Here is a 144,179-nt window from a genome sequence, read left to right as displayed (position 1 = left end):
ACTTCTTCAAAGTCCATGAGACCTTTGGTAAAAGCTGTTCTCCAATCGGAGCACTCGCAGGCCAGTGATTCCCAGTTGTCGGTGTTGATACTACAGTTTTGAATATATGCCTTGAGAGTGTCTTTAAACCTCTTTTGTTGTCCACTGGCATTACGTTTTCCATTCTTAAGTTGGGAATAGAGTAGTTGCTTTGGAAGATGATAATCAGGCATCTGAATGACATGACCAGTCCAATGAAGTTGATGTTGAGAAATCATTGCTTTGACACTGGTGATCTTTGTTTCTTCCAGTACACTGACATTAGTTCACCTGTCTTTCCAAGTCATATGTATTTTTTTCCGGAGACACTGTTGATGGACTCTTTCAAGGAGCTGGAGATGGCATTTATAAGTGGTCCATGTTTCACAAGCGTACAGTAAAGTTGGTAGTACAATAGCTTTGTAAACAAGCATTTTTGTTTCCCTTGAGGTCCTCAAACACTCTGCGTTGAAATGGGGAGAAAGCTGCGCTTGCAGAGCTCAGGTGATGCTGGATTTCAGCATCAGTGTTATAGAGCTTCAAGCATGTAGCAGAGAAGCACTAGATGTTCCTACCAGACATGCTATATAATGGGAGAAAGTCCTGGGTGGAGAGAAGCTGCTACATCTGCACCATCTTCCCACCACCTTAGGAGGAAAGATTGTGTGAATCATACAGCGGTGGAAATGTGGGGCTTGGTAGAAATATGCAGCTCTATGGCCACTGAGTGTTCAGTCACTAGAGGTGAATATGTAAGGAAGTGCCTGGCCATTTGCCTAACAGAACACCTAAGCCAAGCTATAGAAAGGTGCTGTATATGGAGCAACTTCACTGGTCCAGGTAGCTCAGGACTGTCTTCCTCTGGCCTGGCTGATAGCAGCTCAACAAGGTTTCGGGGGGAAAGTTTTCCCAGGCTTCACCTGGATATGCTGAGGACTGAACCAGTGGCCTCCTGCATGCATTGAGCGATGGGCCTTCTCATTCAGTAATTGTTGCACATGCACGGCGTGCAAAAGGCCCCTGGTGGGTCAATCCTTGATAAGGCTGCGAACAACTCCTACCTTCAACCCCTTGAGCCACTGCCAGACAGTTTAGAGCTGGGATGAGGAACCCAAGGCCCACAACCTAATTCTATTCCAGAGATGGCACACGCACACGCACACACACACACAGAGAGAGAGAGAGAGAGAGAGAGAGAGAGAGAGAGAGAGAGAGAGAGAGAGAGACTGACTGTCTATTGTGGTGGGGAGGGGATTCTGCAGTCTTGCAGTGCAGCATAACACTGCCCACTTTGGCTTGACCAGCTATCAGTTGCAGCTCCAAATCAACTTTTCCAATGGTAGGAAAAAGGTTTCCCACCCCTATTTTAGACAACATTAAGCTAGGCGAACAATTGCCGGACTCAGGAGGAGTCAGCTTCCTATGCTTTGCTTTTGAATATTTCTTCACATAAAAGAAGCAAACATAGTGGGAGAAAAGGTTGTATTCTAGTTCTTTGTCAACTTTACTATCTGCAATGTGTTTTTAATGTGGAGCAGCATTCAGAACTGTGTTCCCCCTACTCATAGACTGTTATACTGCCCATTTTACCACCTCAGCACCTCATTTGGTTACATTGGAAGACCCAGGGCTGCCTGTCATTTATATTGGATGTCAACTGCAATCCTAAATACACTCACCGGGGTGTAGAAACCCTATAGAACACAGTGAGACATATGTGGATAGAGTTTTGTCCTTTACCTTCACAGCAAATCTATAAGGCAGACCATGATTTTTTCCATTGTACAAATGGGGAATTAGAAATGGGAGAGAAAAAAGGACTTGCTTGTGCTCACACCAATGCATCCATGGTTGAGGATGGCACTAGATTCTCATTTTCTAGAAGACCATGGTTAAAATTTTGATCAACTGAAGCATGCCTTTTTTTAATTAAAAAGAAAAACATATTTAGGGTGTGTGTGTGAGAGAGAGTGAGTGAGAGAGAGAGAGAGAAAGAGAGAGAGAATATTAACCACGTTTAATTCTTACACATTTATTATTTTTATTTATAATTTCATACAATCAGTAAACATTTGTTCAACACATCACTTGCATCTCCAAGAAAGATGGAAAACATTCATGTAGACAGACTTAAACATACAGCATAATAGACCCCCCCCTTTAAAAAAACAACGCTACATTTATTACATTGCAAATAGGATTAAAATATTTATTAGTCTGCTAAAAGAAACCAAGCAGCCAGTTCATTCATTCATTCATTCATTCACTGAACGGGAACATACCTTGGTAGGAATTCTCTGGTTAGTCCACCCAAGATTTGTATAAGTCATAAGGTAACTAGTGGGATAGACTTGGAGGTTACAGACAAATGTGTATCACAGAGCCCAAGGCTTCTCCTCCCCCTTAAAATAAAAAGCTGCTTTGAGAGGAGTTGATGAAAAATGTAGAAACAATGCTGGGGGAAGGTGCTTTAGCCTCTTTCAAACTCATTTTTTTCTGCTCCAAATCACTCCCATAAGATTCCTATCAGATGCTTTGAAGGCAAGCAGGAAAGTGGAACTACGGTGGGGACAGCTTGTGAGAATGCAATTCCGAGCTGAAAAGTTGCAGGTGGACATGGGGTTAAGCACCCACACTGAGTCTCCACTCCAGAGTTGCCTCTCCTGAAGCAACATTGATGCACAATGTGCTTCAGTGGTCATCCTTTATTCATTAGGATGGAGAGTGACAGTAGTTTCTGAAGTAGTTGAGGCCTTTGTTTCCGATGCACCTCTCTTTTCTCTCACTGATGATTCTGGTCAAACATGTTTTGCAGGTTTGTGGAACCATCTAAAAACATGTTTCATCAGGTGGACATGGGATGAGCATATGCACCATCAGCAGCGATCCCTCTTTCATGGGTGTAGCCAAGGGAGGGCAGGGGGGCAGCTGCCCTCCCCTAGATCAAGTAAAACAATAAAAGTCACTTCAGTCCCCCCCCCCCAGATCCTGGCTATGTCCATGCCCTCTTTCAGACCATCTTCAACTCCAAAAAACAGACGACTGCCTTTCTCTAGCTTTCGTTTGATGATATTCCCAGGGCTCCATTGCTTTTTTTTGTAGTTGCATTTAATTTAAAGTGATATAAAGTCTTAAGATGAAGCCTGCCAAACTCTAATCCATGGAATAGAGCAACGGGGCTGGCTGCCCAAGCCAGGCCTCATGCGCATTGCAGATGCACTCATTTCACAGGGCACACGTTATGGGACAATCTAAGTTGGTTAGTGGTTGTAGACGTAGCTGTTCTATAACACTTGCACAGGGTAACCTGATTGAATTAGGCAAGGAAAGGTTGTGAGATCTGTGCTGAGCTCTATCCACTGATTTGTTAGATGAGCCTGGGCAAGATGGCTTGTTTTTTAATGTTGGGAGCGAATCTTAACGGCACAGAGACTTAAACCAGAATCCTACAACATGATGACGTGAAATGTGTGCACCCGGAAGCATTAAAGCATTTTTAAGCCCGTCTGTATCTCTGTACTGTGACTGTGCCGTTTGCCCCAAGGCAGTTTATTTTGCAGGCCTATCTTTAAGCACAGGGCAAAAGGGGAAGTCTTAAAAGTTCAGTGTGCAGCTAAAGTCTAGGGCACTGCAGGACTGGGGACAGCTCACTCAGGGCAGCAAAACTTCCTTTCCATGGAGACAGGGCAGAGTGTGGTACTGGCATGCAGAAACCACTAGCATGGCTTTGTAGCTCCTAAGCCTGTGCTTTAAAGTTCAGCATGTTAGGCTGTGTTTTTGCAAGTTTGGCACCTTTTGCTTTCAGCATATTAAATGTAAGTGTCATGAAATGAGGGGGAATTACACCATTTGATCTATTGCTTTTTCCTGTATTAATGTTGCCACTGCTGGCTGACTGCCAGCTGGTTCATCTGTTGCTGTAGAGTAGTGGCTTGTGAACTAAGAAACCCTGGCTACAAATCCCACCTTCTCTTGGATAAGTCACCAATGCTCAGACCCTACTGATCTTATGTTGTATAGGCATAATGACACAGAGCTATCTTAAGCTTGAAAAACCCCAACATAGGAACATCGGAAGCTTCCTTATTCTGCGCCAGTCCAGTGGTCCCATCTAGCTTAGTACTGTCTACACACACTGGCAGGCTTTCCAGAATTTCAGGAAGGAGTCTCTCCAGTCCCATGAAGAGATGTTGGGGATTGATCCTGGAAACTTCTGCATACAAAGGAGACGCTCTGCTGCTTGGCGATGGTCCTTCCATGGGATCAGTGATGAGGCTAAAGGGGTTGATACGTACTGACCTGTACGTACTATTTTTGTTAGACATTTCCAGCCATCTCAGACAGCACATCTAAAATCAGCGCCACCCGTGAAAAACGAATGCTATATGAAACAGAAATATTCAGGGGAAATGTTTTCTCTTGTACGGAAGAAAATTCTCCCACTGAGCATGTTAATCCCACTGAAAAGCAATAGCAGAAACTTCCAAGCAAATCTGTGTGGAACTGGGGTGCAGTTCTTACAAAAAAGAATTGTCCTTGAAAGCAACTGATGCAAATAAAAGTGCCACATCACAATCTAACATTTTAAAAACTGCATTGCACCCGGAGTCTTATTAAAATACTTCCAAGTTGCTGTGTCACCCATTTGGTGGACTATCCTATATGTTCTTTTTAAAAAAAATATATATGCAAGAACCTTTATTTGCTTAGAGGCTTGCCAGTAAAAAGGCCTCAAGTCTTAATCCGCTTTCTGCTACACACCAATGAAACTTAGGAAGCTCTTTGACTATTGACTTTTTCACGTGGAAACCGATCTGCTGAGACTGGAAGTGAAAAGAGGCTGTTCCTTGGAAGAAGAAGAAGAAGGGGGGGGAACCCCTCTGAAACTTTGAAGAAGTCGTCATCCTTGGCCTGTGTTATAGCAGCAGCAGCAAAAGCTTTCTGATCCTCAGATTTGTAAACTTGTAGACATAATAATGCCGTTTCTCTAGTGTTAGCAGGTGTCCTGTCTGGAAGTTGCTGCCTCAGTCTCCAGCAGTGCTGGGAATTAGAAAATTGTCTGTCTTTCCTGAACCGTGAAGTGCTTCTCTTAAATAAAGGCCAGGTCAGATGTTAAAGGGACATTCTTGTCTTCTGAAGCCGAAATAATCTACAGTCACGTAGAGAAATGAAGGCACCCTTCTCCTGAAATGGTCAATCTCTTGATCGGCCCATTATATTCTGAAGACTGAGATAATGGGTGAGCAAATAAATAAATACACATTCCTCTGCTTTCTTGACATTTCACAGTATTCCCCTTTCAATTGCTAGTGCATGCTCCATATCAGTGTAACCTATCATCATTTTCCTGTTGAGCCTCGACTTTATACACAATATATAATTTCAATGAAAATTATTTCAAGGCTTCTTTTCCCCCAGCCACCCTCAGCCCACTTCCCCTTAATTCATTTTCATTTTTTATTTTTTTGCTGGCATAGTGTTGTATTGCTTTTACTGAGTTTAACAGTCATGTATCTGTGGGCATCTAAAAATAAAATAATAATCTGATATTATTTCTGTTTTGTTTCCAACTCCCATCCTAATTATTTTGGATATAAAACAATTAAGACAGAAATCCTAACACATTTACTTGGAAATAAGTTCTACTGAAATCAGAATTACTTTACAAATAATTAATAAACCAAGTTAAGTGCGGGGCCATAAGCAGAGGCACAGATGCGCCAATCTACGTGCGCTCTACGTGGGGCTACCTTTGAAGGTGACTTGGAAACTACAACTAATCCAGAATGTGGCAGCTAGACTGGTGACTGGGAGCGGCCGCCGAGACCACATAACGCCGGTCTTGAAAGACCTACATTGGCTGCCAGTACATTTCCGAGCACAATTCAAAGTGTTGGTACTGACCTTTACAGCCCTAAACGGCCTTGGCCCAGTATACCTGAAGGACTGTTTCCACCCCCATCATTCAGCCTGGACACTGAGGTCCAGTGCCGAGGGCCTTCTGGCGGTTCCCTCCCTGCAAGAAGTGAGGTTACAGGGAACCAGGCAGAGGGCCTGCTCGGTAGTCGCGCCCGCCCTGTGGAACACTCTCCCATCAGATGTCAAGGAAATAAGTAACTATCTGACTTTTAGATGACATCCGAAGGCAGCCCTGTTAGGAAAGTTTTTAATGACTGATGTTTTAATGTATTTTTTATCTTTTGTTGGAAGCCGCCCAGAGAAGCTGGGGAAACCCAGCCAGATGGGCGGGGTATAAAGAATAAAATATTATTATTATCTTAACTGGTCGGCAGGGTTCACAAGGGAACACATGACACACACATAGAGAGAGCTGCTTAGGACTTCAAATATTAAGACCAGCACTTTAAGCTGAACTTGGAAACAAATGAGTAGCCAGTGTAAATGATGGAAGCCAAAAGTAGTGTGCTCCAGCCTCCAAATTCCAGATAGCTTCCACATTCTTAACCTTTGGAATCTTTTGAATTGTCCTTCAACACAACCACAGAGAGTTTTGCAGTGCTTGAAACTGGGCCTTGGAAAATGAGGGTTGCAAGGAAGGAGGTCCCTCAGACCAGCAGGGTTCAGGGCCACAGATTCTACATCGCTTCAGCAATAATAGAACTCTGTCCTGTGCCAGTGCCTGGCTGCAGTTTTAACAAGCTGTGGGTCAGAGTCCTACTGATTATATCCAGAACCATATTTACCTGGCAGAAGCAAACCTGCCTCAGGGTATATTCATTCACCCACTATTAGAGGAGCAGGGAAGACCAAATACATTGTCCTGTTGAATATTTTTTTTATTTAAATTCTGAAGATGGAAGGCAGGCAGGGTTTTTATGGAATGGCTTTGGGGGATCAAGACTTCAGGGGAGACAGCTGTAGAGTGAATTCTGCATTGTGTTGTCAGGCTGAATCAAAATGGGGTTTATTTTATTATGAGCTGGCCACCCAGCTGCAGTAACCTGATTAGTTCCGTATATATTGGCAGAAGTGTCCCACCATATCTATTTTCCTCCCCATAATCAATTCAGTTTCCAAAGAGGCTCCAGATGGGCTCTTTGCGAGGCTTTTGATTAAGTAGCATAACATATACAGCAGTCTGTCCTCCCGCCACCCAAAAATACAACACACTTGCTATGAACTCACTCCCTTAACAACAATTGAGGAAGGTATATTTAGGAAACGGGAGAAGGAATGAGGGGTGATGAATATGCACGATTGTTATTATTTACCCTGAATACATTGCGACAAAAGATGGACGAATTTTAAAAAGAAAACGAAGATATTCCCAACATTTACCCCTTGTCTCATTCAAAATTATTTCTCTGCTAAATAACAAATGCTGGCGTGAAGAAAGAGACGTATAAGAAATTAAGGCAAGTGGCTGAAAACAAGGTTTGCATAAAAGAACTAATATTATTAACCTCTCTCTTCTTGCTGCACAAATTAAAAAGAGGAATTTTTAGCAGGACTTTAGTAGGAGCTGTGCTCTGTAAGGTGGGGAACAATGTTTTAAAAAAAAACCATCTGTGTACATCTCTTAATTAACTGATATCAATGAAATAATAACAATCTTTGTACAATTGCTTATTTTTAAAATATACCCAAGGAGAGATGACAATAACGTGAGTCTGTTCACAAGCCATCCCTCAACTATTACCTATAAATGGATAGATACAGTAATGGTTTCTTTCAGTGACAGAAGCATTAATTCAAGGAAGGACACAGGGAAATGATTTTTAAAATGGCAATTTAGTCAAGTTGATATTGTTTAATTTATACAGTGCACAGGAGTTGCAGTCACCAATAAATGTTCTCTAGCTGGGTCTGAGGAGGCAAAGAGCGGTTTCCATCTGAGCATTTGTCGAGGGAACAGTCTGACAGCCACATCAATAGAAAAATGAATGAAGATTTTCCCCACTACACAGCTTTCCCTTAATTTCCCTGCAGTGTGCCTAACCCTTTGGGAAAGTGCTGTAGGATTATCGCTTAAGGACACTCCTTCCATTCCAAGGAAGGAGGATTTCAACATGCTAAATTCACTTTCCGGCTGCTGGACAGGAGGAAAATGTTTCAAAAGGAACATTGTAACCTCTGTTCTTGGAAGAATGACCAAAGACAAAGAGAATTTCTAGTTCTCATTAACTCCAGAGGTTAATATTATTCTAATTGGTCCCGTTCTTCTATTGTCACATGAATCCTATATAGAAAATGCTTGATGCTGTGATATTCCTTGTAAACTAAAACTCTGCCATCCCCAAAATGCAAAGCTTCTAAATCTAATCAGTGTGTAATGCACACATCCACATCCTTGTGACAAATGGCACTTTAAAGTCCCCTGACAGATGAAGAAGCCTCAGTTAAATATTTCAAGATCTCCGCTACACAAGTTTCCTCTAATGCATGCACTTTTGGGGGACATCTGTCTTCGGCACCTAATAAAGTGGTCTAGGTATAAAATGAACTTCATAGGATTGCTTTGACACTAAAGGCACATATGGCTCATAATTAGCTGGATATCTCTTATAGTTAAATGATTCCTCCCTCTCTCTCTCTCTCTTGCCCGTTCGCATCAATAATAGAAGCAAACAAAGTTCCAATTGTTCCCTGTTGCGGGACATTATGTGCCTGAATAAATGGATGTTGGCTGTGTCTACATGGATTTGCCATATGGCTACAAAGGCCAGAAGAATAGGGGCAGTGTGCTTTGTGCTGGGAATAAGAAGGAGGCAGTGCTATGCAGGGTGTAGCCAGTCGAAGCCGAGAAGGAAAACAGAACAGCACACCTTCCAAAGATAGAAAATGAAAAATCATACTCCCTTGTCCTCTCCTAGGACAAAGCGACTTGGAAAACTATTTCTATTGTTTCCAAGTGGATATTCACATATTTGGTACCTGAAAGGTGGGCATTTGTTAACCGAGTCTACAAGGGATGCCAACTGAGATTGCAAGAACTGAGACTGCAGAAGCGGAGTAGAATTGGGCTCAAATTCAGTGGCCGAGTAAAATTGGGCTCTCTGAGTGTTCCTGAATCATCTCCAGGGAATTTTTTAAAAATCCAATGGTTTTCCATATCTTGTAGAACCCAAACTTGTGTTACTTTGTAGCAGGAAAAATGTTATAGTGTTTTAGAGACTGGGGGGGGGTCTTTCCTCAAGGATAATTTTGAGTGCAATAAATTCACGGCCCTTATTTGTTGTGGCCAAAGCAAACCTCCTCTTTTAGTAGCAGGGAAATAATGCTCATCTAGCACTCAAACCACAACATTTCAGCCATGGAAAAATGCACTGCGCTCTCCAGCTGGCAGTTCAGTTGAGATAATTTTGTGTGGATTGTGCCATAGTGCACCTATTAGATAATTCATCCACATGCTTGTGACTAAACTTTGCAGCCCCAGGATGAGAGGACAGGTCCTCTTACAGATTAAAGGTAAAGGTAAAGGGACCCCTGACCATTAGGTCCAGTCGCGAACGACTCTGGGGTTGCGGCGCTCATCTCACGTTACTGGCCGAGGGAGCCGGCATACAGCTTCCGGGTCATGTGGCCAGCATGACTAAGCCACTTCTGGCGAACCAGAGCAGCGCACGGAAACGCCGTTTATCTTCCCGCCCGAGTGGTACCTATTTATCTGTTTGCACTTTGATGTGCTTTCAAACTGCTAGGATGGCAGGAGCAGGAACCGAAACTGGTTAAACAAGAAGATGTAGACAGTGGGAATCAATGGACAGCTCACAATAGAGAAAGGTGGCATACAGAAATGGGTTCTCTGTACTGGAACCAGTGTTGTTTAACTTTCTCATAAATGAACAGGAGTTAGGAGTGAGCCAGTGAAAGGCCCAAGTTTTAGGGTAACACCAAATTATTCAGAGTAGTGAAAATCCAGGTGGACAGTGAAGTCTTTCATAAGGAAGAACTGAGAGAACGGGCCACAAAATAGCCAAGGAGCTTCAGCCTAAAGTGATGCACACTACAGCAGAAAATATTCACACCAGATAAGAGATTGTGGGGCCATGGTAGATAGCTCATAGAAAATTTCCTCTCAGTATGAAGGAGCTGTGAAAAAAGCAAATTCCATGCTAGGAAAAAGGAGTTCCCTGAGGATCAATATTGGGACCTGTGAGCAGTTTGCTGATGATCCCAAATTGTTCAGGAGGATCAAAACAAAAAGTGATTGTAAGGAGCTCCAAAAGGTTCTCTCCAAACTGGGTGAATGGGCAGTAGAAAGGCAAAGCAATATAAGCATCATATTGAGGCATTAAAAAAACCTAAGCCATTACACCCTAATTTCACATATAAGTTAACAAGGTCTGAAATCACCAGGAATGAGACCTTTGGGCCATAATGGATAGCTAATGAAGGTGTCGACCCAGTGTGCGGCAACTGTGAAAAAGGTGAATTCCATGCTAGGGATCATTAGGAAAGGGATTGATAATAAAAATGCCAGTATCATAATGACATTTAAACAAATATACACAAATACCAGGGATACTTGAAATACTGTGTTCAGTTCTGGTTGCCTCACCTCAAAAAGGTCATTGTAGAGCTGAACACAGTTCAGAAAGGGCAACCTCAATGATCAAGGTGTTGGCTCGAGTCCCGTATGAGGAAAGGTCACAATATTGGGGACATTTTAGTTCAGAAGGAAGTGCACAGAGAGACATGGTAGAGGTATATAGAATTGTGTATTGAGAAAGTTGACATCCAATGAGCCAATTATCTTTCATAATGCATCAAGTGAAGCTGAATCTTGGAAGATTCAGCGGGCAGAAGAATAGTACTTCTTCACACAGTACACAGGCAAACTATGGAACCCACTGCCACAAGATGTAGTGATGATCACCAACTTGGGTAGCTTTAAAAGAGATTTACACAAACCCATGGAGGAGAGGGCTGTCAGTGGCTGTGTTCTGCCTCCGCTGTTAGAGACAGTGAATACCAGTTGCTGAGAATCACAAGTGAGGAGAGGACTGTCTGCAGGATTCCCATGAGCATCTAGTTGGCCATTGTGAGAACAGGATACGAGCCTAAATGGGTCTTTGGTCTGATCCAGCAGGGCTCTTCTTATGTTGGACTCCAGCTCCCATTAGCCCCAGCTTTGTTGTTGTTTGGTCGTTTAGTCGTGAGTGGCAAAAGTTGAGTGGCAAAATGTAATCCACAACAGCTCCTGTGCATGTCATTTGGCAGCCACACAACCACAACTAAAAATCAGCTGTTTTAAGGAAAAACACTTTACGAGGCTTGTTGTTGTTGTTATTGTTGTTCAGTCGTTCAGTCGTGTCCGACTCTTCGTGACCCCATGGACCAGAGCACGCCAGGCATGCCTATCCTTCACTGCCTCCCGCAGTTTGGCCAAACTCATGTTAGTAGCTTCGAGAACACTGTCCAACCATCTCATCCTCTGTCGTCCCCTTCTCCTTGTGCCCTCCATCTTTCCCAACATAAGGGTCTTTTCCAGGGAGTCTTCTCTTCTCATGAGGTGGCCAAAGTAATGGAGCCTCAACTTCAGGATCTGTCCTTCTAGTGAGCACTCAGGGTCGATTTCCTTGAGAATGGATAGGTTTGATCTTCTTGCAGTCCATGGGACTCTCAAGAGTCTCCTCCAGCACCATAATTCAAAAGGATCAATTTTTCGGCGATCAGCCTTCTTTATGGTCCAGCTCTCACTTCCGTACATTACTACTGGGAAAACCATAGCTTTAACTATACGGACCTTTGTCGGCAAGGTGATGTCTTTGCTTTTTAAGATGCTGTCTAGGTTTGTCATTGCTTTTCTCCCAAGAAGCAGGCGTCTTCTAATTTCGTGACTGCTGTCACCATCTGCAGTGATCATGGAACCCAAGAAAGTGAAATCTCTCACTGCCTCCATTTCTTCCCCTTCTATTTGACAGGAGGTGATGGGACCAGTGGCCATGATCTTAGTTTTTTTGATGCTGAGCTTCAGACCATATTTTGCGCTCCCCTTTCACCCTCATTAAAAGGTTCTTTAATTCCTCCTCACTTTCTGCCATCAAGGTTGTGTCATCAGCATATCTGAGGGAGACAATATACAGCCTTGTCGTACTCCTTTTCCAATTTTGAACCAATCAGTTATTCCATATCCAGTTCTAAATGTAGCTTCTTGTCCCACATAGAGATTTCTCAGGAGACGGATGAGGTGATCAGGCACTCCCGTTTCTTTAAGAACATGCTATAGTTTGCTGTGGTCGACAGTCAAATGCTGTTGCGTAGTCAATGAAGCAGAAGTAAATGTTTTTCTGGAACTCTCTAGCTTTCTCCATAATCCAGCGCATGTCTGCAATTTGGTCTCTGGTTCTCTGCCCCTTTAAAATCTAGCTTGCACTTCTGGGAGTTCTCGGTCCACATATTGCTTAAGACTGCCTTGTAGCCCCAGCTAGCATAGCCAATAGTCAGGGATGAGAGTCACCAATCCCCCATTCTTGCTGTTACATAGGCTTCTGCCTTATAAAAACAATTCAAATTGTAATATGTATGACTGACAAGCATACTAATACATTGTCAACTTGTAACTTTTTTCTAAGAGATAAACCAAATGAACAAATTTCTAAATTATTTATTTATCAGCCTGTGATAATTTTCAGTAGACATTTGTACACCACTCCAGCTTTTGCCCTCTCTTCTAATTCTGTCAATTCACCTAGCTATCATTATAACAAACTGAGCAACACAATCCCCTGTTTCCATGACATTTTGGAAACTCAAATCAGTATTATTTTTCCCCTTCTTTTAACATTTTGGTGCTTCCAGGCTGTCACTATTTTCGGGTGGGATTCAGCCACACCCTGGCAAATTCAGAATGCAGAATCATAACTTGATTGGAAGGTCACCAGCTTCCCAAAAAGAACAGACTTTTCTGATAAGGAAAGTGACTGCGAAATGTGCTGGATAGCGTGCGTAAACACTTGCTTTGATCTAACTCCCTACAAACCATTCAAGATGAATACTGAATAAATGGTGTCCTGTCTACAATTTTCCTGGTTTCTAACTTCTACAAAGGCTTCTCCACTCGCGATGGAGCATACATTTCTATAAAGCAGCAGCAGCTGCAAAAACCAATTTGGGAATGTCCTGCAGTATCCTAGCCCAGATTGGAACACCCACTAGTCTAATGCTAAACATAACGTCCACCTCTCAGCATCCCAAGATTTCAGCCACTGGCTTGCTGCGGCTTGGAGCTTTCATAGGTATCAAATGGAAGTGGACTGAGGGTGCTTCCAGACTGGGCCTTTATACTGCAAGCAAGTCATTGAGATAGGTGCTGTTGTTGCATACACGGATGAGGTGTTCTTATCCCACAATAAGCTCCCATCTGGAAGCATCCTGAGAGGGTGGCAGAAATTCATACTGGTGTACATGGATGATAAACTAAGGGCAGACCACTGCCCCCAAGGGTCAGGTGTGCTTAAGCTTACTAATTTCCCTGAGCTCTGGACTGTGGCCTATTTTGACAAGAGTGTAACAACAAAGATACAGTAGGCCTCCTGGAAAAGCCAAAATAAAAAGCAAAACAGGCAAACAAACACCCCCACTCCCCCAAGATAGCTGAAGTGCTGCTCTTCCATGAGAGCTAATCTCTTGATCTTAAAACCCTTGCAGGAGCATCCAAAATTCAAGGTTAACTGCTGTGCCGCTCACCAAGCTCTTTGTGTACAGATAAAATAGGATGCTTTGAAAAGCAGCTAAACTCCTAAATCAGTTTAATAACTGCCTGAGGGTGGCTTCTTGCACCTTAGCGGAGGGCTGCAGCAGCCGAGGCCGGGCCATTTGAAGGCTGAGGCCTGCGGATCTTTCATTTCAGAAGCTCCTATTCTTAGCCATGGGGGTGGGGTGGGCTGAGACAATGGCAGCCCCAGAGACACCTGCTTGCATGAAAGCAAGAGAAAAGCCCATAAATCCTGGAGGATCCAGCTGCCTCCCTCCATGTATTGTTGGCGTTTAATAAGGAGGGGGGAGAGGCTACTTCCCCCCCCCCCAACTTTCACCTTTCAAAAGGGACAATCGCCTCCAACCAGCGCCATAGGCAGAGAGGCCTATGAAAAACATTCAGTTCTCTTGATTAAGTGATCATACAGTTTGGACGTAAATCAAGGTTACTTTTATGCTGAGGGGGCGGTTCCTGAGCTTAATCCCAGGGAAGAACTTCGAGGGAGAGACGATTTTGTTTTAAATCAGTACAACCGGCTGGATTCTTTAAAAGCTTCCCTGGCTTAGAATATGTGCTGTGGTATCGGACTTCTCTTACTCTTTTTTTTTTTTAAAGTATTTTTTTATTAAAGGTTTTCTTGATTTACAAAGGTAGTGCAATGTCTCTCTCGTATTAATATAAAAAGAAAGGAGCGGGTGGAGGGGAGAGAAGATATCCAGAAACCAGAGGCCGTTTGATTCATGCAGGAGTCGAAAGGCTTCTCACAATACTAATACTGTACTGTTGCTAAGAGGAACCTTCTCTAAGGAGCTGATACTCAAACAACCCCACAGACCGATCCCGTCGGTCGGAAGAAAATACCGTCGGCGGTCGCTTTGTAGCTGGAGAAGGGGGGCGGGGGGGGAGGAGGAGAACCCGAGAGGAACAAGTTCTCTCTCTCTCTCTCTCTCTCTCTCACACACACACACCCACCCACCCAAGGCAGGGCTTTTTCCATCAGCTGGGTCCGACCAAGCCCAAGCGGGGCAAGATCAAAGCCAGGATCCCACAAGCGGGAGTCTCACTCCTTTCTGCAGACTGCAGGGAAACCGAGCCTGGCTCCTGAACTGCACACGGAATCTCCTCGACACTGTGCCCGTCCCCCCACCGTTTCATTTCCCGCTACACTCCGGTCCTAGCAAGCATTCATTGAAAGGAAGCGAGTGGTCCCTGGAAGGACCGCTTCTTCCACGTTGTGTGTGCAAAGGATCCGGAATGGCGGCTCCCAGAGTTTCAACACACACGCTCCGACAGCGCATTTCCAGCCTTTGGTCCCCTGGAGCCCTTGCAGCCGCCTAATATAAGGCCGCTTTGCGACGACTATTTTCACGCGACTCCACAAGTTAAAAGTAACTTGGCGGGGGGGGGGAGGCAGGAGCAGGTCCCGCTCCGAATAGCCCCTTTCTCTGAGCGACCTTTTACTGGCAAGGAGGTTCCCTGCATTTGGGTGCCACTGACTTGCAAGGAAGCGCCCTCTTTGAGCGGGAAGCGAGATCAAAGAAACTCCGCCGAGCTCGGAGCTGCGGAGCGGGAGGAAGGGCGGGGAGAAGGCGGCCGAGAGAGCGCCGGGCTCCGAAGGGGAGGAGTAACCAGGGTCACTCCTGTGCCACTTATGAATATTAGAGCGCTGCGTAACCGGGGGGGGGGGGGTGTAAACGAGACGCAGAAGTTACCGTAAAGCCCAGAAGATATTCGTCCACACACACACACAAAAGACTCCAGATCAGTTTCACTTTACTGCTCCTAATTACCTATTGTTCGACGGGTAACTTGGGGAGACGGGTTAACAGCCTTCCCTTAGAATTGCAAAATCAATCTCCTTTGCTCAAGCTACTAGAATCTTCCCGTTTACGGCGCGATCCTAAATTCTAGACCTGTTTACTCGGCAGCCCCACGAATTGGGGTTGGATCGACGGTGCCGTCAGGCCAGGAATTTGGCTCAGAAGTGTAGTAGGGCTGGGCGGGAAATTAGTAGGGCTGGCTGCTTACCACATTTTGAAGCAAGTGAAATAATACACGTGGCCATCTAAGGAGGGAGGAGCCGCCGCCGCAGGATTCTTTTTAATGGATTAACGTCCTGAGTAAGTAAAATTGCACTCCTACAACCCAATACTAGGCATATTTACCATAGCCGTCAACTTTTCCCTTTTCTTGCGAGGAATCCTATTCAGAATAAGGGAAAAGTTGACAGCTATGATTCACTCACACTTACTCTGTGATAACCGTGCACACGGTTTGCAAGCCTCTGCACACTCCGCAGTGTTTTCACCGCCTGTGAAATCACTATTTAGGGACAGACACTACTGCTGACAGGGGCTTAGGTAAAGGTAAAGGGACCCCTGACCATTAGGTCCAGTCGTATCTGACTCTGGGGTTGTGGCGCTCATCTCGCTTTATTGGCCGAGGGAGCCGCCGTACAGCTTCCGGGTCATGTGGCCAGCAGGACTAAGCCATTTCTGGTGAACCAGAGCAGAGCACGGAAATGCTGTTTACTTCCCGCCGGAGTTGTACCTATTTATCTACTTGTACTTTGACGTGCTTTCAAACTACTAGGTTGGCAAGAGCTGGGAGCGAACAACGGGAGCTTCACCCCGTTGCAGGGGTTCAAACCGCCAACCTTCTGATCGACAAGCCCTAGGCTCTGTGCTTTAATCTACAGCGCCACCCGCGTCCCGAGAGGGGCTTAGAATAATAGAATCATAGAGTTCGAAGGGAACCTGAGGGTCATCTAGTCCAGCTCGCTGCTACTACAACCTGCACCATTGAACAGTGATCAGTATTAACAGGTTGATATAATCTGGGTACTGAACATGTCATCATGATTTTGTTTTGTATGGAAAATTGTCTTTCCAATCCCCCCATCAGAAGTGAACTCTAGTTCACCAAAGCTTAAGGAATCTGTTCATCTTTAAAGTACCGGCTTTGTTTTGCTGCTGCAGGCTAGCATGGTGGCTTATTTTGAAGCTTCCAAACATGGACCTATACTTGAGCAAATCTCACTGGTTTCATCCTATTCTCTTTACGAGTAACTGAATTTAGGGACCATCTACTGCTTATAAAAGGCTCATTCCCAAGTAAGCTTGCTGATCCTAAACACTATGAAAAGTAAATTAAAGTGCTGTTTTTGACCTATAAAGCCTTAAATGGGTCAGGATCACAATACTGTACCTCAAGGAATGCCTCTCTCCAAATGAACCGACCCAGACCCTGCGATCACTATCTGAGATCCACTGAGATCCAGCGCAGAGGGCCTTCTGTCGGTTCCCTCACTGCGAGAAGCAAAACTACAGGGAACCAGGCAGAGGGCCTTCTCGGTAGTGGCGCCCGCCCTGTGGAACGCCCTCCCATCACAGGTCAGGGAAATAAACAACTACCTGACATTCAGAAAAAAACCTGAAGGCAGCCCTTTTTAGGGAAGTTTTTAATGTTTGATATTTTTGTATTTGATTTCTGTTGGAAGCCGCCCAGAGTGGCTGGGGAAATCCAGCCAGATGGGCGGGGTACAAATAATAAATATTATTATTATTATATTATTATTATTATCTGAGGCCCCCTTCATGAGAGGTCTGGAGGGTGGCAACACAAGAATGGGCTTTTCCTTTGCTGGCTCCCCATTTGTTGAATGTTCTAAGGAAGCTTGCCTGGCCTCCAGGTGACACTGATCTTTAAGTAACTATGGCCTTTTAGAACTGCATGGGATGTTTTTAATGTATTTTACCTCTTGGTTTTAATATATCTATGTGGGTCCCCCCCCCTTATTTGTCCATCTGTTTGGTTGTAAGTTGCTTTGGGTTCCAAGATACAATGTCTAACAAATTCAATAAATAATAATAGTATCTGTTTACTTCTGAGTTTGGGTTGCAATTGGACTTCAGTAAGTTTTGGGGAAAGCTTTTGATTGCAGTTTTATGTAAAGTTCCATTGAAATCAATGGTTCATGTAAATAAGAATACTATAAATTTTTACTTATATGTGTTACCTGAAAATAAGTCCCATCGATTTACTTGGAACTTACTTTGAAGTCCCTTAGGCTCACAGCCTTAATCTTTCTGGCTATATTGTATGTGTGAGTGAGTGAGTGAGAGATAAGGCACATTTAATTAAAGGCCAAGATTTTGACATTCCGGAAAATTTATGGCTGTGCTGGGAAGGCCTTTGGAAGCATGCACAACAGATGCAATATTTTTGTAAAGATATATGCTATTGTGGACAAGACCAGAATGGCTCTCAGCTATTGAATTAAGGATTAAGGGCTCCCTGAGTGCATTGACATGGCAGAAGAGCCACTGTGGTTTATCGTGCCAATGATCCATAAATAACGGGTCACTAGGAGATTTAATCGGCCAGTTCAAATCTTTGCAGTACTGTATGAGGGGTGTGCCAAGGCATGGCACACATCAGGGGAACTGGAGGCTGCAGAGAAAGAGACTGAAACAGGGTACTGGTTGTTGAGGTCCTTCCATTACCGTACATCTTTTTATGTCTTATTGATAGTGGCCAGATCACAATATGTGGAGTACCTCTCTGTAATGCAACCCGCATTTTGTTGTGATCATTGGCAAAATATTTACTGAGTTCATTGAATCGAAACACTTCTCTTAACAATGGAGTCCTAAACTTGGAATGACATCATACAGAGTGATACTTTTTGTAGCATACTGACGGATGCCCGTTTGCCATTTTAAGCTCAAGAGAGGAGATGGAGCCAATCACATCTCACAGGCTCATGGACCTCTTACAACGCACATTGCTGAAAGCAGGTGTTTGTTACATCAACACAATTGCTTCTAGGCTACTGGGCACTGTGTTTTATGGGTACATCTTAACAATGTGGTGCACAATCGCTGGACATGAGTTGGAGTACAGAATTATGGCAGAAGGTCCCATTGAGCCATACTTAAAACATTTTTTCCATATGGGCTACAATCAGAACCACATTTGCTTCCATAGAAATGAATGGGGCTTCTTTTGAAGTAAATACATTCGAAAGATGCATGTCAGATCTTATGCAACACTAACACTGATTTCTCAACTCCCACCTAGAAACAAATGTTATTGTTATTAAATTTCTATACTACCCATCATTTGAAGATCACAGGGCAGTTTACAGTGAGAGAGTACACATACTTTTAAAAGACATTAGCCAGTGATATTTTCAGAAGGCAATACAAAATTCCTTCATCATGGCTTTTCTGTTGACAAAAACAGTGTGCCTCCAACACACACACACAACCCCTAGAGTGCACCTTTACAAGCATATAAAGTAAGAGCCAACAGGCTTTCAACCCACCACCATGCATTTCACAGTGTATTCTAACTTGCTGCTCCTTTTCCCACTGTTCCTCAGGAGGCATCTATGGAATAAATTAATTGCAGTCATCCTGTGCCTTTGCAGCTGAGCAGTTTAGCTTCATGAAGCTTTGCACCTCCCGTCTTAAATATTATAAGGTATAAGCCAGTGCTACTGAAATAAAATTATCCTTCCTTTCAAAGCATGGCTAGGCAAACGATGGCCCTCTAGATGCTGCTTCAATCCCCAGCTCACAGCCATCATTGCCAATAATCAGGGATGTCATCTAGGGAGGCATGGCACATCTATGTTCCAAGATGCAAGTAGGACTAAAGTTAATAACCACTCTACATGCATAACTAGTGTTGGGGTACTGTTTAGCGTTTTTGTTGTTGGGGGGGGGGTTGTTGCCGTTATTGAGAATTACTTTTTTGTATTTTTATTTTAGATATTTTTAAAAAAAATATTTTTGCATTTTTCAAAATTTATTATATAGATCTTAACAGTTCTTTTTCTCTTAACTCAAGATCTTATCATATACAGTATGGGGAAATTGTTCAGTTTGGTTGTGTACTTTGAGGTTTTATTGTTCGAGACTTTTGTTATATTTGTAATTCTGTAATTTTTTCATGTTATAAGCTGCCCCAATATTTGTTTTAACTATGGATAGGCAGCATACAAGTACAATTATCTATGTCTGTACCTTGAAAAATATCACTTGCCAGTTTTATGCAAATCACAATTAGAAAGGCACAGCTAGCAGTTCACATTCAGTGCCGGACTACTTTTTTTTGGTAGTCCACGTGATACCAGCAAATTTTTGTTTTGCATGAACAGGTGAGTAGATTTGTCTCTCCAGTTTGAACCATACCAGACTGGTGGTACTGGGACATTCACGGCAGAGAATCTGAATGTGACTTTTATTTGAATGTGACTTAAGGATGCTTGTGTTTTATGGCTTATGTTTTCCTTGCACTAGTTAATAAGGCTAATAATGGTACCTTCTGATTTTAGGTGGTGGTGGTGCAAAAAAACAACAACACAAAAAACCATGTGAGTAGGCTCCCTGCTTCAAATCTCCCATCCCAAGGTGTAGACAGGTAGTGGGCCTGAAACATGGGGATGAGACAGTATGGTAGGGCCTTTTCCCTTTAATGCAAGTATCCACTGGGTGTGGGAGAGACACAATAGAATAGGGCTCAGATTGCCTTGAGTGTGATTTTTGGGTAGTATTTCTGCAACCAAACTTTCTTATGCAAGTGTTTAATCCATTGTGAGGTGAACATAACTTTAATGTCAGTCTACCCACCAGGTTTGCTCTCAAAGTACACAGAGGCTGACAGTCCTGCTCTTACATAAGGAACCAATGGCCGTTATTGCATAATATTAACAGTGATGTTACACTGAATTTTAAGAAGCCATAGAAAATAAAATTGTGTGCACTGGGGTGGGGTTCCAATCACAGAGTGATAAGAATAAAAGCTATAAACACCACCAAGGCGGCTTATCGACATTTGATTCCTTTTTATTTTAACATTGTGGCATAAATTTGCAGTGGCAGTGGTACAGACCGGCTCAGGAACCATTGTATCAGATTTATTTTCAAGTAATAACTAAAGTAATTTTGATTCATAGCTACATTTTGTGAATGCAAAAAAAAAACCCACTATAAAAATAAATTTACATTTTTGTAAATAACAAAAAAAGCAAATATATAGTGCCCTTTGGCTTAACCAAGTAAGAAAAACAAAAACCAAACTCACAAAACAGACTACTGGGTGTCAACCAAAGTTATCCGCTTTTTTTTTTCTTGACATAAATAGAAAATATAAGTTAGTATAACTCTTAAGTTGTTTTTTTTGTTTTTTGTTTTTTACAAATATACATTTTTTTGTTTGTTTTGCACTGAGAGATCAGCAGAGATTAAACATTTATATAAATGACTTTAAAGCTTTTACACTTCTGGCCAGTGTACTCACATTAGGCATAATACATTTTTAATATATATAAAACGTAATACATTGCACAGTTGTAAATTAACACTGCTCCGTCAGGTGGCTTGTAGTCGGGCCACTTTTGCTACATGGAGGTACAAGCAGTTCCTTCTGGGGCACGAGTAGAAGAGGAGGAACGAAAAAAACAAAACAGGGAAGAAAAAAAAACACACACAACCAGGGGATTCTTCCTCCCTACTCTGGGTCTCTATTGCCAGTCCCTTTTAACGTGTGGAGGAGGAAGGGCCTCTCAAGCTCTTGTGTTTCCAAGGAAACAATCACTTCGGTGTTGTAGTGCAAAATCTGCAAGAGAAGAGCAAGCGCATACATAGCACAAACTTGCACAGAGGACTCCCGGGCGACGTCGCAACTGGACGGAGTTGTTGGCCGATACAAAGAGACTCCCCCGCCCGCCCGCCCCCCCTCGCTCTCCCCTCCCCCCGAGGCGCAAGTTCAACTGATGAGTCAGCAAAAGCGGTGGTGGAGGGGGCGGAATGGGCTTTTTAAAAGAAAAAAAGAAAAAAGCAAGCCCCGTGCAATATCTGACCATCAGGAAGTTACTCCAGATCGGGGGAGAAGAATGGGGAGCACACCTAACTGACCAGTCAGGAGAGGCTCCTTTTGCAAGCCTCCGTTACCTTCCTATTCCCTTGCAATCCCCGCCAAGTTTTGCCAGCGGCCCCAACTGTTCTGCAAACTACCAGTCGCGCACGAGAGGTCGCCCCACTCCGAGAGGCAGGGCGGACCAGAAGGTGCGAGCTGCTTCCCAAGGCCTATCGAAACCTCCCTCCAAAATAAAAAAAACTTACACCCGTTTCTAAGTATTAAAAAACAGCCGATCTTGACGTGCACCCATCCCTCGCTCACCTCGTTCATCGGAGCCTTTTCCGGGGGGTCTGCTCGGCGGGGACAGCAGAAACCGAAGTTGGCAAGGCGCTGGGATGATCCCCGGGCACTTTCGAGTCTACGACTCTTTTCCGCTTGGCGAAGAAATCTGCGGGTCAGACCCAGGAGAAAGAGGGAGGGGAGGGATTAACAGGAATTCTGTGCGTGTGTGTTATTTTTTTTTGGGGGGGTCACTCGAGCCAAGAGCTTCAAGTTGGAAAGGGACACACCCCACCCTCGGTCAAGAAACGGGAGAAAAACAATCGCGCTGCACACCAGGGACCCGCCCTGCTTGGCTCGCCCGCCCGGGCGCCGCTACGGAGTGCCTGGCTCTGGGCTCCCCCTGTCGGCGAGCGGGGGGCGCCGCAGCTGCTCGGGTTTGTTTACGTCGCAAAGGGGAGGCAGCCGCCGCCGCCGCCGCCTGGCGAGCGCGATGTGCTGCGTAAGCATTTTCCTTCCCCGCTCCACCAACCCCCGAGTACCTGCGCGGAATTTTAAGCAGAGGCAGCGCCTCCGGGCAACGTTTTAAGACACCGCGCAGATGAGAAAGGGGTGGGGCGCCCCCATAACTCGGGCCGGGAGGGGCAAAGTTGGAGCAAACCCCCCCCCCCAAAAAAACAGGCACAAATGCAACCCAATCCGACGGCGGCGCTGCTTACCTGTGATGTGCGCTACACTGGCCGACGACGCCCTTTTCAGCGCCGCCGCGGCGCACGGGACAGGCTTGATTATAATCCCTGAGAAGCTGTGGAGCTGAGCGGCCCGGTTCTCTTGGTTGAGGCGCTCTTCGCCCGCCGACCTAGTGCTTTCCAAGGGGGCCGTCTTGCCCGGAGAGCTGAGCGGGGAGGGGGCCGAGGGAACCCCCGTCCCCTGGGGATCTGCCTCCGGAGGTGCCTCCGCGCTTCCCGGCGGAGGCGCCTTGGAGCGGATCACCAGCACCGGGAAGCGGCACTTGCCGACCTGCAGCGTCTCCCGGTAGAAAGCGGGCACGGCGCCTCCGTCCACCTCTTCCCACTGCAGCCTGCCCGGGCCGCCCAGCGGCGTCTCGCTCTGGAAGTTGTAGTCCCAGCGCTTCTGGCCGTCCTCGCAGATCTCCCGCAGCTTGCTCTTCAGGTCTCGGTTTAGCTCGTCGTGATCCACGGGGCCAAAGAGGTTCCTGCACACCCCGGTACGAGCGTGCAGCGGGAAAGTCCGCCGAGCCGCCAGGCGCTCCAGAGCCGAGGCGCTCGAGAGGTGCACGTTGGACATGATGGTGGCGGCGCCTAGTAGTAGTAGTAGTAGTAGTAGTAGTAGTAGCGGGCAGGTTCCTTTTCCGCCCGACGAGGCAGCGACCGCCTTTGCAAATCCAAATCACAACCCCGGAGAGCAGGGCTGGGCTTTCGCCTCCTCCCTTCGCCGGGGGCCCGGAATAACCTGCGCGCTCCCCGATCCCCTACGCCTTAACCTGCCCACCTTCCGCGCTTCGCTCTGCTTCTAGCAGCCTGCCTGGGGCTGCCTCCCTTTTTAAAGCTCTCACCGAGTGAGTTCGAGCAAAACATCGATTAACATAATACTATTTCTCTGCAATAACACTCTTGCCATTGGTAGACGCTCCATTCTACCCAGGGCGTCGGACCGCCTCCCCCGGCTCCTTATTGGGTGAAAGGCGAAGTGTGGCAAGGCGCCAAAACTGTCCTTGTCCTTGCTATTGGATAGCGTCTCCTGTCCGTCACGGTTGTGTTTAGAAAATTATGGGTGGGGGGGAGTTAGGGAGAGGAGAGAAGGCGGTGGCGAGTATCATGCGATTTAAAGAGATGGTTGAGTAACATGACACCCAGCCCACGGCTCAGCTCCCTTTGTTTGCAGTCGGCGACGGCTGCTTCTCTGGGAGTACTTTTTTGTTTTGTTATTGTCATTGCACTTTTTTTTTTAACACGAGAACTAGTGGAAGCACAGAATTACTAGAGGATTGTAGAGTTGGGTGGGTTTTAGGTTTCTGTTTGTGTTTGCAAGATTGAACAACTTTTCTACCCAGCATCTGAAAGTAAAAAAATCAAACGGCTTTGTGTAGAAAACAAAGGTTATATGTACAGTGGGGCTCCCCAAACGTTAGCCGACTTTCAAGGAGTTGACGGCTGCAAAAGGCAGCGAAGGGAACGGATTAATCCTAATATGTTTAGCATTCTTAGTAACAAGAGAGTCAATTGCTTGGTAGGTTTTGAAACTGCATCTGGACTGGGGCATGTAGGAAAATGAAAGCATTCTGTCTTTTTTCATTAAAAGAAAACCACTTAATCTAAGCTTGCTGTCTTAACTACACTGAATTGCCAAAGATTAACTGACTTGTGTGTAATACATCTTTCAGGTCATTGCAAATGTTGCCATCTGTGGTTACTGGAGTGGGAGTTGAGTTGCCGAACTCTACATCTGCAACCAAGTGTCTGAGGCATCCTGATGTGAGTTTCATACAGGACTTCCAGCTTTACCAGAGTGAGGATTCCCCCCCTCCCTTTGATGCTCCACCCCAACGAAACAAAAAGATTAAGCAAGCAAAAGAGTACCCTATTCTCAATTGTTGTTGTTGGGTTTTTTTTATCTTGGCAGCTTTCACCAACCTAGTGCCTTCCAGCTGTTTTGGACTACAGTTTCCTTCAGCCCAATCCAGGAAAGCCATGCTAGCTGGGGCTAACATCTAGACACCACCAGGTTGGCAAAAAACACCTGAATTAAAAAAAATACTGGACCCCCACAGTTCTCCATATCTGTTCTTTATCACAGGAGCAAGGCTTAGTTTATATTCCCTCTACCATTCTTCATCAGGTTGACATCTAGTTGACTACTGTGAGAAGATGCTGGACTAGATGGGCCATTGGCCTGATCCAGCAGATTCTTCTTATGTTGCTAGTATTTAAGGTGTTTTGGTGCTTTGTGCTTGAACATCCTGCTTTTCAGGGCTTGTGTACACTTCTGCTTGTCCCGCGTTTAGAAGTCATGAGTCCAAGTGCTTTTCCTCTTGCCCTGCTCCTTTCCCAGGGAAAACCTGGTCTTTAGTTTTAAATTGGAGCAAGCTACAGTCCAGAGAAAATCCAAATTGCCATTTGCTCTGATTGAGCACTAAAGAGTGGTTTGGGAGGGGCATGCAAGAGGTATTAAAGTCTTTTAAAGAAAGACTCCCATTCTCATTCATTTCCTTGAGTTGTGAGTGGATGGAACTTTTTCTCTTCGATGGAATAGCAGGGGAAGAACAACAGCTCCAATCTACTCATGATGGGAAAAAAATCACAAATATCTTTCCAGAAATAGCAGAATGGATTTGATATGATACAGCCAAAAGTAAAATTACTTGAGATCACCGAAGGTGCTGCAATCCAGGGGAGTAGTGTTGGCCTCTTAAATCAGAAGGACGTGAAGTAGCCTTGACGGGTGGGGGAATGTCATTACAGCCCTGGTTCCTGGGGGTTTTATCATTGAAATGCAACTTCCAAGAGGACCATATGGTGATTTGCAAGATGGCCTGCAGTCCAGAAAGATGCTGTTCAGTGAACAGTTCATAAAAAGGCTATCATGGTTCAGTGACACTGACAATACACCTCATTAGGCAAGACGTAAACCCCTGTTGGAAGGGTTTTTGATGGGGCAGAAAGAAGAAAAGGTCAGTCATCCAATCAGACCTTCAAGCGAAAACAGGTGATGAAATATTAATTCCTTTGATTTAACAACCTATCAGATCTAGTCCACAAAAGAAATGATGGGACCAAAGCCAATCCCGCTTCAGAGAGTAAATGATCATGGTATACACAGTTATCCTTTTAGCGATTGGTACTTTGCCAAAAGAAGGCAGAATTCAATTTCTTTTCAAGCCTTGGCAATGATTAACCAATAAAGTATAAGCCCCACAGACTAAGCTTTGTTCACTTTAAAGTTTGCGTTGGTCCACTGTGAGCCTGCCTATCCTATAGACGTGTGTCCATGTATCCGGGAGCAGATAACACTCTGGGCAAGGCGAGTGGAGCCCGTGAAGTCAACTGCGCTGCATGCCAGCTGCACTCCAAGTGAAACAGCTTGTTTGAATGTTTGGCATAGAGCTTGTGCTGAGATATTTGGCTCTGCAGATGGCTTAAATGGAAGGCACCTAGGTGAGTGGTCCCCATCTTGTCCCCACACATTCTGTCATCCCCACGGTTTGTGCCACACAGCCTCTTATTTTGGTGCTGCTTGGCAGCATCTTAGGGTTGCCCACGTCAGGCTAGTGATGTAATTATTTAATGTTCTCTCCTGAACAAACAAAACTTTGAATTGGCTTTTATTGTAGTGATTGTTACTATCTAGAAAAGGCAACATGAATGCACAGTGTTTGAATGCAGAAACATATATTGTACTTAGAAAGTATATGTTTCCTGGTTATGATTATTATCTCTCTGTCCCAACCATTTACCCCAGGGGTAGCTAACCTTTTCTTGGCCTGAGGGCCATATTCATCCTTGGTCAACTCTCCAGGGGCTGCATAGCAGCATTAGGTATTGTCTTCCCATGCTCTCACACACTTAATCCCATGTGCATGCATACACAGCCATCAGCTAATTCATACAGGTCAGCTGAGGAAGGAGCTATCACTGCCCCACTTTCCATTCATCTGCAAAAAGCAATGACATTGAAGACCAATTCTGTGTAATGGAACCCAGCCACCACCTCTGCCACCTTCACTTATCCAGCTCTGTAACCAGTGTTTTTTTCCCCTGGGGGTACTCAAGGGAACCTTCCTTCCCCCAAATTTTCAAAGTGTGGCACCTACTTCAACAACTTCATGGTGAGTACCAGCACCTTGTTTTTTATTGAAAAAAAGCAATGTCTGTAACAAAGTGCCTTTCATTGTTGTTGTTTGTTGTTGTTGTTTAGTCGTTTAGTCATGTCTGACTCTTCATGACCCCATGGACCAGAGCACGCCAGGCACTCCTGTCTTCCACTGCCTCCCGCAGTTTGGTCAGACTCATGTTGGTAGCTTCGAGAACACTGTCCAACCATCTCGTCCTCTGTTGTCCCCTTCTCCTTGTGCCCTCAATCTTTCCTAACATCAGGGTCTTTTCCAGGGAGTCTTCTCTTCTCGTGAGGTGGCCAGAGTATTGGAGCCTTAGCTTCAGGATCTGTCCTTCCAGTCAGCACTCAGGGCAAACTAATCCAAGACCTGTTTTCTTGTACATCACACTCTGCCCATCATTGCCTGTTGCCATAACTATGTTGCAAGCTACCATAATTTTCCTGTACTTTGATGGTTGTGCGTTAGCCATCCTAATGCTCTTTGACTGTGGTGTCCTGAACCACATATGGCATCAGCACAGTGATTCCTGACAGGCTTGGGTCATCATTCCTGGCTAATTTTTCTGATTCTTTAACTAGTATTAGGCCAGAATTCCCTGTTTTGAGGAAAACACTGGGGAAACACTGACTGATGATCCCAAGAAAGAATCTTCATTGCTGAAGCTCATACACAATGCAAGGGGGGAAGTGTTTAGTCCCAATGCTTGTTCCTGGCTTCATAATCCTTGAGTTGTTGCTTGAACTTGACCATTGTGTAGGCTCAGCCATTGTTGTGCTGTACTGTAAATATTCACTTCCCAACAGTCATTCATAGAACCAAGCGACAGGATTTTGCCACAATTGGTTTTCTGATAGGGAATGAAACAAGGCTATTGTTAATGACTTAGCATTAAGCCATTAACCTCACATAAAGTTGACAGTAGCGTTAGGCTTAATATTGATTTCCAAGAACACTGATGTTTCAGGTTCTCTCTGAAGGCTCAGTAACGGTGGCAAAATGAAAATATGTGTTACTGACTCTTCTGTTGCTAGTTTGCTGTTACTCCATGGCAAACATGGAAATATTCATGTGGTAGAAGCATCTCAGGCCTTGTACTTAGTTTTCCAACTGAGCTCAGTGGAAAAGTTTCAGCCTTCTTAGCACAGGGGTAGCTGTCCTAGTCTGGCAGGTGTAGGCCATGGTTAGGACACAAGCCTACAGTGTACAAGACCTCACACACAAGGTTGCCAGACAATGGTAGGGCAAGGCAGGCAGGCAAAGACAAACCAGTTAGGCACAAGGAACCAGAATGAGGCCAAATTCACAGCAAATATTAAAACTCTATGCTACCACTTCAAACTGTCATGACTTCCCTAAAAGGATTCTGGGAGCTGTAGTTTATTAAGGGTGCTGACAGTGGTTAGGAAGCCCCGATTCCCCTCACAGAAATGATTCTCAGAGTTCCCTGTGAAAAGGCATTGATTGTTAAGCCACTCTGGAAAGTGTAGCTTTCTGCAATAAGTTTTATTGTGTTATATTCTGCCCTTCCACCTAAAGTTGCCCAAGGTGACAAACACATCTGCAATTATTATTTTTTGAGAAAAAAGGCATTCTAAAACAGTTAAAAATATGGTAATCTTATAATTGATCAAAATGATATCTCTAGAGAACACAGATATATTAGATCTGGAGAGTGTTAATAACAGATATGGGTGGCATGCCTACCTTGGCTACAACAAGGTGAAAGTTCACAGAGGATTTACTAACCATATAGTAAGGAATGCTCTGTGCAAGGTATGGACCAGATTTCAACAATTATTAGAACCAAAAACGCCATGGTGACTCCCCGCTAGAGACATTTGCAATTAAAAAATTAAATACAGAAAGCAATTGGGCAAATTATAGTCAATTATTAATACAAGATCAGGGACAACTGAAGCTCAAAACATTCAAGGAGATAATACATTACCTCAACGACTGGCTTCAATATCATCAATTAAATAATGTATTTAATTCAGTCAAAAAATGGGTTTGGGAGAGAAGAATCTAAATTACGAAAAGTATTATTTAAAAATAATAAGAAATTAATATCCAAAACTTACAATCTTTTATTGAAATGGGATCTAAAAGATGAGGAACTAAAAGAAATTATGGTCAAATGGGAGCAAGATATCGGCCACACAATATATATGGAACAGTGGGAAAGGCTTTGCAGGTCGGACATCAGCTTTACTGCCTGTTACACTGTTAAAGAGAATATAATGAAAATGTTCTATAGGTGCTATTTGACACCTTCCAGTCTCGCCAAGATATATAACTTAAAAACCAATCTATGTTGGAAATGTAATAATGCTGAGGGGACAATGATGCGTGTATGGTGGGGCTGTGAGAAAATTAATTTTTTTTAGGGATGTATTCATGAAGAGCGAAAAAAGATGTTTAAAATTTCTATTGAAAATAAACCAGAGGCATATTTATTAGGTGTTTTGGGAAAAGACATCCCACAGGATAAGAAAACACTATTTTTATATGCCACAGCCACAGCCAGATTATTACTTGCTAAAAATTGGAAAGGAGTTGTTATCCCAACAAAAGATGAATGGATAAGTAAACTATGTGAATTTATAAAACTGGCGAAGTTACCGGTAACAGCAGCCACAAGACATCAGACAAATCAGAAATTAAGGAAGTCATGGCAATGCTTTGGGGGCTATATGAAAAAACACTGTTCTAAGGATAATATGTTGATATGCATAAACTAAGTTTGTAAAGTAGATAATCAGACTAAATAGATAAATTGGATATATAAGGAATAATATTTAAAAGATGCAAAGTTAATAAGATTAATAACTAGACGGAATGTCAAGTGGTGGTGGAGGGAAGTCACATGAGTGCATATTAGATGGTATTGGTTTTCATTTATGTACACTGTAAGTTTCTCTTTCTTTTCTTTTTTTGTATGTCTATTTTTGGGTACGCCTGTTCGCTGTTCTCTGTATGTCTGTTTTTTGAATAATTAAAAAAAATGACAGCGAGCATAAAAAAGATCTGCCTTGTACAATCCAAATGGAATTTGTATGTCAACAGTGAAGTCCAAATTGTCTGCAGTTAGTGAAGAATGCTGCAGTACAACTTCTGACAGGATGGAGACCTTACTGGCATGTAACACTTGTGCCCTGGTGGCCAGTTTGCTACTGGGCCAAGTCCAATGTGTTATTAATAATATATGAAGCCCTTAACAACTTGGGACCAATGTACCTGTGAGATCACCTTCCCTCATATAGGCCCACTTGGCCACTTTGCTCTGTGGACTGGCACTGTTCCAAGTGCCACATAATACCCATTCCATATTTGTAATAAATTGATAGTCTACTCTAGCAGCACCCACACTTTGGGTGTGAGGCAGGCACTGTACTGTTTTCGGTGCCTGCTACAAACATTTTTATTTAGATAAGCCTAACCAGGCATGTGCAAATTTGAGGGATCAAAATGCTCCAACAGGGATCACGCCTGCCTCTTCACTGCTCCCCAGGGCTGATTTGAACGTGCTGGTGCTGGCCTGTCGTGTCTGGAGGCTAAAAACCAGCAAGCAGTCAATGGAGGGAAGGCAGGCAGGCAGTGAGGAGATGCTGGTGGCAGCGTGGCCTTGAGCTGAGTGGTTGAGACTGCACTTATGAAGCTTATCCCACTACTGGGATTAATGTGTGCGTGATCAGACAGACCAGCAGGCCTCCTCCTCCTCTCTTACATTTATCCAGTCCTTTCTCCTTGCTAGCACTATTGTTTCTGCTCTCAGCGTCACGTATGCACACTAGTGCCGATGCTTGTGGTAACAGTTCAATTTAAAAACAAAAACGAGGGAACTGGGCAAAACTATTTTACTTCAGCAGGAGGGTGGAGAGGGGGGCAAGGAAGGAAGTCGTTGGGGGGCAAATAAGGCAGGGAAGTGTGACCACGCAGCCTTTCGCAATGGCTCCAACCACCGCTCCAGCCAAGTGAGACAATTGCACTAGTCAGCTCACCCCATGCACTCTAGCTGATCTCCTTTTAAAGCCATTGGAGCACATGGCTGTCACCACATCTGGTGCCAGGAAACTCCAGCCATTAATTACGTGCAGTGTGACAACGTTCTTGCTTTTCTCTGTCTGGAACCTGCTGTCGGTCAGTTTTATCAAGTTGTAGTATTTTATCGGGTTGTAGTATTTCCAGCACTGTGGTAGCTGTTTTGAGATGGGGCAGGGAGAGCCGGTTTTTATTATTATTGAATCATTAATTGCTTTTCAGTAACTAGAAAAATAGTGCACAAATTCTATTTTTTTTAAAAAAGAAAAAGTAAGAACTTTATTCCATGAGTGTACAGGGGTATATTCAGTCCCTTTCCTCATGATCCCTAGCATATAATTTGCCTTTTCCACAGCTGTAGCATGCTAATTTAAATTTTCATTGAATTATTCACCATGATCATAAGATCATATTCCTGGTTAGTCACCATCAGTTTAGACCAGGGGTCAGCAAACTTTTTCAGCAGGGGGCTGGTCCACTGTCCCTCAGACCTTTTGGGGGGCTGGACTATATTTTTTTTGGGGGGGAGGATGAACAAATTCCTATGCCCCACAAATAACCCAGAGATGCATTTTAAATAAAAGGATAAAAGAGATGCATTTTAAATAAAAGCTCCACAAATAACCCAGAGATGCATTTTAAATAAAATTCTACTCATGTAAAAACATGCTGATTCTTGGACTGTTCGCGGGCCAGATTGAGAAGGCGATTGGGCCGGATCCGACCCCTGGGCCTTAGTTTGCCTACCCATGGTTTAGACCCTTTTGGTGTATATTTGAAGATATGTGCATCACTTTACCCTGTTGTTGAACCTTGTTTGTCCATTCATCTAGATTAGAGAGAACCCTTTATAGCTATTTGCAGTCTGATGGGTTTTTCACCATCCTTAATAATTTGGTGTCATTCCAATACCTGGCCAATTCAACATTCCTTTTTAACATATCCCTGATGAGCAAATAAACAGCACCGCCCCCGATACAGATACTTTAGGAACTCTACTTTTACTTCCCACCACTGCAAGACTTTTCCATTTCCTCCTACTCTCTGCTTTCTTACTAAGCCATAAGACGAACAGTCTTCTTACCATGACTGCTAAGATTGCTCAGGAGCCTTTGGTGAAGGACATTGTCAAAAGGTTTTTACACATCTAAATACACAAATAAACCTGATGGTCAACATCTGCATACTTGTTTAATAGTTACTAGAATTGTTAGGGCTATTTGCTAAAGAATTGTACGAGGAATCTCCAGTTTTTGCTGCGATGAGATCTTAAATTAGTAGTATAATATTCTACCTAATCTAGTTCACTATGGAGAGAACACCAGTCATTATTATAAGTGCTTGCTGCCAACACAATGTCAAGCATTATCTTTTTTTATATATATATATAAAAAACCACCCCTCTTTCTTCCTAATCAAACCTGCTGAACTCTCCTCTACCTTGAGAGCCAGTGTGGTGTAGTGGTTAAGAGCAGTAGACTCGTAATCTGGTGAACCGGGTTTGCATCTCCGCTCCTCCACATGCAGCTGCTGGGTGACCTTGGGCTACTCACACTTCTTTGAAGTCTCTCAGCCCCACTCACCTCACAGAGTATTTGTTGTGTAGGAGGAAGGGAAAGGAGAGTGTTAGCCGCTTTGAGACTCCTTCAGGTAGTGATAAAGCGGGATATCAAATCAAACTCTTCTTCTACCTTGCTCCTCTCCCTTTGCTTTTGTGCCAAGTCACTCTGTGGTTATGGTTCCCTCAGTTTATGCCTTCCACCTGTGTCACTGAATTATTCCTGTCTGATTCTCTTAACTCCCATCAGCTTCAGCCAGAATGGCCAAGAGCCCAGGGATGATAGCCGTTATACTCCAGCAACAACTGAATGCTCAAAGGGTCCCCACCCCTGCTTTTTCCTCTTAATTTACACTTAGGCTAGGGGTAGGTGTTGCTGGGAGCTGTAATCCAAAACATCTGGAGGGCACCAGATTGGCAAAGGGTGGCCTAGATCTCTTGATTCAGTATGTGCTGCTGGAACACTTCTGGAGAAAGGCCGGTGCCTATGCAGCTTTCATCAATGAAAATGCAATGCAACAATCACAAAGCCACATGTTATGGACAATATAGGTTAAGAAAACAATGCAATCTGAAATGGCAATCAAGCCAGCTGTTTTTTAAACAGCAGCAGAAATTACACAGTCAAGGCCTTTTAAAATAAAAACATTTACAAAGGATCGTCTAAGAGAGACTAATGAGGGAGCAGCTGGATTTCCACAGAAATTGCCAAAGTGGTAAAATAGCTTGACTCTGTGGCCATTTCTATAAGCCAGAATGCATTCTTCACATAAAACCCCAAGATGCCCTTGGCTTGGGATATATCCTATACTACCCAATGAATAGTTAGTAGTGGACGATTGTTGTATTTTAGTTACAGGTAGGTAGCCGTGTTGGTCTGCCATAGTCAAAACAAAATAAAATAAAAAATTCCTTCCAGTAGCACCCAAGTCTCTAAGGTGCTACTGGAAGGAATTTTTTATTTTATTTTGCTGTATTTTAGTTCTCTGTTCATCGGCTTCAGGTCAATGCAATGCACAACATGGTGGTGTGGAATCCAGTTGGAATCCCAGAACAATTACAGCAGAGTCTTGTGTCACAAGTATGTAGTTGTTTTTGATAACCCTCTAGAAGCCAAACAATTCCCAAATGGAAAGCACTCAATTCCTCTCATCCCTAGCCTTATGCTAAGCAGGCTGCTGAGCCATAGAATCATAGAATTGTAGTTGGAAGGGACCCCAAGGATCATCTAGTCCAACCCCCTTCAGTGCAGGAATCCTTTCCACAGCTGTCCCTGGGTGACCTCAACCACCAACCCTCTGGTTAACAATTATGCATTTGGCTTGTAGGCAAGATGGTTCCTGCTTTAGTGGTTCTGTCAGCCCTACAGACCTCCTACTTTTGGGAATCTTCATTGGTCCCACACTCTATCCCCAATTTCCATTTTCCTGCCAGTTCTCCTTCTCCTTAAAAATAAAAAAATAAATCCCTGGATATTTTCAGCATCTTTTCCTTTGTTCAGGTAGCGAGTTCTGGCTCACTGCTCTGTGCTGCATTCAATATATCCTCTTACTGCACACAAATCAGTTGTATGGCTTGAAATGCTTTGCTCCAGAAGTGATATATTGGTCTCCCCCTTCCACAATAATAAATTAGAAGCTATAACACCTACTGTTCTGAGGGCTGCAAATCTTAAGTGTGTGCTTGCCTACAGTTTTCAGAACATTTTTATTGTACACAGCAAGCCCCTGGCCACATGGTCCCATGTCTGCATTTTCAGTAGCGCATTAGGGTAAGCAGGGTCAGGCTTAGTAAAAATAAAAGGCAGACAAGGAAGGTGGGCAGCACCCTGGAGAGCTCCAACTGGACTCCAGACAGGGCAGGCTTGAATGTTGCTCCAATATGTGGAAAACTCAGACTGAGGGTTCGCCCACACTTACCTTTGCTCTGCATTTCTAGGCACAGGTCTGCGTTTTAAAGCTCAGTCGGTAGAGCACGAGACTCTTAATCTCAGGGTTGTGGGTTTGAGCCCCACGTTGGGCGAAAGATTCCTGCATTGCAGAGGGTTGGACTAGATGACTCTCGTGGTCCCTTCCACTGCTACAAATCTGTGATTCTGTCAAGACAATAGGAGAGGTAGCCCAGCGACTGGCCCCTAAGTAGTGGCCCCCAAGTACAGCCTCAATACGGCCTGAAGTGCACTCTTGGAGATACTTTTTCTACCCTCCTCAGGAGAGGTAGTTGCTCAGTAAAACTGGGGTCCAGTATAAATAGCACCTTTAGGTTATATGTATATACATTTCCACCTTTAAAATTCTGTGAAAGCCACATTTAGGAGGCCAATATTGTGTCTGCTTCTTGAGGCTGTCTCTGTTTGCACACAGGGTGAAATGCAAATAACGACAACAGCAGCAGCAGCAGCAGCAGCAGCAACAACAACAACAGTAGTAGTAGTAATACTAGTAATGGTTACATTCTTGGCGTCCACCCTCTTAGGCCCATTTCAAAGTATTGTGTTTTCTGCACTTGACATTATCTCCATGTAAAGCCAGAATTTCTTAAGTGAGAATTTAATTTTCAGTTTGTAGTGGGGGTGAAATTCAGAGTTATTTGGGGGAGGATAAATTATCAAAAGTTTTGGGGTGGAGACTGACTTGGAGTAAAAACAGAGGGGACAGAACTCCCTGCCCTCCCCACCCTGTCTTTCCTTAACCATACTTTTGGCAGTGGCAGTGGAACTCCTTGTTTCCATTCTCCCACAACTTACGACGCTCCCTTGGAACAACACCAAATCACTACATGCCATGTTATTTCAAAGGCATTGTGGATTGCAGAGGCAGCCCCTGCTGGCAGCCACCCCTCTCCCCTGTACAATCCTCCCAGAATTATACTATGTTAAGATGTGGCCTAATTTGGGGGTGGGGATACCGGCCATCAGAAAGGCCTGTGGAAAGGAGTTCCACCCCTGCAAGCAAAGTGTTTAGGGAAAGAAGGGGGAAGAGGCTGCTACCCCTGCCTGTCTTATTATGGAAACATGAGTCAAGCGAGGAGGAAAGGAGTGCAGCTCTGGGATGTTTTTGAGAGCAGGCTCGAGGCTGTCATCTGCTGGAGAACTGGGGTAACTGATGGATTCTCCTTGCTGCGGCGAGTGAGGTGATAATGAGGCTTTCAAGAGTTACTCTTGTTTGTGGAAGATTAGCATGGAGGAAGTCACAGAAGGAGGAAAATAAACAAAGGCTCAATGCTTCTGTCCTATTTCATGCTATCAGTTTAAATTTTAACGCCTCCTTGCGAGATTCTTTGCATTTCTAATCAAAAGCTTAAAGGATGTCTTTCGGGAAGCGGAATATTTTTTGGTGGAAGCTGTAATGTGGTTTTGAACCTATGCACTGCTGAGCTTACTGCCAGTCCCAGGCGACAATGCATATGAGTGCAGTCCACATGGTTGAGGTAGGGACGCTGGTGGTGCTGTGGTCTAAACCACAGAGCCTAGGACTTGCTGATGAGAAGGTTGGCAGTTCGAATCCCCGCGACAGGGTGAGCTCCTGTTGTTCTGCCCACCTAGCAGTTCGAAAGCACATCAAAGTGCAAGTAGATAAACAGGTACTGCTCCGGCGGGAAGGTAAACGGTGTTTCCGTGTGCAGCTCTGGTTCACCAGAAGAAGTTTAGTCATGCTGACCACATGACCTGGAAGCTGTACGCCAGCTCCCTCGGGTTATAGAGCAAGATGAGCGCGCAACCCCAGAGTCGTCCGCGACTGGACCTAACAGTCAGGGGTACCTTTGCCTTTACCTTTACCACATGGTCAACTAATCTGGGATACGACCCCATGTTTCCCTAGCCAAATTCCAACATTGTGCCCCCTTTTACCAGCTCACAATTCTATCACTGTCCACTGATAATCTTGATAAATAGGGTTTTATGCTACGTACCGGCACTCTTTGTGTGTGTGTCAATAGATCAACACAGCTGCATGCATTTGTTGGACTCATGAGGGCTGTCACGATGAGCTCCTGCACTTCAAGATTTACTACTACATCACAAAGCACTGCTATACCTCATAAAATTTCCATTTCCCAAAATCGGTGAATATTTTCACCATCCCTCCAATCACAGAAATATCCCCCAAAGTGTCCCCTTCAAATGTGTGTGTGGGATTTAGGGGGCATTATCACTTCACTAATGGAAATACACATATATTGTACCAGTTTAAATGTGGAATAATTGGTTTTTTGGTGTGTGGTTTTTTTTCCCCTTGTTTTTTTCTATGAGTGCATGGTTTAAGTAGCCAGTGTATGTTTTGTGTTTTGACTAATTGCAACAGAAGATAATTTGGTGTAGTTTTATTAGATATATGAAAGGGGGGTTGGTGGTAGGTTGGGATGGGAAAGAAATTTGATTCACTTCTCATTTAAAGATTAACCCACTTCAGTCACACTTTCCGCAACATTGCGCATATCCAAACATAGTCCTCCTTCCAGATTCATGTAGTGGAATTTTGGAAGGCAGCTCTTCAGCCAAGTAATGTTTACAAAAATGCAGACACCAGAGTAAATTGTGCATAAAAATGTACCTATAAGCAAAAATAATGTACAAAATTGCATTCTATTCAAGGAAATTGCTTTGCAAAAATGTTTATATTAGGCAAAAATGCATAGACAATTTGGCATATTATAAGAAATTCATATTAAAATGCTGATGGAGTCTCATGAGGACTTTTTTTTAATTAAAAAAAAATCACAAACTGATGTGGAAAATTGGAGGACCGAGCTTAAGATTGGAAAAATGAGAGGTAGGCAAAGTTTCTCATGTCACAATACTTTAAAGCGTTGAAAAATTACGGTATATGTTGCTTTTGAAATCCCTTCTTTCCATACAAGAGAGAGAGAGAGAGAGATATCTCCTTCTGGTCTCCTCTGGTCATTCTGTGACCTACTTTCCTCCCTTTATTCTTGCCCCAGAAAAACCCCCCACTCATGTTAAATTTCAAATGATTTGCATGCAAAATTTTCTGAGTTCCAGAATTAGCCATATCTAGAGCTAACATACACCAATACTGAATCTATGCATGAATAATTAGAAGCACCATCTTACGTTTACTCATAAGTAAGCACCATTGAGTTCAATGAAACTCTCAGGTAAATATGTTCTAGTTCCTAAATGCCATGACAAAACTGCAGCAACAGTATCAACAAAACAATACAGAATAAACATCCATAACACAAGCAAACAGCCTTAATGTAAGAGAGAGACATACCAGAGACACCAACAAGCTTAAATCTCTCAGGTATGTGCGCATAAGGCATTGCAAATTGCCTTTGTGTGTCGGTGCCCCACCCCCCTTGGAATGGTCTCCTAAGTGATGCCATCAGTGACATCTTTTCCATGCCGGGTTGAGACTTTGCTCTTCTTCTGGTCATTTGATGGATTATGATCTGGCCATGGCCAGGCTTTATGTTTGTGTCACATCCTTGTGATCCCCTTCCAACTTTACAATTCTATGATTTTATGCTTCAATCTTTGTGCAGAGATTTCAAGAGAAATGGACTTACTGGTAGTCACTTCCAGAGGCTACTGTTAGCTATTTGTGGTTCTTTGGTGCCCTCTAATGTTCAAAAAGCCATGAAAATCAACATTCAGTACTAATTGCCAATGTGAAAAGCAACACACACACACACAATTTTATCTGTATTCCACCTTTTCACAGTTCAAGGCGGCTTACAGCATGAACAAAAACCCATAACTAAAGCATAAAAGTAGTCATAAACAATAAATAAAACTTTTTTTAAAAAAATACACAACCAAACGGAACAATTTCCACATAAATCACAGCAAGATCTAAAATAAAGGTACAAACAAACAAACAAACAAACAAACAAACCCAATGGCAACAACAGCAAAAAGAAAAAGAAAAACCACAACAAAATTCCATAAACCCCAGCCTGAGAGTCTGTTCAGCAGCCTCACCTGTTGTAGCTGGAGTCAGTCAGGGCCCTGCCCTCCCAAGCCGGGTGAAAAAAGGCCTGCAAGACAGGGAGCAGCCCCGCCCCCCAACATAGGGGGTCAACAGCCTCCAGATTCTAAGGACGCTCCACTACTTTTTAAAGTTGTGTAGAAGTACAAGTTCTTCCTGGTGCTGCTGCTTCTTCAGCACTTTGAAGGCAGTGGGAACACTCTTGGAGAAATTCTCCCTCTAAGAAGCCCTCCCAATATACCTGTAAAAACAAAAACAGAAGAGATTCATCCTGCAGAGAAATCCTTTGGTGGGTTGGATAGGACTTGTCGGTATCAATGTGTTGCTTGATAATCTTTTTTTTTTTAATTTTGTATTCAAGAGGATATGTGACTTCTTCATTTGGGGGGAATGGAGAATGAGCTTCTAATGTGACAGGCTGCATAAGTCAGGGCAGCATATACCGTAATAGACAATTTCCTCCTCAAAGCATGACCCCAAAGACTTGTTCCTGTCATGTTGTGTTCAAATTTCGGTGTGACACAATGCAAGATGTGAAAGGTACACACCCATACAGCTCCTTTGAAATGAGCAGGCACCGTGCAAGAGCAAAGGCAGTGCTCGTAAGACAGCTCCCATTCATTTCAATGGGGGGAGGGTTGCACAGGCAAACTTCCTGATGGATTGGGCTCTTTAAGTACACAATCCCGACTTCAATCCTAAATATACTTCATTGGAAATAAATTCTGTTGAAATGATTGGGGCTCTCCCTCTCCAAATAACTCTGATTAGGACATAAATCACGCTAGATCTACATCTGCAGATTAAATCCTTGTATAAAACCACTTAATCCTTCATTTAGAAGTATAAATACTGAATTCAAACTGTGGCGGCTCATTTCTGGAATCGTTGCAATGTTGGGAATGCAAAAGCTGGCTATCATTTCATTAACATCCAAGACGTTAGGAAGATACTGGAGCAAGCCACGGTTCTCGAAAGCCTCTTGTGGTTTGTCAAAGGAACGCTGTCAATTTTCTCAGTGCACGCTACATTTTGCAGTGTTTTGAGAGAGGGCTGCAGGAGGGCTTGAGCCTCCTTGGGGCTACAGGATGGGATGCATCCAGGACAGTGAACGCCTCCTATCCTCCCAGGATGTCCATTGTCTCCACTTGGCCAGGAAGGCTTGACTGGAATGGCTATGAGTTCTCCTTGGTAGCAACAGCATCTGCGGAGTCTGGTATCTGACCTCTAACTCTCATTCAATGCTATACTGTACTTGTAAGGACTGAGCGGATCCAGTCAGTGATCCAGACCAGGATTCTGGAATGCTCTGGCCTAAGAAAGCTTAGTCCACCCCAGGACTTCTGGGAGTTCTGGAAGCAAGAACTCCATTCTGTATGTAACCGAGCAAGGAAAGTGCTCAGCAATAATGCTCTTTGTTTAGCAAATGGAGTCTGCATCTAAGTTCTGTGCCCAGGCCTCTAAACTTAACAGTACTAATGAGAGTGCTTCTGTGTATTGGCATGATGCCTCCATAATTGCAACCTGCCACCACAAGTCTTTCTAGCACTTGATTCCCTAGCTTTGTATTTAAATAATAATAATAATTAGGCTTTTATAAATGAATACACTTGCTTGAGCGACTTTCTACCTCTTACAATGCTGCTCTCTTGATAAGACCCCAGATATCTTTTCCACTCCGACATCAAATTGACAATTTCGACACAACTCCGGTCCAATCAGTTTGAATAACCTGACAAATCTAGGTGCTTAGACCCAGAGAGTCCCTTCCATGAATGGAAGGTCTCCTCTTGCATAATAATAATAATAATAATATAATAATAATAATAATAATAATTTTTATTTGTAGCCCGCCCTCGGAGTGGCTAACATCATAAAAACAACACAATATGCATAAAAACAGGCACCAGTTAATTAAAATACATCTTAAAATTAATTCAGACAAGTTAAAATCTGGGCAGGTGGCAATTATCAGGTTGGAACTGAGAGTGGTTAATACTTGCCAGGACCAACTGTTTCCACTGATCATACAAGGACCCGTGAGCAGGTTGGGGGCCTCCTTCGGGCTTGTTTTATACAAAGGAAAGTAAGTAAAACTGCATCCTGCCCAAAGGCCTGGCGGAACAGCTCCATCTTGCAGGCCCTGCGGAAAGATGTCAAGTCCCACAGGGCCCTGGTCTCTTGTGGGAGAGTGTTCCACCAGCCGAAAAGGCCCTGGCTCTAATCGGGGCCAGTCTAATTTCCCTGGGGCCCAGGATCTTCAAGGTGTTATTAGCATACCGTGAGGTCCTCTGTGGGGCATACCAGAAGAGCGTCCTAGGCCGTATAGGGCTTTAAAGGTTAAAACCTGCACCTTAAACCTGACCCTGTACTCCACCGGGAGCCAGTGCAGCTGGTATAGCACTGGGTGAATGTGATCCATGTAAGGAGTCTCGCTGCAGCATTCTGCACCCACTGAGGTTTCTGGGTCAGTTTCAAGGGCAGTTTTCACTGATTTCTCCTTCCCCCTGCAGACCTCCTCCCATGCTGTCCCTCAACCACCCAGAGTAGCTTTTCAGGGGGCTGCAGGGGGAAGGAGGAATTGCCGTCCCCACAAATAAACCAACCCCCACCCCTACCTTCAGCTTGACTGTTTTTATGACTCCCTATAGGCACTGACAGTGCAATCCAATAAACACTTATTTGCTCCACTTAATTCATTTGGATTTACTTACTTCTGAGTAACGTTCATAGGACTACACTGTAACTGCAACTCTGGCCTAGGTGTCCTTTTGCTGTAGGTGTAGGAAACCTGTGGTCTTCCAGATGATGTTGGACTACAACTGCCATCATCCTTGACTATTGTCATTGCTTGCTGGGGCTGATGGAGTTGTAGTCCATTCAGAAAGCCACAGGTTCCCAGCTTCTGTTTTGCTGAGAATCATTGCACATTTCATGAGCTGAATGGATTTAAGGAATGTTTTATTTTAGCATGAATTCTTATTTTGAAATGAAGTGTAAAACGCAGCCAGCAAGAACACACCAACAATACAAGATCACTAATTAAGTGTCAAAGAAAGCTCACTGATTACAGTTGTTATCTCTTGTGGGATGATTAGAGTAAAACAGTCTATAGAGGAATCGCTGAGAGTTTGGATGTGTAAGTTATGCAGCCAAACCAAAGTCAGAAAAATGTGCATCTGTATTTGATTTATGTGATCTGAATGTGATCGGATGCTTGAGAGGAAGTTTTATTTTATAGTATTCTAGTATGTTGTTTTGTTATTAAACTTTCTGCTCTCTCGGGTTGTATATAGCCTAAAACTTGGGGTCTGGTATACAGTAGATATCTAAGTTGCTGAAATGTATCGTAGCCAATTGCCTAGAGTGGAAGGAACGGCATGTGCAGTTTGAATTTCACAGAGAAAGGCAAAACAATTTTTAATTTGGGGAGCTGGCAGGCAGAAAAGAACCAATAGTGGGGTTTTCTTTTTCTTTGGAAACAGAACTACTTGTCTGCCTGCCAGCTTGCCTGCTACCTGTTACAACTTGAACATTTGTGAACAGACATTGCAAAACATGTCCCCATTATAACTCTCGAGAGCTTTCTCCTCCAAAAGATGCTGTTTTACATTGTTTCAATTGGCCCACTATAAGTATCATACTTTAGTTGTCTATTTATTTTGTAATTCGCATTACAAATGTTGTTCACTCCTTATCTTCATCACACTCTACCCACCACCTTCCAACACCCCATGAAGATAAGGAAAGTATGATGGAGTGTTTGGTTTTTAAGATGTTGAAAAATGTCTGTAGGTTGTGTATGTTTTGTCGGAAATATGTGTATGTATTATAATTTGAAACATTAAAATAAAGTATTTTTATTTAAAAAAAACAAAAACAAATGTTGTTCACTCCTTTGGGGGCCTTTGTGCCAAAAGTGATGTAGAAATAAACCAGACCATAGCAAAAGAAAAGTGATCCTGTGAATGTGCCTTGGATCTGTTCGCCACTTGGGAAGTGGAGGAGACTGTGAGGAATGGGAGGAGAAGGACGGAACTTCTCAATTTTAAATTTGCAATAATCATATTAATTTTTCACTCTGTGTGGTCTTGGACACAACTCAGTCATCTAGGTGAAACAGCAGAGAGACCGAAGTACTGCCTTGGTAGTGTGCAAACATGGCTTGTATTTGGCACTTTTTGAATGTGAAAAAGGCACCAAATGAAAAAAATGAAACCCGGTCAAATTCATGCTGCAGTTGCAAAGGAAGAATTGCTGACTTCAAGCAACTGTGCCTTGAAATTCCAATATGGAAAAAGCACAGTTCCCCCTCAATGGATCTGCTAGTGTGACGGAAGATATTTTTGGATCTCATGAAGCAATGGAGTAACAGTTCTGTGTGTTTACTGCACAACAGAATGGCTTTCTGGACAGTCACAGAGCCACCAATGTCCCACCCCTCTTTCGCTGTTAACCTTGGAACAGCAGAGCAGCAAGCTACCCTCAGAGAACAAGCACACCAATGGTGAGAGGAGGATGCCAATGTTCTGTGATCAGAGGACAGTCTCTAATTTGCAGAAAGTCTTACTGCCCTTGTGGCAGACATTGTATCACCCTGGCATAGAATATAGGCTCTTTCGATAGCAAAGGAGTAGCTGTTGCATCATTGCTGGAGCCTTTCATAGCTTTACTGCTCTGCTCCCTGTTGATAATTTTTACACAGTCCCTATTAGGTATAAACCAGGAAGTCAGGCTTTCTTTCTTCACTTGTGTAACTTGGTAGTAAATGCAAGCTGAGGAGGGCTGTTTATGCTCAGTTGAACTGAATGTTGCAGTCGAGTCGACCTGTTGTTAGTCTGTAAGTATTTTTATTTTATTCAATAACAAATATGGTCATCAAACTAGAGTATTGTTTTCATTCACTCATTTTGTAATTCATTTTGCACAAATTGAATTGGTAGAAATGTTACCAGGTGCCAATGGGGCTAGAGCAACTACAGTACACCAACTACCAAGTCTGTTTTTGCCTTGCAGGCTACATCTTTTGAAGGAAGAGAGGAAACAATTACCAGAAAGTGATCAGATATGCACTGAAAATCACTCTGCATTTATTTTCCAAACCATCACAGAAACGTAGGAAGAATGGGGGGTTGTGGCAGCGGCAAACTAATACTTAAAAGTTGTTATAGAGTTTTAAATAGTACTTGGCTGCTGTTGAGGCCAAGTTATGGTCTGCGCAAGTTCACCCACAATGCTTCACTCTGAGGAAGGATCCCATTTTGTTGGCAGTGGGTGGGCGAGGCAAGGGCTGAGATAGTGGATGGGAAGGGGAGAGGGGGAAAGGGGATGGAGGAGGAGGAGGTTGTATCAAAATATGTGAAACTAATTCAGAGGTAGGACAGCAGTCAGGGAGAGAAACAGGTTAAGAAGTGAATAACCCAGAAGTGAATCAGCACAAAAAGTATAGCGAGAGAGCAGGAGGGTCCGAGAGAGTTTGGAGTTGAAAGAAAACTTGTTTAAATAAAGTTATTTGTTTTCTGATACTCCTGCTTGACTCTTAGGGTGGAGAACAAGAGAGTCAGCGGCAACGACACTACCCACCCTCCTCAGCTGAGGTGTGCTTTGTGCCCAGCCGCGGCAGCTCCAACCCCCCCCCCCCCCAGGTCGAGTCTGTCCCAGGGGCAGAGAGAGGAGAGTGGGTGGTAACACTGCTGCCCACTCTTCTGGCTGTGGGGCTTGCGCCTGGCCACAGCTCTGCTCCTGGGTCAAGTCTGACCCAGGGGCAGAGAGCAGGAGGAGGGCAGCCTCTGCATCCTGCCCCCTTCAGGTGGTGTAGGCATATGCTGTGCCACTGGTGCAAAGCGCATGGCAAGCCAAATCATTTTCAAAGCCTGTGCAGGAGGGTGAAGAAACCTCTGAGACAGTGAAAGCAGTGCAGGAAGACAGTGATGAGTCTCAATGCTGTCAGGATATCCTAAGATTGACTTTGGGATAACCATATCAGGATGTTAAAAAGTGGGAAATACTGGGGGAGGGGACTAATACCTACCATACTACACACTTTGCTTATATGCTGTTGAACAAAAAAATGGTTTGCTCTCTGCTGGATTGTGAAGCAAGCTGCAATGCGCTGCCAGTGACAATGGTTAATGAAAAGGCAGACATTGAACCATGTCACCAGAGTATCCTGAAATCTGTGGGCAAGTGCAGAATTAAGATTTGCAACCCAAAGCACAATAAGCTTAATTGCTTGCAATTTGTTATTGTGAATGGAGAGGACCACAGACCATCGATGGGGACCAAAGCAGTGCAAGCCATGCAACTGATTCAGGTACAACATCAGAATAGAGTATATGTGCTATGGACCAGTGAAGAGAGCCAATCAACTGCCTGGACAATGGTGAATATATAGTAGTAGTAGTAGTAGTAGTAGTAGTAGTAGAAGAAGAAGAAGAAGAAGAGTTTGGATTTGATATCCCGCTTTATCACTACCCGAAGGAGTCTCAAAGCGGCTAACATTCTCCTTTCCCTTCCTCCCCCACAACAAACACCCTGTGAGGTGAGTGAGGCTGAGAGACTTCAGAGAAGTGTGACTAGCCCAAGGTCACCCAGCAGCTGCATGTGGAGGAGCGGGAACGTGAACCCAGTTCCCCAGATTACGAGTCTACCGCTCTTAACCACTACACCACACTGGATGTTTGGTGGTGTTTTTCAGGGAGCAGGACATCTAGCAAGGAAGTTGAATGCAGAGCCATTGAGGATTCCCCAAAGAAGGTGCCAAAAGCACTGGCAGAACTGCTGAAGCCGGAACTGGCCAGCCCACAAGCTAAAGGCATAGTTGCTGCAGTAAATAATAGTACAGCATGGATCAGCAGTCTGATTATTTTATGCAAACCCTCAGGAAGGCTGCACATTTGTATTGATCCTAAACCTTTGAACACAGCACTAAAATGCAGCCATTACCCACTAACATCCATTGATGGTGTAGGAAGTGACCTATCCTGAGCCAAGGTTTCCTAAGTGTTTGAAGTAAAAAAAAAAAAAAAAAGGATTCTGGCATACAGAACTCAGCTCAGGGTCAAGCTGTCTTGCCACTTTTGCAACTCCTTTTGGCAGGTATCTTTGGTTGTGGGTGCTGTGGGCCCTGCCTCTGAAGTATTTCAGCATCAATCGAATCAAAAAGTAGAGAATGTTCCGGGCCTCAAAATCATTGCTTATGACATACTAATTGTGGGAGAAGAGGATACTGGAAAGCGTGTCAAGAGTATCAAGCGGCAAGAGATCGTGACAAAAAATGTTTTTGGAGAGGCGCAGAGAAAGAAATATAAAACCCAAATAAAGTCAGGTTACCACTAAAGGAAGTGTCATACATTGGCCACTTGTTGACAGCAGAGGGTCTGAAAGTGGACCCAGCAAAAGTAAAAGCAATCCAGGTGTTACCAAGACCTAAGGATGCAAAGATTTTTGGGAATGGCAAACTACTTGGCTAGCAGATTAGTGTCAGCCACTCCGACAGCTGACACACAAAGAGGTAGAATGGGAATGTCCAGAAAGTCATTTGAGAAGATAAAGGACACCATAGCCAGGAGTCCTGTATGAAGGTATTACAATCCAGGGGAGCAGTTAGTGTTACACAATGTGATGCATCTGAGACGGGGCCAAGAGCTGTGCTGCTACAGAAACAGCAGCCAGTTGCATTTGCCAGTAGAGCACTATCAGAAACTGAAAGAGGATATGTACAGATTGGAAAAAAAAGAACTGTTGGCTGTAGTGTTTGGCATTAAATGCTTCCATCAATTTACATTTGGCCAGAGAGTGCATGCCCAATTGGACCAGAAGCCACTGGAAACCATCATGCAGGGGCCATCATGGAGTGCCCCAAACAGGCTTCAGCACATGTTGTGAACCACCCTGAGATCTATGGATGAAGGGTGGAATAGAAAGATTATCTCATCATGGTAAACTACTACTACAACTTTGGGGGAAAGAGATCCACTGCCAGATATTATGTCTGAGACAATTATAAAGAAACTAAAGTGCCATTTTCCCACTATGGATAACAGACCACAGTTTCACAACATTCCAAAAGCAGTGGGAATTTGATCATCAGACATCCTCAGAGCAATAGAACAGCTGAATCAGCTGTCAAAATGGCTCAGATAATTTTGATCAAATCCAGAAAAGCAAGGACTGGTGCATATCTAGATATCCTGGACCACCAGAACACACCTTCATAAGGTTTGGATGGGAGTCCAGCACAGGGAATGATGGGTTGAAGGACAAATGCCTTGTTACCAATAGGTGAGGCTTACTACAGCCAGAGAGCTCCAACAGATGGGCTGATTGCAGAATAGAAATTAAGACAAGCATACTACTGTGACAAGTCAACTACTCAAACTACATGTGAGCGAACAAATTTGGATGCAGCCAGTGGAGTGACACAATAAGGAGTGGAAGAAAACTGAGGTCCAAAGTCAACTGGACGCACACTTGTTTGAGATGGTAACTCAAGAGGACCAAGTTTTGAGAAGGAATCAAAGGCAATTGTGGCGCAGCAACCAACCTGTATACTCAGACTAGCAGGACAGACGGAAGAGAGGCGACTTCAGGAGGCGAAAGATGCCGGTACAGTTGTTGACCCACTGCCTGTAGAGAATACCCACCTCCTCTTGCACAAGTAAATGAGAGACAACCCAGCTCACACTCATCTCAATCCTGCTTGGACACCACAGAGGGAAGGTGCAGGTAAAAGGAACAGCTGCCCAGAAGTGACTCAGCAGAAAAAGGACAGAGAGAAATCAGGAGGGTCAGAGAGAGTTAGGCTTTATCCACAACTACGTTTGGCCCTGCTCTTTCCAGGCACAGGTCCATGCTTTAAATCTCCATGTCCAAGCGTTGTCGTTGTTTTCTGGCCCAGAACTTTCCCCACAGAAACCTTTTTAAAATGTACATTATTATTATTATGGGCAGAACAACTAATGAAGCAACTTGAATAGGAATGAAGTCAGGCCCTTTGACCAACACATACACTCCATCTCTGTACTAAAATACCTCCCAGCCAATTGACTTTGAAGCTTCCTAAGCCATTTTAAGTTTCTTATTCATTCTGAGCTGCAAAGCGTTTTAGCGTCAAGTCCAGAGCTAACAATCCAGTGCAGTGGGTAGGCAGGTCCAAGCATCCTTTGTCTCCAGCAGAGCCACAACAGCAGCAGATAGAAAGGAGGAAACAAAGAGGGGGGTGGGGAAGGAAAACAAAACAACAGAAAATAAAAGATAAATAGAGGGGTGCCTAGCAGGTCTCTCTTCTGGACATCACTTTTTATCTCCACACCATGGATGTTCCTCCGCCTCTTAGCAAAGCAGTCTGCTTATCAACGGGTACCAAGGTCACTCACTTCAGCAGAAAGTCAATTTGACCCAAAAGCAGGATTTTGTTTTGTTTTTTGTGTTTCTCAGAGCTTGCTCAGAGCCTGAACTTTACACTGCTGCCATCTGTTTTAGTCCACCATGGTTGCTCTGGGACTTGCAGAACCCAGTGATTCCTTGGGCTTGGCAGAGCCAGATTAACAGACCCCACAGAATGCATAGGGACTTACTTCCCTGCACAGAATTACACTGTCATTTCAATTATAGTTCTTCTTCTTCTTCTTCTCCTTCTTCTTCTCTAAAGCAGACCCTGTCAAATAGGCCAGCTTGACAGTTACCTACCCTGTGAAAGAAGTTGTTACCCCACACTTCCTAGTGCAATTGTCCCATCACTTTCCTAACTACAAAAAGTCTAATAAGTGTCAGAAAATTGCACTGGAAAGTGCTAGATCACAGCCACTAGCTGGCAATGTTGCATCACCTCTTGTGCTGCAAACCTATCAGCAGGAATGCTCCCCTACTTGACTGTCACCCTCCACCTCCACTGAAAACCATGACCTTTGTTCCTTCTCTGTTAACGAGCTTGTGTTCCTTCCCAGCTGAAAGGTCATTCTCTTTTGTATTTCTCCAGAGCAAGGTGTGTGCCTGACGGTTTACCCAGTGCAGCATGAACCTAGGAATCCCTTCAGAGAGAGAGCAACAACAGAGATGGAAATTGAGAGATGAGCCCTTGGAGAATGATGATAACAGCAGAATAAATATGACCTCAAAGCAAAGGCTGATCCAAGTCACTTATCTGATTACAGCTGTGGACCTGGCCTGCATGTTCATGCAGATTGGGATTGTTCCAGTGAGTATATGGAGTATAGATTTTTACTAGCTCCACCCATTACTTTTTTTTCCACAGGAAAAAAGCTTTAGCAACTTCCTGATCTAACTCCAGCTCCCTGATTCAGTATAAGCAAGTGTAAGTGAACCTGATTAAAATCCCCACATGGACACGAACCTCTGTGTGTGTCCTTGTCTCTCAGACTAGCCTGCCTCACAAGGTTGTTGTGAGGGTAAAAGGGATTGGGGAGAAAACCATGTGCATCACCTTAAGCACATTGGAGAAAAGGCAGGGCATACATATATCAGTGGACAGTGTTCTCGAAGCTACTAACATGAGTTTGGCCAAACTACGAGAGGCAGTGAAAGATAGGTGTGCCTGGCGTGCTCTGGTCCATGGGGTCACGAAGAGTCAGACACGACTGAATGACTGAACACACACAAATATATCAAACTAGTGGTTTAAACCCATTAAAATAACGGGCGCTAGAATATATGTGGTCGAAAAAGTGTACAACCATGCAGTCGGGCTTATCGCGTTTTTGTATTGGGGGGCCCTCCCCCCCAATACATCCCGCAGAATCCTCAGCTCTCAACATGTATGCCTTCCATGGTCCTCCCGATAACCTAAACCCAGCGGGTTCCATATACACCACAGCCTCCGCTCTCCCTTTCGCCATAGAGCTTCCCTTTCCGATTATTTATGCCCCCCGCCCGCCCGCCATCCCCCTCCTCTTCCTACCACAGCAAGCAGCAACAGTCATCGCCAACTCCCCCCCCCCAACCGCATCCCCCCACCGCCATCCTCTCCCAGTTCTTTCCCTCCTCACCATGAACTTGAGGGCCTTCTCCTGCACCACCGCCTCGGCGGGGTCCATAGCCCCCCCCGATCCGCCTCTGCTGTGGCTGCTGCTCCCCCGCCAGCTCCGGGCCTCAGCTGGGGCCTGGCCGCCCCCACCCCCACCCCTTCCCTCCTCCCTCCCTCAACGCAAGGCTGCAGCCACCGCAGAGTCAGGCGAGGAACCTCCGTTTTCCTCCACCTCAGGTAAGTGGGAAATGTAGTCCTCGGACCGTCTTTTTGCTACCCCCTCCCTTGTCTTCAGCCCCCCCTTCCCACCCCCTCCCCCGTTTCCAATATACGGATCCCCGTTTCGTTTTGCTGCCTCAGACGGCGGCTGCAGCTGCTGCGGGAGTGCGGCGTTCCTCCTCATCCTCCAGAGCGTCGGCGCTCTGCGGGGCGGGCTGCTCCCGGGCCGCTAGGCCTCGGGGCTCTGGTTTCAGCAATGAGAGTGGCAGCGTGGCTTCCCTTCTCGGCCTCCCCTTGTCCTCTGGAGCGCTGACGTTCTGCTTCAACCGCCGCTTCAACTGCTCCCGGCCCGATGTCTCTCCGATCCAATCCCTGTGTCCGTGGGGCACATGCGCAGTAGCGCAAACCCAGGGACACACGGAATGGACACAGAGACACTTGGGTTTTATATATATAGATGCTTAGCTTCAGAATCTACCATAGAAGAGGATTTGTGCAGGAAGAATGTCTAGTTTGAGGATGGCTCCTTGATCTAATTCAGTTGATCTACTGACATAAACTTTGCATTCCAAGGCGTGAGAGGATATTCTAAAAGACATTAGTGTAGACCTGTCAAAATCAATGTACTTAATTCATTTCAGCGGATTTATTCTTTAGTGTAGCTTAATTGGATAGCACTCATTCATTTATTTTTAATGTTGCCTGAGTGGTGCAACTTCCACACTGTGTTATATAACCAGCAGTACCCTCAAAATGTGTGCGAGAATGCCAAGTAGCTAATGGGAACTGGTGATCAAGGAAAGCACTGATGCTTTTCACTAATTACTTGTAATGAGCACCTAAGCTGAGCCCTTAACAGATTCTGTTTGTGGTATCTGCATATCATACAACCTCGGTCTTCAACTGGATCAGGAGCCAATCTAAATAAAGTTGCACCAGAAGTACCACCAGAGAAGAGAAAGGAGGCCATCTATAGTATGGGCATATATTCATTGTGGGTCATGTATTGCTGCAGGCAGGTTGTGATTAAAATTGCCCCCCCCCCAAAAAAAGAGTCTCACAAATACTGCTCCCAGGTGTCCTGTACTGTTTTAGTGCTCTTTGGAGGACAAACTCGTAAGACAACAGAATTGCTTGACTCAACAAAGCTGATGGCTGGAACAGCAGCTTGTGAGATTGAAGACGTGATGTGGTTCTGTGCCACAGAGGGCAATTCTGTTAGGTGCCAGCATGTTTTGAGCCAGTGAAGGATGCCAAAGGAGGTCCTCTGCTTTGGGGCTTAAGGGAACATTATTTTGGCTTGAAGGGTGACCTTACAAGTCCTGCTCATACAAATTTAAGAGATTGCACCATGGCCTCACCAACATTTTAGGATTTAGTATCAGCTTGCATGTCATTCAGAAATACAGTATAACATACACATTTCTCTTTTATTTCACCCCCTTTCAGTATCTGGCAACCAGCCTGGGTATGGATGCTGTTGAATTTGGCTACTTGCAAACAGTCTTTGGTGTTCTTCAGCTTCTGGGAGGTCCCATTTTTGGGAGGTAAATATAACAACCATTCTTGGGAACCCCGTGGAATGTCAGAATTATTTGGAGTTAATAACACCATTTTATTTTTAGCTCAGGGAAATAATTTAAATAGCCATCTGGATTTCCCATACTGGCGGCAGGGGAATGAAAGGCTCTTTTACTACTGTATTGTATACTAACCAACTCTATATTCCCCTATTTTTTTAATGTTCTGATTGCCACTGGATATTAGCCAATGCAGGAACTGTTAATAAGGCTGTATACACACAAGTAGCTGTTAATGATAGAAAAGGGAGGGAGGAAGCTGCATAGCAAGGCCAGCATTCATTTCCATTTCTTTTGCATTTTTAATTGGATGTTGAATGTGGTTAAAAAGTCATAGATTTGAATGCTGACAAGATGATTGCAAACCTTGTCTTCCAAAATACATCAATCCATGGACAAGGATGGTATCTGTGATGTCGGATTGGCAGGATTATCATTTGGAGGCTGGATAGCTCAGTTGGTTAGAGTGTGGTGCTGATAACACCAAGGTTGCAGGTTCGATCTCCGTATGGGACAGCTGCATATTCCTGTATTGCAGGGGGGAGCTGGATGCCTATGGAACTGATAGTCTACCTTGAGTGGATGCTAACTGGCAGAGCTTTTCCTGGGAAGTGAGCGAATAGGGGTGACCTCCCCAGTGCTTTGGGGTTCCTTGAGCCTGGCACCAGTGGCCACAGCCACTTCCTGGCTGGAGCTGCTGACTTTTGCCACCCAGCCCCACCCAGGCACTCCTCATCAGCCCTATTGAACAGCCAACCTTCTCTAGGATCTGTGTTTATCTTGAAAGGCTGGAAGAACTAATACAGTTTGGTGGAGTTCTGCTTTGATTGCTGCACACCCTGTTCTGTTTCTGAAGATGCTGCATCTCTTTCTGTGCCAGGTTTGCTGACCAGTTTGGAGCCAAGACTGCCTTGGCCATCTCATACATGGCTGGATCTCTGTTCTTCTTGCTCCTGTCTGTGTCCACCAGTGTCCCTCTGCTCTTTTTGTCCAGGGTCCCCTCCATCTTCATGCATGGACTACCAGGTGATGTTATTAGATGATGCAAATGTTAGCATGGGTCGACTCCAGGGCTTTGGCTCCCAGAGTCAAACTAAGAAACTGCTGCTCATGCACATGTAGATGATGTGAATTAAGGTCCGGTTGATACTGGGAGCAATCTGGAGTTGATCTCCCAAGGCAGGGGATGAGAGGAAGTTTTTCGCTTCTTGGGCAGGTTGGCATACGCCTGCGGTAAGAATGCGTTTTACGAAATGGTCATGGACCAATCTTCTTGCAGCACCTACCTCATGAACTAAAGCACCCACATTCATAAAACTTGTCAAACTACAGTGGTACCTTGGTTTACAAACTTAATCCATTCCAGAATTCCGTTCTTAAACCAAGGTGTGCTTTCCCATAGCAACAGGGGACTCAATTTACAAACGGAACACACACGACAGGAAGCGGAACATGTTCTGCTTCCAAGGCAAAGTTCACAAACCAAAACACCTGCTACCGGGTTTGCAGCGTTCTTAATCCAAGTTGTTCATAAACTAACTGTACTTAAACAAAGGCACCACTGTACAGATTTGGGGGTGTAACGAATCCATGGTTCATCATGATATTCACCCAACAACTCTGCCCCAACCCCTGAACTGCTCATTATCATACTTGTAAAAGGAAGAGCAAAGACTTTGGATGGTACACGATTAACCTGGGTTTCCCCTCCATTTTTTAAATAGGTGCTCAAATGGTGATAACAGATTTGACCACTGCTGACGAACGTGTTGATGCTTTAGGAAAGCTTGGACTTTGTTTTGGGGTAGGAATGATCGTTGGAGCTTCCCTGGGTGGCACCTTAACCTCAAAATTTGGGTGAGTGGTCATGTCTTGTTTCAGTTGACCGTAATGTCCTACTTTTAAAGGAATGTATTGTTCTCCTTTGCTGCAGGTAAATAACTGACAACTAAAACTTAATGGCCAAAAATTGAGGTTGTGGGGTAATCTGAAGTAGCTGTATGCACAAAGCTGAGAAGGGTCGAAGTCTACAATACAGTTGTGTTGCTGTTAACCCATTCCTCCCTATGCTCATTAATTGGGAATGAAGCCCACTGAAGCCAGTGGAACTTACTTCTGAGTAAGCGTGCAATGGCAGGGCTATTATTATCATAGATTTCTGTATATTTCAGGACTGTTTTCTACACTACAGATTTAAGGTGTATGTGGTTGGTGCCCATTATAATCCAATAGTGTGTAAGGCAGCTGAGCAAATTTATTTCACCCCAGCACACGTTACAACTATGCGCTCTCATTGTAAAGATTAATTGAAAAGCAAAATTGAAGGTATAATTTTATATTGTTGGACTATGTCTATAATTTATGGGGGGGAATCTTGGTTTGAAATAAGTGTAGACAAAGAGATATTGCTGTATATGGAGAGTCTGGGAATAGAAATCTTGGAAAAACTTAAACCAAAGTCCAGAGCAGGCAAAATGGGGGTCATCTGGCTTTAAAACTGTGGTGGTAAAGTATTTGTCCATTAGATGGCACTGTTTTATAGCCAACACTTGTGTCCATAATTTCCCCCCTTGTTGGTTCTGTGTTCTTTGGCTGTGCATCAATGATGCTTCAGCCATCGTCCATCTTATATTATTAAGGGGGCTGGAAATGGAAAATACCCCACTGTCCTGTTTCTTGAGCATTTAGGTTTGTTTGTGCCTTAAAAAAAAAAGATGTGTGAAGACTGTGTGTTCCTTCTTCCCTGTGACAGGATGTGCACCTTTCCTTTTAAAAAGGAGGAGAGGTTCAAACTGCTACCTTTCCATGTATACAGCAAGTTACATGGTAGTGGGAAAGAAATAGAGCCCTTTTATAATTATTGGGTTTTCCTCGGTCTTGCTTTTATTATGTATTTTCTTTTTTTATATATTGTGATTTTATATTGTGAACCGCCCTGAGACATACGGGGCTTAGGGCAGTATAACAATTTAATAAATAATAATGATTAATAATAATAAACAGCACACAGGTTTTCAGTCATTCTGCTTCAAAACAGATCATCCTCCACTACCCTTTTTGCAGCTGCAATTCCCTCCGTGGGGCTTTAGACAGGAACATGGGAAGCTGCCTCTTTGTGAGTCAGGCTGCTGCTTCATCTAGCTCAGCACTGTCTACTCTAAACTGACACTGGCAGCAGCTCCCCAGGGTGTCAGGCAGGAACTTCTTCCAGCCTTACCTGGAGACATTAGGGATTGAGCCTGGGACTTCGTGCATACAAAGCAGGTGTTCTGCCCACTGAGCTGCAACTCTTCTCCCAACCAAATCTGCTAAAATCCCCTCTTTCACACAACTTTTAAAGGAGCAAGAAAGAGCCCCATCTCCCTTGTCATCTGGCCACCCCAAAGAGAGTACCGTTACCACTCTCACTGTCAAGAAACAGCCACAGCTGAGGACCAAGCAAAATGCCATTTAGGATGCTTTGCTTTCAAGTCCACTAGATGGTGCAAATGTGTCGGGAAGAAGGAGAGGAAATCATACTTTCTCTTGCCATCAAGGCTTGTTGTGGGGCTTTGTCCGTGGTGGTGGGGAGGAACCCAAAAAGTTCTGGAAGTTTGTGGCACACGCACACAAAACCAGTGATATTGTACACAGTAATGAGAACAAAAAGGACACTTGTGCAAATGCTGTTACTTTGGCTGTGTTTCATGGAAGAACCATGGTTTTATGCAGTACTTTTTTCTTTGGGGGGGGGTTACGCATACCCCTAAACATTTTGTGAATCTTTGTACTTTTGTCCATTTACTGTATTTATTTCCCCTGATTTGAACTTTAAAATGGTGGTTTTCTTGAGTCAAAAGCAAACTGCAGTTCCCAGGATTCTTTGGGGCAAGTTAAAGTGGGGGTAAGTTAAAGTGGGAAAGATGGAGGGCACAAGGAGATGGGGATGACAGGGGATGAGATGGTTGGACAGTGTTCTCGAAGCGACAACAATGACAAAGTGGGATTGTTGCATTGGGCGAAATGCCCTAATGGCCCCAGGATCACAGTGCTTTCGATATATGGTGTGAATGTGGCATTAGCCACTTACTGCAGAAAAGCAAATTGCCTTGAGAAGGACTTTATGAATGGCATTTGCTGCCTTTAAAAAATGGGAGCTTGCAAATAAATGTTCTTCCTGGACTACCCGCTGCTGTGAGAGCGTTGTTACACTGCAGTCCTCTACATGCTCAGCCAGATATAAATCTCATTGTATTGAATGGGGCTTCCTCCCAGGAAGAACGCATAGGATTGCAGCCTTGCTTCGCCAAAGGTTGAAGTCTCCTGCATTTCTTATCTTAAAAGGGCAGATCTGCAGTGTCTTCTGAACAAACTCTCTGAGTGCTCCAAAATGCATGCAGAGTTATTTAATGTGCAGACTGTCCCATTTTGGTGGTGGCGGTGGGGGGAGCAGATCCATCCACACACGCAAATGGGGATGGCCTCGCTGTTGGCAAGGCTCTAGCGGAGGAGACTGGAGTTCCTGTGAACGAAACCACGGGATTGGCCAAACTTCATGCCCTCCTCTTAACACATTCCAAAGTTTTGTTTTAAAAAGGGCCCATTTGTGTTAATTGTTGCACAATTTTCTATAAAGTCCCACCAGCTTTCTGTTATGCGTTCATGCTTTACTGTCCTGGAATGGTTTTTCTGTTTGTTTGCTGTGATGCCATAGGAAAAGAATGTCCCTCGGGTTTTCTGCCCACTTTGCGTTTTCTTCTCCAAGGGCCATCAGCTTTCACTATTATTCAAGTGTGTGTGGCATTGACATACTTGTGCTTTAAATGCAGAAGAGGATAAATTTTTTGTTTGGCTCTTGGACCTATGTCCTTGGTCCTTTAGTGGTATTGAATCTTAGGATAGTCTGCACTGGCAAAACCTGTCCCCTAATTTCTTGAAGCATATTTCCGCCTGCGAAATAAGGTTCCATTTCTCTGCCTCTTTCTGAGGACTCTCTTGAATCCCTTTAGAATATTGGTGAGTGGAGAGTTGAGCTCACTTCGTTGTTGCAAGGTGCCTGTGGGTGGCGTGTGGGTGTTTCTCTCCCCGTTTAATGTTTCTCGTGCCACTTCACCCACCAGTACTATGGCACCTGCAAAACATCTCAGTAACTACCCCCTCAGAAATCCACGCTGCACCCCAGGGTGGGTAGCATGCACACACCATTTTGTATTCCTGTTGCTTTTTCTGCTCTCTGAGATGTGGCAGCCATTTTGTGTTGCACCACTCCCGTATTCATTTTACATCCTGCCACTCACCCCATGGCAGCCATTTTGTGGCTGACATTCATGGCACTTGCATTAAATTCTAAATGCTATGAAGCGGGCTAGCAAGGGAGGTTGGCTGCCGAGCACCTGAGATTGGTGCACTCACTTTTGTCTTAAGAGAAGTCCTTGTTGCTTCCCCCAACCCACACACAGTGCCCAAACTTAGATCAGGTTACATGGTTCAGAAATGACAGCAGAGGTCTAAGATGCATAGCTTGTTGTTGTTGTTGTTGTTGTTGTTGTTGTTTAGTCGTGTCCGACTCTTCGTGACCCCATGGACCAGAGCACACCAGGCACTCCTGTCTTTCCACTGCCTCCCGCAGTCTAGTCAGACTCAGGTTGGTAGCTTCGAGAACACTGTCCAACCATCTTGTCCTCTGTCGTCCCCTTCTCCTTGTGCCCTCCATCTTTCCCAACATCAGGGTCTTTTCCAGGGAGTCTTCTCTTCTCATGAGGTGGCCAAAGTACTGGAGCCTCAGCTTCAGGATCTGTCCTTCCAGTGAGCACTCAGGCCTGATTTCCTTAAGAATGGATAGGTTTGATCTTCTTGCACTCCATGGGATCTTCTTGCAGTCCAGCACCATAATTCAAGATGCATAGCTAGGCAGAAGCTAAGTCATTGTCCCAACACTTGATGCGCCCCTTAGGCCCCCTTTTTGAAGGATGGGGCAGGCACAGTAATTTTTGTGGTTGTTTCCCCAAGTCACAGGACTGGGCAACCAAGCAGGCAGTCCTACAAGTAGACTGGGTCTGCAAGGTCTGCTGATGCCAGCACAGCATCCTTGGCAATGGAGGCGGAGTTGACACAGCCAGCTCACTTTTCATTTTAGCCTCAGGTGCCTCTCCTGAGGCGGTGGAGGCAAGTCAGGCAGCTTTCCCATGGCAGTCAGGGTATCCAATATTACTAAGGCAGACCTCTCCTCTGATAACCCATTCAACCCCTCCCTAACATCTAGATCATCACCTCCCAAACCTCTGGGCACATCCTCAGCACCCACTTCTGCACTCTCGTTCATTCCTCCTCTGCCTCACCCATGTAACATCAAGCATGTATTTATGGGAGATGTGTGAAGATTAATAGGTGGGCAACAAATGACAAAGTAAAGTGTCCTTAGCCTGCCCCACACAGGTGCTTCTTCCATGGTACCCATAAGAGGTTTGAATCCCAGCGAAACTGACAACTATCTAGGTACGCATGGGTGCTAAACTTGTAGGTTTCTACTGCTGGCAGCTTTGATCCCTGAGCAGCTGGGATGCTCTACACCAGCATACTGGCTCGGCCAATAGGTTTGAGAGGTTTTCCACCCTACAAGTGCAGTGTAATACTGGTTATTAATTAGATGAAATGGGGTGCCATTCTTACTTGCTTACAAAAGGCCGTTCTTTCTCCATGTTTATTGCTTGTAACTTAGCAGTATTGGCTCTGGAGAATTATCACGAAATTCCTTCTTTCTCCATCACGTTGGTGGAATGGAAAATCTGTGGGTGTTTAAAGGGGTTAAGCTTGGACCACGGCTGGAACAGGGCAAAAGGCTAGAGCTCTCTGCTCTGCTTCTAGACAATTTACCCATTCTGGCTTGAGAAATCTCTCTTTCTCTGTGTTACTGTAGAAATGCTGGTATTTCTCAGCCTAGAATGGTTATGCTGATTAGCCAAGCAGTTTGCATGGGTGACCCAGGACACAAAAAAATCCTTTGTTCTTGATGACAAGGCATTTTGGAAGCTCTGGTTCCCATGGGATGGGGCCAGACTGTTCTTAAACTGTAGTGCAATTTCAGTAGATGACTGTTGCCTGCTGAAGATTACACCCTTCTCCGGATCATTTATCCCAGAAGGCCTACCTGAACCCTGGTATCTCTCTCTCTCTCTCTCTCTCTCTCTCTCTCTCTCTCTCTCTCTCTTTCTCTCTCTCTCTGTGTGTGTATGTAGTTGTGTTCTACCCTCAATCTCTGCCGAGCTGTGGCAAGATTCCAGGGTTCCAAGTGCTTACCCAGGGTCTGTGTTCCTTTGGCGAATTGAAGACACGGCAGAGGCTGTCATAGCTTTAAGAAATATGATTTATTCACATATTTACATCTGAATTTAGATGGAGTGAGTCCAGATCTTACAGCATGGCCATCTCAAGAGTGGCTTGTTCACAGCAGCAATTCAGCACTGTACTCAAGGGCATCTTTCCCAGCTTCCCTTCATCCAGCCTGACCAAAGATGGACCTCTTGTCTTTTTTCCCCTCCCGTTTGTTCTCTGCACACCTTGCTAAAGACACTCTTTCCCTGTCACCTTTCTCACACACCCCGCCACCTTTGGGATCCCCGAGTCTTCCCAGGCCCAAGGATTCCTCTTAGATTGGCCATCAACCCCTTTTGTCATATTAACAGCTTGGCTTATCCCCAGCTAGCTATGTGAAGCTGCCTGGGCTTGAGATCCTAAGTGGAATGGAAGAGCCTTTGGCTTAGTTGTTAATTGACCAAACTTTGCTTGTTTCATGAATTTATCAGTGTGCTCAATTTTTAGCTCTTTAATGACTCCAGAGATTATCATGAGCACATCCCTCCCCAAACTCAACATCATAGAGACAGAGACAGAGAGTGCCTGCTGGATCGGGCCCATTTAATTCAGCACTCTGTTCTCACAGTGGCCAAGCAGATGCCTCTGGGTCTGGGTAGCCCACAAGCAGAACCTAGGTGCAACAGCACTTAAAACATTTCTAGCCTACTCTTCATTACTAAAGCAACCGCAGAGCAGGTTACAATCAAATCAAACCAAAATACTTAATACAACTATCTGATAAGAAAACCGTCAAATCATAAACCCCACCAATAACAACAGATAGAATAATTATAGAATCATAGAGTTGGAAGGGACCACGAGGGTCATCTAGTACAGCTCCTTGCAATGCAGAAATCTTTCGCCCAACCTGGGACTCAAACTCATGACCCTGAGATTGGCCAAATGAAGAAGAAAGAAACAGCCTTCATGTGAGGAGCCTTTTGTCCTCCAGATATTGTTGAACTACAACTCCCATCACCCCTGACCATTGGCTGCTCAGAGTGGCTGGGGCAACCCAGTTAGATGGGCGGGGTATAAGTAATAACTTATATTATTATTCTAAAGAGAACTGTAGCAACATCAGGAGGGTCAGAAGTTTCCATCACCTGCCCTAAGGGCTGCCTCAAACTGGATCTGTAAAAGGGATGGATTTGCATTTTTCTGTTTGACTTGCTCTCTGGGATTTAGTAGGGTCAGAGCACTTGAAACCACAGGTCCTGGATGCTTTTCTCAGTTTCAGCAAAACATTCCGTTCCCTGGTCCCACCTCTCATTGCAAGAGAGAGCTATTTGTTTAGGTTCTGACAGAGCACACATACCTCACCCGGCAATTTCCCTGGAGGAATGTGCTGTCGCACAAGGGCACACCGCTTTCTCCTTTTCCCAGGTAAGAACATCCTGAGGAGTAGCAGAGTGGGGGGGGGAGTAACAAAGGATCTGGTGGCCCCTGAAAGACTTAACAGATTAAAGTCCACTTCACCAGACGTATCTGACTTTAGTCCATAAAAGACCGTGCAACATAATCTGCTGGCACATCTTATTCTTCTTCCCCGAGTCCTGATCAGTGCTCAAGCTAAATATTTAGGTCTCTGTCTGCCATCCTCTGCATTAACCCTCTGAGCGAGGGGTGGGGAGCCTGTGGCCCTGCGGATGTGGTTGGACTCCAAATCCCATCATCCCTCACCACGGGCCGGGCTGATGGGAGTTGGAGTCCAAACGCGTCTGGAGGGTCGCAAGTTCTCCATTCCTGCTCTGAGCAATAACCTCCTGTGCAAAGCAGGAGGTTATAACATAATATTTCCGAATTTTAACTTTCCTTCAAAATATATTTTTCAGGTATACTGTTATTGTTATATTCATATATAAAACACTCAGGCTGCAGTCCTATCTATCCATATTTACCTGAGTGAGCCCATGTGGGCAACCCCTGCCTTAGATTCTCTGAAGGCTTTTGTTTCTCAGGGCATAGCAGGGTTTATAATAATTTCCTACTTCTTTTACTTCTTTAGGTAGAGAATGACATTTATTGTGTGCTTATTACGCTTTACTGCTATGTTTTACTGTCTTGTCTACATTCTTTACAAAGTTAAACTGAGTCTAGAGCTTTCTTCTGTTTCCCCCTCTTAAATCATAAAGCAGTTCATGCTGCTTCTTCTTTTTTTTAAAAAAAAAAACACCCCATCAATTTTTGTTTGTTTACAAATCCTACCCAACAAACCCTGTCTCATTCTACCCCAATCCAATGCTTCCTGACACTCTGCGCCTCAGCAACTCCTCTTGCCATGTTAAAACCACAACATTTTTAAAAAACAAACAATCAGATCTCTGTGGTCCAAATATCAAATGTACACTGTTTCCATGGCTAAATGCGGATGTCAGTTTCACCACAATTCTCTTATGTAAAATTCCCATCAATTACCATGCCAGCTTTTGAGTGTGAGTATGCCAAGGTATGTGAAGAATCCAGATTCTGAATATTTCCTTTACAGCTGAGACCCAGCCTGGTTTATGAATGGCTGTCTCCATGCTCACCAGGGAAAAACGCAACTCATGTCCAAACTTGCTTTTACCTGGGCAATGATGTGTTGCAGTAACAGGGTAGGAAAAGGTGGTGTGAGGTGTCATTTCCACATGGCAAACCAAACTCTGCCTTGGGTCAAACCCTTGGGAAACCCAGCCAGATGGGCAGGGTATAAATAATAAATTATTATTATTATTATTATAGTAGGAAAATTGAACCAAAGGGAGGCTTGGGAAACCGACTTGCTCTCTCCTCTTTCATACCTCTGTTCATTCCTAGTCACCAGAAGTAACCAGATAATTTTATTCTCAGATACAGTATGATCTTCTTACGGCTGGGAGTTACCAACATGGTGCGTTCCCGATTTTGTGGACTACAACTGCCATCATCCTCACCCATTGGCTATGCTGGATGGGGACTGATGGAAGATGTAGTCAGGGCCAGCCATTTCATTAAGCAGATTGAGGCAACTGCCTCACACAGCAAATATGTGGGGTGGCAGACACCCCTCGAGTCTCCTAAGCTAGTCTCCACCTCCTAAGATAGCCTGATTTCTTTAGGCATTGTGGAGGATATTATCCCCAAATCACTTTTGAAGCAAGGTCCCATCCCATCCACACCATACACTTAAAGCACTTCACTCCCCCCCCCCAAGAATCCAAGGAACTGAATTTGGTTAAGGGTGCAGGGAACTGTAGTTCTGTGAGGGGTAAACTACCATTGTCAGAATACTTTAGAACAGGGGTCAGCAACCTTTTTCAGCCGTGGGTTGGTCCACCGTTCCTCAGACCATGTGGTGGGCTGGACTGTATTTTGAAAAAATAATAATGAACGAATTCCTATGCCCCACAAATAACCCAGAGATGCATTTTAAATAAAAGGACACATTCTACTCATGTAAAAACATGCTGATTCCCAGACCGTCCATGGGCCGGATTGAGAAGGTGATTGGGCCGCATCCGGCCCCCGGACCTTAGGTTGCCTACCCCTGCTTTAGAAGAAGCCATGACTGTTAGAGTGATTTAACTGTGTTTCAAATGTGTGGTGTGGATGAGACCTAAGATTCAGTTGCCAACCTAGATGGCTTCGGCAGAATATTTGAGCTGCTTATATTGGATTATTTTAGACTACTGTCTTATTCACTATTACCTGAGGGTAATAGTGTACAGTGGGATTTACTTCTAGTAAGCATGCATAGAATTGGACAGGCTGTGATCAGCCCTTTGTCCTGAGGTAGGATGGTCAGTTTAATGGAACAGGAGATGGAGTCTGGGTTATATTTCCCTCTCCAATGCATTTAGGTCCAATGCTGTTAGGTCTACTCAAAATGAAGCTTAAATCCCTGTAAATTAGCCGCCACCTAGATTGTGCATCATGCTTTGATGTGCCTTAGCTGTTGGTATTTTTAAAAGCGAAAGCTAATAAATGGCATTTCGACTTCCTCCTCCAGCAGCTGACTCTTATAGATATGCAAAAGAACCAGCCTTGAGAGATTTAGGAATATAAAGGTTTTTTTGTTTGCCCTATTCCTTATGTCACCACTCAGTGATGCAAATGCCAGCCCCATGGAAGGGCACAGAAGAAAAGCCTTTCACATCCCTGACTCGTTCCGGAATATTCTCTCTCCGATGTTCATGACTAGCAGCTCTTTGATCTACACGGACATGGCCTAGCTGCCAATGAACAAGAGGATTTCTACGGCATCGCAAAAGCAAAACAAAGCCCCAAAGAACGCAAGACGAATGTTTCATCCAGACAATATGTTCCGGCAACTGCCAAACTGTTATTCCGTTGGCCACAGGCAAGGACAGCTGTCCCGTTTCCCCGGAAATTTCACGTCAGAGTTCATGGGTTCATTCCAGAGCAGGAAATGATGCGGTTTATTTCATTCCTGGGGTCCACTGTGATGCAGGAGCTGCATGTCGTGCCTGATGAGCTAAGTGGGGAAGAGGAAGGGCAAGTAACCTTCCCCTTTATTGTATAGGATTAGGACTTGAGTCACACAGCCACACCATGCATTTGTTAAAGGTGCTGAGAGTTAAGAAACCCCTTACAGGGTTGCAATTCCCCAGCACCCATAACAAACTAAAGCTCCCAGGATTCTTTGTGGGAAGCCATGGCTGTTAAAGTGGTGTAAGAATGCTTTAAATGTATAGTGTGCATGTGGCCTCAGAAGAACAAAACATATGAAGAAGGCCTCTCATAAAAATGTATTGCTTATCATAAGAATTTCTTACCACCATGGTAAACATTGTACCAGTTGAAGTATCCAATTGGCATTAGAAACAGCAGGTCTTTCTCCTGAGACCCTGTTCTAAACAGAAGATACAGACCCTGTTGTAATACGAAAAGGATGAGAGGTGGATTTGTTATGTTGAACTTTATTTGAATCAAGGACATTGCCAGCATTTTTCCTAGGGGTGGGTTGACTCCCTGTGAGTTGAATTATTTGTTAATACCAGACCTTCCAGGAGAGGAAGGCCTTTAGGTGACCACAGGGAAAGTGAGTTTTTATATCCAAGAAAAGACCTTTAAAGATTTCTAGAATCTTTCAAAGCTGAAAAGGTGCCCCGATAATATGACTTTTAGAAGAAACTATAGGCTGCATACACACTGTACATTTAAATCATATTTAAATAACAGCCCCGTACCCAAGAATCCTGGGAACTGGTAATTTGTTAAGTGCCCTGGGATTTGTTGCTCTGAGGGTTCAACTACATTTCCCGGGATTCTTTTTTTTTGGGGGGGGGGTGTACTTTAAATGCATAGTGCATAATATGCAGTCAGTATTGTAAAACTAATGGAGAGCTGTGGGGTAGATATACCTCATAATTAAGGACACCTTTTATCAAATAAATCCCAAATAAATACATGACATGAGTAATGAATAGCTGTGGGCCTCATTCACATTTCTTCCCCACTTTATCATTTGGAACCATTTCAAATGTAATTGCCATGTGGCATAAGGCTTTCATTGACTCTGAACTTTATCTCAGATGGAGAGGAATGAGGATGTGATTGTCCTGTTGCTGTGCAATTTAGGCTGACTGCAAAAAGGAAGCTGGACATGTCCAGGCTTGCTTTATTCAGCCCTGGCCTGATTTGTTTGGAGAGGAATCTGTCACTGATAGGCCCCTCTCCCCACCAAGACCCAAAAATGACAGGAATTTTTAGTGGGATAGGGGATCCTATGTCAGTAATGACTGCTGGAAACCATTCCCTGTCACAGAGACAATTTGTTCCTTTCTTTACAATCCTGAGAGAGTGGATGGCCCCTAGAACAAGGTGACCTACTTTGCCACCCTGTGGAAACCAAAAGAGCCACAAAATTAGCAGTGTGCTGGTTTGCTCTAGGGCAGGCATAGGCAACCTTCGGCTCTCCAGATGTTTTTAACTACAATTCCCACCATCCCTGACCACTGGTCTTGTTAGCTAGGGATCATGGGAGTTGTAGGCCAAAACATCTGGAGAGCCGAAGGTTGCCTATGCCTGCTCTAGGGCGTCTCCAGAATGTCACTATTTTGCACACGGGGTTCAAGAATGTACCAGAAATTTAGGTTTGCACAAAGTGAATCTAAGTGCTCTATAGTCCTGGAGCAACAAATTCATTATATTAAACAAACAAACAATCAAACCAGACTTTTGCTGTTAGGAAAGTGACAGGGGAATGTGCTGTAAAGCATGGGATGAGTGAATGATGAATGGGAAGACGTCTGAATCATGATGCTGGGTCGATTGTATAACTTTCCCACTAATAAATCAGATTGAGTGCTCAGTAAAGACCAGACGTAGTCTAACCTCTAAGCTTTGTGTGAGTGGATCAAGATGAATGCTCAATAAAAAGGTCACCTGGAGGATACCTAACTTGGGCTGCCATTTATTTTGCACTCTCTGCATTTCCAGTGCTGGGTTTTTTATCCATGTTCAAACTATGTTATTCAAAACAGTTTGAATGTGGCCTAACAGTGCAATTCTAACCTTGTCTCCTCAGATGTAAGTCCTGTTGAATTCAATGGTGTTTATTCCCATGTAAGTGTAATGAGGATTGCAGCTTAAATCAGTTGCCTGTATCATCCTGCCAATGGTGAGGAGAATTTCCCCACTGGATTTACCACTCTTTGTGCCCATCTAGTTAGCACAGACAGCCTTTAAAGCAATGACCAATCCCTTTGGCAATCCTACATATTGAGCTGAGCTTTCCCCCCTTTTTCTGCCTGATAACTGGGCAGGCTTCCTTGGACGCAGTCTGTAAGCCATATAAAACTAGGGAAATTGTAGACCTCCTGATGTTTGAGGCTTCAACTCCCATCAGACCCATCCAATATGGCCAATGGCCAGAGATGATGGATATTGTGGTCCAGAAACATTTGGAAGGCCAGAGGTTCCCCATCTCGGATGTAGCACAATAACGGCACACAAGTTTTGTATTGCTTTGATTTCCTTGACATAAGGCAACTGTAGTATGTGCAGCATCAGAGAAAGCAACTAATTGGAGGTGTTGTAAAAATAGTAACAGAAGATTCCTCCTAATGACTATAACAAAAGGGCCTGTCCATTCAGGCAGACCTTGCAAGACTTAATTAAGGGCTTCAGCTTCTGCCCATTTTAAATGACGTGATTCATACTGCCAGCTTCAAGAACTACTGTTTCAGGAAATATATCTGCTTCATAAATAATATCACTTGCTTGGATGAAGACATGCCACGGGACCATACAAGAAGTACAAGCAAGGACTTGATTATTCTTAGCCGACTGCAACTGTCACCACTGAAAAGTGTTGCATTTGTGTTCACATCAGATGATGTGAAAGTTCTGCATGTTGTGATTGGTTTCTGACTGCTTTTTCACACCACGAAGTACGCAAATGACTAAGGTGCCTGTGAACTGACATCCTGAATCTCAAGTTCCCTTTCTTCTGATGGAGTCACTCACTCACTCAGGGGGTTCTGGATCTACAGTGTTGAGCATTCTAGACCAAAGTGGTCCATGTGGCTGATAGGCTCTAGCACAGGACCAGCTCAAGCTGTTTAGTACATATGGCTGTATTCCCACATACACTTTGGGGGTGTCCTTTTCAGAAAACACACCAACTTTTTCACAGGGTATTTCTCATACTTCCCACATCCCTGATTATGCTTCATTTGTAGAAACTGCAGTGTGGAATGTCCTGTTTGTAGGCTTCCCCCCCTAAGGCATCAGTTTGGCCACTGTGGGAGATAGGAGACAGGCCTTCAATCTGATCCAGCAGGATTCTTTGTATGTTATCTCCCCACACAGACTGTATGCTTATTGTGAAGCTGATGACATCTGACTGCAAACAGAGCGGGGAATCATTTAGGTAGGTGTGATATATCTTTAGCTGCTATATTTCTATAGCATTTGTGGACTTCAGGGTATGTTACAAACATCAGTAAACATAATACTATGGCTATGAGGCATTAGAGGCAAGGAACTTTGTCCCAGAAACCACATTATCTAGATCAATGTAATGCTGACCTTTAAAGCCCTAAACAGCCTCGGCCTAGTATACCTGAAGGAGCGTGTCCACCCCCATCGTTCTGCCTGGACACTGAGGTCCAGTGCCAAGGGCCTTCTGGTGGTTCCCTCACTGCGAGAAGCCAAGTTACAGGGAACCAGGCAGAGGGCCTTCTCGGTAGTGGCACCCACCCTGTGGAATGCGCTCCCATCAAATAAACAACTATCTGACGTTTAGAAGACATCTGAAGGCAGCCCTGTTTAGGGAAGTTGTTGGAAGCCGCCTAGAGTGGCTGGGGAAACCCAGCCAGATGGGCGGGGTATAAATTTATTATTATTATTATTATTATTATTATTATTATTGAAATGACTCCTTCAGAAAAAGTCTGTTGTGTTTTGCAAACTCAAAATTCCCCAAGAATGAATTTTTACTACTGTACTGTAGTTGTGAAGGCATGGAATAAGGGTTCCCTTCTCTGCATTTTCAAGTGTTTTGAAGTCCACAACTAGACCAGGATTGCATAGGAGAATTGGTAATAGAGCTCATTTGAGGACACACTTAACCTAAGTGGGCTGCAAAGAACTTCCTGAATCACCATCTTAAGACCGTGACACGCTTGAAGCAAAGCCTGTTTGTCAGCCAGCTGGATAAAAAAATCCATCAAATACTGCCAACATAAAATTGTGTTATTGCATTTTTAAAAAGAAGAGTCCCAAGGTCCACCTGCCAGGGGAAAGTAGGCAACCTGGTTTACATTAGCAAAGATATTTTTTGAACTCTGCATATTTCCTGCTCAGTGCATATGAAAGTAATTGACACTCCAGATTTAATGATGCTGAGCTGCTATGGATGAAATGTGCAAATCCTCCCACATTGTGGTCAAGCGTAACTGATCTGCTTCTCTTCCTGTAATTAAATCAGAGTTTTTAAAGAAAATTGCTGCTCTCAGTTCCCGCAGTGAAATTGGCTGGCAACGGCATGTTGCTCCCCATTGCCTTGGGAAATAGTTCTCCAAAGCATGCCAAAAATATTTCATTCATTTAATAGGGGATGTGTTGTGCTTGGGCTGATTTTACTGAAGAGAGCATCTAGCTAGACAGCTTCCCATTGTCTTAGTTTCCTCTTTGGAAAAGGGCTCACTACTTCATTGCTGGCTGAGTTTGACGTAGTCAGCCCTTCCTGAGTTCACGCAGGCTGTTTTTACTTACCTATATACTTGAGTATAAGCCTAGTTTTTCAGCACATTTTTTGTGCTGAAAAAACTGCCCTCGGCTTATACTTGAGTGAGGCGAGCGGTGGGGGCGGCGAGAAAGAAGCCCTTTCTCTCTGTTCATGCTGCCACCCGCTCTCCCCAGTCAACCATTCCTTAAGAAGCGTACAAGAACAGCGGTTCTTTACTCTCCCCAGGCAGCTTGTTCCATTCCTGAACTGCTCGCATAAATGCAAACTTGGCAAAGGAGGAAGAGGAAGGAGCAGCCCAAAGGGCTGCTTTCGGGCTGCTCGTTCCTCCTCCTCCTCCACAGCGGCAAAGGTGAATCGGCTTATACTTGAGTCAATAAGCTTTCCCAGGTTTTTGTAGGAAAATTAGGTGCCTCGGTTTATATTTGGGTCGGCTTATACTCGGGTATATACGGTATGTAATGTCCCAAAGCACATAGTCCTTGGCCTCTTAATTCATTAGTATCTTGAAGCAGAACACCCCCCTAAGCAGGATTTCCTGCTGTAAGGTGTAGCAACGATAGAAAAATCTGACTGTAGCTCAGGGTTGCATTGATAGCATCACTACACCTATTTTGACAATTTGGCTCCCATGTGAATTTCTAGCAGATGTGGAGGCATGGGAAGGGAAGGGTTTTGTTGTATGTCAACTGGACAAGATGACTGTTTCTTTAGGCTTTTGTATAATAGGGTATGCTTGCTGAATGGGACTTCAACAACAGAGAATGTTGCTCAGTAGCAGGGCACTTGGTTTGCATGCAAAAGGTCCCTTGTTCAATCTCAGGCATCTCTAAGCAAGGCTGGGAAAGGTCTTTGAAACCTTGGAGAGCTTCTTCCAGGCAGTACAGATAATATTGAGCCAGGTAGGCAGTCGCCATGGTATAGGGCAGCTTCCTTTGTACCTGATAACCAATCTGGAATGTTGGCTGTGCCTACCTGTAGGGTGCTGAGGAATTTCTGCCTTTGGTGTGTTCTGCCCATGGTATGTGACTGGTGTTTGAAACGTAGCCAGTGAAGGAGGAGACAGAAGTCTGAGATATGTAGCTGGCTTACAAAAGATGTCTTGTAACAGCCCAAGGATATCCTGTTACTTTGTGCTTGTGAAACATGTAACGATTCATTGCTATGTTGTTCAGCAATATATGTTTCTTTTGATTAGATAGAGCAACACTGAGCTTCAAGCCTCATGCACCTACAGCTCTCATCTAGTTAGAGACACAGTCAAAAGTGGTACTTGAAAGTAGCTGAATTTGCCATGAATGAAGGCTTTCTGTTGCTTAGTTTTGAAATAGGCATGAATCATAAATTCGGTTTGTATGTTCTTAGATCTCAGCTGTGACCTTATTGAAGTGGGAAATGGAAATAAGCAAAGAATGATTCAGATTTGTTAAAGGGAGAAATACGTCCTGATTCACGAATATGAATAGGACCAACAGGAACTGTCCAACAATGAAATTTCTGGATGGCATTCAGCTAAGATTGACTCAGAGTAGGCCCAGTGAAATTAATGAATGTGACCAAGTTAGGTCCATTAATTTCAACATGTCCACTCTGAATAAAATTTAGTTCAATACCAAAATATTGCACCAGGTGAAGCTTCTGAATTAACTTCAAGTGGAGTCCTGCATAGAGTGGATCATGTTGCAGTATGTGGAATGTGGAATACTCAGTCCACAAAGTTACAAAGATTTTCATGAGGGTGGCAAGATCCCTCTCATCTAAGAATTGGTGCAACCTTCATTTAACTGATGAGGCAGTCATAGGCACATTCACCACATGTGTAGACTCTTCCTGTCATCATGTTCCTATAGGACAGGCATGTCCAACAGGTAGATCGTGATCTACCGGTAGATCACTGGACGTCTGTGGTAGATCACTGGTAGATCAGTGGTTCCCCCCAAAGAAGCTAAAAAACTTTGGCTGCCCTAAAAAAAACCTCAACTTCTTTGCCCTGCACCCTTAAAATGACCTGAACCACCAAAAATGGGCTTTCCTTCCTTTTTTTATTGAAAATTGTCGTTTATTTATCAGATATACAATGTTTGCCACAGTTATACAACAAATGTTCCAAACGCAAATAAAGATAAAAATAAAAAACTTTTTAAAAGCTCAATGTCGCTTTCCTCCTCCCTAAAGAAGCTCAACAACTTTTACGTGAACCCAAAAAAACAGGGCTTTCCTTCCTAAAAAAAGTTGGCCACCCCTGCTATAGGATAATATTAATCCCAGCAAACACAAATGGGGAACCCAAGACTAAAAGGATATTGAGAAGTGTCACATCAGTATGCATACTGCTCTGCAGTATGTTTCCAAATACCAGCTGTTGGGAATCACTGGTGGAGAGAGTGATGTTGCACTCAGGGCTTCCCATAGGCATCTGGTTGGCCACTGTAAGAACAGGATGGTGGACTAGATTGGTCCCATTTTGCCTGATGCAGCAGGACTCTTCTTATGTGTGATGGATGCATGAGAAAGAGCCAGGAAAAAGACAGTGGTGATTTGGGGAGCTGATTGGAAGAAAATGGGTTGGAAGGGCCAGGAAGACAGCAAGGGGGGGGGGACTTCCATGGACATATGGAAAGTATTCAATTTGATTTGCATTGAGAATAGGAAGCAGGAATAAGCAGCTAACCTCATCTAATAGTTTTTCAAAAAAAATTATTTTATTTATTCAAGTTCTGAACCACCTGTCATCATTTGTGATCTGAGGATGGCTTGCCACACAGTCACCAAAACATTGAAAACACAAACTGGACATGTATCCATTTCCTGTGCACCTTTGTCAAATCAAATATATGGGTCTTCAATTGGTGTCTAAACCCCAAAATGATCATGCTAGTCATACTTCAATGACGTCATTGGTGTCCAGTCTGCAATTCCTAGAAAACTCTGTTTTCTATTTTAAGATGTACTGTTTAAGATCCATAAACATTTGAGAATGTTTGTAGATGTGGCTTTGATATTGCCTGGAAAATAAGCACATTCCATCCAGCGACAGTTTTCATTTTATCTCTCTACAGTGATTACTATACAAATGCAGCTACCATTTCTGTGTTTGGGTTGGTTTGAGATTCACCAAAGAAACATTAAATAGTGTTGTCCCTGACAGGTGATAAACCATGAATAGCTGCAGAGTGCAAAATCAGTTTTGCAGTATAAATGTTTATGGCAGACTGTTGAATTGTACGTGCCTCCTTCAAAGTACTTCCACTCCAGTCAACCCTTTCCTTGGTTGAAGCCTTTACACACCACGTCCAGTTTTACGTATAAATGCTTGTGACTCAGACAACACGGTTTATCCTTTGAGAGGGCTTCAGAGATGTTCGTCTGTATTTTGAGGCAGGATCTCACCCAAGGGATACATAAACAGGAAGACATTTAGCCATAAGCAGACAATGCCCCTAAACACACAACATTCCAGCAGATTAACAGGCCATTGGGGAGGCAGGCTGCAGGTCTAGACTTAAGTGGGATGAGGCCTGTTGTTAGAGGCAGAAACGGGGTGACTCCTCCTGCAGTTTTAGAAGTTTGACAAGCTTAGGCGGCAGTCCTGTGCACCAGGGATACTCCAGATCGGGGGTCAGCAACCTGCGGCTCCAGAGCCGCATGCGGCTCTCTGACAGGTCTCCTGCGGCTCCGGCATGCCCCCTTTCAATGCCCTTTCAATAATAATTAAATGGTTATCGGCAAAAAAAGGGCCAAAAAAACCATGAATAATCCGCATCAACGTTGAACAGCTGGGCGGTCTTTCTCAGCCCTCTCGGGGTTCCCGAGGACAGACCCAAGATTGATGTCCACCTTGACCACTCCCAGAGAGAGGAAGCGACTTCTTCACACCAATAAGCGTGTGGGGAGGGCTGAGCTTTTACCACCTCGGCGTGCCAATTGGCAGGACAGATCGCCCGCCTTGGCGCATAGGCTCGGAGCCGGGGCCTTACCGCCGAGGTAGCCACTGAGGATGAAGGCGGGAGGCGGGCATGGGAGAGCGACGCTTCGTCCGGCCAATGAGCCGCCGGGATGCCTGTTCCTGTTTGAGGGGAACGTGCCAATGAGGGTGGCGTTAGGGCGGGGAGAAGAAGGAGCTGGGCTTTGCGAGTTATCGAGAGAGAGAGAGAGAGAGAGAGAGAGAGAGAGAGAGAAGAGTCGGGATAATAAAGGCGGCTGGAGGTGGTGGCGGCGATTGGAGCGGCCCCTGTTCTGAGCGGCCCCTGTCGGGCGGAATCCTTTTCAAAGCGGCTGCGCGGAGGGCGGAGCAGGCGGGCCAGGCGTCGCCGTGACGGGAGGGCGGTGATGGTCGCTGACAGGATGAAGTAGAGCTGCTTTGGGGTGGCGGCGGCGAAACCATCCGGGCTGCTTCTGAAACCTCCGCCAACCGGTGCTTCGCCAGCGCTCGCTGTGGGCGGTGTACATGCTCAACGACGGCCCCAAGGGCGGCTCGGGGGCCTGGAGCCCCGAGGCCGGCGCGCTGCAGTGCCTGGCGCGATTCCCCCCCCCCTCAAACCTGTTTTTTGCTTTTTGGCTTTTTGCCTTGCTCTCCCACCCCCCTCTCTTTTTCTTCCTCCCCTCCTTTTTTAATCCAAGGGGAGAAATCCCATTTTTAAAACAAACAAACAAACGAAAAACAAACAAACACCCCCACAGCTGCTGCAGCCACTCTATTTGAATTTTTATTATTACCCTTTTCTCCCTCTATCCCCCCTTTTTCTTTTCTCTTCCCCTTTTGTTTTTGTTTTCAAAAAAAGGAAAAAGAAGAAAAAGATTTTCCCCCTTTATTTTTATTTTTTAAACTACTACATATTTTTAATAGATATCCTCCCCACCCCACCCCACCCCCAATTTATATTTTTCCACCCTACTTTTCCATTCCCACCCCCCCTTTTTCTTTCTTTATTAGTTCGCTTGCCAACCTATCTTAGAGGGGGAAGCCCTCTCTCCCACCCACCACACCTCCCCCAAAAAACAACTTTGAGCTGAACCCCCCAAAACGGGGGTAGATCACTGCTGAAAGTAGATCACAGTTTCTTGGGTGTTGGCCACCCCTGGTATAAGACATGTAACTAGAATAAAAAATTTAAAAAACCAAGCAAATAATTGTAATAACTACTGTAATAAAGCACTGCTATAATTATATATAATTTCCCTAAAATTTTGGTTTCATTCGCCTTTCCGTGCTGAAATGTCACAACCTGAACGACCCTGGCTGCCCCCCCCCCCCAGTTTTGATCCTGGGTACGCCCCTGAGTCAATGCAAAAAAGTAAGAACTTATTCTTGTTGTTTTTACTAATTATACTTTGCATTGGCTCCTATATGTTATTTATTATTATTGCATTAAGGTAAGAAACAATATATGCAGCGTTATATTTGTTTTAAATGTCGCAATGGTTTTGCGGCTCCCAGTTGTTGTTTTTTCCTTTGGAAACGGGTCCAAGTGGCTCTTTGTGTCTTAAAGGTTGCAGACCCCTGCTCCAGATGTTTTGAACTGCAGCTCCCACCATCCCTGCCTATTGACAAGTGGCTGGAGTTTATGGGAAGTATAGTCCACAACATCTCACTACCAAGGCCATATACAATTACCAGGGAGGAAACCCCCTTGAACTCTATAGGGCTTACATCTGATGCATAGATATCAATCCTGAACCCTTAAAGCAATCCCTCGTTTAGTCAACATATATTTCTGGGGCCTGTATAGCCCAACAGAAACACTGCCCCATGTTGTCACTGGGATCTCAAGGTCCCTGTTTATTAGGGTGGTGGTCCCCCGGTTGATCTCCACACCCTGATACCTTCTTCCACCTTTGCATAGAAAATGCCAACAGGATCTAAGGAACTCTGGAACTTATAGTTTTTGAGAGAACTATGGCATAGAGAGACAGGCATCACTGTCTCTCAAGCTGCAAACCCTCTTGCCTAGAGTAAACCACCAGAATCAAAGTATTCAATCTCTCTCAGTCCCCCTCCAAATTAGTATTTTATTGTGGGTATATTCTGTAACATGTTCTTGACCAGGCATAGGCAAACTCGCCCCTCCAGATGTTTTGGGACTACAACTCCCATGATCCCTAGCTAACAGGACCATTGGTCAGGGATGATGGGAATTGTAGTCCCAAAACATCTGGAGGGCCAAGTTTGCCCATGTCTGTTCTTGACACAATAATAATGCATTAGTGGAGATTGATTGTGTTTCATTAGTTCTTTTAAAGTTTTTTTTTTAAGCAGAGCTTAGATGGCCATCTGCCATGAATGCTTTAGCTGAGATTCCTGCATTGCAAGGGGTCTGGCTAGATGACCCTTGGTGCCCCTTCCAACTCTATGATTCTATGATTCCACAATGCTTCCCCACTGCTACCATATTATTGACGTCCAGAGGGGCTATAGCGCACCAGAAGTAGGACAAAAATAAGGCACAAGCCTAGGACATTTGTGGTATAAAAAGTTACAGGATTTCAACAGGAAGGTACAATATATGCAGAGATTGGAAATGAAGCAGTGTGACTGCCCCAATACTTTTGCAGGAACCAACAGCATTGAAAGCAGAATAGCATGTGACTGTCCCGATACCAACATGCCATGCACACACATATGGGAAGAGGACCATGAGGCTGTGTGGCGTGCCAAGTTTTCAGAAATAAGGCGAGTCCCTGGTATGTCTTTAATCAGTTCTATTGCACTTAAAGCTTTTCTATCTTTACCTACATAATCCCTAGAAAAATCATCCCAAGACTGCAAACACAGTTATCTGTTATCACGGTTGGTTTCCCTGCGCAGCTGACAGAGACTGGAATCTGCCAGTGGTATGAAAGCTGGTCCAGGTGACATGGGAAGCACTGAAAAGCTGTCAATATTAACTTTCCCTGAATATACACAGTAAAATATGTGTCAACATGAGACCATTTTTGTCTTTGTTATCAAGTGGATGGAATGTTAGAAGCTTCAGTGCAGACAGGAACTCGCCAGCCAACTCCTACTAAACACCCAGAAGAAAATCAGAAAAAGGGAATAACACAATAAAGTAATTTGGCTGGCTTTTTGTTTTTGTTTAGTCAATCCTAGGCCACATTCAGACCATATATTTAAAGTACTATGACACCATGTTACACAGTCATGGCTCCCCCACCCCCAAATTCTAGAAGCAGTTAAGCATGCTTATAGTTCCCAGAGTATTCTGTGAAGAGGGATTGATTCCTGACCCAACCAGGAACCAGCCACCCCAGGGTTATCTGGATTATCTGGTTCCAGTGTCATGCAGTTGCCCTGGCTCCTTCTGCTTGTGCTTGATAAGGAATGAAGAATGGCCCTCATGCAGAACTGGGTTGGCCTGGAAGACCTTTTCAGCGTTGCTGCCTATGTGTGATCCTTCAGAGGAAAGCTGGCCCAGCCATTAGGCAGGGTGAGGCGGCTGCCTCAGGCAGCATGCCTTTGGGTTCCCTGCTTGCTTCGCCACCAATATTTGGCAATACCGTGCCTCACACCAAATCAGCATCATCTTGCTTGGAATAGGCACCGGTGGTGATGCTGGTTCTCCACCGTTGGCAGTTGCAGCAAGGAGTGCAGTGGCAGCTGAGCAGGCAGCGGCAGGAGCAAGGACGTGTTGGTGGGAGAGCGGCAGCAAGGCAAGGTGGCACTTCCTGGTTAGCTTGAGCAGTGAAATGGGATGCACTATCCCTGCTTGAGAGTTTGGTAGTTTAAAGCCTTTCAGTGCCTTTCAGTGATACGGGTGGTTGTGCTCACCCTATAATTTCAGACTGCCAGCTCTATGAAATCCCAGGGATAAAATCCGATCTATATAATATATATGAATGAAATGGAAACCTTGAATTGTAGTTGACTACCCCACCCATGCAATTTTGGATCCTGCAAGCAGAAGCAGCTACTGAAGCTGATAAAAATCTGTCCAGGTCTTAAAGTGTTGAGACTGAGTAAATGGATTAATTTTGTGGTTTAAGATAACAATTGCTTTGGCTGACGCCACCCAAGAAGATTGCAATTTGTTGAAATGTCTCTGTTTGCTTGAGGTGGTTTTCAGGAGGCTGATCTTATTCTCAAATAATCGGAAATTTGCTGCGGACTGTTCATAAGCAGTGCTTATGTATATTTTGCCCTTTGAAGTTCTTCAGTTGCACATACTGAGAAACTTGCCTCTTGCTTTTGAGTTTTAGTGATAAATGGCACCATGGTGCATCTTGCTGCTATTCAACAGCTCCTCCATCTGTTTTGAGAAAATGAACTGCAATGCAAATACATGTGAATAATGTGCCGCACTTCGCCTCTCACCTCCTAGGCAAATTCCCTTGCAGCTCGGGTGGGAACCACCCTCTGCCCAATTTCATGTGGATGGCAAGGAGAGGAGAAATTGAGAGGAAACTGGGTGGCTGACAGAGAAAAGGGTGGTAACAGAATGAGAGAGAGAGAGAGAGAGAGAGAGAGAGAGAGAGAGAGAGAGAGAGCCTTGCCCACCATAGACTCTGCCTCCCTTCCAGCATGTGATCCCCAAGAGATTACCCCTCCCAACCAGGTACCACGTCCCACTACTGAAAAATGGGTTCCCTAACTTGCCATGCACAGTTACACTAACAGAAACATTGCCCGTAAGACGTGGGCAATCATTGTGCCCACAGCCTTACTCAGCCCTTTGTGTTTTATACAGTTTTATTCTGCATTTGAAGGAGGATAGTAATAAACCTCAGTGAATACGGAAGAGAACACAATTATCTTTCAGTGGAGAGAAGATGATTTGGTATACGTGACATGAGGCCACCACAAAGGAGACCGTGGTTTCCCATGGCCTCTTGTTTAAGTTTCGGCAGCAGGGCCTCTATCGAGCCCTGTAGACTCCACTCCCTTCCTCCTCTTTATAATTCTTGTTTGCCATTTCATAGTTTGCTTTGTGCTGACTGGAATAACATAAAATGAAAAATATGTTTGCTTCTTTCCTGAAGTTTTCATTGGCAAAGCCACTGCCCGTTACGAGGAAGTCAGGTGCATGTTTGATAGAAGTATTGGTCGCCTACAGAGAAACCCTGTACATATCTGCTCAGAAGTATGTCCCATAGAGTTCAATGGGACTTTTGCCAGATAAGCAGGTGAAGAGCTGTAACCCGAGGGAGAAACCCTAACTCCCCATTCCAGCCCCACAGCCTGATGGGGCTCTGCAGTATAGCATGGCCAGCGCTGCATCTGTAGCCCTGCTGCACACAGCAGCCAGGGTGAAAGAGGCAGGAACAGGCAGATTGCTTGCCAATAGACATCATCACATGATGCCAGTGGGGCTGGATGAGGCTCCAGTCAACCCCCTCGCTGCATGCCCCTAGAAAACCCCACTTTGCTGCTTTACGGAAGTGGCTGCAGGTGCAAGAGGGAGTTCCACGCCAGTGGAGTGACAGTGGCAGCTGCTGGCAGGTTGGCACAGGCCAGCAGGGCTGGGTGGAAGGACACCTTTGCCCACTCCAACCTCCCACCCCCATATAGGGCACAGGGAGAATTCAGACTGCTTTGTGAATCATGTAAAATACTAGGGGGTGATGAGATGATCCCAAAGTGCCCTTCATCTTGGAAGGCAGGGCTTGGAAGACTGTGGGGATCTATCTTTAAATGCCTATATGTGCTGCTGAATTAAGAGGATATTATGTAAAATTTAAATAATGGAATGTTATACATACAAGATTTTGAGGCAATGAATGGATTTGCATTATCCCCATAGATTGGCATTCATAGTAGTTACTTTTACTTTTTTGTTTGTTTGTTTGTTTTCCATCAACAGCGTTTACTTTCCTTGCTACGTGGCACTAACAGGATGCCTTGCATGTGCTTTGACAGTCCTCGTTCTTTTCCCTGCACAGACAAAGCCGCAGTTGAAAGGAGATGCTGCACGCCAGAGTGAGTGCTTAACGTTCCTGACCTTTTGGGATGACCGATTACGCTTTAAAGACTAAGCTAAAAAGGATTTAGGTTTGTAAGCCAAACGTGAGCAACTTTTCCATCTCCCATTATCCCTGGCCATTGGCCGTACCAGCTGGGGGTAATGGGACCTGGAGTCCAACAACATCTGGAGGGCCACAGATTGGTCACCCTCCCTGCTGTAATTATTATTATTGTTATTATTGCTCTTCCTTTACCATAAGATTCCAGGGCAGGTTATAGCAATTCAAAAATGCAATATTGAAATCAGTGTAAAGCAAATGCAATCAAAAGAACAGGGTGAGGTCCTAAATATATATCATCTCTATATGTATAGTCAAAGGGCAGAGTAAAGAGATGTGTCTTCGGCGTGCGATGGAAACTCCATAACAAAGGTACCAGGCATATCTCTGTGGGGAAGGAATCCTACAACGTAGGGGCTGCCGTAGAAGTGAGGTTAATCAACATCAGGCCTCTGTGTTGGTCCATTGTAACAAGAATCATAGAATGAAACATTTATTAATGCTGCCCAGCATTCTCAGCAGTGAATACAAACTTTAAGATTTCACAGTATCCTTCTTTAGGTTAATGTAAGGTTAACTGTTTTTTAGAGATGAATTAGATCTCTAATGAATTAGATCTCTTTTTCGTATTATAGACGGGCTTTAACATTTTAATTTTATTATGGTTTTTATATTTGGCCTGAATGTTTGTTTCCCTTTGTAAAAAGCAGCTAATAAATGCAAATAACAGTAATCAGCAATAACAGCTATTCAAGAAATAAGTTTATATGTTAAGAGCATGGCATTAAGCCCTTGTCTGCAGCTTGCTTCAGCTTTAAGAAAGTAATGGATAAAAAGTTCTTATAGAATCTAGGCACATAGCTACTGTAATTTACTCTGCAGTTTCTTGGGATTAGCACCAATGAATTTAATGGGACTTACTTTTGAAAAGTTGTGCATAGGATGATACTGCTGTAGAAGATAAAATTCTGGAGTGCATGTCTATTGCATGTTCAATCCAGTCATGTTCCAAAGGAAGGGCACCTATGCTGGAGAGAAGAGTGTAGAAAGTGTTCCTAAAGAAATAAACCATTGTGTTCAGATATCACATGACTTCCTTGCTTTCTGGTGTCCACCTGGTTTCCCAGAATTTAACCTACTTTTTAAATTTTTCTAGGTGTGTCCCAGTCCACTAGTGTATTTAGTCTCAAAGAAACTGTTCGCCTAATGAAACTTCCAGGAGTAATGGATGTTTTTTTAATCAAAGTACTTTCCGGACTTCCTTCAGGTGAGTGCTGTGAGATTATTATTATTTTTTAAAAAAAAATAAGATCTCCAGTCAGATATGGTTGTTGCTCAGGGATTATTGGCATCTTTTGTGTTTCTGTCTCAGCAGAAAAATGTATTCCTTTAGTTCCAAATCATATAATGCTTAGTGTTGCAGACTCCAGTATAACTCATGAGCTAGGTTGGTTTACACCTGGTGTCAGCCAGCATGTGGTCAGTTTAAGAGTGTATTGGGCTACCACCAGAAATCATTGCTGCAAAAATTATTTGGGGTTTGTTTTTTTTAGCCTCCACCTGTAACAAATGGAATGGTGGGGCAGAGATAAGGGTCATGTAGAGCACTGGATTGACTCTGCTGGTACATTTACACCACACTGACCTAGCCACCCTCTTGATCTCCCCACTCCGCGTAAACAGCAGTGACTCACCTGCTTGGAGGTCAGGTAAGTTCCTCTGCCCCACCACGCCATGTCCTACTGACCTTCAGCATCATAGGCCATTAGCAGGTGGCCAGATTAAAATGGGGGCGAGGGCTCTTAACTGCTTTAATACTTGTGCAGAAGAGGGAATTTCAACAGGTGTAGCTTTTTGTGTGGAAAAGGACCTGGGGAATCCTTAGCACAGGAGTTAAACACACCATTAATGTAATGTCCACTTTGTGTCTATATTTAAAACTCATTATTGTAACTTCTATACAATTACACAAGCATACCCTTTTACTATGCTGCATACCACTTCAGAAGTGACTTGCCCACTGGGGTGGAGCTAAATCAGTAGCCTTTTGCTGTTTAGTGGGAGGTGGGAGGTCAGGGCTGCTTGGGTTGGCTCTGCCACTGCTCGCCCTTAACCCCTGCCTCACTGTGGCAGTGAGACCCCTGACAGCAAACTATTCCTGAAGCTTCACCCCACTAGGCAAGCAGCTTTTATACCACTTGCATATATCTTAAACTCTATATCTCTGTGCTTTTCTCATAAAAATACCATTACGTCACTTCTTAAATAAAGGAGAAATTCTCGCAGTTCAGTACAATACAAAACACGCTTTAAATTGCAGGTATAGCATGGAATGTTTTTCTTACAATATTGAATAAGTGGGCTCCTATTCCCCCCCCCCAGATACTCTGCCATTGTTTGAAGAGATTACATTTGAAAGCCTGAACGAAAAAGAATTTGGGTTTGTAAGCCAAATGTGAGCAAATTTTCTGGCTCCAGCTGTTATCTCAGTCCTGTATCTTCCCTTTTCAATCTGATCCTGTGCACATTAAACTGAATGGGTTCTTTTGTCTTCATATAATGCGTCAATCTTGCCATTAACATGGGTTCCCAGATTTTATCAATCCATTCATTTAGAGTTGGCATAACCTGTAATCTCCATTTACTTGCGTATAGTATTTTTGCTGCTGTCAACACCTACGAAACAAGGTCCTGTGTGTTCTTTTTTTATCAAGCCATCTATATAATTGAATAAGAAGAAGGAAACAGGGTCTAATCCTATCTCACATCCCACAATTTTAACAATTAAATTGTATGAGCACCACCACTGCCTTTTTAAAGCTTCACTCCTCTGCAGTCCTTAATCTCCACTGAACTTGGTAGGACTTTATTCTGAATAAAGATGCACAGAATTGGGCTGCTCGGTGTTCTGATGCTCTTTTTGAGCCTGTGTCTGTCCTCTGGCTGCTGATCCAACTTGCTGAGACCCTGAGAAGGGTTGAGATTACATCTTAAGGAGATTTGGCTGTTATCCACTTATTCATACCTCAGTGCTGGAAGGATAACCTTCCGATAAGTGTTCTCATTTATTTTCATCTCGCTGCTCCAACCATATAATTATTTTTAGTAATGTACACATATGTACAGCCCAAATTATAGTGTTGCCTGTATTTATATTATAAGCAAAGCTGTGATGTACACAGGTTAGTGCTGTGCTGACAATTCCACAGGTGTCCATCTGCCCCGTTCTCTGTCAATTAGAGAAAAGAAAAGAAATTGCATTTGAAAACTATCAAAGGGGAATGAAAATTTCAGTAGTATTCCCAAGGGGTTTGTCACACTTGCTTTACTTCTGAGGTGACTGATGAGTATTTGGAGATATCTTGTCTTTCATCCTACACATCACCTCACTAGTGGGCTGCACTCTGCAGCCTTTCTGGCTTCCTCTGCTTCAATTAAAGGCCAGGGTAAGACATCACCTTCCTATGGGGTTTTTCACAGCAGGAATTGCAGCCAGGGAGGCTGCAGATTGCTGTGGAAATGCTTACTGAAAAGAAGAAAACACACCCTTGGCCACCATTTAATGATGAGGCGAGCTCAAAAATCCCACACCCACCAAAGTGCTAAAGAAATCTTAACATTCTCTGAGAGATAATGCAGAGAAATGGAAGCCTCTTTTTCAAAACAAGAAAACTTTTGAGAAATTGACAAAGCACTAACACAGTCCACTCAATTATGGTATTCTCTGAACAAACTCACTTTGGAAACCATGCCTCTACTGAACATTACAGTCCCTTGCACACTTTCCTGAGAGTAAGCCGTAATGGACTCAGTAATACTTTAAAGCTCTTGTGGATTGGCTACCCTGCACATGCGATGTAGATGTGGACTTCATCTGTGCTAGACTTAACCATGATCTAGTGTTCACTGCTTAACTCCATAGGTTAGCTGTCCAAGAACATAAATTGATACTTATTTTTCTGCAAGTGAGAGGTATATGTTTTAGTGCAGATAAGCATTTACTTACTGACTGCATGTATATATATATATGCACATCTATCTATCATCTATCTAATCTATAATCTCTCTCTCTCTCTCTCTCTATATATATATATAATCTATCTATCTCCTGCTTTTCTGGCAAGGAGCTCAAGGTAGCACACATAGTTCTCTGTCCTCCATTTTTTTTCTTGCAACAACCCTGTTGCTGTCCATGGAGGTGCAGGTCAATTCTGTGTCCAGGGCAGCTGTTTATCAGCTCCACCTGGTACGCAGGCTGAGACCCTACCTGCCCATAGACTGTCTCACCAGAGTGGTGCATGCTCTAGTTATCTCTCGCTTGGACTACTGCAATGCGCTCTATGTGGGGCTACCTTTGAAGGTGACCCGGAAACTACAACTAATCCAGAATGCAGCAGCTACACTGGTGACTGGGAGCGGCCGCCGAGACCACATAGCACCGGTCTTGAAACACCTGCATTGGCTCCCAGTACGTTTCCGAGCACAATTCAAAGTGTTGGTGCTGACCTTTAAAGCCCTAAATGGCCTTGGTCCAGTATACCTGAAGGATCGTCTCCACCCCCATCGTTTTGCCCGGACACTGAGGTCCAGTGCTGAGGGCCTTCTAGCGGTTCCCTTGCTGCGAGAAGCCAAGTTACAGGGGACCAGGGATAGGGCCTTCTTGGTAGTGGCACCCGCCCTGTGGAACGCCCTCCCACCAGATGTCAAAGGGAAAAACAACTACCAGACTTTTAGAAGACACCTGTTTATGGAAGCTTTTAATGTTTAGTAGAGTATTGGGGAAACCCAGCCAGATGGGCAGGGTATAAAATTATTATTATTATTATTATTATTATTATTATTATTATTGAAGTGTGTCACAAGGTCACACAAGTGAAACTTGCAATTGTGTGGGGATTTGAAGCCTGGGCCTTCCCATTCCTTTCCCAACACCCCAACCACTACACTGTGCTTCAGATGTCTTTGGGTGAAAGAGGGCAAGAAAAAGTACATGGCATTGCAATTTTAGTCATGCCAAATGATCAAGTTTTAAAAGATACCGCATTTAAGGGGGAAGAGTATAGCTCAGTGGTGATAAAGCACATAGCAGCAGCCTGTGCAGTGGCAAAAATGAAGCACCAATGTTCTCCTGGCTTCCACAGACAGTGTGTTGCTGGTGCTTACTGCAGGAGGAGGGTTGAGGCCTGGGGGGCTCAAGGGTTGTGGAGGTGCCTAAGGGCGAGAGCATCAGATTGGCTCTGCCACACCGCAAAGCCCCAAGCCCTCTGCACATCACCACTCCCCTTCTCCCACAGGTAAGCACTGGCAACATGCTGCGTTTGAGACCCAGGAGAGCAGCAGCACTCCACCTTTGCAGGCCCACTACCAGAGTACATAGTTTACATGGCTTGTGCCCCATGCTCAGTTCTTGCTATCTCTAGTTAGCAGCGCTGAGCACTGCCGCCTGCCTTCTAAAAAGAGGTTGTCTTTTCCTTGACCTTAGGTGTGTTCCTGATCATGTTTTCTATCGTATCTATCGATTTCTTTGGTCTGGAAGCAGCGGCGTCTGGGTACGTGATGGCATATTGTGGAATCCTTCAAATGGTAAGGAGGTTGGCACTGAGAGCTGCCGTGATCTCTCGTCTCCCAAAGTGTTTTATCAGAAACCTTTCGAGAAAGTCCAGCCAGGGTTTTGGGTGCCTCTAGCCTGAAGATGCACTATGTTTCAATAACGATGACTCAATGGGGGATGAACCTTCACTGTGGTGAGGACTGACTGGCTCTGGCCCACCCATTAGGCAGGGTGAAGCCACCACCTCAGGCAGGGTCTCTGTGGGTGCCCTGCCCACCACTGGTGCTTCTTCTCCAGTGGAGGTGGTAGGGTGGGTCGTGGTGAAATGGGATGCACCGCCCTTGGACTGGGACATTTTTGAGGAAGCAAATATGCATACATTGCAGCAACTAAGAAAAACAGAGTAGCTATATGGGGAATGGCCAGGGCCAGATTGAACAGACAATTTGTAGGTGCTATGGAAAAGCTGCAGCAGCACAGGCCGTCTCTCCTAGGCCACCTCACTTGTATATCAGCCTTCAGGGTTCTGCTACACACATGGAGCAGGCCCCCCATTTCAAACCTTCTCCCTCATTGGTGGGGACAGGGGCTGGAAGGAAAACAGTGGTGAGAATAGGGGCAGCAAGCGTGACACCACCCTTCCCCTTGTGCAATTGTTGTCCCCTGAGGGGAGAATGCCTGAAAAGGGCTTGCTAGGCCTACTAGTCACCTCTCTGTTTCCCTCCCAAAGGATTTTGTTCTCCAATACAATCCTCTCTGTCTACTCTCTTTGCAATATGTTGGTAGGGGTTGTTGATGGTAGTTGTGTGTTCCGGATATTTATGGCACATTGCCAACAAAAAAATGTTTGTTAGCATGAATCCCAAGAGGCAGTTGCCCAAATAGGCTTTGGACTTGTGTTTCTCCAATGGCAGCCTCCCATATCACGTGGCAAATACGTTTCAAATACTTTTGTGATATTTGAAGGTTTGTGATATTTCATGGGTGTTCGCTGTTCCCAGAAAAAGGTCAAATATCCTCCTGTAATACATGCAAATCCTCAGGCATGTCTAAAGTATCGCTCTCTGGGACACAGCCCATGAGTGCTAGAAAGTTTTCTTCTTTTTAGGCTGAGTTATTATAATATTTTTGTGTGTGTGCCTTTTATTATTGTTGTTTTTGTTGAATTTATATGCCACCCTATACCTGGAGGTGTCAGGGCAGTTCACAGAATAAAATCGAAATATAAAACCACAAACCACATAATAAAAATAAGAACAACAACCCCTCCAAAAAAAACACCCACATTTTAAAAGGGCATAAGACACATGGCTTACAAAAAGAGTCATGAGGTTTATCAGATCAGCCTTCAAGCCAAGTCTGAATGTAAAACTGTCTAAAGGTATCTGATGCAGATGCCGTGATAATTGTCATTTCTGCTGAATTCATTTACAGGAAGCAGCCCTTTTTGGCTTTGGATTATATAGCTCCATTTTCTGCTCCATTGTGTTGAAGGTTATGAAAGCTAACAAGTCGGTGAATTTCATCTGACTCTAATTGGATGGTTGCTGTTTAGCAGATTTTATAGAGAGCCAATTAAAATAATAGAGTGCTAATTAATAGACTTTAAGACATTCTCCATCATATAAATCATGAACATAATCACAATGTAATTTTCACTTCATTGGAAAGGGGGGGAAAGAAATAAAAGAGCAAAGGTTGATCTTGGGGGTGGGGGCACTTTTATCTAGTGGACAGGATCAGTAAGTGCCCCACCCCTCTATGAACCACATTTTCATAGAATCATTAAGTTGTAGTTTTGGAAGGTGCCCCAAAGGTGATCTAGTCCAACCCCCTGCGATTTTGACAGGTGGGTAGGTTCACCTTCCTGTCATTATATGACATCAGGTGGATCCAAACCCTCCAGACAAAAGCAGGCCTTGCATGGAGCACTGAATTTAAATATTGCCAAAAGCCAGCTCTGTCGCAAAGGATCACTCTTAAGCTGTGCACTCCTGGTTGTGCCTGTGCAGTGGGGCTTGCATTTGGTGCTTTTTAAATTCTGTGCCGAATGCAAATCCATTGAAATTGGTTGCACATGGAAAGTCCCAACTGAGAGCTGCATAGCAGAGCAGATTTCTTCCAAAACAGCAGGACTTGTATTTGGCACCAAATTTAAACAGTACCAGATGTCACTCCCACTGCAAGCAAAGGAACCATCAGGAGGGTACTTTAAGGATCTGAATTGTTCCTTTGCAACATTCACTTTACTTGCCCCACATCTGATGTTGAGTGACAGGTCAGCTTGGCTGGGGCCAAATGGCCAGCAAGCCAAATTACGAGCTCTGCCAGGAGTCATTTGGGTTGTGTGCCGAAGGTTCCCCATGCCTGATCTATCCGAGATCAGTATTCTGTTCCCACAGTGGCCAACTGGATGCATGTGGGGATGCCTGTAAACATGTACAGCTCTGCTTGTTTATGGACTATATAGCAATACATGTGATTTTGGAAGGAATTCAACATCATGCTCCTCTGCTCATTCCATCAGTGGAAAAAATTTCCCCACCCCCCTCTCCTTTCCTCATGCAGTGCTTCTGGGGTTCTCCTGACCCCCGCTCTGAAGCCACTTTCAGGGGTACATGGGGAATATGGGGGAGAGAAAGGGGAGAATCCTATTGCTCAAGCAGACATCTTTGTACAGGGCTTCTGCTGACAGGACTCATTCATTAAATCCCATCGTGTATGCCTTTTATTTTGTTGTCCAGCAAATGTCAGTCCCACAGTTTTGCTTAGATTGAAAGATAGCAGGCCTCACAGGAGAAACCTCTTTGAAATACACAAATGTGTGAATTACTTTCTTTTTAAGCTTGGGGGGGGGGATGGAAAAGTGGCTGATCTTATTACTGAAAGGAAGGAGGCAATTCTATCAGTATCCTGTTTGCTTTAAATCTCCCTGTGTGCTTGTGTGTACATTCAGAAAAGAATGGCTTGGTTATATGAAAACTCAAACAGACACACACCCATTGTGTTTCAGAAACAGTGAGGCATCTGCTGTAGTGGGAAGAGAAGACCATTTGTTTATGTGTACTCATAGCACACATTCCACATTAAGGACAAGATTGGGAGGGGTACGGATCGGGCGGGTGGGGGGAACGGGTTATGCTCCTGCAGAAGAAAATTCTCCAATCCAGAGCCAGTACCTCTTCAATGTATCAGAGGGTTGTTGATTTTTTGTTTCGTTTAGTTTTTTGCTGTTGTTCATAAAATAAGTGATCTTCTAAAGCAGGGATGGCTGATCTGCAGATTGAATGTGCCCCCCCCCCCAGCTTTAAGCCATTTCTTCTCTAATCATCTTCCTTCCCACCTAAGAACATTGCCCCGTCACTCTACTGCCATTCTGGTTTTATGGTCATGAGAAGCTTGTTTGTCTATTCAAAGCATGTGTTTTAATGTGTTTGCCAGCGTTTAGTTTTTATGAGCAGCCCCTTCGGACTTGAAAGAGGTTCGCCGTTTCCTAAAGGAAGGAAATGTGGGCAAATTATGTCGATCAAGATCTAGCACTGCCACACTTATTATGTACACATGCTGAGGAAACAACTTGGCTTCAGTGGTGGGTGATTTGTTCATGACTGGGAACCACATCAGAAATATGAACTGGAGAGCTGCCAGTTATTTCCATACATGGTTACATGCAATTATAACATAATTTTCATATCATTTCCCCAGCCCTGGCGAATGCCAAAGGAGAGGTGACAAACACTTTATTCTACTATTTCTTTTTTTATGATGAAGCTATTATTTGGGGGAAGCACCATAGTTCAGTGGTTTAACTCCTGCTTTGAAGACCGAAAGTCCTAAGTTCAATGTCTGGCACCTCCTGCCTAAAATTCCAGAGAGCTGCTGCCAGTCAGTGCAGACAATGCTGGGCTAGATGAACCAATGGTCTGATTCAATACAAGGCAGCTTCCTATGTTCTGTGTTCCTATTGGACACAAATAGGGTGAGGCAGCAGGAACTCGAGACAACCACTGAAATCTCATATATGTGTGCAGGGGCACCATCTCTAGGGGGCCCGACGCAACTTCTGGTACCTCGCGTAGCACCGGAAGTCACGTCCGAGGCCTTGCGAGACCTCAGAGATGCTGTCCGAGGCCTTGCAAGACCTCGGAACCTGACTTCTGGTGCCACTGGTTCTGAGGCCACGGGGCACGTGACATCATGATGTCATGTTGCAACGTGATGTCATGATGTTATGTCACATATGCTGGGCACCCATAACCTGGGGCCTAAGTCAGGGTGTGTGTATGTGACATGGCGTTACATCTTCCAGAAATAGTTCTGCAACTATCAGAGCTGGAAACTTAAAATAAAAAATAGAAGCTGAGATTCCTTGTGTCAGAGAATTGCACAAACTTCACATGTGTGGGGAGAAGTCTGTGCTGCCTATGCATAATGACTGTAGCAGCCAGTGGGGCTGCACTGTTCTGAGTTTCCAATGCCCTATGTCGCCTATTTTGAACCTAGCAGTTCGAAAGCACGTCAAAGGGCAAGTAGATAAATAGGTACCGCTCTGGCGGGAAGGTAAACAGCGTTTCCGTGCACTGCTCTGGTTCGCCAGAAGCGGCTTAGTCATGCTGGCCACATGACCCGGAAGCTGTACGCTGGCTCCCTCAGCCAATAAAGTGAGATGAACACCGCAACCCCAGAGTCGTCCGCGACTGGACCTAATGGTCAGGGGTCCCTTTACCTTTACCTTTACCTTTCTGTCGCCTGTTACTGAGATGGTGGGGGGAGGGCAGTGGGGAGCTCAGCATGGCATAGGCACAGCAGCAGAGCCAATCCAACCCTTCTGACATTGCATCTGTGAGGGATCCTATTCCCTCCCCTGTAGATACTTCCCCAACCGTGACTCTCCCTAAGTTTCACTGACAACTAGGATGAATCCTTCAGTGTTTATATGGGAGTTGTCTCTGGGGTACCTCAGTGCTTTACGTTTGAAAACCTCTTGCCACCTATGGCATCTCCCTCCCAGGGTTCCCACCTACTGCAGTTTGCCTTCACTTTAGGCAACTACGTGGCACACTTGGCTTCACTGTCCAGCCCTCTGTATGACAGGAGAATAAGCAAACGGTTTCCTCTTCCACAGGAAAGCTTTGTTCTCTCCTCTTAGTCAAACCTCTTAAGGTACTGATACACTGCCACAGTCAGCGAACGTTTAAGCACTTTTAACTTTATTAGGTAACTTGAAAACATGGATGTCTTGAGTTATTACTGGTACAAATCTTCTTCTCATGTAATTCAGCTCAGTTATAATCTTTCCTGCATCCCGTTAGCAATGGTAATGACCTTTCCTCCCATTCCCCAAAGCCTAACCTCGCAGTTTCTCTTTCTAAACCTCCACACCCAACTGCCAAACCCCCAACTGCCTTTTAACGGTTGTTCCCCCTCCTTTTAGAATGCCAACTAGCTCCGCCTCCCAGGGAACACCTACCTAACATGGGAGTGATAGGTTAACCCATGATGAACCAGGCCTTATTCCGCCACAGCATCCATAGAGTGCCCAACTCCCTGCTGCTCCCTCTTGGCATCTTGCAGCGATGCACAGTGTGGGGCAGGCAGAAAAGCAATGCAACCCTATCTGCACAGCCCTGCCAGTCTCTACTGCTTAGTGTGGGAAACTCTTCTGCATCCGTGTACATTCTTAAGTGTGTAACTCATCTGCATTCATGTACATAAGAATATCCAGCAAAAGTACTGGACTAGCTTGCAACACAGAGTTAATCATATGTCACTCACTTTCCTGGACTCCTCCCAGTTCTAATTAAATGACAGTAAATGCAAAATCTAGTCCATAGGCCAGGGTGTCAGCCAGGATTTGGATAATAAATGTACAACACCCCAACTAGGAGGAGGCTAAGGTTTCTATTATTTCTCTCTCTCAGTTCCTGAGAACATAAGAGCCTGCTGGATCAGGCCAAAGGAGACCTAGTCCAGCGTCCTGTTCTCAAAGTGGCTTGACAGATGCTCTGGGGAAGTTCACAAGAAGAACCTGAGCACAACAGCTCTCTCCTCACCTGCCGTTCCCAGTGATGGGTGTTCAGCAGTGCACTGTCTCAAACTGTAGATGTAGAACATAGTCATCATAGCTAGTAGCCACTGCTAGCCTTATCCTCCATGAAGGATTCATACAGCTGCACAATCTTAGAAAAATAGGAAATTCCCTTATCCCATGTCAGACTGTTGAGCCACCTAGTTTGGTGTTGTTGACACTGGGTGTCAGACAAGAAGCTGTGGCTAGAAGTACCAGGGATTAAACCTGTGGCCTCCTGCATACAAAGAGCATGCTCTACACCTGAGCTCAATGTGTTCTTTTTTCTTTTCTTTTTAAAACTTTATTCTTATGGAAGTACTTAAACAATCCCCATATAACACACACACACACACCCCAAAAATTCCATGCATATACAATGTAAATTATTAAGTCAAACATTAAGCAGGTTTGTACAGTAGTGTAGAGTTGATTATATCTGTGAAGCATCTTCTATTCTCTGCCTTAACGGATTGTCCCAGAGTGAGCTGTGAGTAGCTGGTGACAACAGGACAATCGTCGTCCTTCCCAGGGTACTGAATAAACATTACCGTACAGTTTCAAAATCATCTTTGGTCTTTGAGTTCCTTAGTGCTCCAAGTTGTTTCATTACTTTCTCCACAAGAGCTATGTCCCATAGTCACATCATGCCTCCAGAGTTAATTTAGTAGCTGTTTTCCAGAATTGTGTCAATATATTTCTAGCTGCTGCAGACATGAAGAAGATTAGTGGGTCCTGAAATGGTAAATTCTTATGGTCATGTGTAAATAGAGTTGATAAAGCTAGCCTCAGATCAGGGTGTATCACCTGTTCTGTAATAGAAGAAACTTCTTCAAATACCTTCTTGATTGCACAGCTTTTTGCATTGGCCTAGACCAGGGGTCCCCAACCTGTGGCCCATGGGCTGGAAGTGGCCCATGGAGGCCGTTTAACCGGCCCATGAGCCACCCCTGATCCGAGCCGCCCGCTCTTGGCCTTTTTAGTGGACCAACATTTTATTTTCATTTCTTTTATTTGGATAACCTTTCTATCTTTGTTCTCATCCATGAGTGTTTTCTCTCCCCCCCCCCTTCTTTTTCATACAATATTTGGCAAGGCTTCTGGGGCTTGATCATCAGGTGAAAAACGATGAAGGGGTGCGAGGAGACAAGATCTAGGGCCATGAATAAGATTAAAGAAGTACAATAAGAGGCTTGTGGAGCACATTGTTTTCCTTTAAAAGGATAATTCTTAAAAGTGCTCTGACTTGAAGCTGACATTCAGAATATGGAACATGACCAAAGTTGGAATTGCTCAAGGCATACCAATAAATGACAGTGGCGTAGGCAGTCTCATGGAAGGAATCCAGAAGCAGAATCTAATAAGGAAAATGTTCAGCCATCATGATGTGTAATTATTTGGAGCTGTGCCAGTATAGATCCAGGAGGAAGCTCCCTACACCAAAAGAAGAATAGGTAATAAAATGGGGTTAAAGTCCCCCCCCTCTGCCTCCCAAGAGACCTTGGTTTTACAGAAATGGATTAGTCATATGATGTACAGTGTATTTAAAAGGCATCTTCCAGATCAATGACTAGAAGTCTACTTAGGGTCCAGCTAGACATGACACTGTATTTGCCTTTTATGTGCATGTTTTTAAAGCTGCAGATAGAATCAGCAGGAAGAGAGAATTTAACCCTGCTGTGACCCAGAGGAAAAACCCTCCCCTACAGGTGCAGTTTGAATTGGGGGAAATTCCATATTGGCAACCACTTAGGAGGGAAAAAATTCTTCTGGAGTTCAGCAGGGGTGGGGAATGGATTACTTTTCCCCTCCACATCTACAATCCTGAGAATTTTCACACACACCCCTCAGAAAAAAAGCTGATTCTATTTGCATTTTTCTTTTGAAAAATAATTCCATGCTGGGAATCTTCCTGCACAATCACCTTTATGTGCTGTAAATAGTATTGGTGTCTGAAGTTTTTTTTGTTTGTTTGTTTTGTTTTTTTTGCTTATGATGCATGGATATTGAGGGTATTTCTACAGTATGTACTTGCGTGGGATTTATGCAGGTCTGGCATCATTGCACAGCATCCTCAGGCAATGCCTGCTGTGGCTCCCTTTACAGACACACCAGCACTCAGCAACTAAGCAGACACCATTTTATTTTCTCACAATGTTCCCAATATAGCATCACTCTGGAGCATGGTGGAGAATTAAAATGTGGATTGGAAGAGTCTACATTGCAGATGAGCCCACTGAAGGACGCTGGCACAGGAGGGGTCCCACTGTAGAGCTTTTTGCTCCCAAACGCTGTCTCTGGCCCTGATTTCCCCAAGGGAAACTGTGAATTGTAGTTTGATGAGTATGCTGTGCATTCTTCATCTGATACTGCCTGATGCAGGAGTCTACTAATGTGGTGCCCTTGAGGACCAACGTGCACACCAGTATTTTCTATAGCATCCAAAAAAGGTCTCATTAGATATCCTCTCAAAATTCAGCAATGTATTTGAGACTGTTTGCTCTTGGTCATATCCTGTTTGCACTAGCTCAGGCTCTCCTACATTGAATACCCCCCCCCCTTAAACATTTCCCGGGATGCCGAGAGTAGACACCCATGCTTCCTTCTGTTTTGAACAGAGAAGAGGTACAAAGACCTTCTCACTGTGAGTGGGCATGATGGTGGCTCTGATGTAGATGCCTTTTCCCCATTGGTGGCTTCCTGTCTCTTTGTGGCCCTGCATCTTTTTCTGCTCTTTCAGATGCAGCAGCCATTTCATATGTTGTGCTCTCACAGCAACAGTTTTGTGTTATGCCACATCCCCATGACAGCCATTTTGTGACTGGCATCAAGGGCGTTTCCTAAAAATTCTGGCCCCACAAAAAGTTGGCGACCCTAGTATTCCTATGGAAAAGAGATGTCTCTTAAGCCAGTACAAGGGCTTAGCCACACTTACCTGCTCTTTAGCACTCAATTGGAACAAATGTCAATTTGGGTTTTCCGCTGATTGACATTTGCTCTGATTCAACTTTAAAGAGCAGGTTTTTGTGAGGAAACTCCAGGTCAAAAAGGGGGCGATCAGATACAGCTTTAAAGTGTGGCTCATGCCTGGAAAGAGCAGAGGAAAGGTAAAGTGTGGATAAGCTTTAAGATTGCAATATAAGTACCAGTATAAGTAGATACACCCTAAATTTTCTGAGTACAGAGATTTGTTATTTATTTGTTACATGTATGCAATGCCTTTCCATTAAAAAAAAATGTCCAAGGCATTTCCCATGGCAATATTTCTGTACCTAAGAGAAATTCAAGAGTTTTCCAATACAGTATAGCACTCATTCATTGCTGTTTTGACTGCATTTCCCCATACCAAAATTATTATTAATTTTTTTAAAAAAATAATATCATTTTTTCAAAACTGTATGCTCTCCTATGACATTGCATCAGTACAGGAGTGATCATTAGCTGCATTTGAATAAGAGCACAACCTACAGTGCTCCACGGTTTCAACTTCTTTGGAGACCATGAGCTCCCCTTCCCCTGTGCTGAAAGGAATATCTATCCAGCCTTTGTAAAAAGAAAGGGGACAAAAATAATCACGACTATTCCTACCCTCCCTATCCCAGCACCTGGGTGCAATTTGAGCCTTTGGGAAAGCTAAAGCCTCTAAAACCTCAGACGGTGCTAAGCTTTTATTTTGAATCCACAACTGGATGAAATGAAAACTGATATTTGGCCCAGAGGCTTAATTAAATATGAGCCAATCGTATGTTTTCTTGCCATGGTGCTCTGGCTTCCAGCAAAACATCTGGAGGGGAAAAGCTATTACTGGATGGATCAGAGAGGAAGGAAGGTGCAGTGTGTGCACTCTCATTAAGTCTCTCTGCTTTTTCATCTGAACATCAAACTTAATTCCAAGTTGAAGGAGCAAACCCATCAAGCACTGTGGCTGCTGTGTGACCTCCATGCACTCATTAAAAAAAAAGTCTATGCTTTTTCTTTCCAGGCAAAGCCTATCCAAAGCAGCTTACAATGGTTGGGGGGTGGGGGAATTGTAATGGTGGAAAATCAATATGATATAAAAAAGAATAAAGCCCAGTCAGATTCTCTGTAACATAATCCACTCCAGCCTTGATCCAGCAAATTCCCCAAGAGAAGACCAATTGAAATGAATAGGTCTTTAATACTTTCTAAAAACCCTCAAGTGTAAACACCAGCTACAAATCTACTGGGAGGGAGTTCAAAAGTCGTGGGAGCACCATGACGAAGACCCTCTCTCTGATGGCCACCCACCTCACAGACCCAAGGGGTGGACACAAGAGGAAGGCTTCCCACTGAGACCTCGTTGTGTGGGCAGGATGGCACAGGTGCAGGTGGTCCAATAGGCCAGGTCCAATGGTTGAAACTACTTTGTCCTAGAAATGCACTGGAAGCCAGTGTAGCTGTATAATAGAAGTGTTGTTGGAGCTCAGCGAGCTTTTTACCCTGAAGTTTTTATTTGCAAGCATGTAGACCATCTGGGTCATAGCCCTTGCAGGCATGTGGAGCTGTGTAGAGTTGGCGTAGCCATTTCATAGATGTTACCTGAGCAATTGTATCATCAACTGGCCATTGAAGCTGAAACTAGTGCCTTGTGTTACAGGATAAGGAGGTTTCAGAAGCTGGTTAGTGTTTCCTTAAGGCAAAGAGGCCCCACACCTCAAGGTTTCTGACATGGGTGCCATTTCCCCCTTAATCCTAGGCGCTTTGAGGCCACTGCTGATCACTCTTGAAGAGTGCAAGAAATGTGTTCAGCAGAAGCTCAGTCACATGTTATTGGGACTTGGAATATTCCAGGGGAGAGCCATGACATAGAAATCCGTTCCCAGGAAAAGCACTGGTAAGCTTGAGCTTAAACTAGGCGTGTAAACTGTTGTGGTGGCTGTTTCAGTTTCTTACCAGCCCTTCTCCCTAAGGTCCCTAGGAAAGTTGCAGCAATTCGAAAATGCAATATTAAAAATAGTTTCCAGTTACAGTCACAAGAATAGAGAGGGTCTTGAAAATATATATCTCAGGTGTCTAAGGCCAGGGCAAAGAAGCGCATCTTCAGCACATGACAGAAACTACATAATGGAAGTGCCAGGCTGTGTGGAGGGAATTCTGCAGCTTAGGGGCTGCCACAGAGAATGCCTTCTCCTGTGCTGCCGCATCTGCCACCCGCCAACCTCTGAGGGAAGTGAAGGTGTCAACAGCGGATAGAGAAAGCAATTTGCTATTTGGCACCCAGTTAAAAAATCATCACAGGGCAGCTATAGATGTGTGAACATAGGAAGCTGTCATATACCAAGCCATTTAGCTTGGTGTGGTCATCACAGGCTAGCAGTGGCTCTCTAAGATTTCAGGCAGGCCTCTCTTCCAGCCCTACCTAGATGGTCTAGCACTGGACTATGGTCCCTTCCCTTAGGGCAGAGCCAATCATCCATAATGTCCAGCCATTGGGGAAAGTTTGCTCTTCTGCATTTTCATTTAGACATGTAGTCATGGTAGTGTCCACCTTATTGAGTGTCCCTAATGCTACCAGCTATCCCATGGTGAGTTTATGACCCCAAAGGGCAAACGCTTGTTCTTTGCTGCCTCAGAGAGCAAGAATAGAACTAATGGGCTTGAGGTAACAGGAGGGTAGATGTCGGTTGAGTATCAGGAGAATATTCTTCTTAACTGCATGAGCAATTCAGCAACAGCAACAGCTACCTGGGCTCTTCCTCGCTGGAGTCTTCAAGCAGAGACTGGACAGACATCTATTGAGAACACTCTAGTGCTGGATCTCCTACACTGAGCAGGGGCTTCACATATAAGGACCCCTCCAGTGGTTCTGAAGAGTCAGCTCTAAGTTCTTGTGACAAAAGCACCCCACCATTTGTCAGCTAACAGCACGGTGGATGTGAATATGAACTGGCAATCTGTTTTCTAGTGGTAGGATATCGACATCCTAAAACTCATCGGTGAAATCAGAGCGAACAGCTGTGTTTGTTCTTTGCATGATCTTGCTAGGGCAGGGTTTTGATCTGGCTAGGACAAGAAACTTTGCTGTATACACACACGTGTGTGTGCATGTCAACACCCTTCAGATTATTTTTAGTCTCGTAACACTAAAAAAAGTGCTATTTGTAAAGCCATTTGTTAATGGTTGTCCTTGGTTGTAGCAATCTGCTCTTGTATGTCATGAAAGAGATCTCTTGTCAAGCTGTTCTTTGAGTGGAGGTTGGTCTAGAAAGGCAAATGGGGCACTGCCCCACAAACTTCAGTCTATGCTTAACCTACCTATCTTCTTGCTTACAAGCATTCTAAAGAGTCAGCTCTAAGTTCTTGTGACAAAAGCACCCTGCCATTTGTCAGCTAACAGCACGGTGGGGGCAGGGGAGGTAACCCTGACTGTCAGCTTCCTCTTCCTTAATTTCAGGCCCCATCTGTACTATACATTTAAAAGATTATCATACCACTTTAAACAGCCACTGCTTCCCGCAAAGAATCCTGGGAGGTGTAGTTTGTTAAGGGTGCTGAGAGTTGTTAGGAGTCCTCTGTTCCCCTCACAGAGCTACAGTTCTCAGTCAATCCTTCTTTTCGGGGGAACTCTGGGAATTGAACCCCTGTCAGCAGAAGAGGGATCTCCAAGCAACTCTCAGCAACCTTAACAAAATACACTTCACATGATTCACTGGGGGAAGGCTTCACTGTTTAAAGTGGTATGGCAGTGCTGTAAATGTATAACATAGGCTGGAGACAAAACGAGAAGTAGTTGGCTCTGCCCAGGGGTGCCAACTTGAATAAAATAGGGGGGGCAGGTAAGTCCCACCTGGATAATCAATCACATGATGCAGTGCGCACACACCATTTGAATGGCAATGCCCATCAACTTTTGAGGAGTGCCCCCTGAAATATTTCATTGGGAAGGCGAAGACCCCTTGGCCCTGGCTCCTGTGGCTCTGCCTGTCATTGGCTCTGATTCTATGTACCATTGGCCTCTCTTCTGTCTACCCTACCAATCCCAGTGGGCCACAACTGCCACTGGGTTCTTTACAGACAGATTCGAAACCAGATGGATGATCTTGCTTGCCATACTTGGTCACTGAGTTTTTACAGAGCAATGATGACTGCTTGTACCCTGAGAGGGTTAAGGGCCTAAGAGCTAGAGCCCAACCTTCTGGTTCCCTAGCTGTGCAGCAGTTCAGGATTTCAGACAGGATTCTGCCGATGTTTTTAAATACTAGTAGAAGGAACTGAAGCTGAAAGCTGATTACTTCAGTTCTGGCCTTTGAGTCCCGTATTCATCAGAAATCTCTCCAACATACAGGCTATTGCATGCCTTTTGAGTTTCTATGAATATCTTTTATGGTGTGTGTGTGAGAGAGAGAGAGAGAGAGAGAGAGAGACCTGATAGAATATTATGTATTAATAATTGTATCGAAGGCACCTCCCAAGGCTGACTTCCATCCGAAAAGGAGATTAAATTTTATCTCCACTGTGTATTTTTCTCCTTTCAGATCTGAAAAGATCAGCTGGAAATGTGGCACGGTAGCCATTCTTAATGGCACATGAAGAGAAGAAAGACAGATTTTACTGTTTGGCCATATTTGCTGGGAGTTTCCAATTAAATATTTCCACTGCAGGTTCAGAGGCTTATCTGTCTTTGAAAGAGGACAAAGACAGAGTTGTTTCACCTGCAGCTTGTGTACATAGCCATGGGCGGCTCTTGTTATGTCACTTGCAAACTATTTCCTTCCTCTTTTGTGTATTGATGACAGGGCAGATTCCTGTTAAGGTAAACTGAGCCTTCTGTTCACACACTACTTCAAAGGAGGTTATGTTTCAAAGGCAAGCACAATGGGTCCGGATGCGGTGGGGGAGAAGAGGTCCAGGCAGCCCCCTGTGTGCTGTGTGGGACAGAAACACTTATCAATATGGAAGACTGAAAAGTGGAGGCAAGCTGGATGCCTAAACCAAAGATCCTTCAAACATGTCTGCACAAATTCACAGTAAGGGAAGCAAAGCTGAGCTGACGTCTAATGCAAATAGGCATATAAAAGCTGCCTTAAACCACTGCTGCATCTAGCTCAGTCTGCACCTAGGATGGGGGACCTGTGACCCTTCAGAATCCATCAGTCCCAGCCAGCAATGGCCAGTGGTCAGGAATCAGGGAACAAAGGGAGCTGTGGTCCTGCAATATCTGGGGAGCCAGAAGTTCCCCATCTTGCTCTACATAGTTGGGCTGCAGCAGTTCCGGATTTCAGACAGGAGCTTCTCCCAGCCCTAGCTGGCGATATTGGGGGTTGAGCCTGGGAACATTTGCATGCAATGCGTCTGCTCTGTTGCAGAGTCACTCTGGGCACTTCCCTGTGGAGTTCTTTCTGTATCTCCCTGTAGCCACTGTGCCCATCCTGAAACTCTTGTGGGCATAGGCAAAGCTGCAGGAAGGGATTTGCCTGGAAAGCAGGTGGATTTCACTAACAAAGCGAATGTTGCACTTCACCAGTTTCAGCTGAGTGTCAAGAAGTCATATATGCTACTGATCTTCATTTGGTGGGTTGGGACCCCACAAGCTGTGCTTTGGGGCAGTCTAGGTTTGAGCGCAGCAGAGGTGCCAACACCCGTTTCTTTTGGCAAAAAGCAAAAAAGTCGGCAAAAGAGGGTTAAGCTAGGGTTGCCATATTTCAGTGAAAATTCAGACAGAAAAATTATTGAGCTTTTTGGAGGGGGCAAAGCTGTTTTGAGGCTGCCATATGTTTAGAGAATTATGGACGTATGGTATCCATAGTTAAGCAGAAAAGGGGGGTCTGAAGGGAGGAGAAAAAGAATGTAAGGGGGATGCAGATTTATTCCTGTTGCATTCCTGTAGCTTTCGATGTTGTGGTTCTACATCTTTTTTTTTTATTTGATTTGTTGAGTGGCATGCAAATAGATAAATACAAGGAGTAAAATGCTGTATCCAACAAGGTTTTTCTATTCCTGCGAAAACTTCTACTTGTGCAACATGCCTTCTCTCTCTCCTTTACTCACACCCTCCCCACACCTTCTCCAAATTTGCTCCAGAGGATTGGCGAAAACCCTTAAACAGATATAGGGGCCCTGGGAGAAGAGAGAGTGGGAATGTTCCATCATGTAAGTGGACATGCCTGTTCATTGGTACAATCCACCCTAAACAGTGAAAAGTGGGTACCATGTAGCAGGTGAGGTTAATGGCAGCTCTTGCCAGAGCCTGGAAAAGTTGAGAACTATGGGAAAAGATACTGTTTGGGGTACAGTGTTCACACACTACTTAGGTGGCAAAGTACAAGTGTGAGAATGTTTGCATGAACGTCTCCTTCAGAGATTTCTCTGCAAAATTTATTTGGACAGAAATGAGGACAGGGCACAATAATTGAGCATGTATTTCTTTACCAGCCTTCTGCAAACTCGTGCTCTGCAGGTGCCTTGGACTGAGTTGGAATCCAACAACACTAGGAGGGCCACAGGTTGCCCATCCTTAAGGTGTACCATAGGTAGTAGCAACCCCACTACACTGCTTGCAGCCTCCGCTGAACACCCAGAGTCTGCACAATTCTCATACTTCCTCCCTTTGTGGTACAATATTTTTCATTCTTCAGTTTTCTTCTTTTTTTCTCTTCCCACTCAGGAGATCTTTTGTATATTCTCTCATTATTGCTAATATTTACAAATTAGAAACAAAATTAATTACTTCATAAGGTGCCAGTATCTTTTACAATTAACTGGTGAGATCCTGTTTTCAATTAGGCAAGGTCTTTTTGGACGCATCCAGATTTGCTGCAAAATTTTCGCAGCAAGTCTGCAAATGGAAGACCACTCGGCAAGTTTGGAGCAGGAGTTCAGTCCTCTCTCCTGTGTTGAGGGAAACCTACTGAGTTGGTGGTTCTTGTGTCAATCATAAAATTGCCTCCCCATTCTTAGAACAGTTTTTCTGCTGTAAAACAACAACACTAAGGTCCTTTCCCCCTATACTGTATTAAGGTCTAAAAAAAAGTTTGATCAAGTAAATATGCATGATGGTTTCACAAACTGGACAGACAAGCCATCAGAAGCATAGAGGAAGAGCCATTCAGCATTCAGTTCAGAGGATGCATGCATGATATTTAAGTAGGGAAGGCAGGAGGAAACAACTCACCCTAGAGCCACATTACCTGAACCCACTCCTCTGTCAACGCATCAGCATGCAGCCTTTGTTTTTTTTTCTTTTCTGCAAGGTTATTTCTCACCAGTTACATTTCTTTACTACTTTTCCAGAACATTAATCCTCAAAGTGTAATGAACAAGAAGGGGCCATTTGAAACAGGAAATTGAAAGATTACTAACAGAAAACTCCCAACATCATCTCTCAACAGGAAATAGCTAAAGCTCACTAGCAGAAAATCTCAACAGTTGAGTCCCCAGGGAGCCTTTTGGGTTGTATGAGCAGAAGGCAAGTTCTCACAATGAATCTTCCCCTTCTTTTCCTTTCCCCTGCAGCCCCATGTACCCCTGCCCCCTAAATGTCTCTCCAGAGAGTCTGGGGACCCTACCAAACATTGTGGGCTTTGTCATATGAGGCTGCAATGGGTAGAAGGAATAGCTCAAAATAGGGTAGAGGAATCTTGCATCAGTAGAGCATAAATTTCTTCTATCTGAGTTTGGTTAATTCCTCCTGTGTCCCCCTGTGGCCTCATATGATACAGCCCACAATGTTTGGTAGGTCCCCCAGATCCTGGCTTGCACTTGACCATTGGGGTCCCTTCCAACTCTATATTTCTATGATCCTCCGGGGAGACTTTTCAAAGGGTAAAGGGGGACTGGAGAGGAAGGGAATGATCCATTGAGTGAGCTTGCTTTCCATAGAAACATCCGAAGCTGCCTTATTACTGAATCAGACCATTGGTCCATCTAGCTCAGCACTGTCTAAACTTGCTGGCAGCAGCTGTCCAGGGTTTCAGACAGGAGATGTTTGCAGTCTAGTGATACTGGGGGTTGCACCTTGGACCTTCTGGATGTAAAGCAGATGCTACACTATTGAGCTATGGCTCAAGGAATAATAATAATAATAATAATAATAATAATAATAATAATAATAATAATAATAATAATAATATATTGATACCCCAGCCACTCTTGGCAGCTTCCAACAAAATATTAAAAATACATTAAAACATCAGTCATTAAAAACTTCCATAAACAGGGCTGCCTTCACATGTCTTCTAAAAGTCAGGTAGTTGTTTATTTCCTTGACATCTGGCGGGAGGGCGTTCCACAGGGCGGGCGCCACCACCAAGAAGGCCCTCTGCCTGGTTCCCTGTAGCCTCACTTCTCACAGTGAGGGAACTGCCAGAAGGCCCTCGAAGCTGGACTTCAGTGTCCGGGCTGAACGATGGGGGTGGAGACACTCCTTCAGGTATACTGAGCCGAGGCCATTTAGGGCTTTAAAGCTCAGCACCAACACTTTGAATTGTGCTCAGAAACGTACTGCATTTAACCCAAAGATAGGTTCACTGAAGTTTGAAAAGACTCCACTGTTGTCTTCCTCGTACATATCATAGAGGAAAGTCTCGGTAACACAGAATATCTAATCCTCTGTCTTTGAAATGTACCACTGCTGAGTCAGTGACACCGAGCTCATAAAACACCTGGAGCCTGGCGTAACCTCCACCCCTTCATGCAATACCTGGCGGATGAGCAGGTATGATTCATGTGACTTGTCCATTCATTCCAGTGGGAGTTGGCCTTCACAACAGCGCTTTGAGGTCTCTCCTTCTGGTGTGGAAACGTGCAAAATTCTAGTGATGGTTCACTTTTAAGGAGGTGTTTGATAGCATTAAGCTGTGATGCTGCTCATCCACCCTCCATGGAAAGGAGCCGCAAATTACTTGTAATGTGCTAATGATGGCTTGAAGCCTGTGGTTGCATGAGAACCTGCACAGCCTGATTCTGAACGGCCATCATTCTGTATCACCCCATATAATGCCATAGAATTAAAGCTGAAATGGCTGAAGGCCAAAGCTTGGGTGTTAACATGGCAATTATTGTGCAGTCCTCTGTAACACTCTCACCTCTCCTTTTCCCAGTTACTGTCAAGCAATGTGAATAAGAACCTGTAATCTGTTTAAGAGTTCAACACCCAGTTCCCTTTGAGCTGTTGTGAAAATGGGAGTTTGCTCAATCCTTTCAATTAATGAGTTCCTTTTCACACGTGAAGGCTAGACAGGAGGGCGAGGAAGTTCACCATTTGTCTTCCTGAAGAGGAGACTGTCACTGTTTGTGGTCCGTGGTAGATGTGTTGCTACCTAATTTTGGCAAGGATTCTATGGCTTTAACAGAGGCATACCAAGCAGAATTCAATGGGTCAAGTATATTGCTGGTATGAGATACAGCGACGGGAACTGAATTTTATGTGTTCAGTTTGGGTGTATTTATGATTTATTTTACAGTTTTGTAAACTGCTTTTAGCACCATGGATGTTCAAACACCATGGATGTTTAAATGTCTTCACCTGCTGAATCTCTTGCCTGTCAGGCAGTTGTTAAAGGCACAAGGACCCTGCCCAAATAAAAGGTTCTTGGAATTTTCCCACTTTCCTCTTACCATGAGCATTGCTCCAGTCATAAAGGCAGACATGTGTGGCACTGACACTTAAGCACTGACACATTAATAGGTCATTCATTCTTCCCCCACCCCCGTTATAATGTGTCACACATATGCATCATACCTGTGATGCAATTACGGTAAGTGAAATGCAGCAATGGAAACCTTGATTCTTCTCTGGAATAAGTTAGGTCACATAGGGTTGCCATATTTTAAAGCAGGGGCGGAGCGAGGGGGCGGGGGGCGGGCCGCCCCAGGTACCACCCTGGGAGGGTGACACTTGGCCTACCCCCACAACCCGCTCCTCCCTTGGCCTGCCGCCGGCGCCTGCTTTCCTGCTGGTTCGGCGGCGGGGAGGTGAGGGGCGGGAGCAGAGCACTGAAAAACGCCCTTTAAAAAAGGAGAAGGAAAGGAAAGCAGCCTGCTTTCCTTTCCTTCTCCTTGTTTTTTAAGCGCTTTTTCAGCGCTGCCTTGGTGGGGAGGTGAGGGTCAGGCCAGCGAGGAGGGGTGACACCCCTCCCTCTCTGGCCCGCCCCTCACCTCCGCACTGCGGCTCTGCCCAGCCCGCCGTGCCGTGTGCGTCGTGACGTCACGGCGCATGCATCACGGCGCCCCGCCCCCAGGGGGGTGCCTCCACGCACGCCGCCCCGGGTGGCAAAGAGGCTTGCTATGTCCTTGTTTTAAAGAGCACGAAAGAGGACACATTTGCCGGCTTATACTTTTAACTATGGATCTTTAGGACGACTCTCATTTTACATACCCATGTATGAACTCTGGACATGTATGCACTCTGGACTCTGCGCCTGTCACAGATAACTCTTATCAGCAGCTTCAGTTCTGATCTGAGGTCCTATCTGCTTCACAGCCACTTCTCCCCTATCACACTGCCTGAAGCTGATCCACCATAACCATAGCCACCCTGACAGGGCAGTAATTAGGAAATGATGTCCCTGGCCCAGTGCTCCATTTTCCTTATATGCTAGCAGAGCCCCTAGGCTGTTTCCCACATTAACTTTTTTTTGGGGGGGGGGGGCTTGGAGATAATATCTTTGTTAGACAAAGAATGTTTGAAGTGTTTTTGTTTCTGCAATTGTATTGAGCAGATTACCTCGGTGTAGGAAAATTTTCAGTGCATGACATGACCATTTGGTGCACTTTCCTCCTCTTCCTTGCATAGGGGCACAGCCTCAGGCAGTTTGAATTGCTCTTGGGGATACAGTAGTCCTTTCCTGTTCAGTCATTTAAAATGACCTTTCAGCTGTACATGAGCCCTTATTACTGATACTCCTGCAACCCTCCATTTCAGTGCAGTGCAGTCCGGTATCTTGTTGAGTTTATGATTGGTTAAGAAGGGGAATTGGTTTGCTAAAGGTTAATAGATGTACAGCTTGCCTGTAATTATGATACAACTCTGATACAGTTACAGAACATCACTGAGCATTTATTTTGTTGTTGTTCCTGTTCTTCCTTTTGTTTACCAACATCCTTTTTAGCTTCAGTGCCAGACCTACCTGCTCCGGCACCGGGAGTGGCGTACATCCGGGGGCATGGCTGGTGCACATCCCAGGGGGTGTGGCGCACGTTGGGGGGGGTGCAGCAAACGATGAGCTCCCGGGGGCAGGGGCAGCCGCGATGTCACCTCCCCCCCAGATGGCATCCGGGGTGGGCTGCTCCCCCCGCCCCCACCTTCGTCTGCCAGTGAATGCACAGCCCACTAACAATTTATATACACATATATGCATAAAGGTAACCACAGATGGAAGCTAGAGAGAAAACAAATACTGATAACAGTTTACTGAACAAACTGAATAAAAACAATATATAATTTGAGGAGAAAAGAACAGAGAGGTTTTGTCTTTTAGGTTAGGCTTTGATAAAAACAGAGTTAAGTATCCATCTAAAGCAGGCATGTCTAAAGTCTGTATCAGGGACCTAATCCAGCCCGCCGGTCAGTTTCAACCGGCCCCTCAGCAACTTCAATCCTAAAAAAACTTTGGTCGGCCCCCACGGCCCTTCACTTCATCAAATCTGTCCCTTTTTGAAAAAGTTTGGACACCACTGAGAAAAGCTCCCTTAGAACTCCGCAGCCAATCAGGGCATGTTACCCCAGTAAAGATCATACCATTCTAAATAGTTGCTTTAGCAACACCACCACCACCTCCCTTGGGTAGGTGACTAACAGTGGAACTAAAATTAACCCTTTCCGTTACAAACTGAATGATCCCTGCTGTTACACTTCCAACAAAAAAGAAGTATTCAACATCAAGGCATTCAAGGCTAGGCCTGCTGTAGTTTGCTAGTTCCTGGGTTTTGCTGTGGTGGTGGTTGTTTTAAAAGAGGATAATTGGATAAGCCTGGATGTTTTGTACTGGATGAGTGCACAACCTGCAAGGTTTTGTTTTTCATTTCAAAACTAATGAAAACTAATTTGACAAAAATATGAATACTCATGGAATGATGCAGGCAGTCACGAGACCCACCAGTCACAAGTGAAGATTTCCGGGGACCTGTGACACTCGTGCAACTCAGGTCCATGTACCAAGTGCAATAAAGCTCAAGGGGCCACACGAACCAGAAAGTTTCCCATGGCCCCAGCTGCAAGGCTTGATTAAACAAGAACTTCTCCCCTCTGAATTGGCATAGTGTCAATGTGGAACTGAGCTTATTAGAAAGCATGTCTAGGGAACTTGGGAACCATCCCTTAGGGCAGGGTGGGGAAAATATAATTAAACCCCAAACCCTATAATTACTCATATAGTGAAATGGCACACCTAGAGGAAGAACCTCCTAGGAGATCTGTGCATTTAAAAACTATTTTCAGGATTAGGTTGCACTGTCTCATTTCCTCTTTTCCTCTGTTTGCAGTTTGCTCTTCCTTCAAAGTATCACAGGTGGTCTCTATCCAGGCAGTGTTCAGGGCCATACACATTGATCTGCAGCGTAGAGTTGTTCCATGTGCCCACAGACATGCACATGAACTTAAGAAGATCAAGCCTCCAAACTAAGGGCCGTGGGCCGGATGCGGCCCCCGACGAACACCGCCCGCTCTTACCGGCGCGCCATGGGTGGTTGCCCATCTCCAGGTCGACGCGGCGATGGAAATAGCTTTTGCACAAAACGTCATTTCCGGCGCATTTTCAGGTCTGCGGAGGCCCGTGCGCATGCGCACAAGCTATTTCCGGTGCCGCGCCGACCTGGAAGTACACTGGAAAAAGCGAATGGGCGCACATATGGGCGCACGCTCCCCCGCCCTCTGGCCCGCCGCGTGATCGGCGCCAGAGGAACCAGCCCAAGGCCGGGTAAGTTTGGGGACCCCTGGCTCAAGCCAATGACCCAGCTAGTCCAGCAATCTGTTCTGACAGATGACACTCAGAGATACAACGCTGAGTTCCTGGGCCTTCTGTACTTGTGTACAGAAACAAACATTCACTCTGGGCTAGAGGCATCTGAGAACTTGACATTGTCTATGTCTCTGCCCTCTCTTTCCCTAGGTTGTCCAGGGCCTAGTCATTGGGAGACTGAAAAGTCGTTATTCAGAGTGGACTCTGCTCATGTTGTGCGTCCTTGTCTTCTGCGGAGTGGGTGTTGCTATGGTAAGATACCAGACATGCATACATTACCTGATTATGCTGTGCTTTTGAATACTCTACACTTGATGCTGTGCGTTTTTTAAAATGTTTGCAAGTTAAAGGAATCTTTGCTTGGAATGGAGTTTCTCAAATCTTTCCAGAATGTCCTGGATTGGGAGAAAATATAAAAGCCAACAATTTTTATTTTAAAAGTGTAATCAAACTTCTGCTGTTTGCGTTACATTGTCCAGAAGGACAAAAATTACATCTAACTACACTATTTTAATTCAATGTGGTTGATCCTCCAAACCATCATTTGGAAGATGGGAATGTACTGCAGACTCGAGAGCTCCCCTTTCAGATTCCCCCTTCATTTCCAGGTGCAATAGTGGCAGAAAATTATGGTTACCCTCAGTGCCAGGTTTACGTATAAGCTAAACAAGCTATAGCTTAGGGCCCCGCTCTCTTGGGCCCCCTCAAAAAAATTAAAGGAAAAAAAAACCTGGATGTACATTTCCAAAATATAAGATTAAAAACAAATAAAATAAAACCTACGTACAGTTAGAGCTTAATAATTATTTCACTATTAATATACTTCTTCTTAATTGTATTTCAGTTCAACAATTACTTTGATAAAATACATATTTTGTTACGTGCAAATGGCTTTAGATACCTATTAGGTCCATAAATTACCATACAGCATATACCATACAGCATATACACAAAACAGCAACAATTTGTTGTTGACAAAGGACAGCTGGACATATAAAGGGCCCCATTACCTTCAGTAGCTTAGGGCCTCATCAAACCTAAATCTGGCCCTGGTTACCCTGGCAACTATGGTTGCAAACTCTGCTTCAAATCATGGTTTGAATATTATGACTAACCATGTGTTTGAAAACTCATGAGGCCACCACCTTGCTCTGGTCAGTGACTGGATGAGTGGCCACCTGGGAAACAGGCACATGCTTTCTTCAGTTCCATGACTGCAGATGGCGGGCGCGGGCGGCTGTCACCCCTTCCAACCATGCGGTGGCGCTGCCACACGGTCGGAAGGAGTGCCGGCCACTCGCTTGTGCCCGCCATCTTGGGTGGACTGCGCATGTGCAGCCCCCTAGGATGCTGCGCGTGCGTGCCGTGTCGTCATGGCGCGCGTGCGCTAGGGAGCAACGCCCCGTCCCCAGGGGGGGTGCCCCTGCTTTGCTGCCCTGGGCGGCAAAGCGGCTCCCTACGCCCCTGCTCTCTTCTTTTTCAACTGGTTATGCTAATCACAGCGTGTTACCTCTATGGTGGAGCGCCCAAACTGGTTTCTGCCTGCAGCACCTAGGATCTCTACTCTCAACTTGGTTCAGAGATTACAATCATTTTTTTCCACAAGGCTCTTGGACACCTCACTTCCACAGAGGCCTTAAAGTGCCCAGAAATGCCATCTCGTGACAACTATTGATAGGAAAGTACAGCTGCAGCGCTGTTTGCAGGGGGGGGGGGAGCTTTATAATCAAGGAGCTGCCAAGAAAATATCCCATCTCTGGGGGCAGCTTATGTGCTGGATTTCTTCATGAGGAAAAAGAAATCTTGACGCAACTTGGCCAAAGCTTCAGGAATATCCCTGTCTGAACTAAGTGTGCAGTTTATAGATCTGCTGACATAAAAACAATTTTATGAGCTCTGCAGCTCTTTTATGAGGAGGACATTTAACAAAGATCTCCAGTTACAACCCCCCCACCCCCACCCTAACTAATCACTTCCTTTCAGTGGCCTCCAAAATATGTAGAGCTGAAATTAACAGAGAGGCCAGCTGCACTGAAAAGAATCCCAGCAAATGTTTAGGGTAGCAGATGAAGGAAAAAATAATGGGAAATAGAGAGCAGTAATGAACAGGGTGCTCCAAATCATCCAGAGTTCAGCCTCATTGCCTTCCAAACCACCCCAGATCCAATGGCTTCCTTAGGAAGAAACTATGGTTTGGGGGAAGGACTCATTATAGCTCAGTCACATAGTTCATGCAGATAGTCTGAGGTTCAATCCCTGGCATCTCCAGTAAAAAGAATGAGTTGCAGGTAATAGGAAAGACTTTGACTGAGACCCCTGGAGAGACCCTGCCAGTCAGAGTAGAGAGTGCTGGCCTAGATGGACAAATATTTGACCAAGTAAATGAACAGCCCAATGAAAAATTTAATTTTCACAATCAGTAATTGCTTTTTCTTATTAATACTTTTTATTAATCCTTACAAAAGGCTTTAGCAATAGTCAATAAAGCAGCAATAAAAACCAATAAAAAGAGCTAAAGAATCATTGAAAACACTTGAGTTTTAATCTTGCACCTAAATATCATTAACGAATGCCCCTCTCAGATCTGTTTAGGGAGGCTGTATAAGGTAAGGTTACCAGATTTTTTTCAATTAATCCGGGGACACTTTTCAACTTCAAGGGATTTTGTATGGGGACTGATTTGTAAATCCGGGGACTGTCCCCAGGAAACGGGGATGTCTGGTAACCTTAGTATAAGGTTTGATATAAAATGTAAGCCTCAAGTGTCGTTTCATACTTACCGGTAAACTTTATGTGCTGCTTATCTCTTTAAAATATTTGTAGTCAGAATCAATTTCTCCTAAGCAACATTTTCGCTGCCGTGTCAAGATGTTAAAGGGGGGGGGGGAGCCACCATGCGCTGTTCAGATATGATACACTACACATGCCTTTTGTCCTCAGGTGTCACACAGCAATCTTGTTTGAAGCAGTTAGGGACTTGTTGCAATTTCCCTCCTTCTCAAGATCTCAAGGTGCTGTGAGGGCAAATTGCAATGAAGAAGGCAGGAAGCAGTTTTGTTTCGCTTACAAAATAACTCCTATTGATTTACGAAGTCTTCTGGCCACAGGCAAATGGTAGATGCAGCGGCAGATCAGGTCAGGTGGTTAGGTGAAGCTTGAACCCTGAGCTTTGAGAGCCACCATTTGAGGGTCCTCCCCAGCCTTTGGCACTACATCTTTTACCTGTGCCCTTTTTTCAGTTCCTCGTGGCTATGGTTCTAAATTGTTGTGGCCACCCATTCATGGTCAATACCTTGTCAAAATATCTGCAAGAAGTGACAGCAATATTTGGGGGCTCCTCCCCCTCTCCCCCACTGGCTATTAAAAAGTGAAAAGACAGGCGGTGTGTTACTGCGCAAAAGGTGTCTTAACAGTAAAAATTCCTATCAACCCACCTACGCGTTGAAAGGAGATATAGATTTAAAGGGTTGTTCCCAAAGCTACTTGAGAAGCTGGGTGTGGCCAAACACACCTATATCTTCCCAGACTGCCTGGGAGATCGAAAGTTGACTACCAAACAAAGAATGTATATTATTATTATTATTATTATTATTATTATTATTATTATTATTACTTATTGATTTTATTTATCAATTTTACCGTATTTTCCAGCGTATAAGATGACTGGGCATATAAGACAACCCCCAACTTTTCCAGTTAAAATATAGAGTTTGAGATATACTTGACCGCAGATTCTCCACCCGGCGTATAAGATGACCCCCGACTTTTGAGAAGATTTTCCTGGATTAAAAAGTAGTCTTATACGCCAGAATATACAGTATATCCTGCCCTTCCTCCCCAAGGACCCCAGGGCAGCAGCACACAGATGCACAATCTGAAAGAAAAGATTCTAAAAACAATTACAGTTTAAAACATTCTAAAAGCAGTTCCACCCAATTATCTTGGGGTTGCCAGGGACAGTATTCTTCAGCCACCAAGTGCCTGGATAAACAGGAATGTTTTCAAAATCCTCCTGAAACTTAACAACGATGGCGACAGGCACACTTCACTAGGAAGGACATTCCACAACCAGGGAGCCACCTCTGAAATGGCCCTGCTGGGCAGTCCCTAGCAAACACACCACCAATAAGGTAGGCCAGTTGGCTACCACACCATTCATTTAAAGTATATTCACACCTGAAAGAATCCTGGGAACTGTAGTTTACTCTTCACAAGAGTTATAATCCCCAGCATCTTATTTCCCAGGATTCTTTAGGGGAGTGCTTTAAATGTATGCTTGGGCAATTTGTCCTTCTAGCCCAGGTTTCCTCAACCTTGGCCCTCCAGATGTTTTGAGACTACAATTCCCATCATCCCTGACCACTGGTCCTGCTAGCTAGGAATCATGGGAGTTGTAGGCCAAAAACATCTGGAGCGCCGAAGATGAGGAAGCCTGTTCTAGTCCAGTGATGGATCTCCTGAACAGAGCAGCTCCCCAGTGTCTCAGGAATAAGAGGTCTATCCAATCGCCTTCAACCCAGTACTAATAACCAGGGGTTAAACCTGAGACCTTTGGAAGGCAAAGTATACAGAGTGATGGTCCCAACAGTTCTGGAGGTGGGTTATGAGTGCACTCCCAAATTCAGAATCTCTGCCTAAGCATGTCTTCAGTGCTTTTTGTTTTGGTGATAAAGATCTGGAAGGATCTTTGAGCAGCTGCACGATAAGAAAATAATTACATTCACTTCTTAGGCACACTGATTTGCATTTATACTTGGGAGACATTCCGGCTGACAAAAGTTCAATTGATTCATTAGCAAGTGAGCAGGCCAGACAGGTCTCTCACACACACCAGTTCTGCACTCTGTAATGCGCTGCTGCTCGTTTGTTTTGACAAGCACGGTTTGACTTTAATTATCTGTGCTAATAGATTGCTGGTAAATATTGTGCAGGCAGTCTTGGGTTAGTAATGAGCACTTGAATGAGACCACATTACAGCTCTCTGTGCTGTTTAAATTGCCCCTGCGAAGGCTGAGCTAGATGTGACACATGGCTAGCATATTTCTTCCCCACAACATTGTTTAAAAACCAATTGAAGCCTTGGGAACCCGCTTTTGGAGCGTGTGTGTTTTTGTGCTTTTGCATGTGTATACCATTGGGGTAACTGCACTGCAGCTGCAAACCACATCATGGAAGAATCTTAAAAACAGCCGTAGCTCTTGAGGTGGTTCACTGGATGAAACCTTTAGCAGCCACTAAGTGGTGATTGAGAAGGGAGAGAACTTCATGCCAGTATCTTTAAGCACTGGGAGGTGATGGAGGAGCTGGCAGGCCGGTGTTGCAGGATACCATTGCTTTGCAAAGATACAATTGCTGAGTAGATGGTCATTCCTGCTGACATCTGCAGCCTGCACCCATGAGGGAGACTACCCAGTGTGAAGCTGGCCACTTGCTCTGTGCTCACACATGCACACCACTTTCCCACTGCCCTCCAATACTTAAAGATACGGACAGAAGTTCCTCTCTCCTTTCAACTTGCATTGTAGTGTCTGCGGAAGGTTTCTCTGTACGAAATCACTGTATGACCCACCACAGCTTAAGAAGGGGGATAAAAGAAGTTCTTTGCTGGCTCATTAAGTGAACATGTGACAAATACCTATTTTTTTAGTCAGGTGGTGTCTCTCCTTTCTGAGATCCAAATGCCTTCAGGTGTTTGGTTGTGACACTTGGACTAATCAGAACACATAGGTTCCTTTTATTAACACCTAACAATAAGCTACCTTACCAAAAAAATCGCTACTAAACTACAGAATCAAGTCAGTAGCTGCCTGTTTCAGATCTAAGGAACCTAGTGGCTGTCTTTTATTTAATAAGGTTCCATTCTTTGATCAATTAAGTTTCAGCTCTTTAAAAAACAAAAACCTGTCACTTTTTGTCAGCCAAACATGACTGGTGTAGAGCAGAGCTGCTCCTCTGTATTGGCAAGTTTTGGCTGTGTGGGCCTTGTCACACTCATGTCTTGCAATGTTTTTTCTCTATCCAAGTCTTCCTGGATACACACACACACACACACACACACACACACACACACACACACACACTGCTGCCTTTGTTGTATTCTAAAGCTGGCATTCTAACAGGCTTTCCTGCTTTGTCCCATCTCCCAGGCCCTGATGACCAACATTTTCCATTATTGCCTCATTGTGCCCCCCATGATATTCTCCTTTGGTACTATAGCCGTCATTTCGGACATCATCCTGACCAAGTCTGTCCCTGCTTCTGACACTGGTAAGACCGGCTCCTGCGCCGGATGGATTTCCTTCTTCCTCTTTCTTGATGAAACCAGCTGGATGCGGCGCTTGATTCCGGTTCACTTCTCTGAAAATGCTGTGCACTGCCAAATGTGTGTCTTGTGCTCTGCCAGAGAGCCCAGCAGGAAGAATGCCCAGTTCCAAAGTCTCTGCACATCTCACATGCATTTTTTTTTTTTTTTTTTTTTGGGAAACAAAGGGTAGCCTTCAGTGGGATTTGCTTATTTGCCAAGCCGGCAAAGACTAGTTAGGATCAGTAGGGCTGGAAGCTGCAAGGATGCCTGCAAGGAAGCCGGTGACCCATATTGACTTAATGAGCCGGTTTCAGAAGAAAGAGACAGAATCTTGCAGGGCTTCCTGGGATTAATGTCCTTGGGAAAGACCTGTGCAGTGTCTCTCTGTTTGGAGGTAGGACCTAGGTGTCATGTGGCCTATAGCACCAGCGCCTTAGGACCACCACTTGTCTTACAGCCTAGCAGCACTGATGCATAGGTGCAATGTTTCTGAACTGGTGCCTCCACAACAGGGCTCTGTGCGTGTCCACCACTGCAGTGTGCCTGATTCCAGCAACCCCACCTAGAGAGGCATCCATGCTCATGCACTGTCACTCTGCAAGATTGGAGCCTGGCGGTGGAGCCCATGCACTCTCAAGGCACTTGCTTGAGGGCCACCACAAGTGATGAATGGGAGTCCTCTTAATTCTTCACTCTTCTGAAGAATTCCATGATGGCAATATACAAGCTGTACCCTGGTGCTTCACAGTGTCTCCTCGGAACAATCACTTTACCTAAGCAGAAGCAAGCCGTAGTGTTGTTGTTTTCCGGAGAGTTGAAGGTGGTTTGAAAACGGGATTACTGCTCATGGCCTGCCAGTCACTTAACTTTCAGCTCGGGGGGGGGGGGAGGTTTTCCAGGTTTTTATACAGACTTCTGCGATAGCTCAGTTGGTAAAGCGTGAGACTCTTAATCTCAGGGTCGTGGGTTCGAGCCCCACATTGAGCAAAAGATTCCTGCATTGCAGGCAGTTGGACCAGATGACTCTCACGGTCGCTTCCAACTCTACAATGCTATGATTCTATGAAAATCATGGCAGACCTGTTTGATCCTGGATTGTAGCAGGATCAAAGGAATATGTATGTGCAATGGCAAGCAAAGGCCCTCTCATGTCCCTTGCAGCCTGTGTTCAGATTGGGAAGAGCCAAGTTCAAATTCCCACTTAGTCATGAAGTTCACTGGACGGTGTTGGGCCAGTCATCTCCCTCAGCCTTTCCTAACCTCACAGGATTGTTGTAAGGATAAGAATGTTGGTGCCCGTGTGGAATGTCTCCAGCCTTATGCCACATGCACTCTGCATATGCCAGGATATTCCCATGATTATTCTGAGAACAATTCCTGTGAATCACATGTTTAGTTTATTATTTCTTTGTTTACTGTTGCATTTACAGCCCACCTATAAATGGGGAGTGTGGCATGTGGGGTTCTGCCCCCCTCACCTTATCCTCACAACAACCCTGTTGAGCTGAGATGCAATGACTGGCCCAAGGTCGCCCAGCGAGCCTCGAGCCTGAGTGGGGATTTGAACCTGCCACACCAGCTCTTTGTGTCATTAAAACACAACTAAAGTGACATTTGTGGTTGCTAGATCAGCATGAGCTGTGGATATCGCCAACCCTGGAAGCAATCCTATGCTTTTAAAATGAAGAAGTTGAGAGGGAAGGTTTAAAGGCAGCAGCTGGCACGCGTTCAGGCGTCTTCTCAAAAGAGCTGTTATAAGGGAAATGGAGCCTGCTCTGCTTGCTTCCTGAGCCCAGAGGGGTAGCCTCAGTCACATATGAATGCTCCCTCAGTGGCCTAATCCCAAACCTAATTTGCATAGATTATTAGGTCACAGTTCAGGAGAATTTGCCAGTGTCTGCTTGGGAGCAGCAAAATACTGGTAATATAGCCTAGGAGCAAAATGCATGGGGAACAGTGCACTGGGACCCAGAGAATATGAGAGAGAGAAGAGAGAGGGAACTGCTTATAAGGGGTGGTAGTTTTGTATTTCCATTCAAGTAGATGTGTGTGCTAGAATAATAGGAGCGCGTAGTAGATCAGGGCTGGGTTACCGGCAGAGACATGTCTAGAATCTGTGCTATATTTAACAAGGGATGTTTTGGGTCTGTACTGAAGCGTGTAGCAATCATGAGCTTAAGACTACAGCTTGCATATCCCAGCCGGAAAACCATATGCTTTCAGCTGAGGAAAATAAGTTGCCTAGTGCTGTGAGGTGCAGAGGGGCTGGGCTTCAAAGTGGGACATTAGGGACAACATGTATCACTGGAGAAAATTTCGCAAAGTCTTTCGACTGCTCTTATTAAAGCCGTTTCTGGCAATTAATGCAGTGTGGGTGACTCCCAAAGCAGCAAAGCTATTAAAAGTGCTTCAACACCCATTTCTGGCCGTGGGTGGAACTGCACATTACCTGACCCACCCATCGATTCATTTAAAGACACCTCCCTGCTTTACAATCATGCATTGCCAGTTGAAATGTTTTCATTTGTGGCTTTTAATTTATTTTTTTTAAAAACCCTCAATCTTTTTGAAAGCTTCTTCACCAGTTGCAATTATTTCATTCATGGCTTTTCTTGTCAAACAATCTGAGGTTTTCCGGTGAGGAGAATTGCTAGACACCTTAAGGAACATAAATCAAGGTCCTCTTTCAGGAGGAGCATGCATGCCTTGGGTGGCCAGTGTGGGGGGAAAGATAGAATTTCTGCACCTTTGTCATGCAGGCTACACCTGCTAAAATCCCCTCTTCTACACAACCAGTGCAACAGCCTTGCCCTTTTTAATCACCTGGCTACCCTATGCCAATCACCATGCAGTGTGCTCCAGTCAGGTGAAGCTCAATGCTTGCTCGAATGGCCTCTTCTCCAGCCATCCACTCGTCAGATTCTGTTGGCGTGTCAGCCATCTATGGAGTCAACTCTTCTCGGGTTGCTGTTTCTCCTGCCCTACCCTTTCTGCTCTCTGCTGCAATGCCAGCTGCCTCCATCAATCTACAGTCTTCTGGGTTTCTCTTTGGGCCGGGTGCCACTCTGCCCTTCCCTTCAGCATCCAGAACTAGCTGCTTGGGTGTTAGGGAATAGGTTGGCAAAGTTCCAAGCTAAGGTCACTTGTTAGCACCCATGGTAGGGTGACCAGGTCCAAAAAGAGGGCAGGGCTCCTTTCGTAGCTGTGTAGAAAAGGGAATTTCAGCTGGTGTAGCTCATCATGCAATTCTGTGGAACAGAATTAAACATATGCTTACATTTCCTGTTGATACTGGTGGCCTGCTTTTGCGCATTGTGCTAAACCAAACTGTGGCTTAGCATGATCTCCTGGGAAGGTGATAGTGGCTACTTTGCTCCTCATTTTACTGCTGCACCGGGCAGACCTAAGCATTGGTTTGACTTAGTGCCTTGTCCCAATTTGGTGGTGTTGCACTCTCCAGATTAACCGCAAGCTGTAAACCAAGAACAGACTTTGGCTGCAGCTCATGGTTAGCCCGGAGAGAACTAAACCACAAGCCAGAGTTCAGGTGACATGTTTAGCCAAACCATGGCTTAGCTCAGCACAGTCTGCCAGTGAAACATGCAGGGAGGAGCAAAATGGTCACAATCTCCTTGGGAACTGGCACACTCACACATTTATGCTAAGCCATGGTTGAGGCGCTGACTTGCCCCTCACATTGAAGGGGTGCAGTGTCACATGACATCATATGCATGACATCATGCATCCTCAGCAGTGGGGGATTGTGCCCCCTCAATATTGGTAGGGCTCAGACTCCTACTCAAAAATATTAAGGTGGCTGAAGCCCCCTCCGCCCCCTTGCAGTTTGCGCCCCTGGCCATGGTTTAGCTTTGTGTGACATGCAAACTGGGCCAGTGGGATTTACTAGTGCTTCATCACACCCATCCCTTGTAATGCTGGTGAGGTACTGAGTTCCATGTTTGGAAACGGACTTCTCTTTGTTCCTTATTTCAGTTGCAGAGTTGTGTGAAATCAGATTTATGGTCTGCCACTTTACTGTGTTTAGGACCGGAATATGAAATCCCCGATTGCAGAAATGCTGAAGACACATTGGTCTAATACATTGGTGTTGGAGTAGATACTGACATTAATTTTGATCTGCAGAATTAATTTTCTTTACGTTTTCTTCCCTAGGTGCCATGCTGGGAATTAGTTCATCAGTTCAACCACTGACAAGGACAATAGGCCCAACTATAGGAGGATTTTTATACAGACGATTTGGGGTCTCATCCTTTGGTTATTTACAGCTGCTGGTTAATATACCTCTGTTTTTCTACGTCTTGAGGAAGAGGACCCCTCACAATGAAGGGAAAGTACAGTAATGAATTCCTTAGATGGTGTGCCGATGACAAGATGTGTTATAACTCTATTTTAGGACTTTTAATTGCCCTATCTGACAGGAAATAAACTAATTTAAACTAGCTCCCTTAATGCACTGCAATGTACTGTAGGTACAGTTGGGAAACTGTTGATGTTGGAAGTGTTATCAAAGCCTAAAAGCTCTATTTTGATTTGCAATCACGCTGGGGATCTCTGAAGGCTCTGCAGATGGAATGTTCTTTCTTTAGATAGCAACGTGTATTTCTGCCAGAGCCTCAGCAGAATTTCTATTGTAAAAAAGAGGCCTAGTTTGGAATACAAGGTGGGGAAAACAGAAATGTAGCTGCCTTTAAAAAGAAAACCAACAATTTCAAGTTACACGTGTCATGTCTCTAAGAATAGGATCCATGAAGCCCCTTGTCCACATCTCATCCCAGCCAGCTCACTGCCAAATTGTAGAGTTGGAAGGCACCCCCAAAAACAATCAGGTCCTGCCCCCTGTAATGAAGGAATCTCAACATCCAATTTGAAATTAAACCAAACCCTACTTAGCTTTGCAACTGTGCTAGCAGTTTTATTGTTGCACCCCTGTAACTAAATAAGCCAGCCACTCTCGGACTAATCCCCACCCATTGTAATATGAAGAGAATACTGAGCTACTTTGTGAGATTGTCTTTAAGGATTTAAAAATTGTGCATTCATAGCACTTTGAACACTCACAGGGTCTATATAAATGCTAGGTTCTATTAGTTGCCTTGATTCTGCCCTATGGCATTGTCACTCCTTACCAAGAGTGCATGGCTGTATCATTTGGAACAAGTAGACAGGAGGAGCGTCAGAGATGGAAGAGTCTGCTTCTGGGCAGAGACCTATTCCAGTTGGCAGTCACCCCTTTCTGAGCCTACAAATCTGACAAAACTGACAGCAGTACTTGAAAAGCTGTATCCTCTCAAACAGAGCATGACTTCAAGCAGAAGTGTCATGCAGCCACCTCAGTTAACATCACACTTACCAAGCTGGCAAGCTACAAAGCTGAAAGTGCTTTCAGAGCCATGTTTTGGGCTCAGCCTGTGTGCACAGGTGTTGGACTTGTAGTCCAAAACATCAGGAGGGCACCAGGTTGGGGAAGGCAGATTTCAAACTTCTGGTAAGTAAGTGTTCAAAGATCTTTGCATACCATAACTTCAGTAATCCTTTTAGCATGACACTAAGGCAGTATCTAAGGCAAAATATGGTCTGAAGCTCAACATCAAAAAAACTAAGATCATGGCCACTGGTCCCATCACCTCCTGGCAAATAGAAGGGGAAGAAATGGAGGCAGTGAGAGAGTTCACTTTCTTGGGTTCCATGATCACTGCAGATGGTGACAGCAGTCACGAAATTAGAAGACGCCTGCTTCTTGGGAGAAAAGCAATGACAAACCTAGACAGCATCTTAAAAAGCAAAGACATCACCTTGCCGACAAAGGTCCGTATAGTTAAAGCTATGGTTTTCCCAGTAGTAATGTACGGAAGTGAGAGCTGGACCATAAAGAAGGCTGATCGCCGTAGAATTGATGCTTTTGAATTATGGTGCTGGAGGAGACTCTTGAGAGTCCCATGGACTGCAAGAAGATCAAACCTATCCATTCTCAAAGAAATGAGCCCTGAGTGCTCACTAGAAGGACAGATCCTGAAGTTGAGGCTCCAGTACTTTGGCCACCTCATGAGAAGAGAAGACTCCCTAGAAAAGACCCTGGTGTTGGGAAAGATGGAGGGCACAAGGAGAAGGGGACGACAGAGGATGAGATGGTTGGACAGTGTTCTCGAAGCTACTAACATGAGTTTGGCCAAACTGCGAGAGGCAGTGAAGGACAGGCGTGCCTGGCGTGCTCTGGTCCATGGGGTCACGAAGAGTCGGACACGACTGAACGACTGAACAACAACAACAAGGCAGTATCAAAGTGTAGTTTCGTGGTGAGCTGAAACAGTGGAACATGTTCCACTAGGTACAAAAAGTAGCATTTTGCATGGCTAAATAAACATGTAGTGCTCCTTCAACACCTGGCATTGAACCAATTGCTCCCCACAGCTCTGATCTGTGGCTGTTCTGATGTCTTAGTTTCAAATTCTTCCTCCCAGCAACAGTGGTGTCCTGCAGGAGACTAGTCTGAAACACATTGCAGCAGCCAACCAGGGCTGCTACGAGCAGGGGGGGTGTCACCTTTTAGGAAGGTATCAGGACCCCACTGAAAATGCGTGGTGAGCATTCTGTTCTATCATTTGCAATTCTGTTAATACAATGGCTTTCCTTAGTAGTACCCCGTTGTCAGGTTGCAAGCAGAGAGCCTCATTTCCACATCTGCTGATAAATAAAACACTTCACCTCAGATATACAGTAATAAAAAAGCATTTAATTTGGAATGGACATATTCAAATGCCAAAAGCAATTTTAAGACAAACATGTGCTTAAGGATATTTTATCAAAATAAATACAAATATAGATATTACAAATAATTTAAACTGGTTTTGCATCAGCAGGTTCTGCATATTCTTTGCATTTCATAAATAGAAAAACAATAGCATTTTTTTGCAAAGCTAGGCATCCTGCTCACACAGCCATGCTTTGCCCTATGAATCTTTTTTAATTTTTTTAAAAAGTCTTTGGTTTTCAAATGCCTCTCGTAGAACAGCCTGGCCTCTTTGCTCAGCCACCTCATCAGACCTGGGAAGAAGCTAGGCACTCCTAGTATTCTCCTTTGCTTTCTTTCATTGGTGTCCTAATGTCCCGGTTCAGTCTAAAACAACTGATCTTCTTTGTCATCCAGAGGTACAGTCTGGTGAAAAACAAGAGAAAAGCAAATTATTAGTGATGCAGCAGGACAAGCAACCTAGTAGCAATAATAATAATAATAATGCTAAACTAATAGCAGGACTCCCCCTTTTTAAAACCTCAGGAATACAGAAAGATCCTATAAAGAAGCATCTAATATTGTCATCCATTTCTGGGGCTTTGCCACCATAGGCTATAGACTTTAGTAGTTCTGAACGTTTACTTACAGCACAATCCTAAACACAGTCTTTTCAGAAGGCAGTCCTACTGAATTCCATGGGGCTTATTCCCAAGGAAGTGGAGTTAGCATTACAGCCTCAGGAACCTACTGAGGTCAAGGCATCCTACTACCAAATATACAGAGAAGATAAGAAGCTGCCTTAGACAAGAGTCCAGACCACTACACTCTGCGTGGCAACAGCTCTCTAGGATTTAGGCAGAGAGTTTTTTCCCCATTCCAATGGGAGGTGCTGGGAACTGAATCCGGGATCTTTTGCATGGAAAGCTGTGCTAGCTGGAGCTGAAAGGAGTTGTAGTTCAACACCGGGACAGTACCAGGCTGGCAAAAGTTCTGTTATGGCATATTAGCTTTGCTATAATAAACATGTTAGTCTCTAAGCTGCCACAAGACTCTCTACTGGTTTTCCTGCAACGGACTAACATAGCTACTCCTATGCAAATTATTGCCTCCTGTTAAGTTATTTGGGTCAATTAATAATTTGAGTAATAGCACAAATAGACACCCCCAAACTCTAGTGCAGAGACTCTCTGCAATGAGTTCTTAGTGCAAAACTCACAACATCCCAACCCTCCTGCAAATATCTATTCTCATCCAAATGACTTGGAATAACCAAAGTATCTAAACCAGGGACAAGGAACATGGTATCCTCCATGTTATGTTGGACTAAAAATCCCCTCATCCTTGGCCACTAGCCATGCAGGCTGCATTTGATGGGAGTTGGAGACTAACAACTCCTAGAGTGTTCCTCATCCCAGGAATTCCTAAAAGTTTGAACAGCTAGCTCCTCTCTCCCAACACCCTGATCCTAACTTTTTTCTCCTTTTACTTGGAAGCGGATTAAAGTCCCCATTTAAAAATAAATGGCAATTCCTGCCTGGAATATGGATGTCAGCTGAAGCAGCACATTGGACACACAGAAAAAGCCGTTGTCTGGGAGTTCCTTAAGAAGAGCCCCAGATGCACACGGGTGTCACCCTCACTCTAGCCATTTATTCTGGATTACCTTTAACAAAGCCAGAAAGAGCAATTATTTGAGGAGGGCATAGCCCAGGGAGGCTTCCAGAGCCACCTAGCCTCTTACTACTCCTTAAATGGCACCAGCTGATTACACGAAAAGTAAAAAATGAAGTTGCTGCTGCTGCTTCTTTTTTTGCAGACTGCCTGGCCCCACTGCAGTTTCAGAGTTCTGCTTCCTTGGCCAATCCTAAATCTGGGAGGAAACCAAGGCATATCCAAGTATTCTCATTTAAAATGATTAGCTCATCCCCAGTTTAAGCTGATAGAATTTAGGCGGTTTAAGACAATTGCTCCCAGTTAATTACAGTACCACCTTGGTTTACAAACTTAATCCATTCCACAAGTCCGTTCTTAAACCAAGGTGTGCTTTCCCATAGCAGCGGGGGACTCAATTTACAAATGGAACACACTCAACAGGAAGCGGAACATGTTCCGCTTCCAAGGCAAAGTTCACAAACCAAAACACCTACTTCCAGGTTTGCATCGTTCTTAACCCAAGTTGTTCATAAACTAAGCTGTTCTTAAACCAAGGTACCACTGTAGTGTGTTACTGTTCACTGACGCTAACCTACTGTTAGTCAATAATCTGCAAAAATCATCATCTACAGGTAGAACCAAGCTCTGCTGCCCACATGGGAGGTTACGCGCAATAGATTCCACAGAATCGCCTTCTCAACCCACGATAAATCCTGTATGGGATAAGAAGGGGAAGGCCACTGAATTGCATACAACTTTCCCAAAATTGCGCCGGTTATCGACGGAGTGGCTGTGATCCAGCAGGCATCATCAAGCAGAACAGTTCTTAGGGTTTTGATTCAGATTAATCGACTCAGAGAATCAATGAGTGAAGAGGAGGAGGCTGGGTGGGGGCGAAGTCAGGGGGCAAACGAGACCAAGACGGCAGCACTCGCTCACCTTAGGTCGCTCTCTCGCTCGGGAGCGCGCGTGTCCGGCTCAGGGGGCGCGCGCGAGGCGCCTGTCCCGGGTGGCGGCGGCCGCGTGCTCGGCGGCCTCCTGGCGGCTCTTGAAGTCTTCGATGGCGCGCTTGTTCTGGAAGTCGATGAGCGCCATGGTGATGGAGGCGTTCCAGCAGCTCTCGCCCGGGCACCGAAAGTCGATCTCCTTGCGGTCCGTCGTGACGATGGTGAAGTACACGTACTTGCCCGTCCGCTCCACGCAGTCCACCTTCTGGATGGAGCCGAAGCGCAGCTCCTTCCCGCCGCCGCCTCGGGCCTTGCCGGCCTCGAGCGAGAAGAGGCTCAGGCTGTCCTTGCTCAGCACCACCGCCTTCTTCTTCCACAGCTGGAAGAGGCTGTCGCTGCGCTTCTCCAGCTCGCCCTCGCGGATCACCTCCGACGGCGACGCGGATGCTGGGCCCTTCATGCTGCTGCCCGCGCTCGCCAACGGAACCGCCGCACCGAGATCGCCTCGAGGGACCAGCGCCAAGTCCACGCCCGCCCGCCTGCCTTGCTTGCCTTCCTTCCGACGGGATACGCTGGCCTCCGGCTCCGCAACGCTGCTGCTGCTCCTGTTCGGGCTGCTGCGCGCTCTCGCGAGCGAAGAACCGGCTGAGCCCTTTATGGCTTTGGGGCCGCCCCAGACCCCGCCCTGCCGGCGCACCTCCGCCCTCGCGAAGCGACCCGGGATGACTTGGGCTCTTCTTCCTGCCGCCCACTCGCTCACACAACCCGCCGCCGCCGCCCCGCCCCCCTTCCCGCGGCCTCCCGGCGGAAGCGGATTGATCCTCAGCCCACCCTCGGGGCCGGGAGGCGTCTGGCACCGGCGGCTGCCAAAGCAGATCCTCCCTGCCTTTCCAGATCGCTTTCCCTTAGCCTTAGAGAGCATCTCGTTTCCTATCTGCTGATGTGTTGGATTTGCCTTCTGTTCTTACTGCCCCTGCCCCCCGCTCCCATTAAAGGTTTCGAGAGGGTTTCTTGTTCCATCCGTTGGCAGTGGGTCAGGATCTGCTGATAGGTCTCTTGCGTCGCGTGGCTTGCAGTAGATCAGCAAGTAGATCTACACACACACCCCACACCCCTAAATTAGGCTGCTGAGTTTAAGGGCTTTTGGGTGGGGGAGCGTGTGTCAGCCTGCAGGAAGCCTGGGTCTCTTCTAATCGCTGGGGTCCTGGATCCAGCAAGGCTTAAAATCTAATGGAGGACTCTGTTGCTGAACTATGGTCCTTATCACCACCAAAGTATGGGTCCATAGTATAACAAAGGAGGTTGTTCTGTGCCAGAGGGCAAATGGGTGGTGGGCTCCCACCCACCCTCACCTGGCTGGTCGTGAAGAAGACAAAAATGCAGAGCTTTGTGAGCTGGGCTGGAAGCAGGCAGAAGCTAGCGATTGAGAACCATGCTTGATTTCTGCTTGAATCCAAGGCTATGACTATGAGAGATGCAGGACCTTCTGTGATGTTAATGCTATGAGCCCCTCCATTGTAGGATCAGGTTGAGTATATCTGTAAGTAACCCATATATCATAAAGACACCACAGTCTCTGCTGTCCCTCTTTTCAAGGAAGCAGAACCTTAAGCACATGGAATCCCTGGAGTATCTTGCCCAAAATTTGTGCCAATTGCTTCTCTGCCACTGGCAGAGGGAGCAGACCAGGTAGGAAGTGCCACCTGGGGGGCTTCTGCCGCCTGAGGCAGCAACCTCACACTTCCTAAGGGCTGGGCCAGCACTGACCCCCTGTTTACCCCATCAGCAGCCAGCTATGTTTCCTTGTCTAATGGTAGGACCTGTCTCATTTTGCCTAATGGTAGGGCTCAGTTGTAAAATGTAGGAGCCACTTTTGTAGAGTTACCATATTTTGAAGAGCAAAAAAGAGGACACATTCGCCGATTTCTACTTTTAACTATGGATCGCTATGATGACTCTACCTATTAAAAAAGGATCTGTCCTGGGAAAAGAGGACATATGTGAACCCTACTTTTGAGGAATTAACATTCCTCATGGAGAGTGGAAAAGAATAATTAATTTGTGCACTATGCGTGTGAACATATGAGGCGGCCTGGCTCAGTGTTGAGGTTTCCTGAAGCGAAGGAAACTGAAGGAAAGGCACTTAAGATAAAGAGGCCTAGCCCTCCTCCATGAGCCAGACCCAGCCCAGCAGCTGAATGAAATCTGGGGAGTGTTCCAAGGCTGCAGCTGACTCAGACATAGATAGTGGGCTTGGCAACAGCTGCATTCCTGGGGCCAGTCATCCTGTGAGGTGCAGGCAAGCCAGGGAAGGAGGGAGTGAAGGTGAGGGATAGGCGAGAGCAAAGGTAACCAACATGGTGCCCTCCAGAAAATGGTGGACTACAACTCCCAAGAGCCCCTGCCAGCATAACCAATGGTCAGGGATGATGTGAGTTGTAGTCCAGAAACTCTCTCCCAGGGTGAGAGGCTGGAAGGAGAAGGGGCTACTACCTTCTATGAATGTTAAGAACTACCTTTAAGAGAGAACATCATACCTTATTTTTACTTTTTGTAGCTGTTTTTGTTTTTGTTTTCTAATTTACATTAATTTTCTATTTCTATATTGTGTCATGAAAAAACTTTAATAAAAACATGAACACAGAAACTTGGCATCAGGGTGGCTACCCTGGAGGTTTGCCACCCTAGGCAGCCACCCAGTTCTCCTACTGGTTCAACCAACTCTTAGCGCAAAGCACCATGCCATTGCCCACATGTGGGTAAAGTTGAGTCAGCTGCTGTCATAGTGATGTCAGGTGACTGACAAAGTGGGTGGCTCCAGCCACCTGTCAAACTTGACCCGGAGGTGGTGGTAAAGAGAAACATCTGGCTAGCACCTGTTCCCCACCCTTGTGTCCATCGCCTTCTGACTTGGGAGCAGAACACAGTGCCCCTCTTTCACAGCTTTTAATCATCAGCAGCCACCCATGAGCCTTGGCTCCCTAAATGAGGAACAGAGGGAAGGAAGGCACACAAATCTTGCAAAAATTAGCCACACAGCTAAGTGTGTTGTTCCATTGTTGTCCATAGGATTTAACTGCAACCAACTTTTGCTAAATGGTGCCCACACCCGGAGGAGGAGAGTCCCTAAATATCTCACTAATTTTTAAATCAAAGTTTCCACTTCCCTCCCTACCCTTTTTAGATTTTTATCCAGCTACCTTTACTACAAACGGGCTGCATTGCAGTCAGAGCCCTTGGACAGGCTTTAAATTGCCTTTGTGCACTTGGAAAGGCAACAAAAAGAAGGCATGAATGAAACCCAGATCAAGGCTGAGCAAAGGTCAGGTGTGCAGGCAGGCACATGTTTGCACACGCCCTGCTCCAGATGTCCTGTTTGAAATAATGGGTTTTCTTTCCTGGGAACCAGGCGTTTGCTATGGGATTCTTGACTTTCGGTATTGTGCTGCTTTCTAAGGCCGCACCCAATTCATACTAGCACATATTGGTCATTCAAATTATGCGAGTGCTGTTCCTCCAGTCAGCCTACACATCTACCTACACTTGCTAGCGTTTTTTTGTTGTTGGGTGGTCCTGAACAAAGCAGACTGCATAAGGGGTTTGGTGAATTGTTTGGGGATCCACAACTGTGAAGCAAGAGGCAGCAGTATTATTTCTGGGGTGATGAACTGATAGTATCTCACTGAACACATATGTCATTTTGGTTCTCTAAGGCTGTGTACACATACACTTAAAGCATGTGCATGCACACAGGGCCGTCTTAAAGGGATCGGCTGCCGTGGCGCGACGATCCCTCGGCACCCCCCGGCGTGCCGCCTCTCCGCCCGCCTCCCTCCCGCGCTGGCCGCCCCTTGGGAGGGGGGTGGGCGAGCGGGGGGTGAGGGGCATGGCGCTGGAGCAGCGCGGGGCTTTGCGCGCCCTTCCCAGCGCTCCAGCTGGGGCTCCAGAGGGCGGGCGGCTTGCAGCTTGCCGTGGGGGCGGGGGCGGGTTGGGGAGGGGGCACCCGGTATGCCGGCGGGCTCGCGGGGGCGCCCCGGGGGGCCCGGCGCCCTGGTGTGGCGCGCCACCCAGCCCCTATGACGAGACGGCTCTGCATGCACACAAACACACAAAAAAGTATCCTGAAACTATTTTACCCCTCACATAGCTACAGTTCCCAGCACCCTTAACAAACTACAGTTCCCAGGATTCCTGTGGTGGGGATGAACGTGTTTTAGATGTGCTTTAAAGGTATGGTGTATACACAGCCTAAGTGTCTCATTTTTCGAGTCTTAAATTCAGTCCTCTGTCGGAATACGTTTCACGGATCCGCCATGGATTCATATTAATTGGTTATTTTATGGGTTTTTCAAGGTCTACTTTTGGTATAATTGCGCGCAAAAGTGAAAGTGAAAGCATGAATGAATAGTGTGATTCACTTACAAGATTAATCCGCCTTTATTTTGTAGATCCGGTCACGTTCAAAGTTGTTAATGAGCGTTAAACTTGCTTCCCGCCCTTTTGGAGGGCAGCAACAGTGATTTTATTGGTTAAAGTACTAATGATGATGTCACGTTTGTTCCCTAATAAAAGGCAGAGGCACCCCGCTTAGGCACGAGACCGCACGTTCAGTTTTGGGTTTAGGCACGTTCTTCTTATGTTCTTTTAGTTGGGTTTTAGTTGAAGTCAAGTTTAGTTTAAGGGACTAGGAGCGGGCTGGACGGGTTGGATGGGTTTTTCTTTAGTTAGAGTTAGATCGCGGAAGATCATTCGGTTCAGCCTTAGTTAGGTTTTCTTTAGGTTTAGCCTAGGGCTAGAATTGCGGAAGATATTTCGGTTTTAGTTTATTTAGTTAGCCTCGCGGAAGATTGGGCGCGCAGGGTCTTTAAGCTTAGGAGAACTTAGCTTAGGGGACGAGCCTACGCGGGTTCTGCCGAAGCCACTAAAGATACAACCGGTGTCTGTCTTCCTTTGGGGTTAAAGGGGGGAGTAAAGTAAAAAAATTTTATTTCTTTAAACTGGTCCGTCTATTCAGAGTCAGGGTATATATTTTATTTCACGAGGCAACTTTTCATTAAAGAAGGCGATTAGGAACTCACACTTCATCGGAGTCGTCAATTGGCTTACTCATCATCCTTCAGACTGTGAGGCTTGGCCGGCGACCGTGCTCAAAAGCACGCGGAACGCTGGCCACTTTCCCCGCAACTGGTACCTCGTGCATAACCAATCCAAGGCCGTGCACGAGGAGCTCCAGCACCCAAACCCCGACAAGTGGTGCCCCGTGTGAGGCAAAGCGTAGTCAAAAATCGCTTCCACGAAGACTCCGGTTGAAGGCAACATATCGGAAGTGGCTCGGAAACAGACATTGAGAGGTGAGGTATAACGGCCCGGTTTATCCAGGATTTCGTTGCAGTAGCGCGAATCCACCGCTTGCCCAAAGTAGTGTAAATAGAAGTCGCGCGCGTGTATTTTACCCCAAGGGGTCCCCGGGTAGAGCGGCAAGGAGTTTAGTGTAAGCCTACGGGCAGAGTAAGGTCTTCCCTAAAGCCTACGGGTGGGAGGGAAAGGTTTTCTGGCTAAAGCCTACGGGTGCCAGGTTTTTCGGTCAAAGCCTACGGGTAGGGCCGGTAGCCCCTAGTAGAAGCCCACGGGTGGGGGCGGAGGTTTTCTGGCTAAAGCCTACGGGTGCCAGGTTTTTCGGTTAAAGCCTACGGGTAGAACCGGTGTCCCCTAGTAGAAGCCTACGGGTGGGGGAGGAAAAGTTTTGGAAAAGTGTTTAAAAAATGGGCTCCTCACTCTCAACTGCTCAAGTAAAATTTTGTGAAGATTTATTGTACCTTTTGAAAAGAAATGGTCACCCTGTCTCTGAATCAGAAGTAGAGCTTTTAGTTAAAACCATTGGGGAAATTTGTCCCTGGGTCCCTAAGGAAGGAACGAAAGATTTAGCCTCATGGGAAAGGATCGGGTTAGAATTTATGGCCAACCCGAAAATCGGAATTCCTGTACAATTAGTATGGAGCAAAGTAAGAAACTGCTTTCAACAAATCGCTCCAAGAAATGTTTTGCTTAATGGAACAGTGAATTTAGGAAATACTGCTTTTAATAGTGCCCCTGTGCTGCCGCTTGCGGTTGTGCCATTTTCGGCCCCCTCGCAGCAGCCAGTTCAGGCCCCGTTGTCGTACACGCACTCGCCCTTGTCCAATTTGTCGTTGCCAGATTCATTGCCGCCTGTGCCGGTGCAGCAGACGCCGTCGGCCTTTCAAGCCCCGCCGCGGACTGCCCCACCGCCAGTCGCTCAGCAGTCATCGCAGGCCTTTTACCAGCCAGCGATTTCAAGTCAGCAGCAGCCGCGGACCTCGCTCCAAGCAACGGTCCCGCTTCCTCCATCGCAAGCCGCGCTTTTGCCAGCGATCCAGCAGCAGCAGCAGCAAGCAGCCTTTTTGCCAGCAAACCCTGCTGCCCTGCAGGCCGCGCTCAAGCCAGCAGCTCCAGTTTTGCAGCAAGCTGATTTCCAATCAACAGCAATCCAAGCTTCAATGCAAGCAGCACAACAGCAATTTACCAACCCTTCAGCACCTCCAATGCCAATGCAGATTCCAAGACAAGAGCAAAGCCAAACAATGATGATCCAGATGCCAGGACTTGCAGTACAGAGCCAACAACCTTATGCTCCAACTCCAAGTCAGCCATCTTGTCTTCATCCAACTTCAAGTCAGCCATCTTGTCTTCATCCAACTTCAAGTCAGCCATCTTGTCTTCATAGTCAGCCATCTTCAAGGCATCCAGATGTCAAAGACTCTTTAGCACCATCTAGTGGCTCATCATTTGGAAAGCATCAAGAAGATTTAAACTCACTGATGCCACCTACAGATCCAACAGCAATGCAGCCCATTTGCAGAACCCAAGCTTTGGAAGCAGCTTTGGGACAAATAGACTTTAGTGCTGATCCAATGCACATCTTTCCAGTGATTCGTGCTAATGGAGGACAACCTGCAAGATATCAAGCCATTCCTTTTGAAACACTACGTGAACTGCGAAAAGCCATACGCGAAAATGGACTTCAAGCTCATTATACTAGAAGTTTACTTGAAGGACTGTCCACTAGTAGACTTCTGCCATCTGATTGGAAGTTGATACTTCGCACCTTTCTGTCGCCTACAGATGCTCTTCTGTGCCTGCAAGAGTGGAAAGAAGTAGCAGCCAGACGTGCAACGCCACTTGCCACAGAAGATATGCTCACAGGATCAGGACATTACTCCAATCTCAATCAACAGCTAGCCATACCTGATGCTGCACTTGTCACCATAGCAGACATTGTAGTCAAAGCTTGGCGCAGACTACCCAATCGCACAGATGCTAGCTCCATATCAGGATTCGCTGCAGTTAGGCAAGGTCCAAAAGAACCTTATGGGGACTTCGTGGATCGCCTGATTGTTGCAGTGGAACGCCAGATAGAAGATCGTCATGCCAGAAACATGCTGACAAAACAACTTGCCTTTGAAAATGCCAATGATGACTGCAAGAATGCCCTAACAGCAGTTGCAGCTCGTCCAGATGCCACATTGACTGAGATGCTACGCGTCTGCCAGAATGTCGGTACCCACTCCTACAAAGCACAGCTCTTGGCAGCTGCGGTACAGATGCCACGTCAAGACAGCTCTACGCCAGTCAAGAAGTGCTATGGGTGTGGAGGCGATGGGCATTTCCGGTCGCAGTGCACAACAACGCCAAGGCCTTCTGCCAAGCCGCCAGAGAGATGTCCCATCTGTCAGAAAGGATTTCATTGGGCAAACGATTGTCGTTTGAATCCACAAAATACATCACCTACCTCATCTCCAGTTCAGGGAAACGGTTCTGCGGGCCGCGCCCCGGCCCCGGTAAAACAATAGGGTGCAAGTTCAAGAACATCATGAAGGTCAATCGTCCCAGAAAGGTGAACAACGCTACTCCTTATCCAGGTCATCAGGAAAAAAGAGTGATCCAAAGAGATATCTACTCTCCAGATGTCCAGAGAAAAGATGTGACCTCATCAAGCATTCAGGTTCCAGAGGTTTCATCATCTGCCTTACCTATTCAAAGGGTTCCAGTAGAGAACACAGCATCCAGTTCACCTTCTGCTGACCGCCCTTCAGTTCCTGCTGATGTTGATCCTGCTTCACAGCAAGCAATCACAGTCAAGTCTCTGATCGCAGAATTGCCTTCAACGTTGAGAAAACATCCTACTGAGGTCAACCTCGCAGCACCTGAGCTTTATTCACCTTCGAGTCAAGGTCAGCCTGTCATTGAAGGACATTTGCCCTTGATGAAACAGCAGTGTTCAAGTTGCAACCCAGCTGATGATCACTTTCCATGTGGCCAAAGAATGCAAGTGAGTGAGCCAGCTCCCTCTTGTGGAAGCTTCAACATCACTCCAGTTAATAATGTCCACACCTTTGTGTCACCTCCAGCTTTTAAGCTCAGCCCGCCACAACCAAACAACTATCAGGAACAACAACTTCGACTGCCTCGTGTCAAAGAAGAAGCTCCATCCTGTCAGTTTGATGCACAACTGACTGAATGCCAGCAGGTTCAACAGCATCAGCAACTCTTACTAATGGAAGAACCTCAAGTTTGCCAACTCAACGCCAAGCAGCTTCAGAGTTGCCAACTTCAGCAGTGCAAAAAACCCGAAGCCAAAAAGATGTCTTCAGACACTGCCAACGAAGAACAAGAAGAATCTTCTGTCCCAGGTATACCACTCTTCTTAACAGAGGACTGTTACTTTTCAAATCCATGGTTTGCTCAGCAATTGCCTACATCCATTCGTGGTCCATTCCCAGACACTTCGATTTGCCTTATCCTGCCTAGGATGGATCGCCTCCCTGCCACAGTCACATTGACTGCAGGCCTAGTTCGAATCACAGATTCATCGCAGTTGCTGATTCCAGGATTTTCAACTGTTCCTTGTGTCCTAACAAAAGGTTTGGAAATTGCCAGACTCTATTTGCTTACTTCTACGCCTACAGCTCCTGTAGACTCTTTGCCTCCTCAGACAGCAATGGCGCTAATCAAGATTACAGAAGAACGCCCTCATCTCGTCTTAGAAATGGGTGGACGAAAGATCAAGGGTCTTCTTGATACAGGCGCAGATGTTACAGTGATCGCCAGAAAAGATTGGCCTGACCAGTGGGCAACGACTGTCACCCAGGAAGTCTTCGGAGTCGGAGGTTTCGAACCCGCCCACCAGAGCGTGCATCCGATTACCTTCCAGTCAGACTCAGGCTCCATGGTGCAGCTCCGTCCACTTGTTATGGATGTACCTATCACCCTTTGGGGTAGAGACTTATTGTCTAAAGCAAGAACTGTTGTCCATACACATTTTTGATGTGGGCCTTTGCATCAGCGCCAGTACATGCTCTTCCACTCACATGGAAGGAAGGACCCCCTGTATGGGTCGACCAATGGGCGCTGACGTCAGAAAAGCTCGCTGCAGCAGAGGCCCTAATCAAAGAGCTGCTACACCAGGATCGCATGCAACCCTTTACTCTCCGTCAGTACCTCATGGATAAAGCTCCACAGTCATTGATCTTAGAGCGTTCCCTTGATAGTCTTAAAACTGTCCTTTGCAGAAAGCCTATTGCAAAGTCCCCCTGGAAAGTTTCACTGCTTGGTAAGGTGAATTCTCCTGTCTACAAGTTCTGTTCAGCAGCATCTTCAAGCGCTCTCACGCCGTTGAAACTTTCCTTTGTCTCAGTGATCCAATCGCCAACCGTGGGACGCTCCTTGCTATGTTCCGTGCTGTCTTTTGCATGGGCATTCTGTTGGCTGGTTTTGAATGGTACTCACCGTGCCTACAGATTGCTGCCATCACTTCTTGCAGCATACCTGTTTCCAACCAAAACCGCAAACCCTTTTCACCTGCTTTCTGTTGCTCTCTATCTGATTGCAAATATGCTCCGCATCTCCCCAGGTATTCTTCTGGAGTATCTTTTCCTGCATCAACCAAGAATTCTACTACAGGCTCTTCAGGCGGTTCCTCCTTGTGCTCAGAAGTACTGTCTTCCGCAGGGAACTCTTCACCTGAAGATCAAGTCATGTAACCCTGCGTGGTACTTGCCAGCCTGCATCTTCAACGACAACCCCTTGTTGCTTAATCCTCTCAGCGAAGGACTGTCCCTACTTCTGCGGAAAGAACCCCTATTTCCCACACCTGTTTGTGTGCTCAACTCCATTCTTCATTCAAGAAACACGCTGGACAAACTTTGCGTGAAATTCGATATTCCTTTTTCATCACAAGCCGTGATGTCTAACTCTGGTTGTTAGCTATTCGCTAACTTCTCAACTTCCTGTCAAATGCAGCAACTCTTTAAAAGTGCTCAACTAACAGCACCAGTTGAGTTCTGGGCAGTTTGCTTTACCCTCCTACTGCCTAGGCCTTTTGTTTGCCTCTGGGCAGCCCCTTGGTTCCTGGCTGCCTAGATTTGTTCCAGTTACTCCCATACCTGCATTCACTAGCAGATCACCTTGATTTGCTTGCTTAACCTCCTTTCTTCTACAGGTATCGTTGTTTCTTCAGAACTCGATGTTTCAGTACTTTCCTGAGCTCCATGAACTTTTCCTGAGTTCCAGGACTATTTCTTCTACATGGTCGTGTGTAGTCGGAGAAGAAAACGACCGGCAACTCATTCATCGTCTTCATCCTCCTCTCCAACACCATTTTGCAGTTCTAAACCTGTCTTGTACTTTATATTGTACTTGTAAAAATTGCATATTTACCTTTGTATGCTTCTTGAAATATCCGCCTCGCATATTACATGTGATTTCCATATAGCTTGGTAATTAATGATATGGATGTTTATATATGCAAAGCTTTTCTGCAATGGTTTCCATTTAGAGCGTCACAATTTTGATGATATGGAAATGTTTATGTAAGGTCAAAGCATCGCCTTTGTGCAGTTCTAGTCATAGACATATTCATGCATATATGTTTTATTTCAGTAATCCTAAATCTCCTCGTTGTGCTTGCAAAAGTTGTAGTTCAAAATGTGGTAACACTTATATGCTTTATTTGAAATATTTCCTTTGGTCAAAGAATTGGTCATTCTCGGATTTGTTCAAGATATATATGTCAAGTCTGGTGGCGTCCTACCCTTTTGGTACCCCTATTTTCTTTGAAGAATACCCCTCTATATGCTACCTTTGGCAGTAAACCAGGTTCCCAGCTTTTCCCTTCACCTTGTTTCCTGCTGTTCATGGGAGACCTTTATGTAGTTGGTTTAATTCCCATCTCGTTTCGCTGGAAACCCTTGCGTAGATGGTTTAAATCCTCATCCTGGCTGGGACACCTTTATGTAGGTAGCTTAAATCCCCTCTTGTGGCGAAAAACCACTTGTACATAGGTGGCTTAAATCCCCTCTCTGGAATCGGACCCTAGTTCCCCGTTACCTGTGGTCGCTGTGGTAAGTCCAGAATCTAAAGTTCCCTCGATTCTGTAGCCTCAGAGCCACACACCTTTTATGTTTCCTTATCCATTTTCCTTGGTTTTACAAATAAAAATTAAAAAAAATGGGGGAGGGGTCTGGGTAGGCCATATAGCCCCAGCTCTAGTTATACTTTAATTTTGGGTCCCGGATCGGGACCTCTCTTATGTTTGGGCAGTCGTTATCCGTTATTTTTAATTTTGGACCTGTATCAGGTCCTCTCTTGTGTTTGGGGAGTAATTTGTTGTTTTACGCTGCACGCGAAAGTATACATGCTTATAAGGTAATTTGTTGTGTTACACTACATATTGAAGTATTTATATATGCCTTAAAGGTTTACAGTGTATCGGATCGATCATTTTTTATGTTCGGCTAGTGGTTTATTATTTTCATGACTTTATTGCTACATTATTGTACAAGTATTTCCTCTTATGAAGGGGGTGGATGTTGATAGTGTTGCTGGTGTTTATATCACAGTTTTGATGTGGACACTGTTGGCACTGTTGATGCTCTGCCCTTTCATGTCGAGTTCTATATCAAAACAAATGGTAATGTTTATGTCAGATAAATGCTTATGATATCTCTATTTTTTTTTATATAACTAAAACAAAATTAATTTAATTTAAAACAAAAAAAGAAAGATGATATGTCGGAATACGTTTCACGGATCCGCCATGGATTCATATTAATTGGTTATTTTATGGGTTTTTCAAGGTCTACTTTTGGTATAATTGCGCGCAAAAGTGAAAGTGAAAGCATGAATGAATAGTGTGATTCACTTACAAGATTAATCCGCCTTTATTTTGTAGATCCGGTCACGTTCAAAGTTGTTAATGAGCGTTAAACTTGCTTCCCGCCCTTTTGGAGGGCAGCAACAGTGATTTTATTGGTTAAAGTACTAATGATGATGTCACGTTTGTTCCCTAATAAAAGGCAGAGGCACCCCGCTTAGGCACGAGACCGCACGTTCAGTTTTGGGTTTAGGCACGTTCTTCTTATGTTCTTTTAGTTGGGTTTTAGTTGAAGTCAAGTTTAGTTTAAGGGACTAGGAGCGGGCTGGACGGGTTGGATGGGTTTTTCTTTAGTTAGAGTTAGATCGCGGAAGATCATTCGGTTCAGCCTTAGTTAGGTTTTCTTTAGGTTTAGCCTAGGGCTAGAATTGCGGAAGATATTTCGGTTTTAGTTTATTTAGTTAGCCTCGCGGAAGATTGGGCGCGCAGGGTCTTTAAGCTTAGGAGAACTTAGCTTAGGGGACGAGCCTACGCGGGTTCTGCCGAAGCCACTAAAGATACAACCGGTGTCTGTCTTCCTTTGGGGTTAAAGGGGGGAGTAAAGTAAAAAAATTTTATTTCTTTAAACTGGTCCGTCTATTCAGAGTCAGGGTATATATTTTATTTCACGAGGCAACTTTTCATTAAAGAAGGCGATTAGGAACTCACACTTCATCGGAGTCGTCAATTGGCTTACTCATCATCCTTCAGACTGTGAGGCTTGGCCGGCGACCGTGCTCAAAAGCACGCGGAACGCTGGCCACTTTCCCCGCAACTGGTACCTCGTGCATAACCAATCCAAGGCCGTGCACGAGGAGCTCCAGCACCCAAACCCCGACAGTCCTCCACATTTCTGCAGCAATCAGCCTTTTAAAATTAAACATAAATCCTCATCAAGGTTTGTCAGCTTTTTAGTGCAAAATTATAATAAGCATATATTTTTAGGCAGTTTTGACTAATAGACACATTATTGCAAGCTTTTTCTCCTAATATATTGCATTCTCTGTGTTATTTTCACTAATACACATGTTTTATGCACATTTACCCCAATATGCATTTTGCACATACTGTTTGGTTGGAGAACTGCACTGCAAAATTCAGAGAAGTGTGAATTTTGAAGAATAACTGTGTTTCAGTTCAAATATTGGATTGAGAAGTGCAAATTAGGTAGGTTCTCATTTAAATGCAAACAAAATCAAACGTCTCCTCCATCCCTATCCATCCCACTGAGGATATTTTTATGAGTTAGGACAGTAGAAACCAACATATCCTATCATTAACCAGCTTGCCTTTTTGCTAAGACCAAGCAGTATTCAAAAGTGCAGTATGTGAGATTCCAGGTTACACAGGCTTCTTCCCTGGTTGGTAGGATGAGCAGATGAAAGGCGTCCCTTTCATAGTTTCGTAATAGTTTCCCCATGACTGCCCTTGTCAAAGCTCCTTCCTTTACATCCAGTGTCAAGGGTCAGTCCTGCCTTCTTGGAGAAAGAATCCAGCCTTAATCTTGCCCACTCTTTTGTGACATTTTGGTGGCTCCCTGTAGGTGACCATAGACTTCATCGTGCAAAGCGAATTGGCACTTGAGGATTGTTTTGCTTTCGCTCTCAAAGTGTAGATTTAATCTAAACATTTTAATGGCAGTAGCAAAGAAACGACCATTCAGAATTATCTGCTGAGCCAAAGGAATAAAGGTCCAAAGTACGAGTACAAATCCTGAATGGCAGGTTTTTCATTACTGCGGAAAGAGAGGTATTTATTGCCCAGTTCACCAGGCCAGGAATGTGGCATTGAGAGAGATGTGTACACAGACAGGAGAAAGAGATTGTTTTATAGCTGGCAACGCAAATCATGGAGGAGACAGGGGAGGGACAGGGAGCAGAAACTTGGACTGTGGCTTTTGGAAAGACAAGCCGGTATAATACAGAAAAGCAGATAGGATGGTGTGTGTGCCTGTGACCTGTGTTCATGCAGAGAGCAGGCTATGTGCCTCCTAGACTCAGCCATGCTGGTCATCATTAAGAAAGACAAAGAAAAGAGAGACCAAGAAAAGGCATCTGTAAAAGCTGTCTTCCATGTATGCAGCCCGAGCATCTAGGCCAGGTGTCCCCAGACTTACCGGACCTCGGGCCACTTCCTCCAGCGCTGATTGCACAGGGGGGCCGGAGGGCGGGGGAGCACGTGCCCACACACTATTTCTGGCGCACTTTCGGGTCGACGGAGCGCCGGAAATAGCTTGTGCGCATGTGCAAGCGTAATTTCCGGTGCACTTCTGGGTCTGTGGAGGCGCGCACAAGCTATTTCCAGCGTTCCACCGACCTGAAAGTGCGCCGGAAATGACGCGTGCGCACGGGCCTCCGCAGACCCAGAAGTGCACCGGGAATTACGCTTGCACATGCGCACAAGCTATTTCCGTTGCTCAGCTGACCCGAAAGTGGACAGCTAATCCTCGCTGGTAACAGCGGGCAGCAGGGGCTGCCGGGGGGCAGATAAATGAGCCCCTCGGGCCGCATCCGGCCCGCGGGCCTTAGTCTGGGGACTCCTGATCTAGGCATCCCTGGGGTGGCTGCCTGTGTCTTTTGCTGTGGGTGGGGATATCCATTCCCACCTGTGGCCATTAATCACGGTGCACGACTACAGTGCAGTCGTACACACATCTACTCAAGAGTATCAGTAGGGCTTACTCCCAGGGAAGTGGGCATAAGGTTGCAGCCTGGAGCTGGATTGGGCCAGTGCATTCTGGGATTTGCAGCCCTTTCGGTGGATTTCTGTGTGTAAATTCTTTAAAGTTGCCTGTGGCAAAAAAGCAGCCAATAAATTTAATAAAAATAAAAATAATGCTGGCTATACTAAAATGTTTACACTATAGATCAGGGGTAGGGGACTTTTTTTGGCCTCTGGGTCAGTTTTGCCAACAGGAAATGTTCCATGGTAGTGAAGAGTAGGGTCGGAGGTATTTAGTACATGGGACTAGAGACAAATGTGGGTGGAGTAACAAATGCGATTCTTATCTTCATACAGTAGGCTCCACAGAAACCAGAGTGTCAGTTGCAGGAAAATCCTGCTCTGCCGACTCTTCTGGTTAGAGTGGCATGATGGGAATTGTAGTTCAACAGCATTTGGAGGACACCAGGTTCAGGAAGGCTGTGCTATTTATATGATACTGTACTTTGCTCATTGGGAGAGTGGATTTGCAGAGCTGCTTCCGCCTAATTAAGGGAGGAGCCAGAGTCCAGGGATTGTGATGGTTACTGTCACTACCTGACACTGCCATTAAAAACTTCCATTACTTTCCATGTAGCTTACCTGGGTTGGTGCTTTGGGAACTGGATTACTTACAAATGCAGGCAACCAGCACGTTGCAAGTCTTCTAAGAAAAAATACATTTGGATCTACATAATAATAGCAGCTGCCAGACTAGTGGGGGGGGGGGAATCAAATATTTTAACTACAACCACTCCGCCCCTCAAAAAAAACCCCATAAAGTTCCTACCTTACTGTGTTTATATTCCAAGACTTTAGGATAGTTAGGGGCATGAAGAGCACTGCACATTAGTAGCTTCAGCTCTGCTGTATCCTTGACACACTCTCACAACACGAACATTCTTAGCATTGACTTCAAATTCCTGGCGAGCTGGCCTGCAATTCCTACTCTGTGGGCTCTCCTGATTATGATGGCATGACCAGCTCACAGCATTTCCTGCAAACTGCTTTGGATGATTGGCACTCGGCACAGTTCACTTTTCCAAAGAGTGATATGGCTGGCAACTAGAGAATAATTTCTCCTTATTTTAAATACGACACCGTGTGCGTTTTCCCTGGTGAAACCCTCCTGCACCACATACTGGGAGCAAATTGCCTGCAGGGAAAGAAACACTGGTTTTCCCACTGAAGGAAAAATTCAATGAGCAAAACCACTTACAGTTCACCAAGGATCACATTCACTCAAGCTGCAAACTGCTACAGTATCATGGCTGTTAAATGTATTAATTTGGCAGTACAGTATAGAAATAGTATACATTGTGTTTACTTCAGGCTACCTTGGAGCTGGTTGGTTGTCAGTGGGAGAGGGCTGGACCTCAGCCCCAGATTTGTGTATTCACTGGAATAGACAAATGAGGTCAGTGCAACTGAAGGTACAATTCCATGTTGCAAAATACCTAAGCAGAAACTAATAATAATAATAATAATAATAATAATAATAATAATAATAATACAGTAAATGTCCATGGAATGGAACTTTCCTTTCCTTCCAGATTTCAACGAGGGAAGATATATCTGTTGTTTGTGGAGCATTAAGGGTAGAGATTTCAGTTGTGCTATGGCCACAAGGGAAGACACCAATATTCCATTGCAATCGTTGATTTAACTCCCACACTGTGTCAGAAGCTGTTAATGTCCTGCTGGCAGCCTCTCAATGGTCAGTTTTTGAAAGGCTCTTCAACATGTGATCAGGGGCACCATTTCAGATGTCAGTGAGCAAATGGTTGAAAAAGACCTGCTGCCGAATATATTCCACATTTAAACTGTGGAAGGAAGGAAGGAAGGAAAAATCTGCTCGTGTGAATCGCATAGTGTAAATACATTCGTATGCATGCTTGTGACTGAAAATTGCACACACCCTCTCGCATATGATAAATTGTTCTAATGCAGGCATTGTCTGATGCACTTGGTGTGCCTAATGATTTATGGATTCACTCCTGCCTGAAAAATGCCCCTGTAAGCATATGTTTGGGTAATTTATTGTTTTCACCAAACAAACCAGAACAGAACAAGTAGAATAGTTTGACAGCACAAGGCATTTACAGGTCACAAGTGCTCCATGTTGGTACCTCGGCTTTTCCTTTTAAGTTGATGAGATAAGCATGTGGCACAGCAGGTTTGGCCCCTTGGCATTTGCTAATTCAATATTGGTGGATGGAGCAATCTCGTCAGGTTGCACTTTTCTTCTTCCTCCTCCATCGAGTATTCAAGTCCTTTGAACACGCCTTGCTAACAAGCTTCTCTGGGCCATGTCACAGACTTTGCTTCCTTCCGTTGAGGGTTTTGAAATGCCCTGATATAATGCCTCCTCAGTAATTTAAGAAACGGAAGGGCATTAGCAATCACCTGAGCAGGAGATTATGCACTTTCCCAATGGTGCGCATGTGATGCGCCTCATCAACATTCTGCTATGCATGTGGGCTGCAGCAAAGTTTTAATGACGAAGAAAAAGAGCCGTAAAAAGGCAGACGGCATGTCTGTCAAAAAGGACAAGAAATTCAAATGTAAAAGTGTCAGGTGATGACTTCTGTAAGCAGGTGCTTTATATAGAATCAGCAAGAGTATATTTTGAGTAGACAATTTTGTGGACGAGAAGGCTGACAATGGCTGTCTACTTCCTCCAGCATGCTTCTGAATACCAGTTGCTGAGAGAGAATACCAGTGGGGGAGAGCTATTTCACTCATGCACTGCTCATCAACTTCCCATAGGCATCTGGTTGGCCACTGTGAGAGGAAAATGCTGGACAAGATGGGCTCCTCTTGTGTTCTTTGGTTGAAAAGAAACTAGAGGAATTCTGGGATATCATCATGTGACTTCAGCAAATGTGATGCTCTGGAAATGGAGGAGAGGAGGACAGGCCAAACCCTATTGCGTATTTTTCAAACCTTGTAGGTGAAAAGTACAGAAGTGAAGCATACCTCCTGCAGCAGCTAATGCTATCTTCTTAGGTTCATATGAGCAGTCATTCCATCCAGTCCTGTGCATGTTTACTTAGGCTGTGTGTATTGTTGTATTTGGTTTCTGTTGGAAGCCGCCCAGAGTGGCTGGGGAAATCCAGCCAGATGGGCGGGGTACAAATAATAAATATTATTATTATTATTATACCTTTGAAGCACATTCAAAACATGTTCTTCCCCTCAAATAATTTTGGGCACTGTAGTTTGTTAAGGGTTTCTGGCAATTGTCATTCAGCGAGGGGTAAACTACAGAGCCCAGATAATTTGTGGGGGCAGAATGTGTTTCAAATCTGCTTTAAAGGTATGGTGTGTGCACAGCCTTAGAAGGGAGTCCCACTACGTTCAGTGGGGCTTACTCCCAAGAAAAAATGAAGAAGATTGCACACTCTGTGGTGGCTATCATCAACTATTTTTCTTATAGACAAAACTTCAATGAATTGTTGCCTGAGGCACGCTGAAACTCAGCTTACTGAAAACTTGACTCATATTTTAGCTGATGGGGAAAGTTACTTTCATAGGAGAAATGTTGCTCATCAGTAATGAGTTATTAAGAAAATGAAAGGGTAAATTAGTGGAACTGAGCTATCACATGATGCAATCCTGGGACTTTGCCTTGATTGAGTTGTGATTTCAGAGATTGCAAACTACTGAATAGTTATTAGTGTTATATAGATTTGTCTCTATAAATATATAGTCAAATGTGGCTTAAGGGGCACCTTTCCAAACTAAAGTTATGCACAACACAATACATAGCCTGTGATCAATATCCCTTATACCTGTATAATGGTGCTCCCACCTTGACAGCAGCTCATAAAACTGTAGCTTCATAATTATCAGGTGCCATAATGTGTCTTTGGTGCTTTCTGCTCCTTTGTAGAAAGATCATAGCTTGATGGTAGAGCATACAGAAGGTTCCAGGTAGGTTCAATGTCCTATGTTAGACAAATTCATGGAGGATGAGCTATAGGAGATCTTCAGGATCAAAGGCAGCATGCTTTTGAATATGCTGTTGCCATGGAACAACAATGGGAGAAGGCTATTTCCCTCATACCCTGCTTGTAGCCTGCCCAGAGGCATCTGGTTGTCTGCTGTGTGAACCCAATGCTGGACATTGCTTAGCATGATCCACAGTGAGTGTCCACCCAGACACCTGGAACCAGAGATCTCAGAAGGGAGGGTGTGGCTTCATGTCACATTTCGGCCCTGAATGTGTCAATTCGTTTCAGAAATGGACTGGGAAGAAAGGAATCCACAGTTAAGAAACTAACTGTAAAAGGTTTGCACTGTGACATTGTTGTAAGAATTTTAAGGTATTTTATTTATATATAATAATAGTTATGAATGTACCAAAACAAATAAGGCCACATGTCTGAAAAACAGCACAGGAAGACAGGCCTCACTCCATTTTTGACTCCCAACTGACCAAGTATTTCTTTGTCTCAGGAACAAAAGGGGGGGTTGCTCCTCCAGCTACTCAGCAGCCCCCTGCCTGAGTGATAAGCTCTGGCATCCTGATACCAGTGCCAGACAAAAGGCTGTGATTAACTTTGCTGGGAAGCAGGGAAATGTAAATATCTCCTTTGTTTTCACTTGATGGGTTTGGTGGAGGGCAAGAGGAGACATGGGGGCAGGGTCCAGGATGCTCAGATCACTGCTAACAGACCCTCCCAATTTGTGATGTATGTATGATGTATGGAGGGATGGTCTTGAGCTGGAGGGGGGCAATTTCAAAAGTCTATATAGGAGCTTGTGTGCCATTGTTCGAGGTCTTTTGCTTGCAAAACACCCTGCTGCAGCAGTTTCTAATAAACAAGGCCTTGCTTTGGGAGACTCGGTATTGTCTTTGTCTTTTGTGCTGCATTGTCGGAAAGGGCTCTTAAAATATAGAGCTCTTCCTGGGTTATGGACTCCCTTCTGGAGACGGACCCAGTTACAGAATTTTTATAACAACATGTGCATAATCAGTTCAACATTCTGAGTGGATTTTTAAAAATCTGTGTGAAGTTCATAACTGGCGGGTCCAAAGACTAGACCAACCACACAATAGTCTTGTAATGACTCAGCGTGTGGAGAGGTGGGTGTCTACAGTCCCCAGCCACAAGAAAAGTCTCCTGCTATTTTCCTGGATTTCTGAGATGGTGGGTGTAGAAGGGGGGGGGTAGCCATATGTTCAGTTCCAGAGATTACAGATGATTGCATGTGCATAGAGTCACCAGATGGTTTTTGTTTTTTTAAGTTACTGCTACATTGGTGATGTAAAACCACCAATAAATCACTGAAATGAAATGGGCAGAATGGGTGAAAGGCAAGACTTGCCAGCAGATGGTCCTTGCACAGGTGTGGCGCTATGCCTGTGCACACAACGGGCTTTAGTGTGCCGCCTGAGTACACTCTGAGACCTTTGGAAAGTTAAGATAAGTTCCTTTGAATAGCCAGTCTTGCCCTTCCTGGATGTGGTTTCCCTACTTCAAGAGAGCTATCATCTGTCAACACCCAAATCGCCTTCATGTGGCCGCAGAGTAGTTCTACCCACTGGCAGTTTATTTAACTCCAAAGTCCTTTTATGAATCAATTTGCAGTATGATTAGATGTTCGAGGGAGGGAAGGGTGGCTGCCGAGCTCCATTCAGTCACCAAGACTGAGAATTAAAATGGGTGAGAGGGAAGGTAGGCATTTAAAAGAAGCAGGTGATGTCAGACAGAGCAAATTGGCTTGGAATGCCAAAGGGACTTCCCACCTTATCTACCTGCAGTCAATCAGATAAGAAGCCAGCATGCTAGTCTTATCTCTTATGAATCATTGTGAACCTGCGGGAGAGAAACCGAAAAGGGAGAAATCTGGGCGGCTCTGCCGCTTTTACCTGGCCCTTGACCCCGCCCCCGGCCTCTGTCCTTTGTCCCATCCTGGCCGGAGGCAGGCCAAGGGCTGACCTGAGCCAGGGGGGAGTGGAACCTGACCAGGTGATCCCGCCCGGTGCCGCAAACACCGCCCACCTGGGAAGGGAGGGCGGGAATTGTTGCCCATAGCAGGTGCCTCAACAATTCATGCTCAATGGACAAAGACTTGGAAGTGCTAAAAGTCCCTGTCTGACTTTACACCAACTGATTTACCCAAGTGCAGGGAAGCTGGAAGGAAGAGAATGAAAGTTTATTCAGAGATTAGAAAGAGCTTTAAGCTGAATGGGAGCCTATGCGAGATCTCCAAGTGTTGAATGGAAGAAAAAAGAAATCACAACCTCTTAGGCTGTGGGGATGCAACTCGTTCCTGCTTGGTACAGGAGCAGCTGAGGCAAGAGAATTTCTCCATCCAGCAGGGACATGATCAGAGTAGGTGGAAGTCAAGTGCTGTTCGGTAGAATAAGTCAGATGTCCATCCTGAAAAAAATGTGAGCATGGCCTCCCGTCGAGGAGCCCTGCCCACCCAGTGGGTCACCAGAACTACCCTCTAAATTGGGTTTGTCTGAAAGATGGCGGGTTGCCAAAGAACACTGAGTGAGTTTCAGGGCTAAATGGAGATTTAAATATGGGTTTCACATCCAAATTTCTAGCCATTGCATCTTATGATGGAGAGATCCTCCTCCAGTCTTTAGCTACTGTTACAGAGAGAACCATGGATCCTGAGAAACCTAAGTAAGGAGGGAACAAAGAGTCTTGTAACATCTTTACAGTGTCATAAGACTGTTGTTTTTTCTGCAACACACTGGTAACATTGCAAGCCCTCTCTAACAACAACAACAGCAACCCCTACATTGCAAAGTTCTTTATTGCTGTGTTCCTTGACGGGCTTTTAGGAGAAGCTGCAAATATGTTGTCTTTACCTCTTTTAAACTAGTTCAGCTGTGGGGGAACATTGCTCCCACCCCAAGATGTTTCTGAATTACAACTCTTATCATCCCTGGCTATCAGCCATGCTTCCTGGGGCAACATCTGGAGGGCCAACAGTGCCCTACACCTGGACTAGATCCCTTCTATCTTTATTAGTCTATGGATACAATGCTGATTACTGCATTGTGGTCCTATTTCTGCAGCCGTGGCAGCGGAAAGCAGTTCCATGGCTGCTAAAACACTGCTGAGGTCTAACGCCTCCGTGCAGTAAGGAGAGGACCAACATTGCACCAGTGAAGATCCCCCTCAGGACCATGCTATGACAAGACAAGTGCTGATCTTCCCATTCTCTTTCTCACACAGTCCTCTGTACAACCATATGCATGTCCCACTCACAGAGGGAAAGCGTGAAGACTTGGGTGGAGTACAGGGAAGCCCAGAAAGGAATACTATTGTGTTGCCATGGAGACATACCACACCCACAACAGAGTATGCTTAATGAATCACATAATTTGTACAGTAGTTTGCTGCAATACTCTCCCTGGGACTGGTTAGTCATACAATCCCATGCCATCCCCATCAGCCTTTTCCATGTCATTAGGGTGCCTTTCCTTATTGGTGCCCAAATCCTTGGCAATGTCCAAGTCCAGATCATCACAGCTATGAACAAAATCCTTAATTTTCTCGGGAAAGGCCTGCCAAAAGAGACAAGGCCCTTTCCTGGCAGGCTTATTGCATGCAGTTGCCAGCTTTTCAAATGCCCCCCCCCCCCCGTAGACGGGCCTTTGAAGAGCCATTTGAATTACAACTATGCACAGATGGTCATGCTGTGAAATCTTCACCTTCTAATTCTTGTATATCAGGCTGATTTTAAGAGCACAGGAGGTTTGGCTATGTTTTCCTTTCCTTTTTTCCTCCGGCCAATTGGTAATCCCATTGTCCAGGTGTCTGTCAGACTGAGAACAGCTGGTGTTAGCTCCAAGTTGAAGAAGCCGTCTTTAAATGTGCATGAGTGTGAGGACCAGGAGTCAGGTGGAGGGCAGCAATAAAACAATAAAGGACCTGGTGTCAGTGAAGTTAACTCTTTAGTCAAAGAAACAAAACAGCTCAGTCCTAGTCGTCACAGCAACCTTTCCCAATAGATCTTGCCCCAATGAAGCAGTTGTGAGGATTGAAGGTTCCCCACCTTCCCACCGCTCTCTAAGTCTCTTCCTCCCGTGGTTCTTTCCCCTTAGTCATCTTGTCTCTCATTGCTCCACCCTTTTCGTTTCTCTGCATGTTCTGGGAGACTAGGGGAGAGGGGAGCTGGTCTTAGCAGGGGGGGGGGACTCCCTGGCTTCTTCTGCAGCCTCCCTCCTACCTCTTGGCCCACCTCGTCTTCAGCCTCCGCTTCTGCCTCTGATTCTGATTCTGGACTGCCCTCTGCCACAGCCTCTTCCTGCTCACTAAACCCTGTTAGCTCTTCAGCTTCCGACACTTCCTCCTAGTCTGCTCCCTCTTCTCCCTCTGACCACTCATTGTCATCCCACCACCAATCCCCTGGCTCTGAGCCTTTTCCCCCTGGGGGTTCCCCAGCTGGCCCCACTCCTCTGCATCCAGCCAGTCCGTGACAATGAGCCTTCCAGTCTTTACTTGCAGCTAGTGTTGTTTTCTTTTCTTTCCAGCAAGGCTTGCTGCGCTGCCCTTAAAAGCGGTTTGGCACATTTAGCTGGTTAAACTTTTGCTAACGCACATCTCCATTCCAGGGTGCCAGGC

At 45.0% G+C, this 144,179-nt stretch overlaps 3 protein-coding genes across 4 annotated transcripts; 1 reads left to right on the top strand and 2 right to left on the bottom strand.

Moving 5' to 3' along the window:
- Positions 1-20,514: 20,514 nt before the first annotated feature.
- CDKN1C (cyclin dependent kinase inhibitor 1C) lies at positions 20,515-23,208 on the bottom strand. The gene is made up of 3 exons (XM_033154351.1): positions 22,549-23,208; positions 21,872-21,998; positions 20,515-21,307 (listed from the first exon to the last, which is right to left on the bottom strand). The coding sequence occupies exons 1-2, from the start codon at positions 23,135-23,137 to the stop codon at positions 21,877-21,879; spliced, it is 711 nt and encodes a 236-aa protein (XP_033010242.1). The 5' UTR covers positions 23,138-23,208; the 3' UTR covers positions 20,515-21,307; positions 21,872-21,876.
- A 19,732-nt stretch (positions 23,209-42,940) lies between these two features.
- SLC22A18 (solute carrier family 22 member 18) lies at positions 42,941-115,784 on the top strand. Its single transcript, XM_033154335.1, has 11 exons — positions 42,941-43,077; positions 48,217-48,435; positions 50,890-50,987; positions 51,901-52,046; positions 52,745-52,877; positions 77,325-77,440; positions 78,641-78,751; positions 82,967-83,067; positions 105,170-105,271; positions 111,166-111,286; positions 115,497-115,784. The coding sequence occupies exons 2-11, from the start codon at positions 48,253-48,255 to the stop codon at positions 115,682-115,684; spliced, it is 1,299 nt and encodes a 432-aa protein (XP_033010226.1). The 5' UTR covers positions 42,941-43,077; positions 48,217-48,252; the 3' UTR covers positions 115,685-115,784.
- A 2,270-nt stretch (positions 115,785-118,054) lies between these two features.
- On the bottom strand, positions 118,055-121,381 carry LOC117049549 (pleckstrin homology-like domain family A member 2). Of its 2 annotated transcripts, none has more exons than XM_033154323.1 (2): positions 120,667-121,381; positions 118,055-118,497 (listed from the first exon to the last, which is right to left on the bottom strand). In XM_033154323.1, exon 1 carries the CDS (start codon positions 121,132-121,134, stop codon positions 120,706-120,708), a length of 429 nt encoding a protein of 142 aa, XP_033010214.1. In that variant the 5' UTR covers positions 121,135-121,381; the 3' UTR covers positions 118,055-118,497; positions 120,667-120,705. The 2 variants fall into 2 exon arrangements, with proteins under 2 accessions (XP_033010214.1, XP_033010204.1); XM_033154313.1 differs by having other exon boundaries at positions 118,055-118,500; positions 120,667-121,147.
- Between the last annotated feature and the right edge of the window lie 22,798 nt (positions 121,382-144,179).

This window comes from Lacerta agilis, chromosome 1 (assembly GCF_009819535.1).
Source record: "Lacerta agilis isolate rLacAgi1 chromosome 1, rLacAgi1.pri, whole genome shotgun sequence".
Classification (NCBI taxonomy): Eukaryota; Metazoa; Chordata; class Lepidosauria; order Squamata; family Lacertidae; genus Lacerta; species Lacerta agilis.
Note: the sequence above shows the minus strand (reverse complement) of the source record. Positions and strands in the feature narration are given on the sequence as shown.

What these genes read in the sequence shown, in the direction of transcription:
- SLC22A18 (XM_033154335.1), top strand. Translation starts at nt 48,253, where the DNA reads ATGAACCTAGGAATCCCTTCAGAGAGAGAGCAACAACAGAGATGGAAA. An exon ending in TGCAGATTGGGATTGTTCCA is followed by an intron (nt 48,436 to 50,889) that starts GTGAGTATATGG and finishes ACCCCCTTTCAG; the next exon opens with TATCTGGCAACCAGCCTGGG. An exon ending in ATTGTGGAATCCTTCAAATG is followed by an intron (nt 83,068 to 105,169) that starts GTAAGGAGGTTG and finishes CTCTTTCCCTAG; the next exon opens with GTTGTCCAGGGCCTAGTCAT.
- CDKN1C (XM_033154351.1), bottom strand. Translation starts at nt 23,137, where the DNA reads ATGTCCAACGTGCACCTCTCGAGCGCCTCGGCTCTGGAGCGCCTGGCG. An exon ending in CAGTGTAGCGCACATCACAG is followed by an intron (nt 21,999 to 22,548) that starts GTAAGCAGCGCC and finishes TCTGACCCGCAG; the next exon opens with ATTTCTTCGCCAAGCGGAAA.
- LOC117049549 (XM_033154323.1), bottom strand. Translation starts at nt 121,134, where the DNA reads ATGAAGGGCCCAGCATCCGCGTCGCCGTCGGAGGTGATCCGCGAGGGC.